Raw genomic sequence first — 129,958 nt, forward strand, 5'->3', positions numbered from 1 at the left:
AATAATGGATAAAATTGGGTTTATTTCTAATTGTAGGGACTGTTGGAAACTCTGGTTCAGACCACAGTATTTTTTTATTATTTTATTATATATTTTATTATTTTATTTTATTTTTATTGTTTTATTTTATTGTATTTTATATTATATTGTATTGCATTTTATATTATATTGTATTGTATTTTATATTATATTGTATTGTATTGTATTTTATATTATATTATATTTTATATTATATTGTATATTATATTATATTGTATTGTATTTTATATTGTATTGTATTTTATATTATATTGTATTGTATATTATATTGTATTGTATTTTATATTATATTGTATTATATTTTATATTATATTGTATATTATATTATATTATATTTTATATTATATTGTATTGTATTTTATATTATATTATATTTTATATTATATTGTATTGTATTTTATATTATATTGTATTGTATTTTACATTATATTGTATTATATTTTATATTATATTGTATATTATATTATATTGCATTGTATTTCATATTATATTGTATTACATTTTATATTATATTGTATATTATATTGTATTGTATTTTATATTATATTGTATTGTATATTATATTGTATTGTATTGTATATTGTATTGTATTGTATATTATATTGTATTGTATTGTATATTATATTGTATTGTATTTTATATTATATTGTATATTATATTATATTGCATTGTATTTCATATTATATTGTATTACATTTTATATTATATTGTATATTATATTGTATTGTATTTTATATTATATTGTATTGTATATTATATTGTATTGTATTGTATATTGTATTGTATTGTATATTATATTGTATTGTATTGTATATTATATTGTATTGTATATTATATTGTATTGTATTACATTTTATATTATATTGTATATTATATTGTATTGTATTGTATATTATATTGTATATTATATTATATTATATTGTATTGTATTGTATATTATATTGTATTGTATTTTATATTATATTGTATTATATTTTATATTGTATTGTATTGTAAACTTTATTATTTCATTTTATTATTATTTTATTATTTTGTATTGTATTGTACTGTACTTTACTTTATTATTTTATTTTATTATTATTTTATTTTAATTCAATGAATGTGCCACCCCTCTCACCATTCTGCAGCTTCTGAATACTCTTCAAGGGTAGTCCTGTGTAGACTGTATTGCAGTAGCCCAGATACGGGATGACCAAGGCATGAGTAACCAAGCTCAGGGTCAGCCACAATCCCTGATTTTCTCTCTGCCCAGAGAAAACGTCAGCTCGGAATCAGGAATGTTGCAGCGGGAATTCTGCTCGGAAAACTCATCTAAGGGACCTCCACGGCATGACGCTTTCCTCACAACAAAGTCAACGAGCTCCCCCTCCATCATTCCCAATTCCCCCATTCTGTAAATCTTTTGACTTTCTCTTTTGAGAGACGGTTCTCTTTGAGATAAATTACTTAGCGCAAGGAGGGATCAGATCTGGAAGGTTGTCACTTGCTCTGAAACAAGAGCGCGTGACTTCTGTTGAGAACCTGATGGCCAACCGTTTTTTTCTTGGTGTGGCCTTTTGAGATGGCTGTTCTGACCTCGGCTTCCCCAAAAAGCAGGAAGTCCTGGTCCTGACAAAACCCAACAGTTCGACTCTGACATACACATATTCTCTTCCCTTGGTACCATCAAACTTTGATGATCTGGAAACTAGGGTTCAGATTAAGTTTCCCGCTGTAATTAAACTAACATGCTTAGAACAAATCTGAGCATTTTCAAAAGGAAGGAGAGAGGATAACAGGAGAGCAGTTAAAGGGAATGTGAGTTTGGAAACTGAATCTATAAATAGGGCTTGACCTTGTGGTGGGGGAAATGAGTTGCTAGAGTGATTTATAACTTTTGCAACAATAAAAATAACTCATTAGAAAGTCTTGGATTATTGGGAGCTTGCCCAATTGCTCCCAGTCCTCACGTACGCAATGAAAAGGATAGCTCAGCAATTTCTGTAGAAGGATCCATCCTTCTCTTATGATATATGTCCCATATTTTAGGTGCTATGAGCAGAATCAAAGAATTTGTTGCTGAACTCCCGCGATTCAACCTCCCTGTGTTCTGAGCTAGGCTTCCCCCAAAAGCACAGAGCAGATTCCTCATCCCAACAACAAAACCCCTTTTGTTAAACGAATGTGAATTCCTCTCATTCACCTTCAGCAAAGGCCTGGCAAGCAGTCTTTCAAAGGTGAATTTATGAACACAGACCTTATCTATCTTGGAAAGCTGCCCTGTCAATATTTTCCAAATGAAGTGCTGTGCAAGGAAAGACTGGGCACAGAGTCTCTGAGATTCACGGGCAGATCTTCACACTCCTGAAACCAATCTAATGACTGAATGTACGAATTGTTTCCTGCAAAAGCCCACTCCCCTTTTGCTCCTCTTTTATTTCCTGTGGGATGGACCATTCACTGTCCACCTGTGGCTTTACTCCCAAGTCTGCCCTTATTTCTTTAGCTGTTCTTTTCTTCTGGCATCTCTGTGCATGGGCACAGTGGGAACAGGCTCCAGCTGTTTCTCTGCCTCTCTACTGTCTAACTCCGTAGGGACCTGATCACTGCCAGACAGCATCGGCCCCATCTCTGCCTCCAATGCAGAGCCCTCATCAGAGCCTTCCCCAGCCTTCAGGACTGGCCCATGCTCCTCCTCAACCTCCTCGTTGTCCATCTCTGCTTCCAGCTGCGCTGACCGCTGGTGGGCCACAACAACGGCCTTCCAAAACTGGGCACCTTGGCATCAAATGCTTGGAGTCATTTTTAGGCTTCTTAAAAATGAGAGATGGGCCCCTTAGGCTTCTGTGAGGCTTAGACTACACGTTGTGTTGCTTAGAGCCGAGGTGGTGCAGTGGTTAGGGTGTAGTACTGCAGACCACTTCAGCTGACTGTTATCTGCAGTTCAGCGGTTCTAATCTCACCGGCTCAAGGTTGACTCAGCCTTCCATCCTTCCGAGGTGGGTGAAATGAGGACCCAGACTGTGGGGGCAATTTGCTGATTCAATTTGCTAAAAATCTGTAAACCGCTTAGAGACGGCTGAAAGCTCTATGGAGCGGTATATAAGTCAAATAAACAAATAAATAAACAAATAAATAAACAAATAAATAAACAAATAAATAAATAAATAAATAAATAAATAAATAAATAAATAAATAAATAAATAAATATAAAATAAAATCCTCATCTAGGAAAATCTCAGCCCAGGAATACCACAATTGTGACTGCATTATATCTCGGTGTGTCAGTGCGTGCTACAAGGAGCAACTCAGGTCGGACAGCCATTTGTCCAGGGTGAGGTCTTTTCCCATGGGCTGGACAAGAGGACTTCTAGGGTCACTTCCAGACCAGTGATTGTGTGATTCAGTCTTGTTGTCAACTGTTTTCTAGTACCTTTATGACTTTTGTTTGATTGGAAACCATCTGAGCTCGGTTCCTTTGACCAGAAAACGATTCCAACTCTTGGAAGGTTCTCATATTTTTTGTTCATTAGAATTAATTATTTAATTTCACCTGGAACAGCAGGTCTAATTGGTGATATGTCACTTCTGGTGAATTCAAACCCAGGATCCTCTGTCCCCATTTTCAAAAAAAAAATGATTGCCTTGACCCACTTCTGGCCTATAATAATTTGTTGGCTCAAGTCATTGTTGTTTCTCCTTTCCTTGAATTAAAAAAAAATATCCCACTGATTTCCTTTCTCAATTACGTGTTTAGCAAGAGGAAAAGGATACAGTTGTAAATATAGTTGGAACATCCTCCAATGGATAATGGGAAGTCAGTAACTCTTAAGATGCTGGGACTGAGGGCCACGCCTTAAATTTATCCCAACTGGTAGCTTCAAACAAGGTCATGGAGGCACTGAACCAATTAGGCTGTTTATATCAATATTGCCCCAGACTGATCTATGTTCTTTCGATGTCTTCTTCCCTATCTCTCCATCAGCCATGATGGACACATCTGGAATTTGGACAGCATCTCATGGAAGATATCACAGATATTAAGAGGCAGAAGAACTTCTTGAAAATGGCACCCATGATTGACATGGCTTTGGATGTTGCCTCCCAAAAATAGTCCAGATATTCCACCTTTAAACCTGGGGGCGGTGTGAAATCTTACACCCCTCAGAGAGGGCCCGCAACTTGGGTGTTCTCCTGGACCCGCAGCTGACATTAGAACATCATTTGTCAGCTGTGACCAGGGGAGCTTTTGCCCAAGTTTGCCTGATGCACCAGTTGCGGCCCTACCTGGACCGGGAGGCACTCCAAATGATCACTCATGCCCTCGTCACCTCAAGGCTTGACCACTGTAACACGCTCTACATGGGGCTGCCCCTGAAGAGTGTTCGGAGACTACAATTGGTCCAGAATGCAGCCGCGCGAGCGATATGGGGTGTATCTAGGTACACCCATGTTACACCTATCCTCCATGAGCTGCACTGGCTCCCTATTGATCTCCGAACATGCTTCAAGGTGCTGGTTATTACCTTTAAAGCCCTACATGGCCTAGGACCTGGATTTCTCTGTGACCGCCTCCTGCAACATACCTCCCCGCGCCCTATAAGATCGCACACGGCGGGCCTCCTCCAAGTACCGTCGACTACGCAGTGTCGACTGGCAGCTCCTCGGGGGAGAGCCTTCTCTGTAGCTGCCCCGGCCCTTTGGAACGATCTACCCCCTGAGATCCGGACCCTCCCCACTCTCTCGGCCTTCCGAAAGTCTGTTAAGACCTGGCTGTTCCGGCAGGCCTGGGGCTGTTGAGCTTGATTGACCTACAGCCCCTTTAAGATCGAATGCATGTTGTGTCCTCCTTTCAACTCGTTTCTGTTATGTATTTTTAATTTTTTAAAATGTTTTTAAACTATTTTCTTTCCTATATAAGCCACCCAGAGTCCTTCGGGATTGGGCGGCATACAAATCTATTAAAATTGGAAATTGGAACATGAATGTCTAACCTTGGTGACTTTAAGCCCCATTTCCATGATGGCGAACCCATGGCATGTGTGCCACAGGTGGCATGTGGAGCCATCTCTGAGGGCACTCGAGCCATTGCCCAGGTCAGCTTCACCGTACATGCACACACCTCCTGCTGGCCAGCTGATTTTCGGGTCTCTGCCAGGAGACATATGTGCATGTGTGTGGGGGGGTAGAGGCGCATGTGCATGCGTGGGGGTCATGTGTGCATGCACGGGGGCGCATGAGCCTGTTTTTGCTCTCCCAGAAGCTTGAGGAAAGCCTCTGGAGCTTGGGGGTGGGTGAAAAACGCAACTTCCGGAAATTCTGGATCTCTGGAAATGGGCCTATTTCTGGCCTCTGGAGCCTGAGGGAGGCCATCTTTACCCTCCCGGAGGCTCGATGAAAGCCTCTGAAGCCTGGGGAAGGGCAAAAAACACCACCACCACCCGGCATGGTGCAAGAGGCTGAATAGGCTGCGTGGGGGGTGTTTCTCATGTGCATGTGCTTGGTGGGGGTTCGTGCGCACATGCGCATGAGGCAGGGCGCATTGCATTGTGGATATGAGCACAGTATTTCATTTCATTTCATTTATTGAATTTATAGGCCGCCCAATCCCGGAGGAAATGAAAAATATTTTATATGCTGGTTTCCTCCTTCCCTGGACTTTCCTTAAAGGAAGTAGAGAACGTTGGATATCTTGCTGGAAATCTTAAAGAGGTCATGATTCAGGCAAGTCATTGATAAGATCTGCCACCAAAATTATCCCAAAATAGATGGTGGAACCTTAGTGTATCTCAGCTGGAAATAAATTCTATGAGGATTTTTGAGGGCAAGCTTTCTTCTGAATGAGTCAAAAGCCTCATCGTAGAAATGGATGACTCTTCAGCTTCTGTAGGCCAGTATGATTCGAATGAAGGACACATTCGTTTGCCTGAATTAGCTGCTCGACATCAAATTCACCGTGTGGCTCCCAAACCAGGACACCAGGACTCAAGCGGTTGCTAATTTGCTAGCTCTATTTTAGGGATGGAGTCATCCCCAAATAAACAAACAACAGACAGACAAACAAACAAACCTTGTCAAAATTGGGGAGGCCTGGTTTTTGTGCTGTAGCCTACTCCTACCAATCGACTCATTCGTAGAGGGTGAGAGGTGAAAACTAGGTCCCGAGACCACAGAATCCTTCTCATGCCAAGAGCAGAGAATTCTCGCCCTAACCAAAGCCTTTGTTCTGAACTACTGACCTAAATACCCGTTGTCAGGCTCTGTTCTTTCCAGAATCTGCAGCCGCCAATCGTGAGTCACCCAGAATCTCCATCCTGTTTATAATTGGGTGGCTGTCAAATCTAAATTCCTCTGGCCTGCTCTAAGTCAACCTGGCCCATTCTCATCTCCAAAGGAGAGTCAACATCTGGGGTGATTTCGGTCAAGGAAGCAACTCTTGCGATATCAAGCAGCGAGTGTTTCACTCCTCCGGGGTTGATGGAGTTGCTCAACTGTAGCCAAAGACAATGTTTTAGATGCTTTAGATGGCCAACCCCATTGTTTGAAGGTGTGTCTCCCTCGGGCTATTTTGAATGCATTTATGCAGCCCTCACCTTCTCCTGCATGTCTCATTTAATGAAAAGAAGGACTAGGGGAGACACAATAGCAGTGTTCCAGTATCTCAGGGGCTGCCCCAAAGAAGAGGGAGTCAAGCTATTCTCCAAAGCACCTGAGGGTAGGACAAGAAGCAATGGGTGGAAACTCATCAAGGAGAGAATCAACTTAGAACTAGGGAGAAATTTCCTGACAGTTAGAACAATTAATCAGTGGAACAACTGGCCTCCAGAGGTTGTGAATGCTCCAACACTGGAAGTCTTTAAGAAGAGATTGGACAAGCATTTGTTTGAAGTGGTGTAGGGTTTCCTGCCTAAGCAGGGGGTTGGACTAGAAGACCTCCAAGGTCCCTTCCAACGCTGTTATTCTAAATTCTAAGGACCATACTTTCCCCAAAAGTGGACATTTTGGGAACAAATGCAGAATTCAAAAAGAAGAACCAAGACCAGGAAAAGAGCTCAGGGACAGACTGGTTCATATTCCATAAATTTAGGTGTATATAATTAACTAGGTTAAGAAGGTTGCTTTCTATTTATCTACCTTTAGTATCTAAAGGGTTAGGGTTTTTATTTAAAATATTTTAAATGTTATGTCACTTAGAATGCCTTATTTTGATTGTGATGCTTCTGACATGAATAAACAAACAAACCTATAGTAAGTTTAGCCTATTTACTACAAGAATAGCTATGGTTTAAGGTGCTAGCATCAAAGTAAACGTATAGTACCAAGGCCATTAAGGTTATAGAAAGTCGACAATAATTACAAATAAAGAAAACTATGTAAGTTATATACTATTTTATGAAACTATGTATTTACTGCTAAAATGATTAAATTACGTGGCTAAGAGTATATAATCTCACTAAAACTGGTAAAATCTATAGGTATTTCAAGCTGAATCTTAATGGTGTGATTGAAGTACTGTGGTGGAGAAAATTAGGTAGCGTATAAAACAGATTTAAAGATTAAATGGTCATTACTTTAATCTTCAAGCTGAGAGCCAGTTTCATCTAGTGGTTAAGTCATCAGGACGGAAAGCAGGAAATTGGGAGTTCACTAGGAGACTGTGAATTCTAGTCTTTTCTTAGGCAGGAAAGCTGGCTGGGTGACTTTGGGCCAATCGCCAGGAGACTGTGAATTCTAGTATTTTCTTAGGCATGAAAGCCGGCTGGGTGACTTTGGGCCAATCGCCAGGAGACTGTGAATTCTAGTCTTTTCTTAGGCAGGAAAGCCGGCTGGGTGACTTTGGGCCAATCGCCAGGAGACTGTGAATTCTAGTCTTTTCTTAGGCAGGAAAGCCGGCTGGGTGACTTTGGGCCAATCGCCAGGAGACTGTGAATTCTAGTCTTTTCTTAGGCAGGAAAGCCGGCTGGGTGACTTTGGGCCAATCGCCAGGAGACTGTGAATTCTAGTCTTTTCTTAGGCAGGAAAGCCGGCTGGGTGACTTTGGGCCAATCGCCAGGAGACTGTGAATTCTAGTCCCACCTTAGGCATGAAAGCTGGCTGGGTGACTTTACATCACTCTCTTTCAGCCCAGCCCACCTCACAGGATTGATGTGGAGAAAATTTTCAGCTTCAACCTCAATTCTTCAGCTTCAATTGCAATAATACACGGGCGAACAATTGATACAAGCTCAAGGTAAACCGCTCCAAACTCGATTGCAGAAAATAGGACTTCAGCAACAGAGTGGTCAACGCATGGAATGCACTAACCTGACTCAATGGTGGGATTCAACTAGTTCGCACCTGTTCGGGAGAACCGGTTGTTAACTTTCTAAGCAGTTCAGAGAACTGGTTGTTGGAGGAAATATCTTTTTGTGTTTTTTTTTCTCACTTTACAGGGCTAATCCTGTAAGGAAGTCAGGAGGGAAATATTCTGGTGGTGTTTCTAGCCTCATCTTTAGTGCCCTGCTTATAGAAACTGCCCCTCCAGTTAACCCTTATTACATCGTAACAGATAAGCAATAGCAATAGCTAGGCTTATATACGGCTTCATAGGGCTTTCAGCCCTCTCTAAGCGGTTTACAGAGTCAGCATATCGCCCCCAACAACAATCCGGGTCCTCATTTTACCCACCTCGGAAGGATGAAAGGCTGAGTCAACCCTGAGCCTGGTGGGATTTGAACAGCCAAACTGCTGAACTGCAGTCAGCTGAAGTAGCCTGCAGCGCTGCATTTAACCACTGCGCCACCTCGGGCGCAGATAAGGTGAAGCGCCCATCGACATGAGTGACGTTGAGTTGGCCACGCCCACCTGGACACATGATCACTTAGACACACTTACCCAGCTGGTCATTAGGGCAGAGAACCGGTTGTTAAATTATTTGAATCCCACCACTGACCTGACTCTATTGTTACATCCTCAAACCCTCACAGCTTCAACCTCAAACTGTCTACTGTGGACCTCATCCCATTCCTAAGAGGTCCATGCGCACCAGCGTGCCTTCCGTCCCTGTCCTACTGTCCCCATTTATTTGTACTCATTTCCCTTGTTCATGTCCATGTTTACACTTATACCTGTTATCTTGTACACATTTGACTAAATAAAATAAAAATAAAATAAATAAACACAACCCCTTCATTCTTCTTCTTTTGTTGCCCCTCAACTTTCAAGAAGTTGTCAACAGAACCACACATTTTGTTCCCCAGAGGCGCCATTTTCCAAAGTCTTCAAAGATACAAAACACACACTGACAAAATTTAGCTCATGGCCCTTGTGGCTTTTTTTTTTTTTTTAATAATTTTTTTTTTGTTTTGTTACATAAACAACACATGCCCACACCAGTGGGAAAAGAAAAAATCAAAACACAAAGAAGACAAAAAGAACAAAAAACAAGGCAGGGGAAAAAGAAAGGGGAAAAAAAGAAAAAAAAGAAAAAAAACACAGGTATATATATTATAAAAAAGTATATCAGCTGGTTAAAACATGTTTTGGTGCATCTCTTCCATTAATTCATATTAATTCAAATATCTTAACTCAAATGTTTACCATATTGACATCATTATACCTCCACTTTTAGTTGACTACAGTTGTTTAAACATCCTTCATCCTTAACTATGCCAAAGATTTAATCCATAACCACATGCCAGCATTTCATTTACTTGTTTGTAAAATCCTCTATTAACATCAAATCCTCATATCCTGTTTTAGCTGAACAGGCCCTTGTTGCTTTTTAAACTCTGCCCAACTGTCAAAAGCCAAGAAACATGGGTCAAAATTGTTCAGCCCAATACTAAGCACCTTTCTATCATCAACAGATAGACACACTGCATTGGCCTGGATGACTGGATTTAGAGATCCATTGGGTGGAAATTGCCAAGCCCTGGTTTAGTTAATGATGCTGAAAGCTTTGCTATGCAAAGCAGGTACTTTCCCACTGAGTATGTTTTTTTCCCAGAAGGAGGAGGTGATTTAAGTAGGTATGGACATAACTGAAGATAAAAATGGAGAAGGACGGAGCTATGGATGGAGATCTTCTTCCTCACGTATTCTCGGAGGTGCAGGGTCTGCTTTTCGGATCATTGAATGCAACTTTGCACAGTCAGCTGTGCCTCCGGGGTGCAGACCCACAGCTTGTATATCTCTGTTGATGGTGTCTCGCCATCTCTGTTTTGGATTCCTGCGAGGTCGCCGGCCATTGGCTTCTAGTTGTTACTCTTGGCTACGATGGAAGATGCTTCTCTCAGGACATGTCCCTACCAGCGTAGTCGGCCTTCTCTCATCTTCTCTTTTTTTTTTAGTTTTTATTTTAAACACATAAACACATCAACAAAAACAAACACATGACTTAAAACAACATAGGAACAAGAAGTTCCATCCACTGTTCCCTCTAAGGTGCGCAGCTGCGCGGCCGCGCACATGGCAAGAAAACACCGCGCAGGACTTTTCAACTCCCGCGCAGTGATTTCTACTGCCACAGGCTCCGGAAGCTGGGGAGGAGGTCCTTTGCAGGCGCTAGCCAACTGGCCCTGGACTTGTTTTGATGAGCACAGGGCGACTGATGGTAATTGTGAAGCCCCAAAGCCCCCGCCACTACCGGACTAACTGCTTCTGCTGCCTCCTCCTCCTCTAACAGCACCGCCGGATTTGCTGCCCGGCGCTGCGGCTTTGAGAGACAGAGACAGGGGAGAGGGAAAGAAGAATGCAGCCTCCTCACCTCCCTCCCTCCTCCGCCGTGGATTTTTTGCGATGACCTAGAGATCAAGTTCCTACGGGGGATCGGGAGAAGAGTTGTATTCCCCCAGGGGTTTTAATGAGAGAGGCATGGTGGTGGGGGGGTGGGAGGATGTTGGCTCTCTAACTGTACTTTCGCTTTATCTCCTTCTATCTCCTCTTTACACCCATCTGTTTAAACCTCCTTCAATATTGGGGGGGAGGGGTGGCATTGAAAGTATTGCCGTTTCAATGGCACTTTGTGGCAAGGACACGCGTTAGTTGCGCTCTTTCCTGGCCTCTGTGTGCAAAGAGGCCAGCCTCAAAACGACTCCTCTCCTTGACTTCCAGTTTGACGGTAGGGCCATTTTTCACACGAGACGCGTTCTGCTGTGATCCATTCCACAAAAGAAGGCTTCTTCTTCTCTGCGCAATTATCTGCGCATCCAAGAAGGAGCAGTTAAAGAAAACGGGGAAGAGGAAAGACAAATTAAAAGAAGGAAAGATGGGAAGAGAGCAAAGATGGGGTCTCCCCCCCCCCCCGTCCGTGCACCGCCAGAGAGAAGGCAAAAGGTCCACAATCCACTTCGCCTCTACTTGGACTGAAGTTAGGAGGCTGACTCGTACAACCAGCGGCGACCATTATTTGGAGGAATAACAATCGCAGCCGTGCGACCGAGATTCGCTCTTGCAGAATCTTTTTTTTTTTAACCAAATTATTTAAAAAAGCCTTTGGAACATTCTTATTCCTAAAGCCAAAAACAAAGGATGAGGCTTGCTAGAGAACCGAGTGGAGGTGATGTGCGAGGGGAGGCGAGGTGCTGTGGTGGGGGGAGATGTTGCTGAAATAATTCGATCTATCAGGAAATCAGAGCTGGGGGGGGGGTCAGGGGAAAGTCTTTGCCGGCCCGACGCCAGCCATAGCTCTGAATTTGCTTTCCTTTCTACTGAAGCAACCTCCGGCGTTTCGCAAGGCAACCGACAAAAAGCCACTTTCCCGGAGAGGGGGGAGGGGCTTTTGGAAGAGGGAAGTGGCTGCCCTTCACCACTTGCCGCTTTCGGAGTCGTTTTGAGGCTGGCCTCTTTGCACACAGGAGCCAGGGAAGAGCGCAACTAACGCCTGTCTTTGCCACAAAGTGTGGTTGAAATGGGAATAGGAATTGTTTTAGGATTTTATTTATGATTTATAGGCCGCCCTTTTCCCTGAGGGGACTCAGGGCGGCTTACAATACATGGGAAGGGGGGTGCAAAACAAAAACACAAGACAGTGCATAAATAAAAATAAAACAATAAAACGCAACTTTCATTCAACATTCGGGTGGGGCGAATTAGAATCTTATCCCCAGGCCTGGCGGGATAGCCAGATCCTAAGGGCTGTGCGGAAGGTCTGGACGGTGGTGAGGGTGCGAATCTCCACGGGGAGATCGTTCCAAAGGGTCGGAGCTGCTACTGAGAAGGCTCTCCTCCGCGTAGTCGCCAGTCGGCACTGACTGGCGGATGGAACTCGGAGGAGGCCTAATACTTTCTATGCCACCATCACCACCCCCAATACTGAAGGCGATTTAAACAGATCGGTGTAAAGAGGAGACAGAAGCCACAACACTCTTGGGTTTTTGTTTTTCAAATATTTTTTAATCATGCAGGGTTGGGTGGGTTACCGTACGCCACTCCCCATCTCTCAGGAGGAAACAAAATTCCACCACAGCTACCTTCAACCTTTCGAGTTCTTCAGAATTCTTCATCAAGGAAAGAAGATACTAAAAAAAAAACATACTGACAAATTCCAGAGAATGCGAGTGGTTGTATATTCATGTATGTCATGTTGACTGGCTCAGATAAAAACACAGGCCCATAATGGCCTTTGGATTTGGTCTACTCCCATAGCAATCGCTTTATCTGTTTAAAGGTCATCACCACTGCTTTGAAGAGTGCATAAAAAAAATCACGGTCTCCCCGTTCTTTCACTTTTATTCTCTCCTTCATACTCCTCGATGGAACATCTGTGAAAAAAATTCAGGTGCTCAGGCATGAAAATGTGCCGCTCAAACACTACACTTTTCTGCTCACACTGAAAAAAAATTAGAGGGAACATTGGTTCCATCATATATCCTACAGCAGTTCCGTATCGGTTTCTTTGCAGTTAGTGTTTTCCCTTTCTATACATTTCTGTCTTGCATTCATGGTCCCCTTATTCGTTATCCATTTTTATGTACTATTCTATATTTATTTATACTTGTATCCACCAATCGGGCTCTGTCGACCCTTGGGACTGGCGTCCCCTTGGGTATATCCAGCCGAAACAGCTTCCATGGATCGCCGTATCCATTCCTTTTTAGGGCTATCCATGGAAGTCGCCTATACCCACGATGGGTGAAGAGGCGTCAAGTACAAGTACAAGTATTTATACTTAGCTATTTATAACCAAATATTGTTTACCTATATTGTGCTTTATATTCTTCCTGTCATTTATTCTCTTACATACAATTCTAGGTATACATTCACATAGTTATTCTTTTTCTTTGCCATTCTTATACTTTTGTTATTCTATTTAAAAAGTTATAATATACAGTTTGGGTTGCTTTGTTTACCATCCCTAGCACCTGTTGTAACACCACCTTATTTTCCCTTTCTTTTCTCCCTCCCTTCCTTCTCTACTTCCTTCCTTCCTTCCTCCTCTCCTTCCCCTTCCTTTTTCCCTTACCTCTCCCCTACTCCTACCCTCTCTCTTCCCCTTCCTGCCATCTCTCCTTCTCTTTCTCTCCCTTCCACCCACCTCTCCTTACCTCTTTCTTCTTCCCTTGCCTCTCCTCCATGCTTCCTCTCCCCTTCCTACTATCTCTCCTTCTCTTTCTCTCCCTTCCACCCTCCTCTCCTTTCCCTTCCTTCTTCCCTCCCTTCTCTACTTCCTTCCTCCTCTCCTTCTCCTTCGTTCTTCCCCTACCTCTTCCTTACTCCTGCTCCCTCTCTTCCCCTTTCTCTCATCTTCTCTATAATTTGTGCCACACCAAAATGTTGTCGAATGGTGTCATTTGTGATGTGTTCAAGAAAGAAGATGCCCTATCTCAGAAGTCAGAATAGAGTATAGAGTAGAGTAGAGTAATAGAATAGAATAGAATAGAATAGAATAGAATAGAATAGAATAGAATAATGTAGAATAGAACAGAACACAACATGAGCTGGAAGGGACCTTGGAGGTCTTCTAGTCCAGCCCCCTGTTCAAGCAAGAGAACCTATACCATCTCCAACAAGTGACTGCCTAGTCTCTTCTTAAAAACCTCCAGTGGTGGAGCAGCATCTTCATGGTAAGACGGTGGAAACATAGTCAATAATTATGAGAATATGTTGGAAAGAGATAGTGGGACCTCGGCAATTAGGTAGAAAAACATGTTGCCTTTTTCACAAGCAAAGAAACTTAATTTTAAAAAAATCACAAGACGACAATATTGCAATATTGTTTTGTTGGAAGAAATGTCCTTCTGGGCTCAGTTCCAAGTTGTGGGGGGTGGAGGGGAGACACTGGAAACATGGTGGCTGTTTGGAAAGATGGTTTAATGGTGGACAGGAGCAGATGCCTTGATGATGGATAAAGGGGGAAAAATGGGGAAGAGATACTGAGAATGCCTTAGTTTTTATACCCTCTCTGGGCTTTTGAATTTGAGCTTGTATTCTGATTGGTTGCCAGGCTCCCACGGGGCCATGCAAGGGTAACTTTGTAGGGTGTCCTGAGTCCCAGCCTTGGTTGAGCCTTGCTGGGTGATGTTATCTTCCCAGGTACTGATGAAAGAAATGTCCTTCTGGGTTCGGCTCCAAGTGGGGAAGAAGACACTGGAGACATGGAGGCTGCTTGGAAAGATGGTTTATTGTTGGACAGGGCCACATGGCTTGAGTCCTGAACAGAAAAGGGGATCACATGCTTCAATGTTGGTGGAGAAGAAGAGAAGGGCTGAGGGAGGGGCTTGCTAGGCTTTTTATACCCTGTTCAGTCCCACCTCTCTCTTTCCTGTTCCTGTGTAAGAAATGTATTCTGATTGGTTGTCAGACTCCCATGGGGCCATGCAGGGGCAACTCTCTGGGCTGCGTTTCGAATCCAGGTTTGGTTGAGTTCTCAGATGTCACGTGGTGAGCTGGGTAAAGAGCCAATATTATCATGCCTTAATCCCATTCCCCTGGAGCTGAAGGGGAGAACTCTTTATTATGTAAAGTGGATTAGCTTGGCCTTCTTAATGGCCCATTGACAAAGTGGGGATGGGCAGGAAGCTACAGGCAGCTATTCTGCCTTTTAAACCATGTTTCTTCCTTTTCACATCCAGAGAAATATTCTGCCTTTTCAATATTTCCTAGGATATTTCATTTTTCTGGGAGTGGGCTGGGTGATAACTTCCTACAGGGCCTTGTGGTGAGATGGGTAGAGGGCTAATCTTATCATGTCCTAGGGGCCATTTCTTAAGCCAATCACCCCGGAGCTGAAGGTGGGGCAGGGAGCTTCAGGAAGCTGCTTTGTCTTTAAACACATTTCTCCTTTTCTCATCCAGGGAAATATAATATTCTGCCTTTTTAATATTCCCTAAAATGCTTCATTCTTCTAGGAGGGGTGAGTGGGGGCTGACTTTTTCCAGTTTTAAACCTTCATTTAACTTCTCATGAGATTAACCATCTTTTTTTTTTTTTAATTTGGCCAGGAAATGCTTACTTTAGTCATCAGGGGTCATAAAACCCCGGTCAGAGTGGGGAGACTGGGAGGGTGGAGGGAGGGTCATAAATTTCTGAGCCTTTTTTTGCTGCAAGACCAGAAAGCGCTCATCCCAACGTTGCGTATTTGGTGACGTTCTGTTTGTTTATGTTGAGAATTGTTTTTGTTTTAAACTCCGGGTGTGAAAACGCACTATTCTCTGGGTTGCTCTGTGCTGCCCCCATGTGGCTATGTCATGAATTGCAGCTAACACTTCAAACCATTTGAAGTTGTGTGAGAAGAGACAAGGAATCCTTAGGGATTCATCGCTTCACCTGTTATTTTGTTTTCTTGCTGTTCGTTGCAAAAGGAGGGATTTGGCTTCAGTTTAGAAACTGAGTATTTGCAGTTAGGAGGGTTCATGAGAGGTTTGCTTGGAAGATCCATTTTAATCTTCTTTCTGCTTTTTATTATCAGTTCATTATCTTCCCTTTTGTTCCATTGGTCTCCTGCTGTTTTCTATTAGCATCCCTTGACTTTTATTTATTATTTTATTCTGCTTTGGATTTTTCCTGTAACTGCGGTTGCAATTCTATTCTGATGAAAGAAATGTCCTTCTGGGTTCAGCTCCAAGTGGGGAAAAAGATACTGGAGACATGGAGGCTGCTTGGAAAGATGGTTTATTGTTGGACAGGGCCACATGGCTTGAATCCTGAACAGAAAAGGGGATCACATGCTTCAATGTTGCTGGAGAAGAAGAGAAGGGCTGAGGGAGGGGCTTGCTAGGCTTTTTATAACCTGTTTAGTCCCACCTCTCTGTTTCCTGTTCCTGTGTAAGAAATGTATTCTGATTGGTTGTCAGACTCCCATGGGGCCATGCAGGGGCAACTCTCTAGGCTCAGGTATGGATGAGTTCTCAGATGTCATGTGGTCAGTTGAGTAAAGTTCCAACATTCCTTCCCCCTGCAGCTGCAGTGGAGAAGTTTTTATTATGTAAAAGGGACTAGCCTGGCCTTCTCAATGGCCCATTAACAGTGGGGATGGGCAAGAAGCTACAGGCAGCTATTCTGTCTTTTAAAACATGTTTCTTCCTTTTCACATCCAGAGAAATATTCTGCCTTTTCAATATTTCCTAGGATATTTCATTTTTCTGGGAGAGGGCTGGATGATAACTTCCCACAATTCTATACTAAAACTATAAAGGCATCTTTGTGACCCTGGAGAACTCAAACTACCTGAATGTAGGATCTTTTCCCATGTGTAGTCCAAATGGATCAGCTTCCATATATTTCTTAAAATGGGAATTCCCTTTTCTCCTGTCAGCCAGAAGACTCTACTGTATGCTGACATTCAATAAAATGTACTCCTAAAAATGTACAGCCAGTATAGCAATAAAATCTATATAGCATCAGTGATTTGGAGTCCCTTGGCTCTCAAGTAAAAAGGGAATCAAAATATTTTCAGTAGGTACAGAAATGTAGAAAGTGAGGATGAAAATGAGGAAGAGAAGGAAGAGGAAGAGGAGGAAGAGGAAGTGGAGGAGGAAGAAAATGAGGAAGAGAAGAAGAACAGGAGGAGGAAGAGTAAGAGGAAGAAGAAGGAAGATGAAAAGGAGAAAAAGGAAGGGGAGGAGGAGGAAGAAGAGGAGAAAGAAGAAGAGAGGAGGAGGAGGAAGAGAAAGAGGGAGGAAGAGAAGGAAGAGGAAGAAGAGAATAGGAAGTGGAGGAGGAGGAAGAGGAAGAAGAGGAAAAGGTAGTGGAGGAGGAGGAAGAGGAGCATAAAAGGAAGAGGAAAAGGAGGAGGAAGAGAAGAAGGAAGAGGAGAGGAAGAAGAGGGGGAGGAAGAAGAAAAATTTGAAGTGGGGAAGAAGAGGGAGGAAGAGAAAGGGAGGAAGCGAAGGAGGAGGAAGAAGAGGAATAGGGAGAGGAACATAACAGGAAGAGGAAAAGGAGGAGGAAGCAGAAGAGAAGGAAGAGGAGAGGAAGAAGAGGAGAGGAAGAAGAAGAGGAAGTGGAGGAGGAAAGAGGAAGAAAAGGAGGAAGAGAAGGAGAAGGAAGTGGAGGAGGAAAAAGAGAATAGAAAAGGAAGAAGAAAAGGAGAAGGAAGAGAAATTTGAAGTGGGGGAAGAAGAGGGAGGAAGAAAAAAGGAGGAAGAGGAAGAAGGGGAAGAGGAGGAGGAAGAGGAAGAGGAGGAGGAAGAGGAGGAAGAGGAGGAGGAAAATACAATTCAAAATTTTCCTCCCTCCCTCCCTTCCGCAATCAATTCCCCCCTTGATGACATGCAGAAGTCGGCACGCAGAAAGATACCCTCATTCTTGCATTTTTCCTGCCCTTTTGGCTGATGTGATCAGGACGATCCATTCTGACAAGATCGTAAGGACCCCGAGGCCTCTGGTGGTGGAGCTGCCATCGCCGCTTCCACCTCCGTCTGTCGGAGGCGGATCCTCAGCTCATCCTTATTTGACTTCAATCAACCCCACCTCTTTGTTTGGATACAAAAGAGCCAGGTGCCCTTTTTACATTGAATTATTCACTTTTAATTTTTAACATATATATTTGTTTTTGCCTGCTTTGCCCTGGCTGGGTTGGTTCCTATAGCAACTCTGCACCGAGAGCAGCTTCCCTGCCTCTAGCATTTGCAATTTCTACACAATGTTTTTACAGCTGTGGCTTTCTCCGCTCTGGGCATGGAGAGGAGAGGCAGATTTGTTGGCATCTCTGCCAACTTGGGGAAGGGAAAGTCCTGGGCGCTTCCAGAAGGTATTTATTTATTTATTATTTTAGGTTCCACCACAAATGCACGCATAACAAAAGCGCGCCTGACTAAACCGCGGTGTCTAAAGCGCGGTGACAAAACCGCGCGACGAATGAGCGACTAATGAGCCCTAAAGTGCGCCAACAAAAGCGCGCCGACAGAAGCACGCTGTAACGTAACCCTAACCCTAACCCTAACCCTAAACCTAACCCTAAACCTAACCCTAAACCTAACCCTAAACCTAACCCTAAACCTAACCCTAACCCTAACCCTAACCCTAAACCTAACCCTAAACCTAACCCTAAACCTAACCCTAAACCTAACCCTAAACCTAACCCTAAACCTAACCCTAAACCTAACTCTAAACCTAACCCTAAACCTAACCCTAAACCTAAATGTAAATCTTACCTTAAATTAAATCGCGCTTCTGTCGGCGCGCTGTTGTCGGTGCGCTTTTGACATCGCGGTTTTAGTGCCGCGGTGTTGTCGGCGCGCTTATGACATTCGCGCTTTTGTCGGGTCACGATTATTTTATTTATAGAATGCATGTAGCCGGCCCACTTGATTATTGCAACTATTGATAGCCGTAGATTTGTTGTGGTTCTGCTGGTGGCCCGCAGAGCTGGCAGCAGAGTCGGACAGTGAGGAGGGTTGGGGAGGAACATGGAGTTTGGGAAAGGCTCGGATGAGGGCTCTGCGTCAGAGGCAGAGAGGGGGCTGGGGCCATCTGGGAATTCTGTGCTGCCTCCGGAGCCTCCAGAGTTGGACAGCAGCGAGGCAGAAGAACAGGCTCCCCCTGTTCCCAGTGCGGACAGAGCTGCCAGAATCAAGAAGAGTTAAGACAGAAGGGATGACTTGGAAGTAAGGCTTGGAGGTGATTGGCCCCTCCCATAGGACATAAAGGAGAAGCAAAGGCACCTGAGCCTTTGCAGGAAGCAACTTGGTTCATGCTGGTCGGTTTACCTTCTGAAGCTTCGTTTTGACTCTTTGCTCCATTTTGGCTGGCAAAGTGTTGCAGGAGGTGTCCATCCCATCTGCCAACCTGTCTGGCTTGTGGAGGAGAACTACAGTGCCTGTCCAGCCTTTGAAGAAATTGGAATTGGAATTGGAAAGTTTATTTATAGGCCACCCTTTTCCCTGGGGGGACTCAGGGCGGCTTACAATTCATGGGGAGGGGAATACAAACAGTGAGACATAAAACAATACATAATTAAAAATAGAACACAACATTCATCATTCGGGTGGGGACGGATTACAATCTAACCCCAGGCCTGACAGGATAGCCAGATCTTAAGGGCTGTGCGGAAGGTCTGGAGGGTGGTGAGGGTACGGATCACCACGGGGAGATCGTTCCAAAGGGTCGGAGCTACTACCGAGAAGGCTCTCCTCCGCGTAGTCGCCAGTCGACACTGACTGGCAGATGGGATTCGGAGGAGGCCTAATCTGTGTGATCTAATTGGTCGCGAGGAGGTGATTGGCAGGAGGCGGTCTCTCAAATCCAGTTTGACACTCCTGTCTTAAGAAGAGGGACTTGTAACATCCTAAGTGTCAAGGACCAACACTTTTAATGCAGCAACTCCAGATTGCATCCTTGGCAAAGACGACCAGAATTTTCTGTTTCCATTAATGCTTGATAAAGAGTGGACAAGGCTTTGGTCCAAATCTTGGGGAAAGACACTCAATGTGTAAATACTTGGTATGAGAGTTCAACTGGCTGGTGTGAGAGAGTGGGCCTACATTTCTGTGCCTTTGTGTTGAACTGAACGTAAATGCACAGTAACAGCAGGGATGGCTCCCCAGCCATGGGAATTGTGGTGCTGAACCTTGGCTCCATGCTTCCAGGAAAACCAACTTGAGCCGCATAACTCAGGAGGAAGATATCCAGCTTTCTATCTTTGTTTATTTCCTTGAGGTGTCACATTTGGAGGCTGCCCACCTCACTCCCATCTTGTGAAAGAGTGTAAAATTCGGGGCCAATCTTATCTCCACAGGGGTGATGTTCCACAGGGAGAGAGCCACCACGGAGAAAGCTGTTTCTTCTTGGTCCCACCAGATGGACCTCCTTAAGAGGGGGATTTGTAACATCCTAAGTGTCAAGGACCAACAACTTTAAGGAAGCAATTCCAGATTTCATCCTTGGCAACGACAACCAGAGTTTTCTGTTTCCATTCAATGCTTGGTATTAACATCCTCACAATAGCAATAGCATTTAGACTTATATACCACTTCGCAGTGCTTTACAGCCCTCTCTAAATGGTTTACGGATTGAGCCCATTGCCCCCAACAATCTAGGTCCTCATTTTACCCACCTCAGAAGCCTGGAAGGCTGAGTAAAGCTTGAACCTGCTGAGATTCAAACTACCAAATTGCAGGCAGCTGGTAGTCAGCAGAAGTAGCCTGCAGTACTGCACTCTAACCACTGCGCCATCCCCTGATAAGGAATGCATAAAGTTTTGGTCCAAATGTTTGGGAAAGTTACTCAATCTACATTTCAGTGCCTTTGCACTTGTGTTGAACTGAGCGTAAATGCACAATAACAGCAGGGATGGCTCCCCAGCCATGGAAATTGTGGTTCTGAAGCTGGAAACTCACTCCCTGCTTCCAGGAAAACCAGCCTGAGCCACATGACTCGGGAGGAATAGCAATAGCAATAGCAATAGCACTTAGACTTATATACCGCTTCACAGGGCTTTCAGCCCTCTCTAAGCGGTTTACAGAGTCAGCCCCCAACAACAATCCGGGTCCTCATTTTACCCACCTCGGAAGGATGGAAGGCTGAGTCAACCCTGAGCCGGTGAGATTTGAACAGCCGAACTGCAGAACTGCAGTCAGCTGAAGTAGCCTGCAGTGCTGCATTTAACCACTGCGCCATCTCGGCTCTTAGATATCCAGCTTTCCATCTTTATTTCCTTTAGGTGTCAAATGTGGAGACTGCCCATCTCACTCGCAGAGCATCTCTCCGTCCTGCGCTCAGGTTGCAGAGAGAGTCTGGCTCGCCTATCTCTGTCTCTGTTCCGCGGCAAATGGCTGGGAGTCCATTTATGTCATCTCCTGTCCAGATTCTAAGCAGATCTATAAAACTCATCAGCTGGAATTGGAGGTGTACACCAGGGAGAGTGGAAGGGAATCAAATTAAAGAAAGAAAGTCAAGCCCATTATTTCCAGATTGCCTTTCTGGCCTCTTGTTGATTACAGGTAGTCCAGATTTCATCCTTGGCAAAGACGACCAGAATTTTCTGTTTCCATTAATGCTTGATAAAGAGTGGAGAAGGCTTTGGTCCAAATCTTGGGGAAAGACACTCAATGTGTAAATACTTGGTATGAGAGTTCAACTGGCTGGTGTGAGAGAGTGGGCCTATATTTCTATCCCTTTTGTGATGAACTGAACTAAATTTATAATAACACTTGAAGTTATAATCCTACGGAAAAAAAGTGACTCACTCTTATAACCAATTTCATAAGTTAGTTTGACAAGTTAGTAACCTGGTTGTTAAGTGAATATCCATCCAGCATTGATTTTGCTTGTCAAAAACATCTGCAAGAAAACCACCAAGCTCAGAGAGCACCAACGACCCCATAGTCCTCCTCCTCCTCTTCCTCCTCCTCTTCCTTCTCTTCCTTCTCTCCCTTGTTCTCCTCCTCCTCCTCCTCCTTCTCTCCCTTGTCCTCCTCCTCCTCCTCTTCCTTCTCTCCCTTGTTCTCCTCCTCCTCCTCCTCCTCCTCCTCCTCTTCCTTGTCCTCCTCCTCCTCCTCCTCCTCCTCCTCCTTTTCCCTGCAAACCCCATACCCTTGTAACATTGATGATGCTACCTAGTTTGGTGATGAAACCAATTTCGTTGTATTTATTTCGTACAATGACAATAAAGACTATATTAAGACTAATGACCAGAATAACAGAACAGAATAACAGAGTTGAAAGGGACCTTGTAGGTCATCTAGTCCAACCCCCCACCCCACCCAAGCAGGAGACCCTAACACCATTTCTCACAGGTGGCAGTCCAGTGTTTTCTTGAAAGCTTTCAGTGATGAAGCTCCCACAGCTTCTGTTCCATGGGTTGATTGTTCTCACAGTCAGAAAATTCCTCCTTGTTTCCAGGTTGAATCTCTCCTTGATCAGTTTCCTTCCATTCTTCCTTGTCTGGCCATTTGGTGCTTTGGAGAATACCTTGACCCCCTCCTCTCTCTGGCAGCCCCTCAAGTATTGGAAGACTGCTATCCTGTCTCCCCTGGTCCTTCTCTTCCCTAGACTAGTCAGGCCCAGTTCCTGCAACCGTTCATCGTATGTTTTAGCCTCCAGTGCCCTAATCATCTTGGTTACTCTTCTCTGCCCCATTGCAGCATCCTCACAGCCATGTGATCAAAATTCAGCCTTCCCAACAAAACCACCCAAGGAGCCTCGCCCATACCCTCCAGACCATGAACCCCCAAAGCACGCAAACTAGGGAGTAAACGCAACCGCAGAACAGGCTAAAACTACAACATAGAGTTAGCGAAAGGCACAATGTAGGGCCGCGAGAAAGATGGCTCGGCTCGGCTCGCCTTGCTTTCCTCCCCAATCTTTTCTCCCTGCCAACTGCGTTACTCCCCAGAACGACCTGCTGCTGGCAGAGCAACGGTTTCCATCCACTCTTGCCGGCGCCAGGTTTCCTAGAAAGCCCCGCTCCTCCGCCCAGCTGGGGAAAGAGGCGCGCGGGAGATGAGCAACCAGGAGCGCCGGCTTTTGCGCGCGGCGCGCTTCGCCCCTTTGGCTGGCAAGGCGAGGAAGTCGCGGGTTCAGCGGAGGGGGGCGTGCCTGCTTTTTGCCGAGGACAAATCTGCGCATGCTTCTACGTGGGGGGGGGAGGGGAGGGAAGGGAGGCTTCCTTTACACCCCCTACTCCACTCCACCCGCCAGTAGGTTGCTCCCGCTTCAACCTCTCCGCGTTCGTCTTCGCGCATCTCCAGGCGTCGGAGGTCGGGCTGGGCAGCGCGCTGGGGCAGCGGCGGGCGCGGAGTCCCCCTTCCCGCCGCGAGAAGAGCCGTGCCGCCTCCCCACGGGAAGGGGATCGGGGCTTGGTGCCCATCAGGCGCGGCGCCGGAGCCCTGGAGGAGCGGCCGGTGCCCAAATCGACCCGCGCCCTCGCCCGCGGAGGGAATCTCTCTAAAGGCGGCGCTCTCCGTGGTGCTGAATCTCGCCCCGTCGCCGACGGCCGTGCTCTAAAGGCGCCCCTGTCTCCCACCGAATCCGCTCTTCCCCTGGGTCGACCCTTGCCTTGCTCTGCCCGGATCTTGAGCGCCCTCCCCCTCCCTTCCCCAGAAGACCCCCGTCCCCCAATTCCGTGGGGATCATGGCTGCGCTGACAAAGGTTGCCTTCGCCTCGACCGTGCTGGCGGCGCTTTGGGGTAGGTACCGGGGTGGAGAGTGAGGGGGGGGGGCTCTCTTGCCTGAACAATGGGAGTGGAAGGACGGGGCGCGGTGGGGAGGGGGCAAAAGGGGGGGCTGGATTTGGCAGCGCAAGGCAGAACCCTGCCAGGGAAGAGCGGCGGTTGGGAGGCAGAAATCTGGTGGCTTTCCACCGCTCCTTGGGGAACAAAGCTGGGCTGCCATGGTGAGAAGCGCGGCTTGTAATTAAAAGCCGCCTGTTGTTGTTTTGTGGCCGGTTTTTGTTTTTTTTCTCTCAGCTGGAAATCGGGCAGGGAACTCCCGCGTCTGGCAGGTGGAGACTGTAACGGGAGAGGGGAAGCAAGGCAGGGAATCTGAAGGGATCCGCTACGGAGAGTTATAGACTTTTTCCTAACGCCGCCTCGTTGGGAGTTTTAACCCGTCTCCTTCCAGTTCTGGAAGATTTAGACATCTTGGGTGTTTCCTTCCTTCTGCAACTTAGCTTTTTTGTGTCAAAATCCCCCCCCCCCCGGTCCAAAATGTTCTTTTTCTAATCCCGGAGGACTACTTCTCAAAACAGTTTACCCAAAAGTATTTTGGTTTGGTTTTCAGTTTGTTCTTGGCTTGCCAGCTCGTAGCGGCCAATGTTAGATCTGGTAGTGTTAAACTTCCATGGGGATGCTACTCTGTAAAGAAATCGAACTCAAACGCCCCACCTTCAACCCCCCCACCCCACCCTAGCTTGGATCCGAGTCCATTTCAAGTTAAACAAGGGTTCATTTCTAGGAATGGGACCCCAGGCTAATGACTCTACCCTCCACCCCAATTTTGAGTATGTGCCATCAAGTTGGTGTCAATTCTTAGCAAGCCAGCTGGATCTCATGGTGAATGCATGGGGCTACAGACCAGGAGACTGTGAGTTTTAGTCCTGCCTTAGGCATGAAAGCTGGCTGGGGGGGCTTTGGGCCAAACACCAGGAGACAGTGTGTTGTGGCCCAGCAGGAGCCGTTGGAGCTCCCACCAGACTCCGACAGTGAGGGGCCCTATGAGTTGGCTCTGGAGGATGTGGAGGACCCTGGATAGGGTTGCGACTCCAAGCAGGGGGCAGAGAGGCTGGTTGGCCACCAGGAGGCACCTGAGCCTTGGACCAGTGGGGAGGAGACAAGGGAGAGTGATCCGGATGCCAGCAGTGAGTTGTTCCTGGATGCCCGGCACCAAAGAGCTAATAGGCGTCAGGAACAGTTGCACAAGTACAGGAGGTAATTGCACTCAGCTGGTGGTCATTAGGCTCCTCTCCAGACTATAAAAAGGACTGCTTGTGCACACGCCCCTCTTGCAGAAGTCAACGCAGGAATTAATGTTGGAGAATATGATTGTGAGCTTGGCAGGCTGGATTGCTGCCACGGCTTATCTGTGCTGGATTGCTGCCCAAGCTTGTCTGTGCTGGTTTGCTGCCAAGGACCTGTCTGTCTGTTAATTAAATGCCGTAACTTATCTTTGGCTCGGAGTGTGCTTTGGTGTGGAAAGAGGGGGGGTCAGAACACAGTGAGTTCTAGTCCTGCCTTAAGCATGAAAGTCAACGGGGTGACTTTGGGCCCCTCATCAGGAGAAGGTGAGTTCTAGTTCTGCCTTAGGCATGGAAGCTGCTGGGTGACTTTGGGCCAATCACCAGGAGAAAGTGAACTCTAGTCCTGCCTTAGGCATGAAAGCCACCGGATAATTGGGCCAGTCATTCTGTCTCAGACTGACTCACAGGTTTGTGTTGTGGGGAAATAAAGGAGGGGAAAGGAGATTAGGTATCTTCGCCACCTTGAGTTACTTAATGAGCATTAAGGCAAGATTTAAAAAATTAAATAAATAATCTCCCTAGCACCTGCCCAGTTTTATGTCCCCCCCCCCCACATGCTCTTTGCTTTCCCTTCTGGCCCAATCGCTCCACCATTTAAGACAACAGGAATAGAAAATGCCATTTGTCTTCCTTTCTGTTTCAGAGTCTTGATGCTTTCACTCCAGTTCATGGAGGATAGGAAAGAGACAGATTAACAGCCCCTCCCCTTTTGTTCTCTTCTTCTTCATCCCCCCTCCTTCTTGCCTCTCTCCAGCCTGTCTTTTTTCCTCTTCCTTTTCAAGCAGCAGGCAGCTTGAACGAAATGGCATTCACCGCCTGGAGGGTCCCAATAATAACCGTGGCCACATTTCAACCCCTTGACCTCAAAAAGCTGAGCCACGATCGTCACAATCCTGCCTTGTATGGCTACAGGGTGGACACGGTGGCTCAGTGGCTAAGATGCTTGTCGATCAGAACGGTCGGCAGTTCGAATCCCTAGCGCCGCGTAACGGAGCGAGCTTTGTTGTGCTTTTTTTGATGGCATTTTTGATGTTAGGTGTTTGTAGCTCAGGGTCAAACTGTGGGGTCCTTGGTGCTCTCTGCCTGTGGCTGCTTTCTTGCAGATATTTCATGATTCGATTAGGTAACATCATCAGTGCTAGAAGGGAGTGATAGTTAAAAGCACTGATGATGTTACCTAATTGGGTAATGAAACGTCTGCAAAAAAACCAACCACCAAGCTCAGAAAACACCAACGACCCAACAGTTCGACTCTGACATACACATATTCTCTTCCATTGGTACCATCAAACTTTGATGATCTGGAAACTAGGGTTCAGATTAAGTTTCCCGCTGTAATTAAACTAACATGCTTAGAACAAATCTGAGCATTTTCAAAAGGAAGGAGAGAGGATAACAGGAGAGCAGTTAAAGGGAATGTAAGTTTGGAAACTGAATCTATAAATAGGGCTTGACCTTGTGGTGGGGGAAATGAGTTGCTAGAGTGATTTATAACTTTTGCAACAATAAAAATAACTCATTAGAAGGTCTTGGATTATTGGGAGCTTGCCCAATTGCTCCCAGTCCTCACGTACCTGATGAAAAGGATAGCTCAGCAATTTCTGTAGAAGGATCCGTCCTTCTGTTATGATATATGTCCCATATTTTAGGTGCTATGAGCAGAATCAAAGAATTTGTTGCTGAACTCCCGTGATTCAACCTCCCTGTGTTCTGAGCTAGGCTTCCCCCAAAAGCACCAAGCAGATTCCGACAAAACCCTTTTTGTTAAACGAATGTGAATTCCTCTCATTCACCTTCAGCAAAGGCCTGGCAAGCAGTCTTTCAAAGGTGAATTTATTAACACAGACCTTATCTATCTTGGAAAGCTGCCCTGTCAATATTTTCCAAATAAGGTGCTGTGCAAGGAAAGGCTGGGCACAGAGTCTCTGAGATTCACGGACAGATCTTCACACTCCTGAAACAAATGAACGAATGAACGAATTGTTTCCTCCAAAAGCCCACTCCCCTTTCCCTCCTCTTTTATTTTCCTATGGGAGGGGCCATTCATTGTCCACCTGTGGCTTTACTCTCAAGTTGACCCTGATTTCTTAGCTGTTCTTTTCTTCTGGCAGCTCTGCACATGCGCACACTGGGAACATGCTCCAGCTGTTCCTCTGCCTCACTGCTGTCTAGCTCCGAAGGCAGCTGATAACTGCCAGAGAGCCTTGATCTCGTCTCTGCCTCCCACACAGAGCCCTCGTCTGAGTCTTTCCCAGATTCCAGGACTGGCCCATGCTCCTCCCCAACCTCCTCATTGTCTGAATCTGCTGCCAGCTCCACTGGTCGCTGGTGGGTCACAACACCCTGAATGACTCCATCGGTTCTGAAAAGAGTCACCCAATTCTGTCCAAAATTGGTGCTTAATATAGATTGCGGTCTAAGGATCATCTAGAAAAAGGAAGCTTTTCCAATCTCACTTTTTTAATCCATCTCCAAGAACCCCAAACAGTAAATGAAAAGCAAGAAAAACAATTTGAGCGGTATGTAATTTCCTGGGTCTGTTTTATTTATCTTTTCTTTTTTTCTTTCTTTTCTGACTTGGCAACGGTTGGGTTTTCTCCTGGCCGGGAATCTTCTCCACCTTCAAACTGGGCTGCACCATTTCCATCGTTATCCAGTGGGCATCTGTTTTTCCGTTTGTGTCGAAGTCCCTTCAGAGACCGAAGCCGTGCAAGGATCACGCATGAAGCTCATGTGCATTTCCTGTATGAAGCGAGAAGAAGTTTTGGCCAACACCGTGGTGAAGTGGTTCTACAAGCCTGAAGGAGGACAAGATGTAGCTGTGAGTGAGATCACTTCTATACCTTGGACATGTGGACCATGGGAGATGAGGGTGGGGGGATAGGAACAGGGTCTCAGAAAGTGTAAGAAGTTAGCACCCATCTCTCTCCTAGAAAAATGAAATATTTTAAGAAATATTAAAAGGCCAGAATATTTCCCCTAAAATGGAGGCAGAAACTCAATCTCCCCCTTCCCCCACCTTTGTCAATGGGCCATTAAGGCCTGAGCCAGAGAAGCATGTTTTAGGCAGGAAACAGACTCAGTCTTAATATTCCCCCACCTTTGTCAATGGTCCATTAAGGCCTGAGCCAGAGAAACATGTTTTAGGCAGGAAACAGACTCAGTCTTAATATTCTCCCACCTTTGTCAGTGGGCCATTAAGGCCTGAGCCAGACTATTCCACATAACAAAGATCTACCTCCTTCAGGCAGAGGCATCGTAGGAATTGCCCAAAGCCCTTTCATTACATCATCACCAAGCAAAGTCTCAACCAAGCTTGGGACTCAAAAGACAATCTACAAAGTTGCTCCTGCATGGCCCTATGGGAGTCTAACAACCAATCAGAATACAAGCTCAAAGACAAAAGCCCAGAGAGGGCATAAAACCAGGTTATGTCTAATTTAATGAAAAGAAGGACTAGGGGTGCCATGATAGCAGTCGTCCAATATCTCAGGGGCTGCCACAAAGAAGAGGGAGTCAAACTATTCTCTAAAGCACCTGAAGGCAGGACAAGAAGCAATGGGTGGAAACTAATCCAGGAGAGAAGCAACTTAGAACTAAGGAGAAATTTCTTGACAGTGAGAACAATTAATCAGTGGAACAGCTTGCCTCCAGAAGTTGTGAATGCCCCAACACTGGAACTCTTTAAGTAGATGTTGGATAACCATTTGTCTGAAGTGGTGTAGGGTTTCCTGCCTAGGCAGGGGTTGGACTAGAAGACCTCCAAGGTCCCTTCCAACTCTGCTATTCTATTCTTCTTTCTGAATATAATCACACTCTGAAAGGGAATTTCTTTTCTTTTTTTTAAAAGGTGTCTTTGTTTATAGAACCTGATCCATAACAGGAGGATTTTGTTGTTATATGTTTGCAGGAGAACTTTACTCCTATTTGGCGTTTTGGCAAAGAGATGGTGGGGGCGGGGAATCCAATTTTATAAAGGATAGATGTGTGATAGTGATCGGAGCCATGAATTAAATCTGCAGAGATGTAGATTTGAATCCATCCTCATGAACTCTTACAAGCCCATGGGGTGAGTTTGGGCTAGCCAAGATAAATCACCGTCACAGAATTGTTGCTGTGGAAAAAAAATTTTAAAATGGGAAAAGGAGGGATCTGCATTCTGCCTTAGAGGAAGGACAGGATGCAAATCTAATTTGGCTTTTTGGGGGGAGTGGGGAAGGGGATGCGGGTATAAAAATAGAACTGGGTTAATTCCTAGTTTTGGGGAGAAATCTATGGCATTCCAAACAACTTTGATCATCCCCTCAATTTGGATAATGCTTGTCACAAAATATTCTCCATCTTTCCATCTTCCTGTTTGATTCTTTTCTCTCTATCACAAAAAAATATGGTAAGGGAATTCAGGAATTACAAAAAAGCATTTAAGCTCTCTAAATATTGCCCAGTATGTGGCCTCCAAGGACATGGTGGCTCAGTGGCTAAGACGCTGAGCTGGTCGATCAGAAAGGTCGGCGGTTCGAATCCCTAGCACTGCGTAATGGAGTGATCTCCCGTTCCTTGTCCCAGCTTCTGCCAACCTAGCAGTTTGAAAGCATGTAAAAAAATGCAAGTAGAAAAATAGGAACCACCTTTGGTGGGAAGGTAACAGCATTCCATGCGCCTTCGGTGTTTAGTCATGCCCACGGAGACGTCTTTGGACTGTGCTGGCTCTTTGAAGCGGAGATGACCACCGTCCCCTAGAGTCAGGAACTACTAACGCATATGTGCGAGGGGAACCTTTAACTTTTTATGTGGTCTCCATTTTGCTCAACTTGGTGGCAAAAAATGCCTGTAGAATGAACACATGAGAAAGAGCTAATCAGGACATCCATAAGCAATAATAATAATATGAAGACCTCGAAATAAAATACGGTGGCAAAAGAAAGGAAAGGTGATACCAATAATCCCCAGACATCTGGAGCAGTCCTTGAACGCTATTGTCATTGACAATTTCATTAGCAGTCAATTGCAAAAAGCAGCTTTACTAGGACCAGCTTACATCCACTGACAATGCCTTTAACCCAGTGGTGGGATTCAAATAATTTAACAACTGGTTCTCTGCTCTAATGACCAGCTGTGTAGGCGTGGCTCAGTGGTCATGTGACCGTGTGGCCAACTTAATATCACTCGGGTTGATGGGCGCTTCGCCTTAGCTGTTACAATGTAATAAGGGTTAACCAGAGAGGCAGTTTCTGTAAGCAGGGCAATAAAGATGAGGCTAGAAACAACACCAGAATGTTTCCTTCCTGCCTTCCTTACAGGATTAGCCCTGCAAACTGGGGGGGGGGGGGAACAAAATGAGATTTCTTCCAACAACCGGTTCTCTGAACTGCTTAGAAAGTTAACAACTGGTTCTCCCAAATAGGTGCAAACCGGCTGAATTCCCCCCACTGCGGTCTAACAGCATCAAAAATCAACATCTGTCTATCCCAGGTCCTTAGGAAGGACCTAGTTGTTAGATAAGAATGCCAAATCCAGTCCGAATATCTGGGTGGCTGTGCAACATACAATAATAATTATTTAAGCAACTGCTTCAGAGTAAGAGAACATGGGATGTCATCCAAAATAAATAGCTGCTTTGGGAAGCTCGCCTGTATTTCTCTCCTCTGTTTTGGCAAATGGTTGCAGATCTGCCAATCTCTTGATTCCTTTAATTAATCCTGCCACAACTAATACTTGGTTGATTCCCCCCCCAAAAAAAACCCTTGTGGATTCTGCAGTGAGGGGGAAATGCTTGGAGAAAAAATGCAGATCTTCCAACGTTCAAATGCTATTGGACAGTTATATCACGTCCAAAGCTTAGAAAAAAAATATTTTAATGAATATACAGAGGTTGGTGAGCCCTGTTTTCTGGAAGCTTTAGGATTTCCTGGGTCCAGAAACCAGGTGAGATTGGCCACTGGTGAGGGGAGCTGCCCTTAATAATTTAATTTCCCAGTTAAGATCTGAGAAAGCTGCTGGAAATGGTTTAATCTCAGTAGAGCTGATAAAAAAAAAATAGCATTTCATGATGGGGCTAATCTGAGGCTCACCGTTCACATATTTTAAGTAAATCCCTAGGGATTGTGGGTTGCATTTATCCTCCCCTTTTTTTAGAAACAGCAAAGGGTGACCTAGAAAATTATTGGCCAATAAGCAGAATCTGTAATCTTTTGGCTAAGCACTTATACAGTAAACTGTAAATTCGGGGATTGCTGGAATAGGATGCTCAGCTTTCAGGCAAGGAACAGATTTGGGAAGATCAATCAACTATTGATCACGATCTTGCATCATTTCAACATTTAACTGAGAAGTATTGCAAAAAAAAATAGCACCATTTTCTTGGGAATTTTCCTAGAAGTCAGTATTTGATTCTGTCTGCAGACAAAATGATGGGTGAAGTTAGAAGCTTCTGCAATTGATTGGCTCTCTCTCTCTCTCTCTCTCTCTCTCTATCTATCTATCTATCTATCTATCTATCTATCTATCTCTATCTCTCTATCTCTATCTCTCTATCTATCTCTCTCTCTATCTATCTATCTATCTATCTATCTATCTATCTATCTATCTATCTATCTATCTATCTATCTATCTATCTATCTATCTATCTATCTATCTATCTATCTATCTATCTATCTATCTATCTATCTATCTATCTATCTATCAATGGCTGTGTGCATGTATGTTCCAGCATAATTCTGGAATGCCTCGAGCAATTTCAACGAAACTTGGTACACAGAGGTGCAATTTAGCAGGTTCTGACAGGTTCTGAAGAACCGGTAGCGGAAAATTTGAGTAGTTCAGAGAACTGCCAAATACCACCTCTGGATGGCCCCAGAGTGGGATGGGAATGAGGATTTTGCAGTATCCTTCCCCTGCCACACCCACCAAGCCACGCCCACTAAACCAGTAGTAAAAAAATTGAATGCCACCACTGACTAAAACTCCTTGGGGTGTGTTTCTGTTAAGATACAGCCTGTTGTGCCCTAAAATGGCTTCTTCTGTACCGGCATAAAATGACTTCCCTAGCGCCGCGTAACTGAGTGAGCTCCCGTTACTTGTCCCAGCTTCTGCCAATCTAGCAGTTCGAAAGCATGTAAAAATGCAAGTAGAAAAATAGGGGCCACCTTTGGTGGAAAGGTAACCGTGTTCTGTGCACCTTCAGTGCTTAGTCACCATGGAGATGTCGTCGGACAGTGCTGGCTCTTTGGCTTTGAAATGCAGATGAGCACCGCCCCCTAGAATCGCGAACGACTAGCACTTATGGGCAAGGGGAACCTTTACCTTTACCTTAAGATATGGACAGCCATGCTAAACTCTTTATTACCCATTTTCTAATACTGTAAGACTCTTAATGCAGTAGGATTCGTCCCTCAAGCGCTTGTAGATGGATATCAGCCTTATGGGAAAGAACCCTATTGTAGCAATTATCTCTACTTGTGTGATCTCCTGTCTAGTCACTCTCAGTGGGATGTGGCCAATTTAGAACTCTCACAAAGCCTCACATCAAAATAAATCTACACCTATCCATCTCAACCCAAAGTCTTACACATCTTTGTAACAGAGAAAGCAGGAGAGACACAGTAGTATCTGCTCCTAGTTTTAAACAATGTAGATGCAGAAGGACCTTCACACCAGATGTATTTTGTTGGAGGTTTTTCAAGAGGAGATTGGACAGCCAATTTTCTGAAATGGTATAGGGTCTCCTGCTCAAGCAGAGGGTTGGACTAGAAGACCTTCCAAGTCTGTTATTCTGGAGGTTGACTCAGCCTTCCATCCTTTCCATTTGGTAAAATGATTGTTGGGGGGCAATATGCAAATAATGCTGACATTGTAAACCAGCCAGAAAGTCTTGTAAAGCACTCCAGGAATGGTAAATGAGGATTGTTGGGGCAATAGGTTGACTCTGTAAACAGCTTAGAGAAAGGAAAGCACTGTGAAGCGGTATGTATGTCTAAGCACTATTGCTATTTCCTTCCTTCCTTCCTTCCTTCCTTCCTTCCTTCCTTCCTTCCTTCCTTCCTTCCTTCCTTCCCTCCCTCCCTCCCTCCCTCCCTCCCTCCCTCCGAGTGGTTAGAATGCAGTACTGCAAGCTAATTCTGCCAATTGTTGGTAGTTCGGTCCTCAACAGCTCAAAGTTGACTCAGCTTTTCATCCTTCCGAGGTCAGTCAAATGAGGACCCAGATTGCTGGGAGGCAAGATGCTGACTCTGTAAACCACTTAGAGATGGGCTGTAAAGCATTATGAGACGGTATATAAGTCTAAGTGCTATTCCTCCCTCCCTCCCTCCCTCCCCAGTGGTTAGAATGCAATATTGCAGGCTAATTCTGCCAATTGCCCCTAGTTCGAACCTGACCGGCTCAAGATTAACTCGGCCTTTCATCCTTCCAAGGTAGGTAAAGTGAGGACCTAGATTGTTGGGGGCACAAGAGGCTGACTCTGTAAACCGCTTAGAGAGGGCTGGAAAGCACTCTGAAGTGGTATATAAGTCCAAGTGCTATTGCTATAGAAGTCTAAGGACTTTTACTAAAGTTGGTGTCTCCTTTTTTTTCTGGACTTTTACAGATCTACGAATTCAACAATGAGAAACGGGAACTTGAGAGTCCTTTTCAGGGCCGGCTTGAATGGAACGGGAGTGCAGATATGCAGGACGTCTCCATCTCGGTCCTAAACATCTCCCTGAATGATTCGGGGATCTACACCTGCAATGTAACTCGGGAATTCCTCTTTGAGACCCACCGGCCCATCTTTACCAGCTCGACGCTGATTCATCTCACCGTGATGAAGGATGGTAGGATAATCCAAGGGGTTGGTCATGGCTCAAGTTTTTAAGTTAAGAATCTCAGCTCTGCTGGGATGAAACCATTTCCAGCAGCTTTCTCACATCTTCACTGGGAAGTTAAATTATTAAGAGCGGCCAAGGTTTATTTTGCAAACACAGGGTTACAAAGGAAAAGAAGGGGGTAATGGAGCAGAGGTGGGTTTCTATCAGTTCTCACTTTGTTCGGGCGAACCGGTAATGGTAATCTGGCCTGGGTCGCAGAACCAGCAGCATCCCAGGCTGGCCACGCCCCTGAACCAGTTCCCTGGTCTCTGCTGCTGTTGCCAGCATGTTTTTCATCAGTTTTTCATGGTCTTTGCGCATGCACAGAACAATTTACAGTGAACTGCACATGCATGCACAGTGAAGCAGAACCAATGCCGGTAGGAACCCACCCCTGTAATGGAGGATACATTATGCATGTTTTTATTTATTTAATAGCTGATAACCTGGCATTGCCCGGGTATTTATTTATAGGGGGTAAATGTCAGGACCAAACCTAATTTCTAATGTTGGATTTTCTTTCCCTTACCAGAGGGAGCTCCCTTGTGGAGTACTGTGAAGCTGTTACCATGGCAATTTCACTGCACTGTACAGTAGAAGCCATTTTATGGCAGTACAGTAGAAGCCATTTTAAGGCACAACAGGCTGTATCTTAACAGAACACATACTCTGAGGGGTTTTAGGGGTATCTTACCCCCACATTATTTGTTTCCAGAGAGTAAGTCATCTGTGTACCAAGTTTGGTTGAAATTTGTTTGAGGCATTCCAGAGTTATGCTGGGACATACACACACACAGCTGTATGTATGTATGTATGTATGTATGTGTGTGTGTGTGTGTGTGTGTGTGTGTGGATAGATAGATAGATAGACAGACAGACAGACAGACAGATTATTATTATTATATATATATTTATATGCTGCTCCTCCTGCTGTCCATAGAAAGGAGGTGGGAAAGGATTTTCTAGGTTCCAACAATTTTTTCACTTAGAAAGTATTCAGAAGATCAACCCCCACCAAATTAAGTAGCCCAATTATGTAATTAATGCTTTTACTAGCACAAAGCTGTTAGACTAAACCAGGTTTCCTGGGGAGGGAGAAGTCTCCATCTACTCATGGTTTAAAAAAAGGGATGCACCATTTATTTCCAGTTTGCAGTACAAAAACCCTACCTGGGATATAAGGATTGATTTGTGTTACTGTTGTTGTATTTCAAAAGCTCCCGTTCAACTTTAACACTGGAGCTGGCCGATTTTCTTTTCTTTTTTTCTTTTCTATTCTATTATATTCTTTTCTATTCTTTTCTATTCTATTCTATTCTACATTCCAATATTCTACATTCCAATATTCTACATTCCAATATTCTACATTCCAATATTCTACATTCCAATATGTGATCTATTCTATTCTATTCTATTCTACATTGCAATATGCGATCTGTTCTATTCTATTCTGTTTCTATTCTACTCTACTCTTTTGGTTTGTAAGGAATATTTTGCCTTCACCCTTATTCCACGGAAGATTCAGCCAACTGCAGAAACTCAGTGTCATTCCAGATCTGCCTTCAAAGTTAAGCTCCACATACTTGATTACATGAAAAGAGTTTTGCTCATAGGGATCAATCCTGGAATTATCTCTCCCCCGCCCTCTTTTTTTCTTTTTTTTTAAATCTCCCCTACAGCTGGAAGAGACTTAACAGCTCTCATCTCTGCAATAATGATGTATATTCTCTTGGTCTTCCTCACATTGTGGCTCCTGATTGAGATGGTTTACTGCTACCGGAAAGTTTCCAAAGCGGAGGATGCCGCGCAGGAAAACGCGTGAGTTTGGAGAAATCTGGGCATCTTGGGAAGCGAGAAAAGAAAGTAGAATTGTATTTTAGCAGCCGGGTGGCGGAGGGGGGTGGTGGTGATGGAGAAGCAGCTCAACTTCTCCATAGTTACAACTCAGGGTTGGCCAATCAGCATTCAGATCAAATATGAAACCAGTAAATGTCTATGGAGGTTCTCTATCATCTGGGTCATGGTGGTCCCAAAGTTTTTTTTTTTTTCAAGAGGCAACTGGACTTTCTAGTTTTTTCTTTGAAGATGTTTTGCTTCTCATCCAAGAAGCTTCTTCACCTCTAGATCCTTTCAGAGAGTCTTAGAGGTGATCCTGAGGACACAGATAAAGCTCCAGGTGGCCTCAACGGCTCTCTAAAAGATTGCAAATGACCAGCTGTCTGCAAGAAGCATAAATCCTTCCATTCCCCATCATCCAGCCAGAGTTGAAGAAGCTTCTTGGATGAGAAGTGAAATGTCTTCAAAGAAAAAAAACAGAAAGTCCAGTTGCCTCTTTTAAAAAAAGTACTTTTGGAATAAAACCAGTACAAACATTTTTTTTTTAAAAAAAAAGCTGCTCCTTTATCACACTAGATTCTAGGTAATCTGATGAACACATCTGCACAGTTGCTTTGGCAAAACTACATCACTGATTCTTTCTAGAACTTTTTTCCCCCCCAACAAGCTAAATAGTCTGTACTTTTTGATGGTCTCCCCATAACCATCTCTGACCTTGCTTAGCTCTTTGAAACCACGTTCCTTAGATCAGTGTTTTCCAACCTTGGCTAATTGAGTGGACTTCAACTCCCAGAAGTCTCAGCAAAGGGCCGTTGTTCCTTGTGGAATTCTGGGAGATGAAGTCCAAATGGTTGGAAATGGCGCTGGTTACTTAGAGGATGCCACCTCGCTGGACTCAATCCGTGGGGGTTTCTTTTTTTATTATTTTATTATTATTATTGGTTTTTTAATTAAAAGTTTTTTTAAAAATTTACAGATATATACCTCTCCCCCAAAACCCATCTCCCCCCCAACCTCCCCCCCCCTCAACCTCGCAGAGCAAATATAGGGTATAAACATTAACAACCATATTCTAAAATAAACTAACAGACTTTAGCATCATCCCTCACTTTAACTCCCCTTTTATAAAGCTAACTTTAAACAAGTTGTATCATTCCTTGCTCAATTCACTCCTAAGCTATCTGGAGTTTCTTAGTCCCATATTTATTCTGAATATAATCAATCCATCTTCTCCATTCCAGCTTGTATTTCTCATCTGAATGGTCCTTAAGATATGCTGATATTTTAGCCATCGTGGGGGTTTCTTAAAAGCACATTTGAGTATTTAGGATTCTTCTGCAAAAAAGCAAGCAATTTGTATACTGCTTTATGGTGCTTTTACAGGCTTCTCTAAGCAGTTTACAGAGTCAGCATCTTGGCCCCGACAATTTGAGGTCCTCATTTTACCCACCTTGGAAGGATGGGAAGGATGTGTCAACCTTGAGCCTGGTGAGATTTGAACTGCCAAATTGCAGGCAGCCGGCAGTCAGCAGAAGTAGCCTGCAGTACTGCACTCCAACCACTACGCCGCTGTGGCTTATAACCACCTTTTTTGTTCCTTAGTGCCAACTACCTCGCCATCCCATCAGAAAATAAAGAAAACTGTGCTATACCAGTGGAGGAGTAGGAGGTGAATTGGCACCAGAGTTTTGCAACAAAGGTGAGACAAAAGATCTTTTCACAATAAAGGAGAAATTAGCTCAGATATGCCATCTAATAAAAATAAATAAGTAAATAAATAAATCCAGGTTGCAGTTAGCATTAGCACTTAGACTTCTATACCGCTTCACAGTGTTTTACAGCCCTCTCTAAGCGGTTTACAGAGTCAGCCTCTTTCCCCCAACAATCTGGATCCTCATTTTACCCACCTTGGAAGGATGGAAGGCTGAGTTAACCTTGAGCTGGTCAGGATCGAACTCCAGGCAGTGGGCAGAGTCAGTCCGCAATACTGCATACTAGCCACTATACCACCATGGATGGATGGATGGATGGATGGATGGATGGATGGATGGATGGAAGGAAGGAAGGAAGGAAGGAAGGAAGGAAGGAAGGAAGGAAGAAGATAGGAAGAGCTGTAGCACTTAGACTTATATATCACTTCACAGTGCTTTTACAGCCCTCTCTAAGCAGTTTATAGAATCAGCATATTTTCCCCCAACAATCTGGGTCCTCATTTTACCCACCTCGGAAGGATGGAAGGATGGAAGGCTGAGTCAACCTTGAGCTGGTCAGGATCGAACTCTAGGCAGTGGGCAGAGTCAGTCCGCAATACTGCATACTAGCTACTATACCACCATGGTTCTTAAGAGATATTAGGTATAAGAGATCATGTGTGATGCAGAAGACTTAAGAACACAGGAACATAATACATTTGAATTTTTTTTAAAAAAATTAAATGTTACATATTGAGCCTCCTAAAATGTTTGTTTCTTTGTTGATGTTCTTCACTGCCCATGTCACCTAAATGATCCGGGGCAGTTTACAACTCCAAACTCACACTACTATTCATTTTTTCCTATCTTATACTTATAAATTCCATTTCACCTCATCTCTCCAGTTGATGCAACTATGCATTTCCCTTGTTCTGAATGTTACTTGTCACTTTTTAAAAAGAAATCCACATTTTTAATATGCTCTTTCCTCTAACATATTAAGGGAAATATTAACATGGTATTGTTATTTAATTATATTCATATTAAGTAGTCAGTTGTCTGAAATGGTATAGCATCTCCTTTTTGAGCAGGGGGCTGGACTAGAAGACCTCCAAGGTCCTTTCCAGCTCTATTCTGATAACATAGGGGTGTTTTTTCCCCCTAATGAATAAATAACCTAATGAATAAAATAAATGGATGCCATCAACATATAAATAACAGGAGCTGCATTGCAGAATTCAGGGATCTGGAACTTGTGGAGAATTGGATGTCAGTCCATGGAGCCATTAAAGAAAATCATCTTCATCATCTTCATTTAATGATCCCATAATTCCTTGCAGGGTGGAGCCTAGCAGAATGAACGAATAGAGCTAGCAGAGTGTTTTAATGGCCAGATGCCCTTCCTGTCACCAATGCAGAGTTTTGTTCAGCAGATATATTCTCACAGTGTGTCCAGAGAGACAAATATCTGCCTCCACCTAGGATCGAACTCACAGTCTCCTGATTGTGAGGTGACAGCTCCACCTCTAGACCACTGCAATGTTGGGATTCAAATTTTTTTACTACTGGTTCTATGGGCGTGGCTTTGTGGGCGTGACATAGCTTTGTGGGTGTGGAAGGGGAAGAATACTGCAAAATCCCCATTCCCTCCCCACCCCACTAACCTGCTTTCCAGCTCCATTCTCCTGCACAGGACAACAGAAGAAGATAGGCTGGGAGGCAGCAGGGGCGTGGCCAGCCTATTTGCTGGTTCTCTGAACTACTCAAAATTTCCGCTACCAGTTCTCCAGAACCTGTCACAACTGGCTGAATACCACCTCTGCACCGCACCATTCTATCCATTCCAAAAAAAAAATGTTGAGTGGATTTCTCCCACAGCCTCTTGGTTGTGGGGCTCACAGACCGGGTTTCCCCAATCAGCTCTTTACAACGCAAAGGGTAAATTACTCCTGCCCTGTTTCTTTTCCTTTTCAGGAGCCTGACAGACCTCAAGGACTAACAAATCACTGCAGCTGGATTGGAAGGGATCCCGTTCCACAAGGTGGAGCCATGAGGCCGTCTACATTTATTCCCTCCTCCTGGGGAGGCATCCGTGGCTTCCATCTTGACCGATGACGGGCCTCCGTTTGAGGCAAGCTGAGACAGACAAAAGAGGGCAGGATGGCGCTGTTCGTCTCATCGTTGTCCCAGTTTTGTAAATACGAACTGCCTTTTTCCCTAACATAGTTTTTTTTTCCCATCGGGGTCTTTGCCATCGCAAGCTGCCCCCAGGACAACGTTCTCCACTCTGAACCTTCTTCTATCTTCATTCTGGAATTAATTTAGCATCCTGTTCCCAGCATGGGGCAGGCAGGCAGAAGTAAGAATCAGAAAGTTTCAGTTCCTTCTCAACCTAGGAGAGGGAAGGAGGAGGAGAACTCAGGAAGCTGGAAATATTGTTGGGATGACCACAGTAGCCTTGAAATTACCACCGTCCAGGGATTAGCCAGAGCACAAATCCTCCACTGTTTGCATAATTTCATTCATCTCCATCTTTGTCCATAGTCAATTCAGGGTTTGTCTGACTCCTGGGTGAATCCCAAGTGTGGAGAATAGGTTTCTGATCATGTAACAAGGTAACAAGGTTTAGAGCAGTGGTGGGATCCAAATTTATTTTTACTATCGGTTCTGTGGGCAAGGCTTTGTGGGCGTGGTGTGGTTTGATGGGCGTGGTGTGATGAGTGTGGCAGGGGAGGGATATTGCAAAATCTCCGTTCCCTTCTTACTCCAGGGGAAGGATACTGTAAAATCTCCATTCTCTCCTTACTCCAGGGGAAGGATACTGTAAAATCTCCATTCTCTCCTTACTTCAGGGGAAGGATACTGTAAAATCTCCATTCTCCCCTTACTCCAGGGGAAGGATACTGTAAAATTTCCATTCTCTCCTTACTCCAGGGGAAGGATACTGTAAAATCTCCATTCTCTCCTTACTCCAGGGGAAGGATACTGTAAAATCTCCATTCTTTCCTTACTCCAGGGGAAGGACATTGTAAAATCCTCATTCCCTCCCCACTCCAGGGGAAGGATATTGTAAAATCACCATTCCCTCCCCACTCCAGGGAAAGGATACTGCAAAATCACCATTCCCTCCAAATCCACTGGGACTCGGGAGGCAGAGAATAGATGGGGGCGGGGCCAGCCAGAGGTGGTATTTACCAGTTCTCTGAACTACTCAAAATTTCCGCTACTGGTTCTCCCGTGCTGGTCAGAACCTGCTGAATACCATCTCTGGTTTAGACCAGATATCCTCAAACTTTTTAAACAAGGGGCAATTCACGGGCCGTCAGACTGCTGGGAGGGCTGGGTGGCTGGGTGGGCATGGCTAGGTGGTCATGTGACTGGGTGGGTATAACTAGGCGTTCATATGGCTGGGTGAACATGGACAATTTAGCAGTCCGGAGCAAACTTTGGGAATGATGCTAGCAAGGGCTGGCATCGGATATACGAAGCAGAGCAAGTGGTCACCCTTTGGGGCTTGAGATGATCACCACAATGGCCAAGTAGCCAGATTAGGAGAACCCTCACAAGGTCCAGTCTTACTCAACCTTGGTTGCGTTGGAAGTAGAGCAAGGCTGGTGGTTTCATCACCTCTGTGGCCTAAAAGTGGAGCTCTCGCCTCACCATCAGGAGGTTGTGAGTTCGATTCTAGGTAGAGGCAGATGTAGAGTCTCCTGCTTGGGCAGGGGGTTGGACTAGATGACCTGCAAGGTCCCTTCCAACTCTGTTTATCTCTTAATTCAGAATTCCTGCTTCCTTGTGGCCCAGTTTGGGATGATGGAAATAGCAAGTAAAATACATATTAATATAGATTTCCATCACACACAAGTAGCCCAGGGGAGATAAACTCAAAGTCTTTCAATTTAAGATGTTTCACTTCTCATCCAGGAAGCTTCTTCAGTTCTAGAGGTTAGAACTGAAGAAGTTTCTTGGATGAGAAGGGAAACACCTTAATCAGAAAATCCAGTTGCCTTTCAAATTAAAGCTCCTTTGGGGCAACCATGATATATATATGGATGAGTGAGAACCTCCATAGACAACCCAGGGTCTTTATGTCCACTAGATGGCGCTGGTAGACTTCTGAAATTCAATTGATAGATCTCTCCGCACCTGATTTGGAAAAATTTTAATCATGTTTGCAATGCTGTGAATTTGGCAGATGGGACTTGCGCCCCCCTGAGAAGGTTTTAGGAACTTAAATTGGGTGAGAAAGTTGGCAGGAGGAAAACAGGGATTGGCTAGAATTTACTTGTGTATACATTTTTAAACCACAGATTATTTTAAATGCCTTTTTTTTGCATCCGACGTTAAAGAACAAGAGGTACCGTATTTTTCGGAGTATAAGACACACCGGAGTATAAGACGCACCAAGATTTTGAAGAGGCAATTTTTTTAAAAAAAGTTTTTGCACTCTGCAGGCCTCTCGAAATGGCCCGTTTTTCACCAAAACGGACCCATTTTTGTCAAAAAAAAGGGCAAGCATAGCCTTTAGGAGGCTTATAGAGTGCTCCTGGGGGCTTGGGGCAAAAATGGCCTGTTTTTCGCTCATTTCTGCCCTCCCCAGCCCCCAGGAGCACTCTAGAAGCCTGCTAAAGGCTATGGACGGCCATTTTGATGAAGGGGACGGGATTTCGGGAGGTCAAAAATGCTGTATTCAGCGTATAAGATGCACCCAGATTTTCACTCTTTTTTGAGGGAAAAGGGGGAGTGTTATACTCCCCAAAATACGGTACTTTCAAGTCTAGAGTGTTCTAGACTCTGGTATTCAGCTGGATCGGATTGGTTTGCCCAAACCAGTCGTGGAAATCCCGGTTCTATGCGGTCCTATTTAAGTCACGTTTTTGAGGCCGAACGCATGCGTGGAAGGCACGCGCACGAGCAAAGCACATGCGCATAAGGATGGGCACATGCCCAGAAATGGTGCATGCGCCCGTGAAGCGATGGTAACAAAATGTGAAACACACCACTGGTTTTACTGCTTTCTCTAGACCAGGGGTATCCGACTTCAGACTTGGAGACTTCAACTCCCAGAATTCCTCATGCGGGCTGGGGAATTCTGGGAGCTGAAGTCCACAAGCCTTAATAGTTGCCAAGTTTGGAGATTGCCTATCGTAAGGTTGGGGGTGAGCAGTAGTGTGTTCATCCTGGTTTCCTTCATGTGTTAAGGCAGAAACAATATCTTCCAGTAATAATTTTTGATAAAATCTTTGACTGGGGTCAACTTTACCTATGCACGTTTTTCTCTTACAGGAATGGGGCAGTGCTTGGTCTCCATTTGAAAAGTGACTTGTTAATTCAGCTTGATAGATAAGCTTCCCTTATGGCAGTTATGGTAGAGGGCTGCAGTGGCTCAGTGGCTAAGACTTGTAGATCAGAAAGGTTGACAGTTTGGTGGTTCGAATCCCTAGCACCGCGTAATGGAGTGAGCTCCTGTTACTTTTCCCAGCTTCTGCCAACCTAGCAGGTCAAAAGCACGTTAAAAATGCAAGTAGAAAAATAGGAACCACCTTTGATGGGAAGGGAACAGCGTTCCATGCACCTTCGGTGTTCAGTCATGCTGGCCACATGACCACAGAGACGTCTTCAGAGAGCACTGATTCTTTGGCTTAGAAATGGAGATGAGCACCGCCCCCTAGAGTCGGGAATGACTGGCACATATGTGTGAGGGGAACTTTACCCTTATGGTAGTTAAAATGCCAGTCATTTTAATTGACTCTTCAGTCACCACATGCCACATTCCCATACAGAATGGGAATACAAAAATCTCTTTCAAAGAGATGTAGGTGCAGTTGACGTAGCTATGAAAAACAGGGCTAAATCAATCTTATTTTCAAGGTGTGCTTCATCATTAGTGACTGTTAATGAGCTCTGGGATTCAGGTGGAGGATTAAAACTCAAGGCCTTTGGCAAATCCAGCTTTTGATCATAATGGCTTTGCATGTGTCTACATCGGGGACGCAGTGGCTCAGTGGCTAAGAGGCTGAGCTGGTCGATCAGAAAGGTCGGCAGTTTGGCAGTTCGAATCCCTAGCGCTGCGTAACGGAGTAAGCTCCCCTTACTTGTCCCAGCTTCTGCCAACCTAGCAGTTCAAAAGCACGTAAAAAATGCAAGTAGAAAAATAGGAGCCATCTTTAGGGGGAAGATAACGGCGTTCTGTACGGCTTCGGCATTTAGTCATGCCAGCCACATGATCACAGAGACGTCTTCGGACAGCGCTGGCTCTTCGGCTTTGAAACAGAGATGAGCACCGCCCCCTAGAGTTGGGAACGACTAGCACTAGAACCTTTACCTTTTAAACATCTACTGCAGGGTGGAGACGAACTCACCTTTGTGGTAATGTCAGGATGGGTAAATCTGTGATCCTACAACTCATACAGTTGCCATCTCTTAGCCATGCCACATGGAGCTGGTGAGAACCAAAACTTGGGAAAAATCATAGATTCGTCACCATTTCTCCCAAGTTCATTTCTTTCAAAAACAAACTTGCGTGTTGACATTAGGGGAAGTGCACTTCCTAATCTACTCTAGTCGTGTACTTAGAGGGGAGGGCTGTCCAACCTTGGCCTAACTTGAATATCTATGGACTTCCAATTCCCAGAATTCCCCAGCCAGCCATTACTGAGTGGGGAATTCTGGGAGTTGAAGTCCAGAAGTCTTCTAGTGGCCAAGATTAGGCAGGCCTGTTAAGAGTCCTTTTTCAGACTTATAGTGGCAACAAAGGGTATTATTCTCAAAGAGACAATAATTCTGAAACTCGGGAAGTTTTTTTTCCAGAGGTCAATGCTTCCTAATTTTACTTGCTTCCATAACTTAAGACAAGACTTTAGGAGATCGGTCTTCCAAAATAGCAGATCCCTCTTGTCTGTGTATCAGCCCACCGAAGAAGACACTTGGTTAAAATGATTTTGCCTCTAAGGGAGAACGCCTTAAAACCAGGCGTAGAGAGACTGTAGAAAGAGGCAACAGGAAAACAAGGACATAACGAGAGGACCGACAACAATAAAAATAAAAGTAATAAAACCAATGACACCTACTGTCTTCTGTTCATTATATTTTATTCATACTTTAATTCCATTTCTTTTTTTTTTCCTAGCTACTTTACATTAAGATTTTGGCTTTGTAGCCTGAATAACTCCTAGCTTCTATCAACTCAAGCTTGTGGTGGCTGATAATTTTCTGTTTCTGTTTTTTCATTTTTATTTTTGTAATCAACTTATATTAGACCTCGCGCACAGCGCAAAGTTTAGTATAGATACAGACTCGCACAGACAGATCCTATGCATACGCTCACTTGCGCACACAATCTCACACACGCGTACACACAATGGGGAGGGGGGTTGTGGAGAGAGAGAGAGAGAGAGAGAGAGAGAGAGATCTTTAGCATGTGGCCTGGCTCCAGAATGATGCTGTTAATGGTCCCAGATCCTTCCACCTGTAATGAATGCAGGGAAGGTGGGATGGGAAATATTACTTGGCCTTCTGTCCAGTCCCTTTATAGGTTTCCTGTTTTTTTTTGGGGGGGGGGAAATCTTCCTCTCTTTCATAGCTGGAGAAAAGGGGCAGCTTAAGAATATGAGTCGTGGGGAACCAAAATGTCATGCTTAAGAGGAGAAAAAAAGGGGGAAGAGGAGAAACGGATGGATGCCCATCATCATCCTTATCATGCAGGGAATCATCTTGAGATGGCTATTTGTTCCTGTTTTGGAGCTGAGTGATTGGGAATTGAGTTGAGCTCCCCCCAACTCTGTCCCCAAAGACCTCAGAATCACTAGGAGAATATCGACCCATGGAGAAACGGAGCATCCCCTGCTACTCCCACGAGGAAATCTGAAGTTGAGAGGCCTGTCCTTCAAACCTTACCACACCCCGACTGACCAAAGTAAAATGAGGTAATGTAAACATTGAGAATGACCCATCGTCACCATCGCCGCCGTCATCATCGTCACGGCAGCTGTGGTCAAAAGAGGAGCAGCAGAATTGAGGGGGATAAAGAAAGGAGAACTTGCCTCCCACGTTTACCATTTCGGAACGCTCCGTGGGCCAGAAGATGAAATTCTTGGCATTAAGTTCTGGCCACTTGAAAGGGCAAAGATCCTAGGGAAGCCAACGTCCCATGTAGGTGTTTTCAAGAAAGCGGGGTGGGGGGTAAAGGAGAAGGTGTTCTCCACAAGAAGGGTGTGTGTGTGGCTGCAGGTGGACAGTTAACCCTCTCGTTTGGCTGATGAATGGCACAAGAAGAAGAGTCTAGGGATGAATGGCACAAGAAGGAGAGTCGCATGTGTGCTTCCACCAGCATGAGCCAGAGAGCAGAGCATGAGGGACACCTTCAAGAAGAAAGCATGGGCATGAGGAAACGGGAGAACCACGCCGGAACATTGATCGTTAGGGCGTTTGAAGGTATCACCAAGACCTTCTGAAGTCTGCAGGTCCCAAACTGCCAGTTCTCTCAACAGAAGAAGTCCCTCTGGTTACCTCTCATGCGCTCTGCTACAAAATCAAGGAGCCAACAGTGGATTTTATGGATCGACTGTTGCAGGAGCTGAAGGGGACGGTCAGCTATGTTCAAAATAAAAAACCCAGGACTTCACAACCTAGAAACCAAAACTGGAAGTGGAGAAAGAAGACTGCAGAAACTATATCCAGATACCAAGTGTCCCTCAACAAAGCTTACCAGCGTGCAATGCATAGTCATATATTTAAAAAAAAACCAACAAGGGGCTCCATTTGTTGACCACAACTCTGATCACGAGAAGGGTGGATGACACATGAAGAGCATGTGAAAAGCCCGAGAAAAATTGAGAGGAAGAATCAGGTCCCTTCCACACACATATTATGTGTTTCCTGGATGATAACAAAACTCCATTTTAATCCTGCCCTATAAATTAAGCAAAATCCAACTTTCTCAAAACTCCAATTTAATCCTGCATATAAATTAAGCAAAATCCAACTTTCTCCTAGGTGTATTTAACATCGGGAAGATCTCCCACTACACCTGTAACTCTGTTTCCGAATGGAACAAACAACAGTTTAGGCTGATGGGCAAAACTCTTGAGGGATTGAAAGCAATGCAGCTGCCCCTCCTCACCCCCCAAAAAAAGAGAGTTTTGAGACTTTTCTGGAGCAAAGAAAAAAGGAGGAGGTGGAGAGAGAATGCATTTTGTTGGGGGTGAGTCTGTTAACGCTTGGTTATGAAATGACCACAAATTCCCAAGTTCTCTTCCCAAAATAATAATAATAATAATATCAAGCCAAATAAAAAGGCTACACGAAACGGTTTTCTTCAGTCTGCCCTGCAAACCATTGTGCCCCCCACACCCTTTCAAAGTAAATAATGTTTTTTGTTTTAAATAACAGTAATTCACAACACCCTCGGTTAAGTCTTCGGGAAGCCAAACCTCACGATCGCTCTTCCCTTCCCTTCGTACGGGGACTTCTATCATGTTGAATGAAAAACTCTGGTGCCCTAACCCCCCCCAAAATGATTGTGTTCATGAAGAAAAGATTCCAGGACCGAAAGACAAGCAGCAAATAGTTCCCCCAAAGATTGCCAATCAGCAGAATGAGTTTATATATATATAGATAGATATGCAAATAAATTAACCTATGAAACCCTCCCGCAGGTTAAGTGACCCAAGTTTATTGTCAAACATCTTCTCAGCTGCCCCCTTTTCTCCCACTGGGGACCACCAAGCCATTCTGACCTCTTATAAAAAGAATCTTTTTTTTTTGATGACGGAAATATTTGTCTCTGGGACAGCTATCTCTTGCCAGTTAGCCCAGCCAGCTAGCAAAAATGGAAAGCGAAACAAGGCCAAATGCAGGAGGGGAAAAAAAATCAAAAGCCTTTCCTGCTTCTTCTCCAATTGGAGCATGTGTGAAAAATAAAAATTTTTAAAAATTATACACAACTCAATTTCATTCACGTCCAACCTACTGAGTGTTTGCTCCCGGGGTAAAATCCAGCCGCTTGGATGCCAAAGGATGCCAAAGTTTGCGTTTGTGTGAACCAAGACGCTGGAAACAAGGAGAACATCTGGATGTGGGCTCTGCCTTGGGATGACTGCTTGTCTGTCTGGTCTTGAGGTTCTCTACCGGTCAATCAAGGAGAAGATTGGGGTTGGCTAAGGTTTGTTCCTTTTTCTCTTTCAATGGTTGTGTAGAGAGAAGATGCCAATTTTCATCACAAAAAGGCCCAATTTAGATAAAAGATTCATGCCAAGTATGAGTTCTCTTCCTGGCTCAATAACCTACATAGAAACAATATCCTGATCACAGTTGACGAAGAGGACGATATATGGTGCAGATCAGTTAAAACACTGTTAGGCACCATCCAGAGGGAGCCTGAAAGAGGGAAATCTCTTTTTAGTTCTTTCCTGGAAATCTCTAGTTTTACACTAGAAGGCAGAGAGAATCCACTGCTCAACTTTGGCGTTCTAGGACAGGGGTCTCCAACCTTGGGAGCTTTAAGCCTGGCGGACTTCAACTCCCAGAATTCCCCAGCCAGCTTTGAGCCACCCAGGATTCTGGGAATTGAAGTCCGCCACGGCTTAAAGTGGCCAAGGTTGGAGACCCCTGCTCTAGGAAAGTATGGCCTCTTACATGATAAAACTGACCTCCCGCCCACAAATCAAGTCTTCGGTTTGCTTCATTCCGAATTAGAGAAATGTTTGCTTTGACTAAATCCATGAAAAAGAAAAGAAAGAAGAGCATCATCGTTTGGTGGAATCTTAGCTCTTTCAAGCGATATGTATTTTTTTTTCCTCCCAAGGAAAAATCCTAAAGAAATAAACCGTCTTTGTATTTCCTTGTTTGCAGCTCAGCCAACAGATGTTTTCATGTCTGTGTTTTGCGGAGTTCCCAAGCTCTCACCGCTAGGGACCACCAAGAAGGACTTTCTTTAAAGCAGGGGAAGTCCAACCGTAGCAACTTTTAAGACTCGCAGACTGGTGGACTTTAGCTCCCAGAATTCTCCAGCCAACATGGAATGCTGGCTAAGGAATGGCTGGGAGTTGAAGTCCTTAAAAGTTGCCAAGTTTGGACAGCCTGGCTTTAAAGAATGAAAATGCATCCTTGCATTTGAAATCAGCTGCTGAAGAGGAAAGGGAGTTCTCATCACGCAGCTGCTGAATGTACGTTCAGGAGTGTCCTTCCAAGTTTTTACAAGAGGTTGGTGTGAATGCATGGTGCCTTGCCATGGCTGAAGCTGACAGGCACAGCAACGCAAAAAGCCCATCTCTCGCTACGAATAGCAAACTTATTTCTCCTTGCGCTTCTCCCCCAACTCTCTGTCTCGACACGGGTACAACAAGAAACAAGATGGCTTCAATAAATAAAGACGATTCGGGACAAAGACTTCGACGCAGACATTTTTTAAACCCCTTGCTGAGCTGAGGCATATCCCTGGATTGCAGCTCAATCTGTTGTTGCCTTTTTATTTTTGCTGTGGACATTTACACACGAGAAGCTCCCTAGATGTGGGTCTCCATGGGTATCTCTGCAAGTACAGATAGCCCTTTAAGCAGAGCAACCACTCTCTCGAGTAACTACTTGAAGCTGCAATGGTCAAAGGATGCAACGACCGCCAGAGAAGATGCCGTCAAGCTGAAACAAGGACCAAAATGTGACTCAAGGAAGGCCAGCCGTGGCAACTTCACGACCTGCGGACTTCGACTCCCAGAATTCCCGAGCCAGGATTCCGGGAGTCGAAGTCCGCAGGTCGCAAATTTTGCCATCGTTGGCCACAAAAAGATGGCAAAACTCATCCTTCAGCAAAAGGGAGTTAGCACCTGAGTGAGCTGCGCACAAGGCCCTTCCACGCACTCACACACAACCGCTTCCTGTCTTATCTCCTCAAACAAACTCATCCCGTTGCACGCCGGGGAGGGGGGGGCGTGCTCTCGGCCGAAGTAGCAGCGTGGGAAGGGGGGGGCGGGGAAGCCTGTGCCAAGTCCACTTGCCAACGAAAGAGAAATCCCGCCAAGGGAACCCTGGGTGGAAAACAAGCAACAATGCTCTGTTTTGGCAGCCGGCTCGAAGGATTCGCCAACCGCATTCTTGCCGAGAAAAATAACACAACAGTTCGTCCATGCCAGAACAAATAGGCCATTTGTGCCAAGCCTAGTTAAGGAGCAGCTCCAATGGCGGGCTTCATGGCTTCCTACGTCTTCCCCGCTCCTGCCCAAGAGAGGCAGACAAACAAATAAAGAGCCAGGAAAATGCCTAGAAAGATGCATGAATCCAGGAGGGCCAAGAAGGGATTTTCCCACAATGCCTCAGTGCCGGAAAAGCCCAATTCCTCCATCGCATTCTGGCCCTTCCTTGGCGATGTTCCCGGTTTCACGTTCCAGTGCTGCTGGAGTTCCGTTCGGCACCGTGATTCTCTCCTCACGACGCCAACGGGTTCCTTTCCTCTGTAAAAATCTGGAGATGATGAATATATATATTTATCTATATATTCATTCTCTATGTACATATATTGCACGCAATCCTCTGGCCACGTGTGTCTCCCCGCCTGCTAGTAGAACTGCTTCCGTTTCTCATCGGACTTGGACCGATGTTCGCGAGAGCCGATGCCTTTCTGAAGGTTGGTGAGGGAATCCTTCATCTGTAAAGCAAAGACGCCATCTTGGAAACGGCAGAGCAGGCGGCCTGGGAGGCTGATGCTCAAAACTCTAGCAGATTTAGGCAGGGGGGGGGGGGGGTTGAAAATTTTTTATCAACTGGTTCTCTGCTTGCTTGCTGGGTGGGCATGGCTATAGGCGTGACCCGACAAAAGCGCGGACAACGAAAGCGCGCTGACAAAACCGCGCCGACAAAACCGTGGTGCTAAAACCGCGACGTCATCAACGCACCGGCAACAGCACGCCGACAATAGCGCGCCGACAGAAGCGCGATTTAAGTTAAGGTAAGGGTTAGGGTCAGGGTTAGGTTTAGGATTAGGGTTAGGTTTAGAGCACGCTTCTGTCGGCACACTGTTGTTGGCGCGCTTCAGCGCTCATTCGTCGGCGTGGTTTAGAACTCGCGGTTTTGTCATCGTGGTTTAGTCGGGCGCGCTTTTGTCGGGCGCGCTTTTGTCAGTGAACCAGCTATAGGGGCATGGCCTTGTTGGCTTCCTGCACCATGCCAGGAGGGGGGGCGTTTTTGCCCTCTCCAAGCTCCAGAGGCTTTCCTTGAGCCTCTGCGAGGGTGGAAACAGCCTCCCCGGGTTCTAGAGGCCCCCCGGAGCAAGAAATGGGCCCATTTCCGGACTTCTAGTACTTCCAGTGGGCCCATTTTTCACCCTTCCAGAGACTCCATACAGGCCCTGCATCTGGCATCCAAAACGGGATGTGTGGGGACTCCTGGAAGGGGTGGGGTGTAGTGGGAGGAGTCAGCCAGTCCTTGTAAGTAACGGTTCGGCGAACCAGATTAAAATTAACATCCGGTTTGCCTGAACCAGTCCAAACCGGCTGAATCTCACCCCTGGATTTATGGCAGAACCCACCTGGCTCCCAGATCATCCGATGCCTCCATTATGTATGGAGGCAAAAGTAAATAAAATAGGGGCAGACCTTGAATTAGGAAATAGAGGTGGTGTTTTTTTTGTTTTTTTTTAATATCCATTCCATAAGGATACCTGAATACGTGGTGAGGAGATGAAGGGATTGACTGGAGAGGCCAGGGTTCAATCCTCTCTTAGAATTTACTAGTGATCTCGCCTTACTTAGTACTTCTCAACCCTACCGACCTAATGTAATTGCTATTGAGAGGATAAAGCAAAGGATAATCTCGTAGATGAGATACAATTTAGAAGGAAGACTGGACGTAAATGGCCAGGCATGAAAGATCAAGTCCACACATGAATGTCTAGTTAATCTGATTTATTCCTACTCATGCCTATGCGTAGGAATATTCTTAACTAACAGTTAGCACCTGCTAGGAGTTAGATGAGGGTCAATGGAATTCAAGGGGGATTGGGTTTAGTTCGCTTGTGACTACATAGGGATTCTAAGCTGACGCCTCTTTTGACTCCACCCCCAAGTTCTGCCACTCCTTCACCTACGTAAATGGAAGAAATCAAAACAACGGGCCAGCTATTTCACTTGCTTTGCCTTCAGCCTGCCCACAACCTGTGGCTTCTCCCCTAGGGTGGAGGTAGCTCTCACCTGATCTAAGAGAACCACGGATGATTTGATGATCTCTCGCCATTTTTGGAGCTCTGTGTCGTGATATTTCTGCTGGGACTCTAATAACTGGGCCCACTCCGTCTGAGATTGGGGTAACCTGTGGAGACCGAGGAGCAAAGAGAGAAATGAAAGCACTTGAAGCCAGCACTTGGGAGCCTTCCTTACAAACCAACTTTTCCCCAGCCTTATGGGGCAGAGTATCTTGCATGCCAACGTGAGCTCTGTGAGGACACCCAGGTAGGTAAATGGGTTTAATCTGTTCTGGCCTGCCAGCAGATTTGGACAGTGAGGAGGTTGGGGAGGAACACCGGCCAGTCCTGGAGTCTGGGGAAGGCTCTGATGAGGGGTCTGTATCAGAGGCAGAGAGGGGGCTAGAGCCGTCTGACAGTTATCAGCTGCCTTCAGAGTCAGACATCAGTGAGGCAGAAGAACAGCTGGAGCCTGTTCCCAGTGTGCGCATGCGCAGAGTTGCCAGACGAAGGGAACAGCTAAAGAACAGGGTCATCTTGGGAGTAAGGCCACAGGTGGACAATGAACCTTTTATTTCCTATAGGAAATTTCCTATAGGAAATAAATATTTCCTATAGGAAATAAAAGAGGAGCAAAAGGGGAGTGGAGTTTGCAGGAGACAATTAGTTTGCTTAATTAGTTTGTGACTCTCTGAGACTCGTTGCCAAGTTCTGCAGAGATCGCCCTGTCAGCTCTCCAAGCCAGATAAGAAAAAAAGAGAAAGAAAGAAAAAGAGAGAAAGAAAGAAAAAGAGAGAAAGAAAGAAAAAGAGAGAAAGAAAGAAAAAGAGAGAAAGAAAGAAAAAGAGAGAAAGAAAGAAAATAGCAAGGGAGGGAGGGAAGGAAGAGAAAAAAGGAAAGAAGGGAAAGAAGAAAGGAAGAGAAAGAGGGAGAAAGAAAGAAAGGAAAGAAAGAAAGAGGGAGGGAGGGAGAAGGAATGCAGGAAAGGAAGAGAAAGAGGGGGAGAGAAGAAATAAAAAGAAGAAGAGAGAAAGAGAGAAAGAAAAAAGCAAGGAAGGGAGGGAAGGAAGAGAAAAAAGGAAGAAAGGGAAAGAAGAAAGAAAGAGAAAGAGAGAGGATGGATGGATGGAAGGAAGGAAGGAAGGAAGGAAGGGAGGAAGGAAAGACAGACAGACAGACAGACAGACAGACAGACAGACAGACAGACAGACAGACATGGTGAGTCTCCGTGTATACCGAACGTAGTTAAGTCATTCTCAGCTCGTCAGCCACAGGGCGCAATCCTCCGCCTGCAACTCTTACCTTTCCTGTAAGCGGAGCCCCTGCCAGGCCGTCAAGGTCTGAGTGGTGTATTCCAACATCCACAGCTTGTAGAACAGCAACATATTAAGGATGACCAAAAGCACCAAACTGGGGGGAAATGAAGAGGAGGGCGGGGAAAAAGAATTATTGACATGCAGCAGCCATTCTTGTTCCCTTCTTTCATCATCATTATTATTATTTTTCCTTTCATGGCTGCAATGAAGACACTCAAGAGGGGCTTCCACAATAAAGCACCGGCCATTTTGCATCACAAAAACACAACCCCTGAAAGCATGGCTCAAACCATAAAATAAGGAATTAAAAAAGCGATCAACACGGATGGCGGCATTGATGATGGAAAGGGTCTCCGTAACAGTTCTGTTTCTCATGGTTTCCTGAAGCTTCACCAAATTTGGGGAGTGGGCAGGAGTTGTTTCATACCAATTGGCACAGTTACAACAGACCTCTCAACAGTTAGACACAAGGACTGTTTTTCCCCAAATGGCATCACTCTGCTAAACAACCAATTCCCACAACACGGTCAATAATTGACTAAGACTGGATTGCTATTCTTCTTCTCTTCCTTCCTAGTGTCTATCTCTCCCCACTTAGGACTATAACCATGTTGCTTCCATCTTTCAATTTATATTGTTTTTATTTGCTTCCTAGTATGATTTGATAGCTTATGAGTAACCTTGGCTATCACTAAGTGTTGTATCTTTTTATTCTTGATGAATGTATTTGTATTCTCCTAATGTACACTGAGAGCATCTGCACCAAAGACAAATTCCTTGTGTGTCCAATCACACTTGGCCAATAAAGAATTCTATTCTGTTCTATTCTATTCTGTATTCTATTCTATTCTATTTCATTGTTCTGCTCTGTTCTGCTTTATTCTATTCTATTCTATTCTATTCTATTCTATTCTATTCTATTCTATTGTTCTGCTCCGCTCTGCTCTATTCTATTGAGAATGCAAGCTCTAAGGATTCATGCCATGGAGTATTTGAAAAATTGTGAGAATGTAGCCATGGGTCTGGTAAGGAGAAGGAAGAGGTGCTAATCCATAGCTTCTTCCTAACTTCTCCTTAAAGGTTGCTGGAACTCCCGAAAGCTTGTCAGAATTACACTCTATTGTAGTCTCCAAAACAGGAATGGGCAACAACGACAAATTTACGAGGTGGGTAAAATGAGGACCTAGATTGTTGGGGGCAATAGATTGATTCTGTAAACCACTTAGAGAGGGCTGTAAAGCACTGTGAAGCGGTATATAAGTCTAAGCACTATTGCTATTTCCTTCCTTCCTTCCATCCCAGTGGTTAGAAAGCAGTATTGCAGGCTAATTCTGCCAATTGTCGGTAGTTCAATCCTGACTGGCTCAAGGTTGATTCATCCTTCCATCCTTCCAAGGTGGGTAAAATGAGGACCCAGATTGTTGGGGACAAATATGCTGACCTTAGGGCTAGAAAGCAGCATGAAGCAGTATATAGGTCTAAGTGATGAATGCTAAAGAAGGGAGAGAGGGTGGGAGGGTGAGAGGGAGAAAGGAAGGAAGGAAGGAAGGACTGTGGTAATGCAGTGGTTAGAATGCAGTATTGCAGGCTAACTCACTGCTTTCTACAGTTCGATCCTGACCGGCTCAAGGTTGACTCAGCCTTCCATCCTCCCAGAGTGGGTAAAATGAGGAGACCCAGATTGTTGGGGGCAAGAGGCTTAGAGAGGGTTGTAAAAACCCTGTGAAGCTGTGTATAAGTCTAAGTGCTATTGCTAGTCCTTCCTTCCTCTCTCCCTCTCCCTCCTTCTTTCCTTCCTTCCTTCCTTCCTTCCTTCCTTCCTTCCTTCCTTCCTTCCTTCCTTTTTTCTTCCTTCTGTTTTGGAGCAGTGGTTAGAATGCAGTATTGCAGGCTAATTCTGCCAACTGCCAGCAGTTCGATCCTCACTGGCTCAAGGTTGACTCAGCCTTCCATCCTCCCAGAGTGGGTAAAATGAGGAGACCCAGATTGTTGGGGGAGGCAAGAGGCTGACTTTGTAAACCGCTTAGAGAGGGCTGTAAAAACACCGCGAAGCTGTATATAAGTCTAAGCGCTAGTGCTATTCGCATTCAGTTTGAAGAACAGAAAAGAATGCAAGGGGTCATTTATTTGTTTATTTACTTAAAAAAAAGGGAAAGCCAAAATAAATAATGAAAGCTTCAGCCCAAGAATGGAGAACCAGCAAAATCCAAGTCGAGATCAGGCAGCCAGGGTGAAAGAGAGGCAGCTTTACCAACTGAGATGCAAAAAAAGAGAGAAAGAGGCAGAAAAGAAGGACAGCGATAAAAGGGAGAGAAGCCAATACCTGAAACAAATCCTAAAACGGGAGGCAGGAAAGAGAAAAAATGGGGGGAAGCAAAGATTAGGAGAGGAGAACATCACAAGGGAAGTTTTGAAGGACACGGACAGAGCTGGGGAAATCACAGGGTAGCAAGGGAAAGCACCCAATTTGGAGAAACCAGCATAGCCAGAATCGAACCCATATCAGTACGACAAATAGTAGAAGAACAGGTTGACCAGGAGGCCTCTAAGCGCTAAGGATTCACGGCACGGAGTCTTTGAAAATCTGTGGGAGGCCCCCCCCCTGACTTCAGTTAGTCCAGAATGCAGCCGCGCGAGCGATAGTGGGTGTACCTAGTGGGTGTACCCACGTTACACCTATCCTCCGCGAGCTGCACTGGCTTCCCATTGGTCTCCGGACACGTTTCAAGGTGCTAGTCGTAACTTTTAAAGCCCTACATGGTTTAGGACCTGGCTACCTGAGAGACCGCCTCCTGCCATTTACCTCCCAGAGACCTATATGATCACACAGACTAGGCCTCCTCCGGATTCCATCTGCCGGTCAATGTCGGCTGGCGACTCCCCGGGGGAGGGCCTTCTCTGTGGCTGCTCCGGCCCTATGGAACGATCTCCCCGTGGAGATCCGGACCCTTACTACTCTTCCGGCCTTCCGCAAAGCCACTAAGACCTGGCTGTTCCGGCAGGCCTGAGGCTGTTGATTTATCCAGCCCCATTCTAAGCTATATGAATGTTGTGGAATTTTAATGTCTGTTCCTTTTAATTTTTAATAGTAATAGCAGCAGTTAGACTTATATACCGCTTCATAGGGCTTTCAGCCCTCTCTAAGCGGTTTACAGAGTCAGCATATTGCCCCCAACAACAATCCGGGTCCTCATTTTACCCACCTCGGAAGGATGGAAGGCTGAGTCAACCCTGAGCCGGTGAGATTTGAACAGCCAAACTGCAGAACTGCAATTAGCTGAAGTAGCCTTTTATACGTTCCCCCTTCCTGCCTTTATCTGTAAGCCACCCTGAGTCTCTCGAGAGTGGGCGGCATACAAATCCTAATAAACCTCAAACCCTGGCACAGGGGAAGAAGAGATGCTAATCCCTAGCTTCTTCCTAACTTGCCCCCAAAAGGTTGTCAGAACGACATTCTTTTGCACTCTCCAAAACAGGATTGGGCAACAGTGACAAGTTTACAACCTATGGAGCTCAATTCCCAGAATTCCTGAGTCAGCCATGCTGAGAACTGAAATCCACGGCACATGAAATTGCCCATTCCTGCTATAGTCTAAGCCCATGATGGCGAATCTATGGCATGTGGGCCAGAAGTGGCACACAGAGCCCTTTCTGTGTGCACATGCGCCATCACTAGCTGCTCTTCTGCTTTCTGGCGCACACATGCGCGCTGGCCAGCTGGTCTTCGCAGAAAATGGCCTGGAAAGAGCCGAGGTGGCGCAGTGGGTAGGGTGCAGCACTGCAGGCCACTCCAGCTGACTGTTATCTGCAGTTCGGCGGTTCTAATCTCACCAGCTCAAGGTTGACTCAGCCTTCCATCCTTCCGAGGTGGGTGAAATGAGGACCCAGACTGTGGGGGCAATATGCTGACTCTGTAAACCGCTTAGAGAGGGCTGAAAGCCCTATGAAGCGGTATATAAGTCTAACTGCTATTGCTATTGCTAAAATGGTCCAAAAACAGCCTGAAAAAAAACAGCCTGAAAAATGGCCTGAAAATGGCGTGAAAACAGTCTCAAAACTGGCTGGAAAAACAGCCTGAAAATGCCCCAAAAATGGGCCCCCAAATGATGTGAAAAACTGCCCAAAACTAGGCCATTTTCTGGGCCATTTACAGGCCATTTTTGATTGTTTTGGGGTTAAAAACAGCCCAAATTATGGCCCGAAAAATGCCAAAAAAACAGGCATGTGCACACCAACCAGCTGGTCTTTGGGGTTACGGCGCTCTGGTGCGCACATGCACACACATTCCGATTTGGGCACTCAGTCCCGAAAAAAATTCGCCATCACTGGTCTAAGCAGGCCATTTATATTTCTACATGCTCTCCTCTAATTCTAGCCTCTGCCACCAAACTCGGAGCCACCAACTCCCGATTTGCCTATAAAAAAAAACCCAAAATAGGAAAGCAATCAAGACAACAAAAATGTGTAAGTGGCAAAACAACGAAGGTGTGGTGCGGAAATTAAGGCGGTGTGCCAACGTTCTGTCGGAGAGCTCTTAGCGCGCATGAAGACAAGAAGGTTTTCGAATGATGCTTTGCTGGGACATTTCGTACCAGCAGGTGGCGCTGTTGGAGGCTGAAGCTTGAAAAGATGCTCCAATTGTACCCACGGGGAGTTACATCGATGTTGGCTTATTCACAACTATGACTAGCCTTTTTTTTTTTTGGAGGGGTAGCCTTGACTTGTGAAATGAAACGGAGTAAAACCAGGAAAGAAAACTCATCAAAAAATCCATTGCAGAAGGACAGGGAATAAGAAAATCAAGCCAGGATAAGGAGTTACTTACACACAACTAATAACAAGGAGTAATTTGGACACACTCTGCAGGTGGAAGGTGCCAGGACTTTCCTCAGGGATGTGCCGTGTTTGGGTGGAACCTGAAAAGGACCAGATGTGGTTGAATGGAAGGGACACCTTCAGTGGACATTCTTTCCCCATCCTGTCCTCTCTAGTTCTGCAATAGTTAGGTTTAAGTCTGTAATTAGGGTTGGAAGTCAACTGGTTTCCCACACCAGCCAAGGGAGGGATCAGACTTGGTCAATGAACTGGAATCCCAAAGGTGCTTTTCCCAAAGGCAACTGGTTCAGGGTTCCAAATAGCACCCAAAAGTAAATCAGTATTGCTCCAAGTTCCAATTTATTAAGAGAGACATGTTGGCACATCTGGGGAAACCCGAATCTGAAAGCTTCCCGGTTTCCCCCCACCTGGTTGAAAGTTCAAGATCTTTCCCCCCACACCCACAAGTCCATCCCATGGTTCAATCTCCCTCTGCCATGTTGGCAGTTCCAACCATCCATTTCCGGTCAGAGGGTCAGAGGTGCAAAGACAAAAGATGATCTTGGCTTTCTAGAAAGAATGTTGTTATGGCTACATCGCATGTCACTCCGTACAATCCCGCCCTCCCATTTTCCCACCATAGAAAATGCTTAGTAGAATAATAGAAAGTGTGGCAGGCCAAAGATCCACAAGAAAAAAATAGCCGCAGGCCTGACAACTGGATTTTTTTTTTTTGACTTAGATGTTAGAACAGGAGTGTCCAACTGTAACAACTTTAAGACTTGTGAACTTCCACTCCCAGAATCCCCCAGACATCCATTGGGAGTGGAAGTCCACAAGTCTTAAAGTTGTTAAGGTTGGACACCATTGACTTAATCAAGAAGGGTGTGTGTGTGTTTGCCACTTTGAGCAATCTCTAATTGGAGGAGAAAGAAATTTCTGGAGGGGATTATTTTGCTTCTCATCCAAGAACTTTCACAAGTTCTTCAGAAAGTAAATGTTTTCAAGGAAAAAAAGACACGGAAGTCCAGTTATCTTTGTAAAAGCACCTTTGGGACAACCATGACCTGGAGGATTGAGAATGTCAAGAATAGAATAGAATAGAATAGAATAGAATAGGAATAGGAGTAGAGTACTATAGACTACAATAGAATAGAAAAAAAATAGAGTAGAGTAGAGTAGAATATAGAAAAAGAATAGAATAGAATAGAAATAGGAATAGGAATATCAGTAGAGAGGAGAAGAGTACAATAGGCTACAACAGAATATAGAAAAAGAATAGAATAGAGTAGAGTAGAGTAGAGTAGAGTAGAGTAGAGTAGAGTAGAGTAGAGTAGAGTAGAGTAGAGTAGAATAGAATAGAATAGAATAGGAATAGGAATAGGAGCAGAGCAGAGCAGAGCAGAGTAGAGTAGAATAGAATATAGAAAAAGAATGGAATAGAATGGAATAGAATAGAATAGAATAGAATAGAATAGAATAGAGTAGTTGGAAGGTACCTTGGAGGTCTTCTAGTCCAACCCCTTGAATAGGCAGGAAACCCTATTCCATTTCAGACAAATGATTATCCAATCTCTTCTTTAAAACTCCATAGACAACAAACTGGGAGTTCTCCATCTTTCTTTAGATATATTAATCCTCCAAGAAATATGTCTACCACTGAAGATGCCTGTGGCACACGCTTGATGAAACCTTAGAGTTGGATCCCTTCCTGTCCCATCAACCCCGCCACGCTTCATCTGTTGCAACCGGTCACATCATACCTGCCACACGCTTGATTCGACTTACAACCTCCTCATCTGTGGGAGTGGTAACAGGACTCAGTACTTCCTCCAGATGAGGCCCCCTCAAGTGTGCATGGGGTCGCTTCCTCCGCCGCACTATGGATTGTTTGTTCACTTTCTCTTTGGGCGACTGTCTGTGAAGTTCTGCTAGATACAAACTCTCGGTTTTGGTCAATTCACTCTCTGCCCAGGAGAAGACAAGGGAGGAAGAAGCTTGGTCAAAAGGCAGTTATCTCTTCCCAACCTCCATTCCAGGTCAAAGAGGAGGCAATTATTTTGTAGGTGAGACAACAATATTCTGTTTCTCTCTCTCTGCACACACTGAGAATTTATCTGCTGAACAAAACTCCACCCTGGAGACAGGAAGAGCATCTGGCCATTCACTTGCCCAGACTCTACCCTGCAAGGGATTATTGGGCCATTAAAAGAAGATGATGATGACAATATTCTGAAAAACATCAACAATCAGGGTCTGCTTGAAGACATCCTGCAAAAGGATGAAGCCAATTGAATGGGGGAGAATCTAATGTTTGGAAGACTTGGGAGGAAGGAATTTAAGATGCAATGAGCACCATTCTGAAGGTTTACGGTTACTTTGTTTTTCCAACTAAATTAAACAAAAACATGACTTGTGTTAGGCAGATTATTAACAGATACCAACAGTGCAATCCAGGACTATTCCACAGGAGGCAAAACCCAGGTTCAATCAGAACCTGCAGGCTCGGTGAGAGAATGCTGACCTATCTCCTAGGTCAGAACCAGCATCAGTACTTCAAGAGAGCAGAAGTGATTGACCTGTTCTGGCAAGCCGCTTGAAATGATTCCGGTAGCTCTCATGTATCTCTTTTTAAAAGTGCTGATTTATTAACATAAGGTAAAGGTTCTCATTTATATGGTTTATACATTGGAAAGTCCTGGCCCATTCACAGAACCCTAAAAGGTAAATGTAAAGGTTTCCCCCGCACATATGTGCTAGTTGTTCCAGACTCTAGGGGGCGGTGGTCATCTCCCTTTCAAAACCGAAGAGCCAGCGCTGTCCGAAGACGTCTCCGTGGTCATGTGGCCGGCATGACTCAATGCCGAAGGCGCACGGAACGCTGTTACCTTCCCACCAAAGGTGGTTCCTATTTTTCTACTTGCATTTTTAGATGCTTTTGAACTGCTAGGTTGGCAGAAGCTGGGACAAGTAATGGGAGCTCAAGTCCAATTCCGTTGCCCTACAAATGAAAAGGTAAAGAAGGTAAATCCACTGGATGAGTTCTGCAACCTCTCACCTAAGTGGCGAAAATAGTCATCAAGACCGCTCCAAAAGTTCTTCTCAATGAAGGATTTCACTAGTCCCCATGGCTGTTTTCTGTAACGTAGCTCTGTAGAAACCCTGAAATGAAAAATTGTAGAGATGAAACGAATCTCAAAGACATTCTTGTTCTGACCGAGGCTTCCCAAGAGCACGAAACAAACTCCTTCCCCCCCCACAAAAAACCCTTTTATTAATTGACTGTGAATTCTGCTCATTCACAGCCTGCAAAGTCTTTTAAAGGAGGATTTACAGTCACAGAACTTATCTGGCTTGGAGAGCTGCCAGGTCCATATCTGCAAAACTTGGCAAGGAGTCTCGGAGAGTCACGATCCAATGAAGAGAACTAATTGTCTCCTGCAAACTCCACTCCCCTTTCGCTCTTCTTTTATTTCCTCTGGGAGGAAGTTGACCCCTGTTCTTTAGCTGTTTCCTTTGTCTGCCAACTCTGCACATGCACACATTGGGAACAGGCTGTTCTTCTGCCTCAGTGATCTCTGCCTCTGAAGGCAGCTGATAACTGGCATATGGTTCTGGCCCCCTCTCTGCCTCTGACATAGAGCCCTCATCAGAGCCTTCCCTGGATTCCAGGACTGGCCCAGGTTCCTCCCAATTAGATCAATTAGATCTCATATCTACCAATTAGATCTCATAGATTGGGCCTCCTCCGAATTCCATCTGCCAGCCAGTGCCGGCTGGCAACTACAAGGAGGAGAGCCTTTTCAGTAGTAGCTCCGACCCTTTGGAATGAGCTCCCCGTGGAGATTCGTACTCTCACCACCGTCCAGGCCTTCCGCTTAGCCCTTAAGACCTGGCTTGCCCGTCAGGCCTGGGGACAAAGATAGCCGCCCCTCCCGAATGATGAATGAATGCTGCTCATTATTTTTACTCTATGTGTGTCTACGTCATTGTTTGTATTCCCCTCTCCTGATTTTATGTAAGCCGCCCTGAGTCCCCTCAGGGAAAAGGGCGGCCTATAAATGTTAATAAACTCCTAAACTCCTAAACTCCCCACCCTTCTCACTGTCTGAATCTGCCACCAGCTCTGCTACTTCTAAGCTCCCTGTAACTTCCCTATCAGTCCAGGTGCTAGTAAGAAACAAGCCACCATCTTCAAAGTAGCTACTCAAGTTTAGTTGCCTCCCCCAAATGCTGGAAATGCGAATCAATACCCGGAACATATTAACATTTATGGTGGACCTGTAAGGAGGCTAATTTTTTTTTGGGAAAGGGATCAAAAATTGGCTGGAGGCAATAACAGGGGTTAAAATAGAATGGAAACCTGAAGGTTTTTTTTTTATTAGGAATTATTTCTGTGACATACAAAAAAGAAATCCAGTATTTAGTACTACATATAATTACGGCGGCAAGGATTGCCTTTGCCCAGAAATGGAAAAACAAATTAATCCCAAACGAAGATGAAATAATAAGAAAGGTTATGGATTGTGTTGAAATGGATAAACTAACTAAAGAAATCCAGGGAAAAGAAGAATCAGAATTCTATCAGATATGGGAAAAATAGTATAGGTGGATGGAGGAAAGAAATAAAAATCAATGAAGGAATATGATAAAACTCAAAAAATAATAGTTATGAGTAAAATAAGAGGGTTAAGAATGGTTGAAATCCAAATGAAATACAACAGAAAGGGAAATAATATAAGGTGAGCGGTATCGATTGATGATTGCTATTATAAAGAACAGGAAGTTCCTGTTCATATTGTATTGTATAAATGTGGTGTGCGTCTAATTTTTGTGGGTGTGTATTTTACATGTTTGTTAATAAAAATATTTTTTTTAAAAAAAGTTTAGTTGGCTCAAATCTTTAGTTACCCTGAAAATTTTCACATTGGATTTGTTGCCCCGGATCTAAATCTTTATCCAAAGTAACTTCTTCTTCTTTGAAAAATTGATTGCTGAGTTACAGAGTTTATTTTTAAAAAATGATCCCGTTCTTTACTGAAATGGCTCAGGGGGTACCAAGAATTACTTTCAGAAATGCATTGCTCCAGGCACAGAAATGAACACCCACCCAAGGATTTCAGACTGAAAATATAAACATAAACAGCAGGTGTTAATGTCACAGCCTACTGTGAAGGGGAAACTCACCTGAGTCGACATTTGTTCCTGGCAACACGTGTCAAAGTGTAACGATTAATTGTGTAGAAATAATCATGGTAAGGAACATCATGAGTTAGCACCTCGGCATCTATAACGTAACACTCGCTTTCTTGGCTGGCTTTGTACATTGTCTGGGGAGAGGAGAGAAGCAGCACCATAAATGGTCAGAGTTTGGTCTACTGAGGAGGACACAATAGCAATAGCCCTTAGACTTATATACTGCTTTATGGTGCCTTACAGCCCTCTCTAAGCAGTTTACAGAGTCAGCTTCTTGTCCCCAACAATCTGGGTCTCCTCATTGTACCACCCTCAGAAGGATGGGAAGCTGAGTCAGGGTTGAACTACTGGCAGTTGGCAAAATTAGCCTGCAATACTGCATTCTAACCACTGGGAAGGAAGGAAGGAAGGAAGGAAGGAAGGAAGGAAGGAAGGAAGGAAGGAAGGAAGGGAGCAATAGCAATAGCAATAGCAGTTAGACTTATATACCACTTCATTGGGCTTTCAGCCCTCTCTAAGTGGTTTTACATAGTCAGCCTCTTGCCCCCCAACAATCTGGGTCCTCATTTTACCCACCTCGGAAGGATGGAAGGCTGAGTCAACCTTGAGCCGGTGAGATTTGAACCGCTGAACTGCAGATAGCAGTCAGCTGAAGTGGCCTGCAGTACTGCACCCTAACCACTGCGCCACCTCGGTTCCTGGGAGGGAGGGAGGGAGACAGGGAGGGAGGGAATAGCAATAGCCCTTAGACTTATATACTACTTTACAGTGCCTTACAGCCCTCTCTAAGCGGTTTACAGAGTCAGCCTCTTGCCCCCAACAATCTGGGTCCTCATTTGACCAACCTTGGAAGGGTGGAAGGCTGAGTCAACCTTGAGCTGGTCAGGATCAAACTCCTGGCAGTGAGCAGAGTCAGTCCGCAATACTATATACTAATCACTGTTCCACTATGGTAGGTAGCAATAGCAATAGCAATAGCAATAGCAGTAGACTTATATACCGCTTCATAGGCCTTTCAGGCCTCTCTAAGCGGTTTACAGAGAGTCAGCATATTGCCCCCAACAATCTGGGTCCTCATTTTACCCACCTCGGAAGGATGGAAGGCTGAGTCAACCCTGAGCCGGTGAGATTTGAACCACTGACCTGCTGATCTAGCAGTAGCCTGCAGTGCTGCATTTAACCACTGCGCCACCTTGGTAGGTAGGTAGGTAGGTAGGTAGGTAGGTAGGTAGGTAGGAAGGAAGGAAGGAAGGAAGGAAGGAAGGAAGGAAGGAAGGAAGGGACAGCAATAGCACTTACACTTATATACCACTTCACAGTGTTTTACAGCCCTCTCTAAGCAGTCGGCAACTTACCCCCAACAATCTAGGTCCTCATTTTACCCACCTCGGAAGGATGGGAGGCTGAGTCAACATTGAACCTGGTGAGACCCAAACTGCCAAATTGCAGGTAGCCGGCAGTCAGTAGAAGTAGCCTGCAGTACTGCACTCTAGCCACTGTGCGGCTCTTCGCAGTACAATGTCCCTATTTCAAGAAGAACTGCAACTGATAAGATTTCAAAAGCTAAAACCGAGCTTCTTACCTGAGTTTCAGTAATGGTGGCAGTTTTTGGAGCCAGGGGGTTGGTGAGAGTGATGGTGTAGAGAATAACTCTACTTTGATTGCCAGTTTCTTCCTTCTTCCATGGATGAAAAATAACATCTAAGGAGAAGGGAAAGCGAAGGATGATTTTTTGGGGGGAGGAGAAGGGAGGGGGAATGTTGCATCATAGAAGGGAGGAGATAAAGTTTCAGTTCCCAAGGGAAAGGAAAAAATATTCTCCCATGACCAACTCCAAGATCAAGTATTGCTGTTGACCCCACTTTAGCTGGTTGATCCAACACAACAGACACAGGACATTATTGTTTCGCATGAGTCCTTAACTTGGCTCTGTTCCATTTAATTCAAAGGACCACTCTTTGTCCTTCCTTTTAAAAAAATAAATAAATAAAACCCGATGCTGCACCATAGACGATTGTTCTCCAAAAGATTGAATTTCTTCTGAATTCTTTCAGATCCAGAGATTGAAGGGCAGCATTAAGAGGACACAAGAGTCAAAAATACCCCCCAAAATTTGATGTGACTGTCAGGAATCTAAAAAAAATCTTAAACGAAAAAACATCGGAAACAAAGCCTCCGCGCAATGCTTTATTTTTATTTTATTTAAATATTTTTTTTAAAAAAATAAAACAAGTTCTTTTGCCTTCTATCTTCTGCCACGATTTGCTCAAGTTCATCCAAAGCAACGCAAAGAAAGGAAACTTGGAAAGTTCTAAGGCAGGGATGGTGAACCTTTTCGACACTCGGTGCCCTTCATGGTATTGGACCTGGATACTTGAGAGACCGCCTTCTGCCAATTACCTCCACTAGACCGATTAGATCCCACAGATTAGGCCTCCTCCGAATTCCATCTGCCAGCCAATGCCGACTGGCGACTACCCGGAAGAGAGCCTTCTCTGTGGCTGCTCCGACCCTCTGGAACGAGCTCCCCGTGGAGATTCGAACCCTCACTACCCTCCAGGCCTTCCGCAAAGCCCTTAAAACCTGGCTGTTCCGACAGGCCTGGGGCTAAAGAGCTTTTGCCCCCCCTTCTCGAATGGTATGGTTGTTGTGTGTTTTTAAATTTTGTATTGTTATATTCATCATTTTATCCCCCTGTCTGTACCTCCTTCCCTGATTGAATTGTGAGCCGCCCTGAGTCCCCTTCAGGGAAAAGGGCGGCATATAAATGTAATCAATCCAATCCAATCCAAAAAGATTCACCATCACTACCTTAAAACTTTCCAAATTTTCTTTGCTTCGCGTTGCTTTGGATGAAAGGTTGCACGGAAACGTCGCGTGCACACATGCCCCCTCGTCGAGGCCGCGCTCTGGAAAATATGACCTTATGCGTTCTTGTGCCCCTGCGAGCCTGACAATCAGCTTTGCTGGCGCGCATGTGCAGGCCAGTTTTCGGCACTGCCGTACGCACAAAGGCATCACGCGCCGGAAAACCTGAACTTCCAGGTTCTGGCATGCAGGGACACCCGACAATCAGCTGGCCGGCGTGCGTGCACACAACTGTTTTCAGCACTGCAGCCCGCATGGACAGCTGATCGTCGCAGAAACCCGGAAGGCAAACAAGCAAGGCCGCACGTACCGGGCGACATGGTTTTGCGTGCCATTTTGGGCATGTGTGCAATAGGTTCACCATCACGGTTCTAAGGTCTCGTAAAAGAAAGCCAATGACAGGGTAAGATGGTCTTTCAGTCTATGGAGATTCTCAGTCTTCCAGGTCATCGTTGTCCCAAAGATGCTTTTTTTTTCAAGAGGCGACTGGACTTTCTTGGATTTTTTTCCTTGAAGACGTTTCGCTCCTCATCCAAGAAGCTTCTTCCGAGATGTGTGGAACTGAAGAAGCTTCTTGGATGAGAAGCGAAATGTTTTCAAGGAAAAATAGAAAGTCCAGTTGCCTTTTGGAGAAACCATCTTCGCGGTGGGCCTTAAGTGTGTTTTGCAGACTTTAATTTGCTTCAGTCAGAGAAGGAGAGTAGATAGGAAGGAGGGAAGGAGGAAAGAAAGGAGGGAACGTAAGAGAAGAGAAAGGAGGGAAGGAAGGAAGAAAGGAGGGAGGGAAGGTATGAGAGAAGGAGGGGGGGATGGAGAGAGGAAAGGGAAGGGGAAGGAAAGGAGGAAAGGAAAAGAAAGGAGGGAAGGAAGGAGAGAAGGAGAGAAGGAGGGAAGGAAGGAAGGGGAGTGGGAAAGAAAAAACCAGGGAAGGAAAGAGGGAGGGAGGGAAGAAGATACCTAACCTTTGATGTCTATAATGATTTTGATATCACGGGAATGTCTTGAAACTTAGTCAAATGTAAAGCAAAACAGTGGATGTTGTATTGTCTTTTACCAGCTATTGGTTGTTGTATTTTTTTCTTTTACTAATAAAAATAATTTAAAAAAAAATAATTTGCTTCAGTCAAAATTAAAGAAGCCCTCTTGGGATTTTAAAAGACCGCAGAAGATAGTTAATAGATGATGATGATGATGATGATGATGATGATGATGATGATGATGATGATGATTGTGTCCAGGGACTTAAAAGAACCTAAGAGGATTTTAAGCAACTTGCTAAACTTTCTCAGAAGATTGTATTTCTCTGGGAAAAATCCACCAGAATAAACTGAAAGCTGATCCCCATCTCTAAAACCAATCTAGTAATCCCTTTTACAATAAACTGAGCTTCTTGAAGAAATAATCCAATGCTAATTGTGTAAACATCGAAAATTCTTGCAAGCGAAAAAGGCTATTTTAGAACAGGATAGAATAGCAGAGTTGGAAGGGACCTTGGAGGTCTTCTAGTCCAACCCCCTGCATAGGCAGGAAATCCTACACCAATTCAGACAAATGGTTGTCCAACATCTTCTTAAAAACTTCCATTGTTGGAGCATTCACAACTTCTGGAGGCAAGTTGTTCAACTGATTAATTGTTCTAACTGTCAGGAAATTTCTCCTTAATTCTAAGTTGCTTCTCTCCTTGATTAGTTTCCATCTATTGCTTCTTGCCCTGCCTTCAGGTGCTTTGGAGAATAGCTTGACTTTGTCTTATTTGTAGCAGCCCCTGAAATATTGGAACACTGCTATCATGTCTCCCTTAGTCCTACTTTTCATTAAATTAGACATACCCAGTTCCTGCAATCGTTCTTCATATGTTTTAGCCTCCAGTCCCCTAATCCTCTTTCTTGCTCTTCTCTGTACTCTTTCTAGAGTCTTCGCATCTTTCTTACATCATGGTGACGAAAAATAAATTTTCTACAACTACGGCTTTCTAATATTGTCAGACAAGAGAACTAGCAATGCAGGAAGTTCAGAAAGAAGTGAGATCTCATTGATGCTTGGGCCAGGAATTTAAAATTTAAAAAATGAATTTTAGAAAGGTTTCTCCCCCCTCTCCCCCCAATATCCCAATGTAAATTTTTGGAACCCAAGTACTGTGTTTTGGAGGTTAAAATGGTTTATACATTGGAAAGTCCTGGTCCATTCACAGAACCCTAAAAGGTAAATGTAAAGGTTTCCCTCGCACATATGTGCTAGTCATTCCTGACTCTAGGGGGCGGTGCTCATCTCCGTTTCAAAGCCGAAGAGCCAGTGCTGTTTGCAGACGTCTCTATGGTCTGTGGCTGGTAGGACTAAATGCCGAAGGTGCACAGAATGTTGTTACCTTCCCACCAAAGGTGGTTCCTATTTTTCTACTTGCATTTTTTACCTGCTTTCGAACTGCTAGGTTGGCAGAAGCTGGGACAAGTCAGGGGAGCTCACTCTGTTACACGGCGCTAGGGATTTGAACTGCCGAACTGCTGACTTTTCTGATTGACAAGCTTAGCATCTTAGCCACTGAGCCACTGCAACCCGACACGGCACCTATTTGTATCTAAAATGTGTTTGAAATCCAACGTGGGTGAGACGAAGCTAGCAGAAAAACAAGGTTGCTTACAGTGTATAGGCAGTTCTCGACCTCTGACCAAATTGAGCCCAAAACATTGGTTGCTAAGTGAGACAGTTGTTAAGTCAGTTTTCCCCCCTTTTACGACCTTTGTTGCCGCATTTGTTAAGTGAATCACCGCAGTTGTTTAATTAGTAACACGGTTATTAAGTGAAACTGGCTTCCCCATTGATTTTGTTCGTCCGATGGTCACAAAAGGGGGGATCATGGGACCCTGGGACACTGCAATTGTCATAAATATGAGTCAGTTCCCGAGCATCCAAACTCTGGTCATGTGACTACGGGAATGCTGCCATGGTCGTAAGTGTGTAAAATTGCCATTAGATCACTTTTCTTCAGTGCTGTTGTACCAGTCACTAAAACAATGGTTGTAAGTCGAGGACTACCTGTATGCGCGGATGGGGGCTTACCAGAAAACCGCCGCTGCTCCATGAAATCCCTTAAGAACTGAGAGTTTGTGAAGAGCAGATCGTAGAGCTTATCCACACTAAAGTTGAAGACTTCATTCATGTATTGCCGTCCATTCAGATCGTCGTAAAAGGCCTGGACCTCCCCTGGAGAACAAAGTGGAAAGCTAACAGGTCAGATTCCTAGGAGTTGTATCTTGGCAAAGCAATAAGCAGAGGAGTTTAACTCCCTGTAAAAAAAAATAACACTGATGCTCCAATACTAGAAATTGATTTAGGTCCAAACAGCAAAACTGAACTCTATTCAAAAAGTTGAATCATAAATTCAAAAGCTTTAGAGGTCTTCAGGACAACATCATCATCTTTTCATGACCCCATAGTCCCTTATGGGGTGGAGTCTGGGCAATTGAATGGACCTGAGTGTTTACAGGCCGCATGCTCTTCCTGTCGCCAATGCGGAGTTTTGTTCGGCAAGTATATTCTCATCGTGCCCAGAGATAGAAATATCTGCCTCTACTTAGGATCGAACTCACAGCCTCCTGATTGTGAAGCGAGAGCGCTAGGAGCCACCAAAAATGCATCATTATGAACACTACCATTCAAGATGCTTCTTCACAACTCAATTTTCTTCAATAATATCAAACTTTTCTCTAGCATCTTTCTTACTATGGAATTTGCTGCAAGAATATTCATGGAGCCTGTAACCATTAACCTAAAAATACAGATTGTCTAAGTAATTCAACACATAAATAATACTCCAAAAGATTTCATGTTTCTCAGAAAAAAACAAATAAGATGAGAATGCAGAGATGCTGAATACAAAGTGACTCTTTAACTTGGAAACCCAAGTCAACCGGTTCAGCTATGGTATCGAACATGACAAGATACAAAAGGACAATAAACCCTAACCCCACCATGACACCTGTGGATGCCAGCCAAGCACCTTCATCATGAGTCTCGGAGGAATCACTGAGTTCGGTTGGAATGTCCTCATTGTCATTGAAATCCAAAGAGGGGGAATTCATAGGGGCGATGATGTCAATCTTGTCTCCAATGAGACTTGCAATTGTCATCTCCTTCTCGGCCGGTGTGTCCAGAACCTCTTCTTCTTCAGGAACTATGCCTTCATACTAGAAGGACATGAAGAAGGACATCAATCACTGTTACCATGGGAAAGTTGGATGGAGGAGGAAGAGGCAGAAGAGGACGGAAGACAAGAAGAAGGAGGAGGAGGAGGAGGAGGGGGGGAGGGGGAGGGGGAGGAGGAGGAAGAAGAAGAAGAAGAGATGGCAGCAGAGAAAGTGAAGGAGGTAAAGGAAGAGAAGGAGGAAGAGGAGGAAGAGGGAGGAGGAGAGAGAAGAAGAAGGAGAAGGAGAAGGAGAAGGAGAAGGAGAAGGAGAAGGAGAAGAAGAAGAAGAAGAAGAAGAAGAAGAAGAAGAAGAAGAAGAAGAAGAAGAAATACTACTACCACTTAGTAGTAGTTTTCTCTCCAGTACTAAAACTGTGGCCCAGCTTCCTTTCATGTGAGCATATAGAAACTAAACCCCCAATTTATAACCCATCCTTGGCAGACTCCATGAAGAGTGGGCCTTTCTCTTCCAGGTGCAAATTAGAGATTTACAAAAGGGAAGAAATACCTACCGGGATGGGAGCTTCGTTGTTCGTTGTAGGGGTCAGCGTGCTGCTGTTGGGAAGAGACTTCTTGGGAAGCTGAGGGCTCACTTCAGCTTTGACCTCCGTGCTGCTTTTGGAGGAGTTGTCGTTGACTTCGTTTTCTTCCACTGGGATCTCCTCGCAGTAACTGAAAACAAACAAGTCAGGGAAATCCAGCTGAGTTGGATCCATCCCAGAGTTAGTCTTCTTATTGAGCACTGAAGAACAAACCTTGTGGAATACAAACACCCACCTCACGGTGCAGCTGAGACCACCAAAGAGAGCAGCAATAGCAATAGCAGTTAGACTTATATACCGCTTCATAGGGCTTTCAGCCCTCTCTAAGCGGTTTACAGAGTCAGCATATCGCCCCCAACAATCCGGGTCCTCATTTCACCCACCTCGGAAGGATGGAAGGCTGAGTCAACCTTGAGCCGGTGAGATTAGAACCGCTGAACTGCAGATAACAGTCAGCTGAAGTGGCCTGCAGTACTGCACCCTAACCACTGCGCCATCTCGGCTCTAGTCCAGAGAAGCAACCCCTGAGATATTGGAACATAGCTATCATGTCACCCCTGGCCCTTATTTTCATCAAACTAGACATACCCAGTTTCTGCAACCATTGTTTTTATGTCCCCAAATCATCTTTGTGGCTCTTCTCTGCACTCTTTCTAGAGTCTCCACATCTTTTCTACATCGTGGCGACCAAAACTGGATGCAGTATTCCAAGTGTGGCCTTACCAAGGCCTTGTAAAGTGGTATTAACACTTCACGTGATCTTGATTCTATCCCTCTGTATCTTAGAGATGGGGTGAACAATGATAAGGTCTACCACAATTCTGGCTGGAGAATTCTGGGAGCTGAAGTCTGCTCAGCTTAAAGTTACAAAGGTTGTGTAAACCTGCACTAGACTACCGAGGATCTCCTTGGTTTGCGAGTATTAATAACCGGCTCTTTCCAATCTTGCTTTCATGGCTCACTTTAGGCAAAGGAGCTTACCCCATGGTGTTGAAGTCTTCGTCAGGAGGAACGTAGTCTTCATCATCACTCGTCAACCCCAGCTCATTGCCGTAACACTGATGTACAAAATGCCAAAGCTCCTTTGGACACAAGGGCTGAAGAGGAGCAAAGCAATGAATCAGTATGTCAGGCCTGCAGCCATTTTCCTTTTACGACCTTTGACCTGCCACACTCTCTATTATTTTACTATGCTGTTTCATTAGTGGGGCAATTGGGAGGGGGAATAGTAAAGAGCAGAATTGTAGAATGTGTTGTTGTCAAGTTAAAACATTCCTTTCTAGAAGCCCAAGGTCATTCTTTGTCTTTGCACCTCTGCACCTGACCGGAACTAGATGGGTGGAAATGCCAGCGTGGCAGTGGAAGATTGGACCGTATGATGGACTTGTGGGTGTGGGGACAAAATCATGAACGTTCAACTGGGTGGAAAACTCAGGAAGCTTTCAGAACAGAACAGAATAGAATTCCCCAGCCAGCCATGGGAGTTAAAGTCCACAAGATTGGACCCCCCTGCCCTAGCCAAAAAGGGTACATGTTTTTTTGCCACTTTGAGCAATCTCTAATTGGAGGAGAAAGAAATTTCTGGAGGGGGCTATTTTGTTTCTCATCCAAGAACTTTCACAAGTTCTTCAAAAGGGAAATGTTTTCATGGGGGAAAAAACCAAGGAAGTCCAGTTGCTTTTTGGAAAAGCACCTTTGGGACAACCATGACCTAGATGATTGAGAATCTCAAGAATAGAATGGAATGGAATGGAATAGAATAGGATATGATTAGGAGTAGGAGTAGGAGTAGGAGTAGAGTAGAGTAGAATAGAGTAGAATAGAGTAGAGAATATAGAATAGAATAGAATAGAATGGGAATGGGAATAGGAATAGGAATAGAGTAGAGTAGAGTAGAGAATATAGAAAAGAATATAGAAAAAGAATATAATATAATAGAATGGAATAAGAATAGGAATAGGAGTAGAGTAGAGTAGAGTAGAGTAGAATAGAATAGAGAATAGAATAGAATAGAGAAAAATAATAGAATGGAATGGAATGGGAATGGGAATAGCAATAGGAGTAGAGTAGAGTAGAATAGAGTAGAGAATATAGAAAAGAATATAGAAAAAGAATATAATATAATAGAATGGAATAAGAATAGGAATAGGAGTAGAGTAGAGTAGAGTAGAGTAGAGTAGAGTAGAATAGAATAGAGAATATAGAATAGAATAGAATAGAGAAAAATAATAGAATGGAATGGAATGGGAATGGGAATAGCAATAGGAGTAGAATAGAGTAGAATAGAGTAGAGAATATAGAAAAGAATATAGAAAAAGAATAGAATAGAATAGAATGGAATGGAAAAGGAATAGGAATAGGAATAGGAATAGAGAAGAGAAGAGAAGAGAAGAGAAGAGAAGAGAAGAGAAGAGAAGAGAAGAGAAGAGTAGAACAGAACAGAATAGAATTCCCCAGCCAGTCATGGGAGTTAAAGTCCACAAGTCTTAAAGTTGCTATGATTGGACACCCTTGCCTTAGCCAAAAAGGGTGCATGTTTTTTGCCACTTCGAACACTCTCTAATTGGAGGAGAAAGAAATTTCGGGAGGGGTTTACTGGGCTTCTAGGATATTCATATTAGACATCCCCATCTCTGAAAATGGTGGCCATGGATCAACAGGTCAATCATAAACCTCTGTCAGAAGGCCAACATGCCCTCTGCAACCATTCTTGGCCTACCAAGAGACCTTCTACTATTCTATGGAGCCCCAAACGTGTTTTCAAAAAGGCAACTACAGATGCACACATTGGGGGAAACAAAACAGCCACTACACAAATGCATGGTGCAACACAGGAGAACCAACACAGGAAGACATTATTCAGCCCTCCATTTGAACCCGAAAGAAAAGGGCTTCTTCGCGAGGAAGGTCCAGCTGCTTTTTCGAAAGCCCGAATCCACGAGATGGGCAGCAAAATACATTTTGATAAGAAAGAGAAATCAACACTTCCTACCTTTTCAAGGAGGGCATTCTGCCAGAGACGGAACATCATCATGTACGTCCTATCCCGGGCACCAAAGGAAGTGAAAAAGTGCTGGGAAAAGCAAAAAATAAATAAAATTTGGGGATGGGTGAGATAACTCAGGGATAAAGATTGCATTAAAATACATTAACAAAGAGAAAGAGATTCATGCGCATGATATGGAGGTTGAAAACTCTACCGTAGCAAAGAAATTAGTGCTTTATACTGGGAGGGGTGCGGTGGCCTAGAGGTGGAGCTCTCGCCTCACAATCAGGGGGCTGTGAGTTTGATCCTAGGTAGAGGCAGATATTTCTCTCTCTGGGCACAATGAGACTATATCTGCTGAACAAAAACTCTGTATTGGCGACAGGGAAGGGCATCCGGCCATTAAAAGATCTGCTAGCTCCATTAAATTGCCCAGACCGTACCCAGCAATGGTGGCACTAAATTAATAAAAGAAGTTTATTATGGTTATGGATTAAATCTTTGGCATAGTTAAGGATGAAGGATGTTTAAATAACTGTAGTCAACTAAAAGTGGAGGTATAATGACTGTAGTCAACTAAAAGTGGAGGTATAATGATGTCAATATGGTAAACATTTGAGTTAAGATATTTGAATTAATATGAATTAATGGAAGAGATGCACCAAAACATGTTGTAACCAGCTGATATACTTTTTTATAATATATATACCTGTGTTTTTTTTCTTTTTTCTTCTTTTGTTTTTCCTTTTTTTTTCCCTGCCTTGTTTTTTGTTCTTTTTGTCTTCTCTGTGTTTTGACTTTTTGGTTTTTTCTTTTCCCACTGGTGTGGGCATGTGTTGTTTAAGTAACAAAATAAAAAAAAAATTAATAAAAAAAAATAAAAGAAGGTTTTGTTGGGACAAGGAGTTTGCTTCATGCTCTTGGGAAGCCTCAGTCAGAACAAGAACATGGTCAGTCTTATATCAGCAAGGCCAGCCTGGCGCTAGCCATGTCTGGCCCATCACAGGTGCCCCTCGACATGAGTGACGTTGAGCGAGCCAGGTTGAGTGTGCCCACCTGGCCCTTTGAGGGCGACCATAATGCTGATCCGGCCCTCAATGAAATTGAGTTTGACACCCCTGATCTAGATGATGTAAAGGCTCTGGGAATAAAAGATAAGCAGAAAGTCTTCAGGGTGGAGACATGCTTAGCTGGCCATCCCCAGAAAGTACCCTGATTTTGCCACCAGTAAACAAGCTTTGCAAGGTTTTCCCTTGTCCCTAACCTTTTTGTGGGGGGGGAACTTGTTTAACTAGTGGAAGCAATGAGACCAAAGAAGGTCAGAAGGTCCTACTAGAGAAGCTCTAAGCCATTTTCAGCTGTTCAAAAAAAGAAAAACCATGCATGCTTCTAGACAAACTGATCTTTGAGCCACGATTGATCTACTGGATTGTGAGAATTTAATGCCGCTTCGATCCTGTCCAAGATTTCCTGTTTTCCCTCAACCCCCTAGATTTGTCCTTCAGGGACGTTTCCTGGTCTTGCCGTTCTCCAATGGGGAAAGTTGTAAGAACGTACCTTTTCAGTGTCTGTGCAAACTTGGATAGCATTAGGAATGAGCCGTGCAGTTTTCTCCTTGGTCATGGTGCAGATGTCCTTCAAACGAACGGTCAACTATGTCAAGAGATCAACGGTTAGAAGCATCATGGAGGGTGAAATGAGAAGAGGAGAGAAGAGGAGAGGAGAGAAAGTAGGGTAGGATAGAGGAGAGGAGGAGAGAAGAGAAGAAAGGGGAGAAGAGAGGAGAGGAGAAGAGAGGGTGGGGTAGAGTAGGGGAGTGGAGAGGAGAGGAGAAGGGGAGAGGAGGAGAGGAGAAGAGAAAAGAAAGTAGGGTAGGATAGAGGAGAAGATAGAAGAGAGGATAGGGTATGGTAGGATAGGGGAGAGGAGAGGAGAAGAGAAAGTAGGGTAGGATAGAGGAGAGGAGAAGAGAGAAGAGAGAAGAGAGGATAGGGTAGGGTAGGATAGGGGAGAGGAGAGGAGAGGAGAAGAGAAAGTAGGGTAGGATAGAGGAGAGGACAAGAGAGAAGAGAGGATAGGGTAGGGTAGGGTAGGGTAGAGGAGAAGGGGGGAGGAGAGGAGGAGAGAAGAGAAGGTAGGGTAGGGTAGGGTACGGTAGGATAGGGGAGAGGAGAAGAGAAAGTAGGGTAGGATAGAGGAGAGGAGAAGAGAGAAGAGAGGATAGGATAGGGTAGGGTAGGGTAGAGGAGAAGAGAAGGTAGGGTAGGGTAGGGTAGGATAGGGGAGAGGAGAGGAGAAGAGAAGAAAAAGTAGGGTAGGATAGAGGAGAGGAGAAGAGAGAAGAGAGGATAGGGTAGAGTAGGGTAGGGTAGGGTAGAGGAGAGGAGAAGAGAGGATAGGGTAGGATAGGGGAGAGGAGAAGAGAAAGTAGGGTAGGATAGAGGAGAGGAGAAGAGAGAAGAGAGGATAGGGTAGGGTACGGTAGGGTAGAGGAGAGGAGAAGAGCGGATAGGGTAGGATAGGGGAGAGGAGAAGAGAAAGTAGGGTAGGGTAGAGGAGAGGAGAAGAGAGAAGAGAAGGTAGGGTAGGGTACGGTAGGATAGGGGAGAGGAGAGGAGAAGATAAAGTAGGGTAGGATAGAGGAGAGGAGAAGAGAGAAGAGAGAAGAGAGGATAGGGTAGGGTAGGGTAGGGTAGGGTAGAGGAGAGGAGAGGAGAGGAGAGGAGAAGAGAAGAGAAGAGAAGAGAAGAGAAGAGAAGAGAAGAGAAGAGAAGAGAAGAGAAGAGAAGAGAAGAGAAGAGAAGAGAAGAGAAGAGAAGAGAAGAGAAGGGACTTCTTTATTGGCCAAGTGTGATAGGACACACCGGGAATTTGTCTTTGGTACATAAGCTTTCATTGTACTTAAAAGCTATACATAATAAATCATGATCATAGTCATCTTAAAAACGCATTCATCATAAATTGTAAAATACAAGACTTTGTGATAGAATCAACATAAAACATACTAGGAAACTAAAAAAAATACCTAATATAAATTGTAAAGATACAAGCCACCAAGTTATAAAGGGGAGCAAATGCAAACTTTCAGGGTTGACCCATGACAGGGGAAGTCAATGAACTGGGGTGGGGTGGGCTGAAGAAGACAACTCACCAAGGTTTCCCAGCGGAAGATGTTGCTGTAGAAGCAGATCCAGTTTTCAGAGAGGTAGAGTCGGCCTTGCAAAAGAATATCTCTTTGAAGGGCGCAGGAGTAATCTGGGGGGAAAGGCCGAGGGAGAGACATATTGCAGCGAAAAGGATATAAATATTTATAAAGAACCGAAATAGAATTGGGTGCTGCTGTCCACGGTAGAAAGTAAACAGAGACATGTTGGGTTGCTTGCAGTCTAAACAACCACAGCAGAAAAACAAATTTGGGAAGGTGGACGAGGAAGATAAATAAAAAGGAAGGAAAAAGAAGGGTGGGTTTTTTTGGCAGAGGGAATTATTTAAGCGTCTTTCAAACAGGTGCCTGTTACAAAGATCATGGACAGACTAGAGGTTAAAAGGTAAAGGTTCCCCTCGCACATATGTGTTAGTCATTCCCTACTCTAGGGGGCAGTGCTCATCTCTGTTTCAAAGCCGAAGAGCCAGCGCTGTCTGAAGACGTCTCAGTGGTCATGTGGCCGGCATGACTCAACGCCGAAGGCAGACGGAATGCTGTTACCTTCCAACCAAAGGTGGTTCCTATTTTTCTACTTGCATTTTATACGTGCTTTCGAACTGCTAGGTTAGCAGAAGCCGGGACAAGTAACAGGAGCTCACTCCGTTACGCGGCACTAGGGATTCGAACTGCTTGGGTGGGGGGGGTTGACCCACAAGGTCCTTTCCAACTCTGTTAAGTTGTCAAGCTATCCTCCGAAAGCTCGATGAAGGAAGCAATGGCAAACCACTTCAGAAACGAAATCTTGCCCTAAGGCTTTCCTCTCAAATAATAACGTATTGCTGTTAAGTAGGAAGATCGTAAAGTGGGAAATCTCTTGATAATCCATAGATAAAGGCTTCTTCCTCTTCCTGGTCAAAGGTCGTTCCAAACCAGTTCTCGAAACAGATGGGTGACATGGTTGGATGGAACCAAAGGGCTCCTGGCACCAGTCTTACTTGCTCTTTTTAATCAACCTTAATTAAAGCTACACGATTCAGTCAAGCTAAAAGCCAAACTGCATATTTTTCACGCTATATATATATATATATATGTATGTATGTATGTATGTATGTATGTATGTATGTATGTGTATATATATATAGCCATATATATATGGCTCTGAAAGAGAGAGAGAGTGTGTGTGTTTGTGTGTGTGTGTGTGTGTGTGTGTGTGTGTGTGTGTTTCTCCAGCATAACTCTAGAATGCCTCAAGCAATTTCAACCAAACTTGGTACACAGATGACTTATTCTCTGGAAACAAATAATATGGGGGTAAGACACCCCTAACACCGCTTGGGATGTGTGTTCTGTTAAGATACCGCCTGTTCTGCCTTAAAATGACTTCTACCGTACTGCCGTAAAATGGCTTCTACTGTGCAGCGCAGCAGAGTTGCCATGGTAACGGCTTTGCAGTATTCCAGAATGGGGCTCCCTCTGGTAAGAGGGAAAATCCAACGTTAGAAATTATGTTTGTTCCGGACATTTTCCCCGTATAAATAAATACCCAGGTAACACCGGGTTTTGGGGTAGTAACTTCTAAAAACAAGAAGTGTTTTTGTCTGAGGCTTAATCTAGATGGCCCACTGCCATTGGAGGGAGGGAAAAGAGATCAGATCTGGCTGCAGAAATCCTGATAGCATTAACGGTCATCACAGAGATACAGAAAACCCATTCTTTGCTGACATCCAATCCTGGTGTAGATTGTGACAGCCAAGATATTACACCACTAAAGAATAAAATATTTGCTGTTAATTGGTAACTGATTTAAACAGAGTTTTGCCAAGTTTGGCCCTTCACGTTGTCATAGATTAAAAAGAAACACTACTTCTGTTCACTTGGAAAGGAAATATAGCCTTTTTTACTACTAAAATATGCTAGTTAGTTGTCCTTAACTGTTTTATGTAAGTTGGCTTATATAAAACTTCCTTTTCCCTGCCACTGGAAGTAAAGTTCCTCCTTCAATTAAGAATCTAGTAAACGTGCCTTTAAAAAGTCATAGAAATGTAGTATTGATTCAAACTTTCAGCTAATTAGGCGATAAGAATTGTCGGGAAGCTCAAATCTCTGACTTTAACACTTTGGAGGCCAAATTTTCCTTAAATGGCAAAATGGATTTTTTTTCCCGGAATCTTTTTTTCTATATTGTATTAATTATAAGTTCATTTTGTCTGTTTCAGGCAAAAGTCTACAAGGGGCTTCTTGTCAGCAATAAATGTATCGTCTTTTTTCCAATTGAAGACATTAGAAGTTTAGTTTTCAAAAGTTTTCAAAAGTTTTCAAAAGTTTTCAAAAGTTTTCAAAAGTTTTCAAAAGTTTTCAAAAGTTTTCAAAAGTTTTCAAAAGTTTTCAAAAGTTTTCAAAAGTTTTCAAAAGCTTTCAAAAGTTTTCAAAAAGGTGTAGTTCAAACAAGATTTAGTTTTCAAAATCCCCAGTCTTGGATTAAGGAGATTCTCAATCATCCAGGTCAGTGGACACCAACTGCAAGAACATTTTGGTGGTCCGCAGGAAAAAAAATGCATTTTTTATATTGCACTAAATACTGTTTATCTTTAAAAAAAAACATATTTGTTTTCTGCGGGATTTAAAATTATGAATTTAGTGGGCCCCGAGATCCAAAAGGTTGGTGATCCCTGATCCAGGTCATGGTTATTTCAAAGGTCTTTTTCAAAAGGCAGCTGGAGTTTCTGGTGCTCCCCCCCCCTCTTGAAAATGTTTCACTTCTCTTTTCAAGAAGCTTCTTCAGAACTGGTTTCTTGGATGAGAAGTGAAACGTTTTCAAGGAAAAACCCCAAGAAAATCCAGCTGCCATTTGGAAAAAAAGTGTCGCTAAGGCCCTTTGATGCACTGAATCGAAAAGGACGACCAAATTGCTTGATACCTTGAATACCCCTACATGAGAGAGGGTGAGATGGAGGGATTTTCTTCCTGGGCAAAGAACAAGTTTTCCTCCAGCCTCAACCGATGGGGCTGGCTTTTGTGATCCTGGAGAACCTTTGCCTTCTCACAGGCCTGGAAATGAAGGGAGGATTGTCTTACCAACAATGAGGCGCTCCGTTTCGGGAAGCTGCTTGAAAAGTTTCCTGAAGTCTTCATTCCGTTGTTTATAGGTTGGACTCAACACCTGGGAAGAGTGGAAGGCTTGTTAGAAGGAAAGGATCTAAGGAAGATCAGAGTGACAAACTGGGGAAAATTCTCTAGCCTCTTGTGTACAAAGTTTCCCCTAAGATGCGCTTAACTCTATGGAGGGAGGGAGAGAGGGAGAGGGAGAGAGGAAAGAGAAGGAGAGAGAAAGAAGAATAGAGGAGAGGGAGGGAGAGAGGGAGAAGGAAAGAGAGGGGGAGAGAGAGAGAGGAGGAGAGGGAGGGAGGGAGAGAGAAGGAAAGAGTGGGAGGGAGGGAGGAAAGAGAAGGAGAGAGAAAGAAGGACAGAGGAGAGGGAGGGAGAGAGGGAGAAGGAAAAAGAGGGAGAGAGAGAGGAGAGGGAGGGAGGAAGAGAGAAGGAAAGAATAGGAGAGAGTGGGAGGGAGGGAGGAAACAGGAGAGAGAAAGAAGGATAGAGGAGATGGAGGGAGAGAGGGCAGGAGAAGGAAAGAGAGTGGGAGGAAGAGGGAGAGAGAAAGAAGGAGAGATTTGAAGTAAGCAAGAAAAAGAAGTTGATATGTAGACAAACAGATGATAGATAGAAAGAAAGAAAGAAAGAAAGAAAGGAAGGAAGGAAGGAAGGAAGGAAGGAAGGAAGGAAGGAAGAAAGAAAGAAAGAAAGAAAGAAAATGTCAAGCCAAAAGATCACCCATTCCATCCCAATTATCGATGCTTTAACACTGAATAGTGAAGAAGGTACTATCTGCACCAAACAATTATTGAACGTTTTTATTAAAAGAAAATCTTTGTTTCGAGAGTCACATCATCATCATCATCATCATCATTTCTCCCTTCACCTTAACCGAGAGTAAAGCACTAAGCGATAGCACAGGATTGAAACTGGCAAAAACTTCGGCCTATCAACAACAAGCTGCTTCTAAGCAAGAAGCAGGAGAGCATCTTTAGGAGATCTATTCGGACAGGACACCACTCACAGATGGGATTTCTTCCCAGGCTGAATCACGACAATCTTCGGGAAAATCGCAGAGCCATTTCAAGTGACACAGCAGACACGGATCCTCCAGTTCTAAGAGAAGGCTCCAAAGAACTCCACATTCTGAGAGAACCTCCATAGCGGCAAGAGCTTCTTCCGTTCTTCACTCTTCACCGGGACACAGGACCAACGTCCTTCACTTTGCACAACAACTGTCACCAAAATAAGAAACCACAGTGGGTGCTTGCTTGAGGGCACTAGCCTAATTTCCCCCACCCACTCATATGTGGGTTTTTTGGCGGGGGAGACTCCAATGGGGTAGGAAAAGCAATTCACCTCTCCAGGACAATCTAAGATGACCAAGTTCGTTCCACCTCGAGTCCGGCCGCAGCTCCCGTGTTTCACCGCGCTTCACAAAAAGTGCCTCCAGCTGGGAAACATTGTGCCTTTTTGCACAGAGAGTTGTGCTCTCTGGAGGGAAAAAAAAGTTGTGCCTGGGATCAAGCTGTACACTCTGAAGAGGATCCTGCATCTATTTCCAGAGACTGAACGGGCGTCAGATCTTTGCAATCCTAAACCGTGGCAAGAAAGCACCAACGAAGAAGTCCCGTCACGAGCCAACTGCACTTCAAGATGTTGATCCAAAAAAATATCAATCTTGCAGAATCTTCCCAAGTCTGGGACTTAACTTTGGAGGAGCAGCAAGTATTCCTTCTGGTTTGAGATCTTCCGTCTGAATCCAGGATGAGCACAAGGGTAATTTCTGAACTCGCACAAGGGGACTTTCCTATATTTTCTTGTCTTCTCCGAAGAGGCAGTTTTTGCTCTTGGCTTCCTCTCCTCTCTGCTCTTGGCTTATTTGTGTTTTTTTTCTCCCCTACTCCTTGTAGAAGAAGGGGTGGGGAAAAGACAACGGCAATGTTTCGCACATGCTTTACATTTCAGCCTCTGGGTGATTCAGTGGGCCAATGCCCTGGAGTAACCCAGCACCGTCCCTCCCATCCAGCAGATGTTTCCTGTAAGGCAGAATTGCTTGGGCTGAGTTTGTTTTGGAGGGTGGAGAGAAGAGACACTGGAGGGAGCCAATCTCCGAGCGTGGAATCCCAAATCCTCCCTCGCTGGGGACTGTTTTGACTGAACGGGGGCTCGCTTCGCACAGAGGACCCCGGCCGAGAAGAGCGCGGGTGGGTTCAAGAAGAAATGGAAGCTCCCTTTCGCTCAACTCCACTGTTGTCCCCCCCAAAACTGGGCTCTTGCTTGGTGTCGAAGCCGATAAGTCACCGGACGCAAGGTGTGATACAGAATTATACTTTTTATTTGGGTACCAAGATCTAAGGACCCCGGTTTTGAAAAGCTAACCAAGGGGGCCAAGATTAGGATCTTACGGCAGTTTTTATAAAGGGGTGGTTGCATTGAACCCTTTGTCCTTCCCCTAGTAATGCATGCATAACAGATAATATTGACCGGTTATATGGATTTCAGCCCTCCCTAAACCCTTAGACTTGTTATGTTAAATAGCTAAATGTCACGTCACCTGTTTTTCACCCCAGGTCACAGGTATCTTGCAAAGCGTGCCAGCTATGTGGGTTTTGAGGTTTTTTTAATAAGTGAACTATTCTTGTTCCTAATATTCTGGCTAGTGCTTTTAAGCCCCCCCCCCTTCCTATTGCAGAGCAGAATAAAAGAACAAACAGTTTTATCTGAGCCAGCTCCACGACCCCCCTCTCCTTCCTCAGGGAGAGAGAGGGAGGGGAGGAGCAAAGCTTGTAATTTCCAAGGCAAAGAAATGAAGACAAGAGAAAATGCTTTATCAGAATTCATATTCCTCACTCTCATGTCCATTCCATCCACATCTGGGTCCTATCGCCACATCTGGCCCTTCCTCTGATCCCCCAGGGCCTCACCTGGACATACATGCCATCATCTGAACCTTCACCACCATTCCCACCTTCTAGGAGTTCAATCAAGAACTTTGGAGAACTTCCTTCGCTGTTGGCTCACGTCTTCCGATGAACAACTTCTCGGTCTTTTCAAACTTATCCTCTTCAGCCAAGTTTGAACTTTAATGACTCTTTAAAGAGGGGTAAGTTACGGTTTGAGAGCGTGATGTGAGTTCATAGTAAAATGTAGTCCGAAACCAACTGAAGTGAGAAACATCCATGGCAGAAATGAATAAATCTTGTCTGAAGCCATTCTGAGGTTTTTTTTTCCAGGAATTCCAATGACAGCTCCCATCTTTGATAACTCTTAGCCTCTCTTTGTCTTAAAACAGCTTACTAAGTCCAGAAAACGTTCTCCATGGAATGGAAAAGAATAATTACTGGAAGACAACTTATTATATATTTATCATATGGCGCATCCACATCACATTCCCACAAGAAAAAAACACAAGAGATAAAAATACGAAATATAAAATACTATAAACGTACACCTGGATTACAGATATAATATTTTTTTGCTTCATTTGTCACAGCCAGGAAATCGGCAAAGTCTCTATTACAGCTTCTATTACTCTGGCACTATATGTTGGATATGTGACTTATGAATAAATAACATGGATGGCGTACATTAGAGATAAATAAAGGGGAATATTTGTAACTCGGGGTTGAGATGCTCTGGGTGCTCTCTGGGCGTGCTGCTTTTCTTGCAGACGTTTCGTTATCCAAACCTGGTAACGTCATCAGTGCAGTGGTAAGGAGTGCAGTTTTGGCTGTCGGTTTATATTTTTGTGACTGGCCCCGTCAGTGTTGGTTGGGGGTGGTTTTAGAGAATCTTAGAGAATCAACTGAAGAATCTCTAAGATCACCCTGAGCAACACAGACAGGGCAAGCCACCAGAGCATAAACTGACAGCAAACTGTGCTCCTTACTACTGCACTGATGTTGTAATCTAGTTGGGTAATGAAACGTCTGCATTACCTAAGGATGAAGATCATTTGAAACCCCAACTGGGGAGGCTAGATGGTACCAGGTTTAAACTTCCGGAACTCAGATCAGCAATGGGCGTTGCCCATTTTTTCAGGGCGTTGCCTGAAAAAAGCTACTAGGTGGAAAGGAAGAAATGCAGGTAGTCCTTGACTTACGACCAAAAACGAATGCCCCAAATTTAGGTTACTAAGTGAGGAATTTGTTAAAGTCAAGCTTTCTCGCCCCCTTTGTTAAGTGCACCGCTGCAGTCGTTAAATTAGTCACGTGGTTGTTAAGTGAATCTAGCTCTCCCGCTGACTCTGCTTGTCAGAAGGTTGCAAAAGGGGATCAGGTGACGCCGGGACACTGCAATCGTCATAAATATGAATCGGTTGCCAAGCAAATGAATGTGAATCACCTGAACGCGGGAATGTGGCAAATGGACATCAGTGTGAAAAGTGGCCATAAGTCACTTTTGTTCAGGGCCCCTTTAATGTCGAGCGGCCACGAAGTGAATTTTTGTAAGTCGAGGACTGTCTGTGGAGGCCAAGTAAGAAGGCAAAATAATCCAAATTCATCGGATTGTTTATCGCAACGGCGCTCTCTCAAGCCAGTTTGGGAATCGTGCAACTCAGAGGGTATATGCGCTTCTTCACCAAGTTTTTACTGGTAGGCCTTGACTCACAATTGAGCCCCAAATTCCCGTTGCTGAGCAAGGCAGATGTTAAACAAGTCACGCCCCAGGTTATAACCTATTATGCTGCGGTCACTAAGCGAATCATTGCAGTTAAATCAATAGCATGGCCGGGAAGCGAATCAGGCTTTTCCCCCATTGATTTTGTTTGTCCGAAATTCTCTAGGAATGTGTTCGGTCTGAGGAGCATGAAGCAAACCCCTGGTCCCGACAAAAAAAAAACCTTTTATTAATTGACTGTGAATTCTGCTCATTCATATCTAGCAAAGTCTTTCAAGGGAGGATTTACAGTCACAGACCTAATCTGGCTTGGGAGAATTTACAGTCACAGACCTTATCTGGCTTGGGGGGATTTACAGTCACAGACCTTATCTGGCTTGTGGGGGATTTACAGTCACAGACCTTAGCTGGCTTGGGAGGATTTACAGTCACAGGCCTTAGCTGGCTTGGGAGGATTTACAGTCACGGACCTTATCTGGCTTGGGAGGATTTACAGTCACGGACCTTATCTGGCTTGGGAGGATTTACAATCACACACTTTAGCTGGCTTGGGAGGATTTACAGTCACAGACCTTATCTGGCTTGGGGGAGGGGGGGATTTACAGTCACAGACCTTAGCTGGCTTGGGAGGATTTACAGTCACAGACCTTATCTGGCTTGGGAGGATTTACAGTCACAGACCTTATCTGTCTTGGGAGGATTTACAATCACACATCTTAGCTGGCTTGGGAGGATTTATAGTCACAGACCTTAGCTGGCTTGGAAGGATTTACAGTCACAGACCTTATTTGGCTTGGGAGGATTTACAGTCAAAGACCTTATCTGGCTTGGGAGAATTTACAGTCACAGACCTTATCTGGCTTGGAAGGATTTACAGTCACAGACCTTATTTGGCTTGGGAGGATTTACAGTCAAAGACCTTATCTGGCTTGGGAGAATTTACAGTCACAGACCTTATCTGGCTTGGGGGGATTTACAGTCACAGACCTTATCTGGCTTGTGGGGGATTTACAGTCACAGACCTTAGCTGGCTTGGGAGGATTTACAGTCACGGACCTTATCTGGCTTGGGAGGATTTACAGTCATGGACCTTATCTGGCTTGGGAGGATTTACAATCACACACCTTAGCTGGCTTGGGAGGATTTACAGTCACAGACCTTAGCTGGCTTGGGGGAGGGGGGGATTTACAGTCACAGACCTTAGCTGGCTTGGGAGGATTTACAGTCACAGACCTTATCTGGCTTGGGAGGATTTACAGTCACAGACCTTATCTGTCTTGGGAGGATTTACAATCACACACCTTAGCTGGCTTGGGAGGATTTATAGTCACAGACCTTATCTGGCTTGGGGGAGGGGGGATTTACAGTCACAGACCTTAGCTGGCTTGGGAGGATTTACAGTCACAGACCTTATCTGGCTTGGGAGGATTTACAGTCACAGACCTTATCTGGCTTGGGAGGATTTACAGTCACAGACCTTATCTGTCTTGGGAGGATTTACAATCACACACCTTAGCTGGCTTGGGAGGATTTACAGTCACAGACTTTATCTGGCTTGGGGGGGATTTACAGTCACAGACCTTAGCTGGCTTGGGAGGATTTACAGTCACGGACCTTAGCTGGCCTGGGAGGATTTACAGTCACAGACCTTATCTGTCTTGGGAGGATTTACAGTCACAGACCTTATCTGGCTTGGGAGGATTTACAGTCACAGACCTCATCTGCCTTGGGAGGATTTACAGTCACAGACTTCATCTGCCTTGGGAGGATTTACAGTCACAGACCTTATCTGGCTTGGGAGAATTTACAGTCACAGACTTCATCTGGCTTGGAGAGCTGCCTGGCCGACATCTGCAAAATTTGGCAAGGAGTGGTAGAACTCCCTTAACGAATGTCTGACTTAACCAAAGAAATGGGGGGGGGAGGCTCAATTGCGGTCATAAATCGAGGACTACCTGTATTTACCCATGCAGTTTGGGGTGGGGGTGGGGGGGAGTGAAGTCAACTTTATGATTTGCATAGGACACCAGCTGCTAAAAGCAATCTTGGCCAACTCTCCCGGGCGAAACTCAGAGCAACTGGTTAGATGGTAGATGGAATATTTGTGAAAACAATGGAGTCTTTTCAGTGCTGGATCGATTGATGTTGCCTCCTCCCTTGAGGGATGGGTGGATGGAGGGACCGATGGAGGGATGGGAGAAACCTTAGAAAGATCAGAAAGATGCTTATCTCTCTCTATCTCTCTATCTCTCTCCCTGCCCAAAGTGGAAGGAAACGGCCCTCGGAGGAGCCAAGAAGAGTGTAAACATTAACTCTACCGCAAACAGCAGGAGCTGGGACAGTTTGGTACAGGAAGAGAAGGATGTTAATGACTGGGTGGTGGTTGAGGTGAAGGATGTCACAGGAGACACAATGGCTCTGTCTCTTGGGTTGGTTGACTTCTTTCAACGCAAGGCATTTTGGGCCACGAAAAACCCAGCCGAACGTGGCAGGAGGAAGCCAGAAGAGGGCACGGGACAGAAGCAGTGGCAGGTGGGGGGGGGGATCTGCCCAAGTTCATAAGGACCACGAGAAAGGATGAGGTTCGTCAAATCCAAGAGCAGAAAGCCATGAGAGCGTAGAGTGATCAGAACACGAGATGGTAGGAAGGGGATGCTACCTTGAGGATCTTAAGGAAAATGTAGAAAGCAAGAGATGCCGTTCAGGATTGCGATCGTTGTACTCCTGCTCAGCTTCTTTTTTAAAAAAAAATAATTACACACCTGTTTACGAGTGCAAAACACACACAATCATGATCGTCGGATGCGTTTGTTTTATTTGCACGGAGCCAAAGGCTTCGGTTACAGGTATCGACGGATGATGAGCGGGCCGATAACACTGGAGGACATTCGGTCAGAAATAGATTTAACAGAATAGCAATGAGTCGGAAGGGACCTGGGAGGTCTTCTGGTTCAACCGCCTGCTATGTGGTTTAGGAGAGAGCTGGCCATGCCCACCCTGGCCACAGCCCCCCTCCCCCACCCAAGGTCAAACGCAACCCTGATGCAGCCCTCAATGAAATCGAGTTCGATACGCCCGCTCTGCATCACGACTCACAAAGGAAATTCTGAGTTCTGTTACAGTATTAGCTCGAGGACTGCCCGTGTAGTAGATTGTCCCCCACCTGACGCAGCAAATCCTCATGGGGAGTGGGCTATGGAGACAGCTACGAAGCTGAGATGCCTGCTAAAGTCATGCCTAACACGCTCAAATCAAGTTAAATGGTCAAAACGTACAAAAGAACACGATTCTAGGAAGCTAGGCAGATAGCGCTTGGGGGGGACACAAGATTCTACCAATGAAAGCCTACAGGGGAGATTTGCAAGGTGGTTAAGGTGAGACGAACTTCTGCGGCTCAGAAAGTTCATGGGAACCACAGGACAGGAAGGGCCAGCAAGAGGGACATCGCAACAGTAAGGAAAGGCTGGTAGGAGATGAAACCACCAGCAAAAACTTGCAAGAATAGAGCTGGGTGTCATCACATCTTTACCATCCATGGTCTTCTGAGAAGGTACGAGGTCCGAGTCCTTTCTAAGGCAGAGGTTCTCCATAAGAGTTTTATTACTAATAAGTGGACCACACAATCAACAGGAATGTTAAGTTGAATTTCTTTGGGGGTTTTTTCCCTTCAGAATTTAAGATGACAGGCGTCTCTCAAATCTGGGTCGTATCCAGAATTCTTCCTTTTTTAATGTTTCATCTCAGACCATTAGAATTATAAAACCAGAACCAGGCAGCCTTACAGGACTCCAGAGCACAATAAAAAGTGGGATTTAGGAAAGGGGAGGGGAGGAAGGAAACCAGCCCTATTCTACCAGCACTGTTTTCATCTGGGAACAAGAAGCGGGAGAAGAATAGAATAGAACAGAATTTTATTATTTGTATGCCGCCCTTCTCCGGGAGGACTCAGGGCGGCGAACAATTCAAAAGGGGAAAAAGGGGAACATAAAACGAACTACAGATAATTAAAATAAGCAAGAGTCACACAACCATACAAGTTGAGAGGGGAGGGAACTCATCACCCCCAGGCCTGCCGGCAAAGCCAGGTTTTGACGGCTTTTCGGAAGGCCTGGAGAGAGGTGAGGGTCCGAATCCCTGCGGGGAGTTCATTCCAGGAGGAGGAGGAGGAGGAGGAGGAGGAGGAGGAGGAAAAAATTAAATCCAGCGATAGAGAAGTCTTTTGCTTACTCTTCGGATGTGTTGTCTCTCATGCTGAAGGTACATGGAGGAGAAACAAGGTGACATCAATAAAACAGCAAGGACAGGACAGGTGACACTTGCTTCACATGCATGTGTTGAAACACAAAACCCATCACAGAACGTTATCCAAACCATCACCTAATCCCACGCTGGCAAATGTGCCCGAAGTGGGATGCCGAACCATGTCACCTGGCACGCAACGGTGTTGCCCACTCTTCTGCGTTTCTGGCATGCATGCGCGTGCGACGATCAGCTGGACTTCTTGCATGGAAACTAGAAGAGCTGGCCTTCTGTCTTCCACATCCGCCAGCTGATTGCCGGGCGCACATGTGTGCCAGTAACCGGAAGATTAGCTGGCCAGTGCGTATCCGTGCGCTGGAAACCGGAAGTTCATTTTCCGGGGTGTGTATGCCACCTGGGCAGATCCTCTTCTGGACTGCGTGCCAGGCGAGATGCTTTCAGCACTGGGTGTCAAAAAGGTTCACCATCATTGACCTAGTCTTTGAAAGCAGTTACAATTTTTTGGGGGGGGCTTTAGCCATCAACAATACCACAAACTTCACACTAATGATTTGTCCTTTTTGGAAGCTGTCTTGGGAGGACTATCTATGAAAAGACACCTGGGAGGCCTTACTGTCCCAGTACCCTTGTGTTCTGAAAAGGAAATGTCTGTTGGAGTCTACTTGACTGCTGTCAATCATGGATAATCTCCCACGATACAATTACTCATGTTGTGCAAACACTATTGCTTAGTAATGCGGCAAGCGGCTATCACTACGAGCCCATTTCAACTCTATCATTATCGTTCATGCTAGAGGTTAAGGTGCAGGACTAGGTGTGGGGAAATCTAGGCCTTGGGCACAGAAGCCAACTGGTTGATCTAGGACAGTGTTTCTCAACCTTGTCAACTTGAAGATGTCTGGACTTCAACTCCCAGAATTCCCCAGCCAGCATTCGCTGGCTGGGGAATTCTGGGAGTTGAAGTCCAGACATCTTCAAGTTGACAAGGTTGAGAAACACTGATCTAGGATTATCTCTCTCTCAGCAGGGCAAAGATGGTCTGAAAATAGCAGGCAACAAACAAACTTGGGCTTGTTCATGTGGTTGTCAAGAGACCCATTACGACTTGAAGACAAAATAAGTTTACTTAGAAAATCTGCGTGTACATGCTGCACACATACACAATCTAGCGAGATGAAGAAAATTAGAAGAATTCAAGTTGAATCCTTCCGTGCTTTCAGGGGACTTTCCTCTAAATCTTTTAACTTTGCCCAAGGGACATTATGTAAGATACTTAAAGACATAGTCCCAGTAAATTTACTTTACAGTAAACATGGATTGGCGCCAGGTTTTTGTTTAAGTTTTAATCAGTTGTGTTTTCATACTTTTTAAAACGATTTTATACAAGGATTTTAATTCTTGATTGGCAGCCGACCAGTCGGCTGAAAGATGGGAGGATGCATAAAGGTTTTCATTAAATAAAATAAATGTATCTGGTTTTTTTAAAAAAAAAATCAAATAAATCTGATGATCACTGGTCTGTTTTAAAATATATTCATGAAATTACAAGTCAAATAGTCAGGCTGAATGAAGGATTAAAGATAGAGAGTGGACTGCTCCCCCAAGAAATTATATTAGAGTGTCACCTTTGGGTATCCAAACTCACAAGAATAGAATAGAATAGCAGAGTTGGAAGGGACCTTGGAGGTCTTCTAGTTCAACCCACTCCCTAGGCAGGAAACCCTACACCTCTTCAGACAGATGACTATCGAACATCTTCTTAAAAACCTCCAGTGTTGGGGCATTCACAACTTCTGGAGGCAAGTTGTTCCATTGATTAATTGTTCTACCTGTCAGGAAATTTCTCCTTAGTTCTAAGTTGCTTCTCTCCTTGATTAGTTTTCAATCATTGCTTCTTCTCCTGCCCTCAGATGCTTTGGAGAATAGTTTGACTCCCTCTTCTTTGTGGCAACCCCTGAGATATTGGAACGCTGCTATCATGTCACCCCTAGTCCTTCTTTTCATCAAAATACACACATCCAATTCCTGCAACCATTCTTTATATGTTTTAGCCTCCAGTCCCCTAATCCTCTTTGTTGCTCTTCTCTGCACTCTTTCTAGAGTCTCCACATCTTTTTCCCATCGTGGTGACGAAAACTAAATTTTCTACAACTGCGGCTTTCTAATATTGCCAGACAAGAGAACTAGCAACGCAGGAAGTTCAGAAAGAAGTGGTGACCAAAACTGGATGCTGTATTCCAAGTGTGGCCTTACCAAGGCCTTATAAAGTGGTATTAACACTTCACGTGATCTTGATTCTCTCCCTCTGTTTATGCAGCCTAGAACTATGTTGGCTTTTTTGGCAGCTGCTGCACACAGCTGGCTCAAAAAAAAAGAAGAAGAGTGTAACAAATTTAATTCACTTGGCACACATACAAGGGGATGGATATCAGCGGTCTATTTCTATGCTTTTCATGGCATAATAATAGAAGCCAAAGAATGTTGCCAAATGGAAAGCAAAAAAAGAAACTTCCTAAGGAGAATTAGTCCACCGTGGGATCAATTCATCACCCAGGAAAACAGATCTTAAAACCCGCAAAATGCAGAGAGCACATTTCAACTTAACAAACAGAAACACAAACAGTTCCTTGGTGTTTGTGCCATGACCCTTTTGCAGTGGAAACTGTCTGATAATCTGAACAGTATCCCCTGATTTGTACAAACCATGATTTCAAGTTCAGGAGGTCAAATTATTCAACCAAAAGTTAAAATAAAGAAACCTATTGCTTCGATATTTAAGGAAGAAGACCACACAGGGTGGGCAAAAGATTTGCTGGTGTTTTGGCTAAAATGGTAAGACACTGCATGGAGTGAAAATAACTTAAAAAAAATGTTTCTTCTATTTAGATCCAAAATACTCCATGCGTTTCCTCCCCCCCCCCCAGGAAAAAAAAAATCCAACCAGGCCCCCAAATTATGTTTGATTTATGTTTATGGAAAAGAAAGTCAAACCATCAGCATTCCCAACGTAACGCCCTTAAATGTGGAAAACAGAAAATTCAGTGACAAAAGGAAACAGCGCATTAAAAATTGTATAAAATATAACATTCGTTCCCTTGGCTTGATAAAATTGGCCCCTTTTCTAAGGCCCTAGCAAAAAAATATTCAGGTAGCCCCTTATCTGCTGAGGAAATTTGATTAAAAGTGTTATTAAAGTTTTCTTATGCTGCAGCTCCCTTCGTCAGAGGCGCAATGAATCAGAGAAACCTGAATAAAATGGGCTTGTTAGAAAAGAGAGCATGTGATTCCTTTTGATGTTTTGCAACCACAGATGCTAAGAATCTAGCAGTCACAAGAGGCTTTCCTAAAGCAGAAGACTATCTATGATTTAATATACGCTTCTGGTTAATAAAAAGCTAACTCCAAAATCTACACTCATTTTTTTTCTTATGTTGAAGAGTGAAATTGCAAAAGCTCATATCTTCCCAACCCTTCTTCATGCAGGTAACAACAATTTAATTAGGGGGGGGAAAAGCTGAAATACTTACATTGTACCAACTCTGGCTTTTCTGTAGAGAGAAAATGAAAATAACAAACAAGAGAAAAAAACCACAGTTAGTATGGAAGTTTCAGGAATAGGCAAAAGAAGAAGAATGAGGGGGGGAGGGGAGGGACGTCAACCACCCAAAACTTTGGAAAAGTTGTGCTAAGGGTTGGTTAGCATTCCTGAAACTAGACGTGATGGAGAAGGAAAATAAAACTTGGTGGCTTCGAGAACAGAACTGTAGGTTTTTATCACAACTTGTTGGCCAAATTGGAACATTGATTGTAAGTCACAAACGATCCCAACTATCACCCAGGAACATCCTTTACACCCTTGATTTCTTTCAAAATCAGGAAAATCCAAGTGCCGATCAACCGCCTTTCGCTTTTAAAGTTTTTACATCAAACGTCAAATGCACAATTACTCATTTCAGATGTTAGTTGAATTGACAGAAACGATACGGCCAACTTATCTTAGATTTATTTATCTATGGGGCTTGCAGTAAAGTACAAAAGGAAGTGGGCATTGTGGCCCACCAGTGGCCAGCAGAGCTGGCAGCGGAGTCGGACAGTGAGGAGGTTAGGGAGGAACATGGGTCAGTCCTGGAGTCTGGGGAAGGCTCGGATGAGGACTCTATGTTGGAGACAGAGAGAGGACCAAGGCCATCTGGTAGTTATTTGCTGCCTCCGGAGCCTCCGGAGCCTGACATCAGCAAGGCAGAAGAACAAGGGAGCCTGTTCCCAGTGTGCGCATGCACAGAACTGCCAGAAGGCAAGAACAATTAAGAGTCGTCTTGGGAGTAAGGCTTGAAGATGATTGCCCCCTCCAGTAAAACATAAAAGAGGAGTGAACGGGATGTGAGCTTTTGGAGGGAACAATTAGTACATCTGGTCAGTTTCAAGCTCTGAGAAGTCCTGTTTGATTCTGTGCTACGTTTGGCGTTGCAAAACTAATTGGCAATTAGGTCTCTGGCAGCATTCCAAGGGAGATAAGGTGGGTGTTTATCAACATTCGCCTGAAAGACTGCGGCAACTCAAGCAGACATCTGTCGGAATCTTCACAGACTGTTTGTGAAGCCTTGTAGGCTGTTGATGGCCATACTCAACAGCCGTATAAATAAAAGATGGTTTGGGGGAATTAAGATTGTGATTTATGCTTTATCCAGAAGCCTAGGTCAGAACAGTGGGTGTCCTTGAAGAGAACTTTCGAGATTTAATCTGATTGTCAGAACACCTCCGACGTTGCGTTAAATTCTCGCTTTTGTTTTCAGGAGTTCTGCCTACAGGAGAATAAAGGCTCAAATGAAGACCTGGGCAGAGTTGAAGGGAGTGTATTTAAAGTGACACAGCAGGCATGTTTAAACCACCCAATTCATTCTCTCTCTGTTTATGCCTAAATGGCATCTATTCATCAACTTCTTCAACACTGGGCTATAAATCATTTTTTATGTGTTTATGTTTCTTAGGCATCATTGTTGCTACAGAGAGAAAGTCAACACGGAGAACCAATTTTTTTTTTTTTGTAAAGTTATAGAATACGTCTGTGGTTTGGGCGAGTATGGAGGGGAAAAACGCCTTCCACTGTTAAGCCTACATTCACTGCTGTTTACTTAAGCAAAACAATGGACACAAAGGCAGCTTCTTGGGCTGTTCAGGTGTCAACAGCTTCATATACAGTAGATCTTAGCTTAGTTTCTTTCAGCCTAAAAGAAAGGATGATTCAGAATCGCTGAATGTGGCAAACCTTGAATAACCAAAAAACAAAAGGAGGCAAATTCAGGCTGAAAAAGAGAATCAAAATGTCATAGGTGAGAAGAAGGGAAACAGAGGCAGCCAACTTGCAAGCCAAAACCCTGGTTTTTTTCAACTCAACTCTCGGACTCCGAGAGCTGAGATGATGCTTGCGTTCGCTTCAGCGTGGATTTCAGAGGGATTTGGGATGAAACACGCCCTGATGTTTGTGGATCAGTTCCAGTCCTCGGATCCACCTTGGGGAAATATTCAGAGATGAAAGTTATCCAAAGGATAGGCTTTTTACGGAATGTGAAAACATTCTTGTTTATTCCGACGCTTTTGGCTCCTGGTTATTTTCCCTTGGGAGTCCTCCTGGATCCACAGCTATCGTTTGACCACCACCTGACGGCTGTGACCAGGGGGGCATTCGCCCAGGTTCGCCTGGTGCGCCAGTTGCGACCCTACCTGAATCGGGAGGCTCTCACAACAGTCACTCGGGCCCTTGTGACGTCTAGGCTGGAATACTGCGATGTGCTCTACATGGGGCTGCCCTTGAAGAGCATCCGGCGACTTCAGCTAGTGCAGAACACGGCCGCGCGAGCGATTGTGGGTGCACCTCGGTTCACCCACATAACACCTATCCTCCGCGAGCTGCGCTGGATACCTGTCGATCTCCGGATGCGCTTCAAGGTGCTATTAGTCACCCATAAAGCCCTGCATGGTAGTGGATCTGGATACTTGAGAGACCGCCTACTGCCAATTACCTCCCTGCGACCAATTAGATCTCATAGATTAGGCCTCCTCCGTATTCCATCGGCCAGCCAGTGCCGGCTGGCAACTACAAGGAGGAGGGCCTTCTCAGTAGTAGCCCCGACCCTTTGGAACGAACTCCCCGTGGAGATTCGTACCCTCACCACCGTCCAGGCCTTCCGCACAGCCCTTAAGAACTGGCTAGCCCGTCAGGCCTGGGGACAAGGATAGCCGCCCCTCCCGAATGATGAATGTATGTTGCTTATTACTTTTATTATATGTGTCTACGTTATTGTTTGTATTCCCCCTCCCTGATTTTATGTGAGCCGCCCTGAGTCCCCTCAGGGAAAAGGGCGGCCTACAAATGTTAATAAACATCTAAACATCTAAACAAACATCTGCGTTTTTAGTGTGTCGATTTTTGAGATTCCCGAAAGATCTCTTTCGAGAGTCGATTCTTGAGATCGTTTTTTTTTTTTAAAGAGTCAAGCACAGATTCTCCTCAGTTCAAACAAGGTCCCTTCTGACATGAGAAACTGCAGGTGGTAGAAACAAAATAAGGGCCATTTTTCACGACTGCAAGTCTTTATGTACAGTATAATAGCTTCCCCTCCCTTGGGTGGATTGCAAATGTTCTCGCTCTGATGACACATAGGTTTCTTATTTGGTTTGGCCTTATCAGTTGCAACTGGCGCTTTAGTGCCAATTTTGGATCTGATTAGCAGGGAGCAGTTTTTATGGGTTATTTCTTGTATGCGGACTCCCTACCAAGGACATCCCTTTCAAAGAATTCCGTTTTATGTGGTTCTTTTTCGATCTGATTTAAATCCAGCCCTTCTAAAAAAAAAATTAAGCCACCAAGAGTCACCCCTAGACGAGATGGGTGGCACGTATATAATATAACAAAAAACAAAATAAAAATAAAATAAAATACTGTAAAATAAAATAATAACAAATAGAATAGAATAATAAAATAGAAAACATAAAATAATAAAACAAAATAATAAAACAATAAAAAATAAAACAAAAAATATAAAAATAAAATAATAAAATGGAATGAAATCAAATAATAAAATAAAACAACAAAAAATAGAATAGAATGGAATAGAAAAAATGAAATAAAGTAATAAAACAATAAAACAAAATATAAAAATGAAAAATAAAATAAAATAATAAAATAATAAATAAAATAAAATAAAATAATACTAAAATAAAATAATACTAAAATAAAATAAAACAATACTAAAATAAAATAATACTAAAATAAAATAATACTAAAATAAAATAAAATAATAAAATAAAATAATAAAATAAAATAAATAAAATAAAGGATAAAAAATAAAATAAAATAAAATATAAAATAAAATATAAAATAAAATAAAATAAAATAAAATAAAATAAAATAAAATAAAATAAAATAAAATAAAATAAAATAAAATAAAATAAAATAAAATAAAATAAAATAGAATAGAATAGAATAGAATAGAATAGAATAGAATAGAATAATAAAATAAAATAAAAACGGTGAAATGTATGTCCTGGGCCAACACTTATTTTATTTTTTTTTAAAAATTGCCAGCAATCTAAGAGTACCACCCGAGTTTTTTAAAGTCCAAGTTTGCTGTTTAAATTTTGCAACTTGCGGCAATGAATTTCAGTCTCTGCTGTTGTTTTTGTGATGCTGTCTTTCCACATCCTTGGTTTTGGGTCCAAATAAGTGAATGACTGAATAAACAAATAATTTTTTTTTATTTTTACTACTTTCTTTATTACATTTATTCATTGCCTATTTCATTGTTGAGCAATTCTGGGCAGCTTACGACTTCATTAAAAACAGCAATGAAACCATTGAAACCATTAAAAGTTAACATGGGAGGACGGGGAAAACCTCAAGGTATATTTTAAAGGTTGAAGTTGTTTTATTTGCTTATTTTGAGATTTTTAAGGCCACCCAATTTAGTGTGCCTCTAAGCAACATACAACACATAGTAACAATAATCTAACTAGGAAGCAAACGACAAATATATATATATATATACACATGAAAAGCTAAAACCTACAAGGGAAACCAAGCACACAACTAAACAAACCACGGTGTGGCTACTACTCCGACCGAGCATTAAATAAAATAGGAACATAAACAAGGAAAAAAGAATGTACAAAAAGGTAAGAGATGGTAAAACACAGGCAGGTCAATGAACCCTCTACGGTATCATAAAGATGATTATCTTCCAACATTATCACTAGAAACTTTATGACACTGTAAAAGATGTCATATCTGTTTTCTCAACAGAATCCAAGGGTCTGTTTTGAATTGGAAAGATAATTCCTTGGTTAACTGAGCACATTGGATTAAAGGAAACATCTGGTTAGTTGTCAAATTGGAATTTATATAAGCAGTGTACCAAAGAGTTGTTTGAAAGTCTTAGGCAAGATTACGCTGAAAAGATGGCACAGCTAAACAACTTCCAACACGTATGACAATGATTTTTCTTTAGCCCATTGATGTGTAAGGTAAAGGTTCCCCTCGCACATATGTGCTAGTCGTTCCTGACTCTAGGGGGCGGTGCTCATCTCCGTTTCAAAGCCGAAGAACCAGTGCTATCTGAAGACGTCTCCATGGTCATGTGGCTGGCATGACTAAACGCCGAAGGCGCATGGAACGCTGTTACCTTCCCACCAAAGGTGGTTCCTATTTTCCTACTTACATTTTTAAAGTGCTTTCAAACGGCTAGGTTGGCAGAAGCTGGGAAAAGCAACAGGAGCTCACTCCATTACGTGGCGTTAGGGATTCGAACCGCTGAACTGCTGACCTTTCTGATCAACAAGCTCAGTGTCTTAGCCACTGAGCTACTGTGTCCCTTTTATTGATGTGTAGAAGACAAAGAAATAGGGGGCTAAAATTGTCAGGGACTTGGGTAACTTTTTTACAAAGAATGCCAAGGGTTTTGAGTTGAGTAATTGGATCAGTGCAAGACATACAAGGCAGGAAGAGCTGGGGAAAAAAGCAAATTTGTCGAATCAGCTACCATATTTTTAGACTATAAGACGCAATTTTTCTCCCCCTAAAAGAGCATGGAAACGTTGGTGCGTCTTATACACCAAAAACAGCCATTTATGGCCTCCTGGAGTCCCGCCCCTGCATCCCATTTTTGCAAAAAATGGGCCATTCTTTGCAAAAACAGAGGCATTTTTGCTTTCCCCCAGCCCCCAGAACATTTTGCAGGCTTCAGCAGGGTTAGGGGAAGGCAAAAATGTCCTCATTTTTACAAGAAATGGCCCATTTTTCAATCATTTTTTTAGAAAAACAGGGGCATTTTTGCCTTCCCCCAGCCCTGCTGAAGCCTGCAGAGTGCTCCTGGGGCTGGGGAGGACAAAAACCTTTTTTTCCCCCCTACTTACCTCTTTCAAATCCTGGTGCATCTTATACACCGGTGCGTCTTATAGTCTGAAAAATATGGTAACTTCCAAGGATCCCTGAAGAAAGCAGGGGGTGGATCAGCGGAGTTGGAAGAGACCTTGGAGGTCTTCGAACCCAACTCCCTGCTCCATCAGGAGATCCTATACCAGGGTTAGTCCAACCTTGGCAGGGTGAAAACTTGTAGATTTCAACTCCCAGAATTCTGGGAGTTGGGGAATTCTGGAGTTGAAGTCTACAAGCTTTCCAAGAGGCTTTGCCAGATAAATAGCTGCCTAGTCTCTTCTTGAAAACCTCCAGTGAAGGACAACTTCTGGAGGCAAGTCGTTCCACCGGTGAATTGTTCTAACCGAAACTTCTCCTTAGCCCTAGGTTGAATCTCTCTCTGGTAAGCTTCCATCCATTGCTTCCTGTCCTGCCCTCAGTCTGAGCAAAGATTTACTCAGCCCCAGCAAAGATACTCAGGGCAGCCTGACCCTCCCATCACCCGAGGAACTTTCTGAATCGATTCGAGCACGGGAAGGACAAAGGAGGAAGAAGAAGGTGGGGAGGGGGGGAGGAAAACTGGGAAGGGCGTATGGAGGAAAACAAGAGAGAGTCAAGTTCTTACTTTGATCAGGTTTAATCTGTCATACTGGAAAAAGAAAAAAGAAAACCATGGAAACGTTAGAAAGGAAAGGAATCTATATAGCCTTGAAAGTGGAGAGGATATAAAGCAGGGATATCAGTGCATGAGGGTGAAAGGCCAGACATAGTAGAGAAAAGCTGCAGGGACAGAGGGATAAAAAAGTCAAAAAGAGGGCTGTCAAAATATCTAGAGACCCCTCACATCCTGGACATCAATTGTTTCAACTCCTACCCTCAAAATGATGCTCTAGAGCACTACACACCAAGACAACTAGACACAAGGACAGTTTTTCCCCGAATGCCATCACTCTGGTAAACAAATAATCCCCTCACCACTGTCAAACTATTCACTAAGTCTGCATTACTATTATTCTTCTCATCCTTCCTATTACCCATCTCTTCCCACTTATGACTATAAGCATGTTGTCTGTGTCTTTAAATTTTATTTATGTTTTATTTGTTTCCTAGTATAATTTGATTGCTTATTAGTAACCTATGACTATCACGAAGTATTGCAATTTATGATTCTTCATGAATGTATTCTATTCTATTTTCCTTTATGTACACTGAGAACATCTGCACCAAAGACAAATTCCTTGTCTGTCCAATAACAGTTGGCCAATAAAGAAATTCTATTCTATTCTATTCCATTCCATTCCATTAATTTTCTATATTCTATTCTTCTATTCTATTCTATTCTCTATTCCAATATCTATTCTATTCTATATTCCAATATCTATTCTATTCCATTCAATTACTTTTCTATATTCTATTCTATTCTATTCTCTATTCTTCATTCTAATGTCTATTCTATTCTATTCTCTATTCTTCATTCCAATACCTATTCTATTCTATATTCCAATATCTATTCTATTCCATTCAATTACTTTTCTATATTCTATTCTATTCTATTCTATTCTATTCTATTCTATTCTCTATTCTTCATTCTAATGTCTATTCTATTCTATTCTCTATTCTTCATTCCAATACCTATTCTATTCTATATTCCAATATCTATTCTATTCTATTCCATTCAATTAATTTTCTATATTCTATTCTATTTTCTATTCTATATTCCAATATCCTATTCTATTCTATTCTATTCTATTCTATTCTATAAAAAGGAAATATATTCTAACAATGCCACAGGATTTTACAGCCTCTGCTGATTATGAGTTTTCGTGGCTCTGAACTGCACAAGGTTCAGGTTATGGGTAATTGAATATATCTGTAAAGGTGAAATGGTTTCTGTTGTTAAGCGAGACACTCAAGTGAGTTTTGCCCGACCCTGGCAATGGCTTTAACTTTTCATTATAGCTCACCCAGGTGAACCATCATTCCCACCAGGATGACAAGCCCAGGTGGGCTTTGCTCCACCCACCTTTTAAAATTAAGGAGCACGGCCTTCGTTTACAATCTCAGGGGACTGGAGGGGCTGCAGGAGGAAGACTCCCTTCCATGTCCAGCATGGCCCACCAAATTATTTTGCACACTTAAATATTTAAAAGATGCTTAAGAACTCAAACTCAGTTACATTGAGGGCTACATCAGGGTTGTGTTTGACTTCGGAGGCCCAGGGGGCATGGATGGGGGGGGGTGTCATGGGGGGTGGGTGTCAGGGGCACCTGTGGTGGCCAAGTGCTAAGCCAAGACTTCCCTGAAATCTTCCCTCACTCTCATTATAATCTCCTTCGAACTGCTGGCAGTTGGCAGAGTTAGCCTGCAATACTGCATTCTAACCACTGTGCCACCATGGCCCTTCCTATCTTCCTTCCTTCCTTCCTTCCTTCTTTCCTTCCTACCTACCTTCCTTCTTTCCTTCCTTCCTTCCTACCTTCCTTCCCTCCTTGCTTCCTTCCTTCCTTCCTCCCTCCCTCCTTGTTTCCTTCCTTCCTTCCCTCCTTGCTTCCTTCCTTCCTACCTACCTACCTACCTACCTTCCTTCCTTCTTTCCTTCCTTCCTTTCTTGAGCCCCATCAGGATAAAACTCCAGGCTGTGAGCAGAGGTTAGCCTGCAATACTGTATTATAACCACTATGTCATCACAGCCCTTCCTTCCTTCCTTCCTTCCTTCCTCCCTCCCTCCCTCCCTTCCTTTCTTCTTTTCTCCCTCCCTCCTCTTCCCTTCCCTTCCTTCCCTTTTTCCTCTCCTCTTCCTTCTCTTTCTTCTTCCTTGACCTTGCTCCTTATTTTTCCTTCCTTGCTCTCTTCCCTTCTTTTTGCCTTTCCTCTTTCCCTTCCTCCTTTCCTGTCCCCTTCTTGCCTGCTCAAATGCAAAAGGGGAAACATTTCTCTTTTCGTTTTGATTTTAGTTAGTCTTGATAGTCCTCTGCCAGAGAAAACGGAGCTGGCGCGCTGGCGGAGGCACCTGCGGGCCAGATCTAAGCACCCCAATGGCTGGATCTGGCCCACGGACCTTGGGTTTGACACCTCTGCTTTTTAGATACTTAAACCAGCCAGCATGTTAGTCTTCACCATGAATTTAACTGGAGAAGCAGGAGATTCTCCAGGGCACAAAAGCAGCCACAAGCAACCCCCATTTGGGATACGCAATGGCCCTTCCAGGAATAGGCCCTTACAACCCCCTGCATGCCCCAATGTTTCATTCCAAAGGATGGGATTACTCTCCCAAAGGATAATCTTTTCAGTGGACTCCAAAATATTTTCCTTGCATGCATATCAGGCGCCGAGCGGTGGGGGCCGGGTGAAATGAGGATATGATATGAGTTGGTGGAAAAGTTGCAGCAAGCTTCGTCTTGCTAGGAAGGGGCTCCCTCTGTTGGCAAAATAGCACCATCACAGTCTGTGAATCTCATGCAGGAGAGGTCAATCACCAATGCATACATGTTTAATGTTGCAGGATCTAATCGGAGTCAGTCATCGGGACCAAAGGTCTATTCTTCCAAGACTTTTGAACTCCGGAGCCCATCTTCAGGGAACATCTCCCTCTCTCTCTCTCCAGAATGCATGCACTGGGCTGTTTTACGCGTCGTATATTTATATATGTTTTTATAAGGGCCGTGGTTAGAATGCTAGCTAATATTTCAGGGTAACTCTGCCCACAGGCAGGAGTTCGAGCCTGACTGGCTCAAGGTTGACTCAGCCTTCCATCCTTCAGAGGTCGGTAAAATGAGGACCCAGATGGTTGGGGGCAAGAGGCTGACTCTGTAAACCGCTTAGAGAGGGCTGTAAAGCAGAGTGAAGCGATATATAAATCTAAGTGCTATTGCTGACCCTTCCTTCCTTCTTTCCTTCCTTCCTTCTTTCCTTCCTTCCTTCTTTCCCTCTCTTCCTCTCTTATGGTGGTGCAGTGGTTAGTATCCAGTATTGCAAGGCAAACTCTGCCCACTGCCAGGAGTTCGATCCTGACCAGCTCAAGGTTGACTCAGCCTTCCATCCTTCTGAGGTGGGTAAAATGAGGAGCCAGATTGTGGGGGAAAGAGGCTGACTCTGTAAACTGCTTAGAGAGGGCTGTAAAGCACTATGAAGCAGCATATAAGTCTAAGTGCTATTGTTAAATGACATCTGGTTGTGTGCGGCTTTTAGTTGCTCCTAAGGGTGTTGATGGAAGGCTCTTAAGATCAATCATTTGATGTGTCAAAACGTGGCATTCCAAAACTGCTTCATCTGCCTAGCCCTAAAGGTTTATATTGGATGAAGCAGAATGCCTCTGGAATGTGAAGGGGGGAAAAGGGAAAGAGGCAGAAACAATCAAGGTTTTGGAGGAAGATGTCTTCGTTCCGTCCCACTTAAGATTAAAGATTCTGGATTCAGTGAAGGTCAAGATCCATGCCGAGGAGTTGGTGTAGACCAGGGGAGGAGAACCATGTTTTTTTTTAATGACTTGTGGACTTTAACTCCCAGATTTCCTGAGCCAGCAACCTGGATCCTCATTTTACTGACCTCGGAAGGATGGAAGCAGGTGTGAAATGCTAACGGTTCGGTAGTAAAAAAAAAAATGCTACCGGTTCGGGCGAATTGGTTCATCCAATGATCAGCTGTGACACACGATTTATATTAGCTAGAAAGCAGGATTTCCTGCTTTCTAGCTAATCTAAATCGGGTGGCACATCAGATTCCCCCCCCCCCTCGCTGTTCGCTTACCTTCCTAGGCATTCGGTACCAGGCTCCGCCCACCCATTACATCCGTTTTTTATGTTCTGCGCATGCACAACATACGTTCTCACATTACTACCAAACCAGTAGCAAAGGTAAGTGGATTTCACCCATGGATGGAAGGCTCAATCAACCACATAACAGTGGTTTACAACATCTGCATATTGCACATTGAGTCGGTCAGGATCGAACTGCTGGCCGTTGGCAGAGTTCGCCTGCAATTCTGCATTCTAACCCCTGTGCCACCCAGGCTCTTGGGCAGGAAACATCTCTGTTCCATTGGAGGTCGATGAGATCATCAGTAGTCGTACCAAAGATGGTTTCCTCCTTTGAAACAAGCCAGGTTTCCTGGCCTCTTCCTGCCTTTGCTTTTAAGAGCCTAAATAATACAGGAAAGCAAGTGAATAGCCAGATGAACTACCTAGAATGTTGAGATATAACTTCATCCATCTGGATTCTGGTAAAGAGTTGTTTTGATTGACTGGCCATTTCAATCACAACAGCTGTCTTATTATGAACTCAATCTTATTTCAATATTGCGTTCACTGACCCTAAAGCCTTGCCTATTCCTGGACTTGCATATTTGGGGAGAAAATAGACTAGAGCAGTGATGGTGAAACTTTTGTGTGCCACAAAGGTTGCGCGGAAAGGTTGCACGAACATGCGCACTCATCGGGGCTGGGCTCTGAAAAAGCTGAACTTCCAAGTTCTAGCGTGCACGATCAGCTGGCCAGCACGTATGCGCAGGCCGGTTTTCGGCACTGCCACATGTGCGAAGGTATCGTGCTCTGCAAAAACCTGAACTTCCAGGCACTGGCATTCATGCCCACCCGACAATCAGCTGGCCAGTGCACATACACACACTGGTTTTCGGCACTGCCATGCATGCAAAGAACAGCTGATTGTCGTGAGCGCATGAGCCCCAGAAACCCGGGAAACAAACAAGCAAGGGCATGTGTGCCAGGCGACATAGTTTTGTGTGCCACTTTTGAGCACGCGTGCCAGAGGTTCACCATCACGGAACTAGAAGGTCATTTTCAAATGTCCTGGTCCATGAGATGCCTGCAGCTGGTAAGAACCTTCCATTTTTCTAGGGTTAAATTTATTGGCTGGGAACAGGAAAGAACCAAACGGAGTAAAAAAGAAAGCTGATTTTAGATAGGTGCTGGTGGCAAGGTTAAAAAAAAAGGAAATAGGAGGGGGAAAAAACCATGGAAGAAAGAAGAGGACAATTAAATGAAAACATACAACTGAGAAGTTAAACAAAACGGAGAGAGTCAACAGGCAGGGGGTTGGACTAGAAGACCTCCAAGGTCCCTTCCAACTCTGCTATTGTATTAACGTCTTTTGACTAGAAATGTAGAAAGACCTTGGGTCAAAAGGTTATCCCTTTATCGGATCAGATGGTTCCCAGATTCTGTCCCTCTGAAGGACATCGCAAAGTCTTAGAACACAGAGGCGTCAACTTTGGCAAACTTTAAAGACCTGTGGACTTCAATTCCCAGAATTCCCCCAGCCGGTTCGGCCGGCTGGGGGAATTCTGAGAGTTGAAGTCCACCCTCAACCTTTCAGGCACCAGAGATCGGTTCAGGGGAGAGCAGTGGTGGGATGCAATCAGTTTAACAAACAGTTTGGGGAGCACACGCGAACCTAACGGACTTGCGTGCAGCGTTCAAAATACAGCAATTTGAAGCTCAGCTGCTTACTTTCTGAAGCAGCCCCAGTAGGAGGCGCAGAAATCAGCTGTGCTGCACGAATCAGCTGAGCCAGAGAGAAGGAAATATAGGACAGGATAGCAATAGCAATAGCAGTTAGACTTATATACCGCTTCATAGGGCTTTCAGCCCTCTCTAAGCGGATTACAGAGTCAGCATATCGCCCCCACAATCTGGGTCCTCATTTCACCCACCTCAGAAAGATGGAAGGCTGAGTCAACCGTGAACCAGTCAGGATCGAACTGCCGGCAGTTGGCAAAGTTTGCCTGCAATATGCATTCTCACAGGTAGGTAGGTAGGTAGGTAGGTAGGTAGGTAGGTAGGTAGGTAGGTAGGTAGGTAGGTAGGTAGGTAGGAAGGAAGGAAGGAAGGAAGGAAGGAAGGAAGGAAGGAAGGAAGGAAGGAAGGAAGCAATAGCAATAGCAATAGCAGTTAGACTTATATACCGCTTCATAGGGCTTTCAGCCCTCTCTAAGCGGTTTACAGAGTCAGCATATTGCCCCCAACAACAATCCGGGTCCTCATTTTACCCACCTCGGAAGGATGGAAGGCTGAGTCAACCTTGAGCCGGTGAGATTTGAACAGCCGAACTGCAGAACTGCAGTCAGCTGAAGTAGCCTACCGGTTCGCCTAAACCGGGCCGAACCGGCTGAATACCACCTCTGGTGGAGAGAGATTTTCCCGTGGACCGGAGGGGGGCATAGTTTTGCATGCTGTCTACGTGGCCTGGTTGCTGGCATGTCGTGTATGGGACCCCTGGTTTCGTGGGCTTCTCTTCTCCTTGAGCCTACAAGAGCCAAGATAATGAGGAGGGAGAGAGAGTCATTTTGTTTTGCTTCCTGAGTTGACGGTAGAGTCTTAGCCGCTGTCTGATACTCAGAGAGATAGTCTGCTTTTGCAAAGGAAATCCTTACAGTTAATTCTGTCTCCCCTTATTGGTAAATGCCGCAATATCCCATTACGCTTAATTCAGGAGGGGTGTTCTGACCCAGCTCCCCAAGCACAACAAACCCTCTGAAGTCAACTCAAAGATTCCTTTAATTAGGAGCGCCGACAGCCCAGTAAAAATGGTTTCTCTCTCACCGCAGGCTAACAAGTCTGACCGGCAGGGGAGATGAATAGTTGTCTGCCATATCTATTCATCTCCGCCCCCTGCCTTTTATCTCCAGAACTAGGGTGGGGCTTCTCTAGCAGTAGAGGCTCTTCCGTCCTAAGGATCAGCCCATAGATTTCCACTGCTCTCCTCTCCTCTGCTTTCTGTGCATCCGCACATCAGGCACTGGGCCCAGCTGTTCCTCTTCTTAGATTTAGATTTAGATTTATTTTATTTGTATGCCGCCCTTTTCCAGGAGGGACTCAGGGCGGTGAACAACTCAAGGGGGGAGAGGGAACATAGAACACAATACAAGTGATTAAAATAACCAAGAATCACACAGCCACACAGGTCAAGAGGGGAGGGGAACTCATCAACCCCAGGCCTGCCGGCACAGCCAGGTTTTGACGGCTTTCCGGAAGGCCTGGAGAGAGGTGAGGGTCCGAATCTCCGCGGGGAGTTCGTCCCAAAGGGCCGGAGCTGCCACAGAGAAGGCCCTCCCCCGGGTAGTAGCCAGATGGCATTGGCTGGTGGACGGAACCCGGAGGAGGCTGACCCTGTGTGATCTAATGGGTCTTCCTCATCAACCACCTCCAGACCTGGGGGCTGTTGACTCTCCATCTGAGGGCTGGAACCCTCTTCCTGACTCCCATTCCTCCTCCTCCTCCTCCTCCTCCTCCTCCTCATCCTTTTCTGAGTCGGTTGCTTGAGGGGCCGGCAACCGACAGGCCACAACAATAAGTATGTCTTTATTTTATAAAGCCTGATCGGCTAAAGCCGAAAGTTCCAGGGGAAACGAATGAAAAGAAGGAACGAGGAAATTTCAACAGCTCAGTTTGTGAAAGGTGAGACGCAGCTTTTCACCTGCACTTAATTTATGGGCAGGAATACCTGTACGTGCTTGCCTATTCATTCCTCTTCCTAGAAACAATAACTGAACCCAATAGAGCCTCGTTATTCCCTTCACTTCACCAGATTCTCTTCTGGAAAAAAAAAAAGGAGCTTTTGATTTAAAACGGGGAACACGCTATTTTGAAACACCGCAGCATATTTGGAGCAGTCCTCGACATACAACGGTAATGGAGCCTGCCCGTTACGGTAGTGTTACATGACGGTTGGAAAATGGGTCGGCCACAGAATTGTTATTTTTTTTTTGCAGCAGTGGTCATTAAGCGAATGCTGCAGTCGCTAAGTGAACGCATAGTTCGTGATGGGCACGGTTTTGCAAAACGCTGGAGAAACGCTGGTTTTTCAGTGAAAGCGTCATAAAACGCTGTCACATAACCACAACATGTTGAAAAAGGCTGTGGCAGCCCCTCAAATATTGGAAGGCTGCTCTCCTGTCTCCCCTGGTTCTTCTCTTCCCTAGACTAGCCATGCCCAGTTCCTGCAACCGTTCATCACATGTTTTAGCCTCCAGTCCTCTAATCCTCTCCATTGCTCTTCTCTGTACTCTTTCCAAAGATTCAATATCTTTTTTTGGTGCAGTGGTTAGGGTGCAGTACTGCAGGCCACTTCAGCTGACTGCTATCTGCAGTTCGGCGGTTCAAATCTCACCGGCTCAAGGTTGACTCAGCCTTCCATCCTTCTGAGGTGGGTGAAATGAGGACCCAGACTGTGGGGGCGATATGCTGACTCTGTAAACCGCTTAGAGAGGGCTGAAAGCCCTATGAAGCGGTATATAAGTCGAACTGCTATTGCTATTTTTATAGTGTGGTGACCAAAACTGGATGCAGTACTCTAGGTGTGGTTTTACTAGGGCTTTATAGAGTGGTATTAGTACCTCCCTTGATCTTGATTGTATCCTTCTGTTAATGCAACTTAGGATTGCATTGGCTTTTTTGGCAGCTGCTGCACATGGCTGGCTCATATTTAGCTGGTTGTCCATATCAGCCGAGGTGGCGCAGTGGTTAAATGCAGCACTGCAGGCTACTTCAGCTGACTGCAGTTCTGGAGTTCGGCTGTTCAAATCTCACCGGCTCAGGGTTGACTCAGCCTTCCATCCTTCCGAGGTGGGTAAAATGAGGACCCGGATTGTTGTTGGGAGCAATATGCTGACTCTGTAAACCGCTTAGAGAGGGCTGAAAGCCCTATGAAGCGGTATATAAGTCTAACTGCTACTGCTATATCATGTTGCAAATGCAGAGAATTACTGTTGCCAACCAGCTTTGGGAATCCTTACGGGCACTTGTTTGGCCAAAGTAAAAGCAAATCAGGGGTCGCCAACCCCCAGTCCGTGGACTGGCACCGGGCCACAGCATACCAGAAACCAGGCCGTGCCAACAAGCAAAGCCCCATCAACGGGATGAAGTCAAAAGCAAAACCACACCACATCTGGTTCGCGGAAAAAATCTTCCTCCCTGGAGCCAGTTCCTGGTGCCCAAAAGATTAAGAGCCACTGGTTAGATTGGTTCTTAGTTTAATCTGGCAGGTTTCTTCTGATATCCTCATAGGTATTTAAGGAACGATTCAAAAAAAAAAATGCCCCCCCCCCCCAAGAAAATCTTGTTCTGTTGCAAACATTCTTAGGATTAGCACAGGGGTCTACTCAAAGTTGAGCACTTTCTTTTACAATTTTTTATTGGATAATTCAAAACTTCTTGGCCATCTTGTTGACAAGGCTTAATATTCCTCCTGTATACACTGGGGTATAAGTAGGGAGGAACGTTTTTCAACGTGTTGCTTCTAAAAGAGAAAACGTGGGAGGAAAAATTCAACGTCCCATTCACCATCAAGATTCATCTCAGAACTTTGATCATCCTAGAATCTCTATGCAGATGTGGGAGTTGAGGACACATGTTTGGCGCTTGGTACCACAACTGGAAAATTACATATAGGAAAGCAGGTAGTCAGCCAAGACCTGATCATCATCCTCATCCTCATCATCTTCATTTAATGACGCTATAATCCCTTGCAAGGTGGAGTCTGGGCAACTGAATGGGGCCAGCAGAGTGTTTTAATGGCCAGATGCTCTTCCTGTTGCCAATGCGGAGTTTTGTTCGGCAAGTATATTCTCAATGTGACCAGAGAGAGAAATATCTGACGCTACCTAGGATCGAACTCACACCTTCTCCTGACTGTGAGGCGAGAGCACCACCTCTAGGCCACCACACCACTCTAGCAGAGGTGGGTTGCTGCTGGTTCAGCCCAGATTGGGAGAACTGGTAGTAGCGGTGGCGGGAGGGTCCGCCCACCCACCCCAAATGCTTCTGTGCATGCGCAGAAGTGTCACACGGGAGCGCACCCGAACTGGTAGTAGCGGCGGCGGGAGGGTCCGCCCACCCACCCCAAATGCTTCTGCGCATGTGCAGAAGTGTCACACGGGAGCACACCCGAACCATCAGTAAAAAAATTGGCAACCCACCCCTGCACTCCAGCCAAGAGCTGATCAAAATCGAGATAAAATGACAGAGTGAAAAAGAGACAAACCCAGAATGAGAAAGTCCAGCGAGGGTGGCGGAACGAGAAGATAAAAGAGCGCGCAACCAGGAACGAGTAAACTCACCTTAGAATTCTTGGTCCCGCCACGGCCGGATTGGGAGGAACAGCTTCGTTGCACGCCTTGCTCTGGCGTGGAAGGAGATTTGTCTGAAGAGTGATCCGACCCCTTCTCCACCATGGCGTCTCCTTGGGGGTCCTGTGGCGTGGGAGACCGGGAGCGTTTGCGCAGGACTGGGGAGCAAGCGGGCGTACTGCGGTTCGAGTTACTGGCAGTGCTGGAGAGAAGGAAGAGAGAGAACCGCGAGTGAAAAAAAACCCCATCACAGACTACCGATTCCTAATCTCCCGAATCTTTCTTTGGGGCAGAAGTTGGAAGTTCACTGCCTTTTATCCAGGACAGGGGTGTGAAATTTCATTGCCCATGGGGTGCTTAAATCTGGTCCACGGGGCCGGCCTGGAAATAGGAAACAACTGGCAAATAGATGGGGAAGAAATGGAGGTATTTTCCTGGCCTCCAAGATCACCGCAGATTGGGACTGCAGCCAAGGAATCAAAAGACACTTCCTCCTATGGAGGAAAGCTATGGCAAATAGCAATAGCAATAGCAATAGCAGTTAGACTTATATACCGCTTCATAGGGCTTTCAGCCCTCTCTAAGCGGTTTACAGAGTCAGCATATTGCCCCCAACAACAATCCGGGTCCTCATTTCACCCACCTCGGAAGGATGGAAGGCTGAGTCAACCCTGAGCCGGTGAGATTAGAACCTCTGAACTGCAGATAACAGTCAGCTGAAGTGGCCTGCAGTACTGCACCCTAACCACTGCGCCATCTCGGCTCCTAATCTAGACAGCAGACTAAAAAGCAGAGCCATCCCCCTGCCAACCAAAGTGCGCATAGTCAAGGTTATGGTATTCCCAGTTGCAATGTATGGCTGTGAAGGTTGGACCATAAGGAAGGCTGAGCGCCAAAGAATGGAGGCCTTTGAACTCTGGTGCTGGAGAAGACTCCTGCATTGAGTCCCTTGGACTGCAAGGACATCCAACCGGTCAGTCCTAGAGGAGATCAACCCTGACTGCTCTTCAAAAGGCCAGATCCTGAATTGGAAACTCAAATACTTTGGCCACCTAATGAGAAGGAAGGACTCCCTGGAGAAGAGCCTCATGCTGGGAAAGATGGAGGGCAAAAGAAGAAGGGGACGACAGAAAATGAGGTGGCTGGATGGAAGTCACCAAAGCGGGAAGCGTGAGCTTAAATGGACTCCTAGAGGATGGTAGAGGACAGGAAGGCCTGGAGGAACGTTGTCCATGGGGTCGCGATGGGTCGGACATGGCTTCGCAACTAACAATAACTATACATGAACCTTCGGCCTCATCCTACACCCAAGCTACAGATATCTCTGCGTGTATATGTGTATGTATATATACACACATGTATTAATATATTGTCTAGATCCAGCATATGAATATATAAGAGACCAGACCATTTGAAAGAGCAATGAACCAGAGAACCAATCAGCAGCTCAGAGTTTAAATATAGTTCCAAATGAACAACCAATCACACGACCAACTGACATTGGCACGCAAAACATCTATAAGCTATAATAGGACAAGAAAATCTTGATGATGTTACCTAGTCTGGTAATAAAATATTCAGAAATTAAATTGAAACAAGCTTGGAGAGGAAACCACTGTCGATATATATAGGAAGGAAGGAAGAGAGGGAAGGAAGGGAACCCACCTCTGGATTGGCCCCTCCCATAAGAAATAAAAGAGGAGCGAAGGGGGAGTGGGCTTTTGCAGGAAACAATTCGTTCATTCGCTTGTTTCTGGAGTGTGAAGATCTGTCCGTGAATCTCAGAGACTCTGTGCCCAGCCTTTCCTTGCACAGCACTTCATTTGGAAAATATTTACATGGCAGTTTTCCAAGATAGATAAGGTCTGTGGCCATAACTTCACTTTTGAAAGACTGTTTGCCAGGCCTTTGCTGAATGTGAATGAGAGGAATTCACATTTGTTTAATAAAAGGGGGTTTGTTGAGACCAGGAATCTGCTTCGTGCTTTTTGGGGAAGCCTGGGTCAGAACAGAGTTAGCCTACATTACTGCATTCTAACCACTGTGCACCATGGATGGGAGGGAGGGAGGGAGGGAGGGAGGGAGGGAGGGAGGGAGGGAGGAAGGAAGGAAGGAAGGAAGGAAGGGCCGTGATGACACAGTGGTTAGAATGCAGTATTGCAGGCAAACTCTGCCCACAGCCTGGAGTTCGATCCTGATGGGGCTCAAGGAAGGAAGGAAGGAGGGCCGTGGTGACGCAGTGGTTAGAATACAATATTGCAGGCTAACTCCGCCAACTGCCAGCAGTTTGATCCTGACTGGCTCCAGGATGACTCATCCTTCTATCCTTCCGAGGTTGGCAAAATGAGGATCCAGATTTTGGGGGGCAAATATGCTGACTCTGTAAACTGCTTAGAGAGAGTTGTAAAGCACTGTGAAGCGGTATATAAGTCTAAGTGCTATTGCTATTTTCCTTCCTTCCTTCCTTCCTTCCTTCCTTCCTTCCTTCCTTCCTTCCTTCCCTTCCCTTCCCTTTCCTTTCCTTTCCTTTCCTTCCCAGTGGTTAGAATGCAGTATTGCAGGCTAACTCTGCCCATAGCCAAGAGTTTGATCCCGACCAGTTCAAAGTTGACTCAGCCTTCCGTCCTTCCGAGGTGGGTAAAATGAGGACCCAGATTGTTGGGGGCAAATATGCTGACTCCGTAAACTGCTTAGAGAGGGCTGTAAAGCCCTGTGAAGCGGTATACAAGTCTAAGTGCTATTTAGAAACATACAACAATTTGTTGTCCTTCTCGACAACTCTCCGCCCCAGACTTCCCAAACTTTGGCTGTTCCTGCCTCAGTCCCAGCGTTGTTGTTGTTGTTTTTGGACCCAAACCAGGAACAGGCATGGCAAATGTCTTCTGTGGTCGCCATAGTAACCAGGGCTTGTAAAAGGACCAGGAATCCATGCCGGCAATGACAAAACAACTTGACCCACTTTGCAAATAATCATAATAATAATGCTTGATGGAACTCACGGGCCAGCGGCCATTCAGAGCCCCACAGGACCCTCTCTCTAAACTTTTTGGAGAAGTCGCTGCAGAGATACACCACCGCAGCAGACAGGCAAAAGGTAGCCAGAGAGGATTTTCAACAAAAGGCCAAGTGGAAAAAGCAATCTCTTAAAACTGCGTTTGTGTCTGTGTGTTTGTGGCTCAATGGCTAAGACGCTGAGCTTGTCGATCAGAACGGTCGGCAGTTTAGCGGTTCAAATCCCTAGCGCTGCGTAACGGAGTGAGCTCCCATTCCTTGTCCCAGCTTCTGCCAATCTAGCAGTTCGAAAGCATATAAAAAATGCAAGTAGAAAAGTAAGAACCACCTTTGGTGGGAAGGTTCTGTGCATTGAGTCATGCCAGCCACATGACCACGGAGACGTCTTCGGACAGCACTGGCTCTTTGGCTTTGAAATGGAGATGAACACTGCCCCCTAGAGTCGGGAACGACTATAGCACATATGTGCGAGGGGAACCTTTACCTTTATGTGTGTTTGTGAGTGCACACAGGCACATTTGCAGGAGATACAAATATTTCCATCAATTCTGATCACAAGGGAAAAGCTTATAATTTGGGTTTTGCTATTAAGCTACTTTTGGGGCATCAACATTCTCTACTAAGAAATTCTTCTAGCAAAGACTCCACATTCGGGTTTGAAGTGATTGTTCCTTGGTAATTTTCCTGGGTTTTAATTCCAAGGTTCAGACAACTAATCTGAACGCACCTAAGCCAACCTGAAATAAGGAGGAATTTTTTGACAGTGAGAACAATCAACCAGTGGAACGGAAGTTGCCTTCACAAGTTGTGGGAGCTTCATCCCTGGAGGCTTTCAAGAAGAGACTGGACTGCCATTTGTCGTAAATAGTGTAGACTCTCCTGCTTGGGTGGGGGTTGGACTAGATGACCTACAAGGTCCCTTCCAAGTCTGTGAATCTAATCAAACCAATTCAGCTATTATCAAACGCGCCAAGGCAAAGAAAACTTTACTTTCATCTATTACATTGTGACATCTGTGGTTAGCCAGGCCATGAGACCAACCTCCTGTCAGGTTTCCAAGTTACACCTCAAACAATAGAAACAATCAAAAGAAAACTCCGAAGTTTGAGCTTTCTCAAAGTTCCATTTTATTAGAGATGTCCTATTGGCACATCTGGGAAGACCCAAATACAAAAGCTTCCAGGTTTTCCCCACTGAAACAAAAGTCCAAAGCCCTGCCCAGCACCCACCTGTCCATCACATGGCCCAATCAGGCACCGTCCAAAACTGGAGATGCCTCCCAGTCACACCACTCCAGCTGCAGGGCAAGATGTCCTTGACTCTCTGAGAAAGGAATGTTATTTTGACTATGTGTCTCCCATACTCCATACAATCCCCCCCCCTCCTGTTTTCCCACAGCAGAAAATGTGTCAGGCCGGATGGCCCAATGCAAAAGATGGCTCCCAGGCCTGACAGCTACGTCCCAGGGGTGGGTTTTACTGTGGTTCGTGCGGACGTGTGTTGATGCGCACTGCACGTGCATGCACAATTCAATTAAACTTGTTCTGCGCATGCACAGAAGTTAAAAGATAGCGGCACCGATGATGCTGACCGGAGAAACAATTTGGGGACGTGGCAGGCCTGGGTTGCTGCCGGTTCCAGTGACCCAGGCCACCTAACTACTACTGGTTCGGCTGAACCGGTTTGAACCGGTAGGAACCCACCACTGCTACATCCGAAGAGTTTTTAGTCTTTTAGGAGCGGACTTCTTTCCTTTCATGTCCTACACTGTGGATTGAGAAAGGACAAACTTTGATCTTCTGCGCGACAAACTTTAGGACACTTTTTTCCTGAAAAGTGTTTTTATTTTTTATTCTCTTGCATACAATTATAGCTATACATTCACATAGTTGTTATTCTTCTTTACATTTGTCATTCTTCTCCATTTGTTATTCCATTTAAAAGGTTATGATATACAATTTCGGTTGCTTTCTTTACCATCCCTTCCGCCTGTTGTAACGCCACCTTATTTTCCCTTTTTTTTTCTCCCTCCCTCCCTTCTCTACTTTCTTCCTTCCTCCTCTCCTTCCCCTTCCTTCTTCCCTTACCTCTCCCCTACTCTTCCTCTTCCTCGTCCCCTCCCTACTCTCTCTCTCTCTTTCTCTCCCTTCCACCCTCCTCTCCTTACTTCTTTCTTCCCTCCTTCCTCTTCATCTTGTTCTCTGCTCCTCTCTCTCTTTCTTTTTCTGTCTCTTTTAAATCTCAGTTTATGTTTTCTTGGGATGGTATTTCTGCAAACCCAAATATAGCTTAGTGTTCTGACCCCCTCCTCCGTCCAGTAACGAAAGCCGAGACCCGCTTAATTAGAATGTCCTTTAATAACAAGACCAGAATCTCGGTGGCTGAAAGCCAAGTAAACAAACAGATAAGGACCTTGGCAGCAACGCTGACAAACCTTGGCAGCAATTCAGACAAACTCTGGCAGCAATCCAGTCTGCCAAGTTAGTTTCTCTTTAGTCAAAGCGTTGACTTCTGCTAGAAGGGCGTGGCACAAGCAGTCTTTTTTATAGTCTGGAGAGGAGCCTAATGACCATCAACTGAGTGTAATTACCTCCTGTAATTACTTAGTTGTCCTTGACGCCGAGTAGCTCTTCGACGGCGTGCATCCCGGAACAACTCACTGTTGGTTTCTGGATCACTCTCCCTTGTCTCCTCCCCACTGATCCAAGGCTCAGGTGCCACTTGGTGGCCAACCAGTCTCTCTGCGCCCTGCTCAGAGTCGGAACCCTGTCCAGGATCCTCCACATCCTCTAGGGCCGACTCATAGGGCCCCTCGCTGTTGGGAGTCTGGTAGTAGCTCCAACGGTTCCTGCTGGGCCACAACAGCTTAGTATTATTTCTTATTCCCTTTCCTTCGCTAATCTATCCTAACTATGTTCCCCCTCACTTTATATCTCGCTCTTGAACATAAACTTGTATATTTTGTACTTTCTTTTCTGTTTTCCCCTTCTTCCCCCCCCCCCCCCTTTTCATTTAATAGTCTGGGTTCTGTATCTTCTCCCTACTTTCTTTTCTAGATTCCTTTCTCTAGCCAGTCGTTGAATCTTCTCCATGTCTTGAAGTACACCGATTCCTCTTAGGAACTGTGGAGACCACTGTTTTATTCTAAACAATCTTCACTTTAATTTTTTTTTTTTTGAGGAAGACACTGAACTTTTAGTCTTCTCGTGGTTATCCTTGCCGCCTTTCTCCAAATCCTTTCCCGTTAAGTGGAATGTCCCAGAACAGGGCAAGTGACTCAAAGTTGGAGCTGCCCTACACAATCTAAAACAGTGTTTCTCAACCTTGGCAACTTGAAGATGTCCGGACTTCGACTCCCAGAATTCCCCAGCCAGCATTCGCTGGCTGGGGAATTCTGGGAGTCGAAGTCCGGACATCTTCAAGTTGCCAAGGTTGAGAAACACTGATCTAAAAGTTGGCTTCTTTCTTCTCGTGGTCTGCAAACTCCTTCAGTTATAACAGTTATCTTTTTGTTTTAAAAAAAATAGGGGCTTCACTGTTGCATTCAGCAAGGAATGTGGAGCGAATGTGGTCTTTACAAGTGCAATTATCGGCTTTTAGGGAAGGTGTTAAGAGGGGAACACAATGACTGAAGAGAAGAGAGCTTTAGCTTGTGTGAATTCCCTCAGAAGTCGCAAGGATGCAGAGAGGAAACTTCCCTAGACAGGATTGAGTAGAATAAATAATCTTGAGATCTTCTGCCTCGGGGCTTAGTAGTTAGTACCGATTTTTAAAATATACACCTTTTCAAGTAGACCAAAAAGCGTCTTCTTCCCCTCCTCCCTCCCTCCTCCTTCCTTCCCGTTCTTTTGTCCTTCCTTCTTTCCCTACTTCATCTTTCCTTCCTCCCTTTTCACCTTCCTCCATTCTCTTTTTATTCCTTTTCTCCTTCCTTCCTTCCCTCCTTCATCTTTCCCTCCACCCTTTTCACCTTCCTTCCCTATTTTTAGTCCTTCTTTTTCTCTCTTTCCTTTTGTCTTTCCTTCCTTCCCCTTCTTTTCTTCTTCCTTCCCTCCTCCTTCTTTTCTTCATCTTTCCTTCCTTCCCTTTCCTTCTGTCTTTCTTTCCTTCCCCTTCTTTTCTCCTTTCTTCCTTCCCTCCCCCTTCCTTCATTTTTCCTTTCTTTCCTCCTTCCTTCCGTCTTTCTTTCCTTCCCTTTCTTTTCTCCTTCCATCCCTCCCCCTTCCTTCCTTCGTCTTTCCTTTTCCTTCTACCTTTCTTTCCTTCCCCCTCTTTTCTCCTTCCTTCCTTCCCTCCCCCTTCCTTCTTTCCTTCGTCTTTCCTTCTTTCCTTCTTCCTACCTTCCTTCCACCTTTCTTTCCTTCCCCTTCTTTTCTCCGCCCTCCCTCCCTGATTTACTCTATCAACAGCTACAGAACATAATAGGGGGAACAAGTGCATATTCCCATGAATACTTTTTTCTCTCAATGTGTTTTCACACCATGCAGGACCAAACATTGGACCAGCATCCATCGCTGAGGCCATCTGAAAGACATATCTCCTCCTCTCTTGGTAGGGACCATGCACAGGAAGAAGGAGAGGAGAGAAGGGAGCTGTGCTTCTCAGAGACAAAGATCTGGGGAGCTTCTGACAGACTTGCCAGCTTGTGAGATGACCCAACAGAAGGCACGCAGCCCCAGCACTGAGCAAGATGGATTCAATCTGCTCCAGGTCTCCTATCAAGACATCCTTTCCTTCACTAGGTGCTTCCTTCCCACTCCTCTTCAAGGCTTCCTCCCACTCTCCTGGCCTTCTGTAAGTCTGTTAAGACCTGGCTGTTCCGGCAGGCCTGGGGCTGTTGATCTTGACAGAACTTCAGCCCCATTAAAACTGAGTGCATGTTGTGTTTTTGTTCTTAAGTCGTTCTGTCTTGTGCTTTAATATTTTTTAATATTTTTAAAATTGCTTTTATGTAAGCCGCCCGGAGTCCTTCGGGATTGGGCAGCATACAAATCTATTAAAATTGCAAAAAAAAAAAAAATATTTGCAAATGTTCCCCTCATATCCATGGAGCTCAATGCCCTTTCGGCGGGTCGTCACGAGTTAATTTGCGTGGACTTGTGACTGTGGGCAGAGCGGCAGCCTCAGCCAATCGGGAAAGCTGGCTGGCTTTGTGTTTTCATGCTGAGCATCTTTTGGGTGGGGGGGTTGTTTTATAAATGAACGGCAATCAAGTCATCCTGAGTTAACCTGGATGCTATCCCTGACATCTGTCTTCCTTCCATGGAGCTAAAATGCATTCTCCCCCTTCCTCCACCACGCTCCTCCACCCCCCAAAACCCCTCTGCTTGCATTGAGCAAAGGTTTAACCTTCCCCCACCTTGGTTTCAACAAAAAAGGGGTGTGTGGAGCACCTTTTCTACAACACACCCCCATATTGGGGAGACGAAATCAGGACAATCACCGAATCAAGGCACAGTTGAGGAACAGCAAAAGGGAAGCGAGCAGGCCACTGGTTCTGGCCACCCGGGTTTCTGCCTTGAGCCATATCCTGGGTCATTTCTTCATCGCAGCCCACCCTCGACCTACATAAATCATGCAAGCTTCTGTTGAAAGAAATGTCCTTCTGGGTTCAACTCCAAGTGGGGAAAAAGACACTGGAGACATGGAGGCTGCTTGGAAAGATGGTTTATTGTTGGACAGGGCCACATGGCTTGAGCCCTGAACAGAAAAGGGGATCACATGCTTCAATGTTGGTGGAGAAGAAGAGAAGGGCTGAGGGAGGGGCTTGCTAGGCTTTTTATACCCTGTTTAGTCCCACCTCTCTGTTTCCTGTTCCTGTGTAACAAATGTATTCTGATTGGTTGTCAGACTCCCATGGAGCCATGCAGGGGGCTACTCTCTAGGCTGTGATGAGTTCTCAGCTGCCTTGTGGTCAGTTGAGTAATATCCCTTCCCCCTACAGCTGCAGTGAGGAGAAGTCTTTATTATGTAAAGTGGGCTAGCCTGGCCATCTTAATGGCCCATTAGCTGGGGATGGGCAGAAAGCTATAGGCAACTATTCTGTCTTTTGAAACATGTTTCTTTTCACATCCAGAGAAATATTCTGCCTTTTCAATATTTCCTAGGATATTTCATTTTTCTGGGAGAGGGCTGGATGATAACTTCCCACACTTCAAGGGAACCAAAAATCCTCCACCCCCCAAAAAAGCAGAAGAGAAGCAAAGCAGTGGATTGCACAGCCCAGCGGCGCATGGGTACACACAAACGCACCCAACTCTCCCACACCGTCGCGACACGTGACACACTGAGAATTCAACCGAGACGGCGCCCAGCTGCCCTTTCCCTCCATTTGCCCCCCACCCACTGCAAACTACAAGTGCAAATGATAACAACAAGAACAACAACCTAGGATGCTGGCATATCAACTCGTATCAACCATCAGCACCAGTCAGTGGTATTGGTGACACATTTTTAAATGTTGGGTTGACTTGAGTTCCATGTTTAATGAATAAAAGTGATGATGATGACAATGCTAAGGATACATTTTTAAATGTTCTATTGACTAAATTTCATTCCATGAATCAAAGTTTATCATCATCATGAAATATTGCGACCTGGGCATCGAAACTACGCGATTATGGATGAAACATGTGACAGTGATACCCACTGTCATCGGGGCACTTGGCACCATGTCCAAGAATTTTAGAAGACACATCCACAAATTGCAGCTTCCTGCAATAACCCCAGCGGAACTGCAAAAAACTGCGCTACTCGGAACATCTTATATTTTAAGAAGGTCCTTGGTTGATACCTAGGATGCTGGCAGCAAACCGTATGAACCATTAGGACCAGTCGCTGGTATCTGTGATGCATTTTTGAATGCTCAGTTGACCGAGTTTCATGTTTAATGAATAAAGTCTATATAATGAAATAATAATAGAAAGCATCTGAGGATGCTGAGTTGGGGTTTCTCCTCCTCCTCCCCGCCCACCCACCGTCCCCTCCCCAGCCAAGGGAAAGGAAACGAGAACCAATCAAAGTGCTTGTTTCACATATCCTTCCGTCTGTCCATTCACCTTGGAGGGGGGGGGGTCTGCTTTCTTTTTTTTATTTTGCGGTGGGGGGGTGGCGTCCAAAGTGAGAGGCAGAAGGAAGAGGAAAATTACTGGAGCAGACAGAGAAAGGGGGAAGGGATCCCTGCCCTCCTGATTGAAGGGGTTGGGGGGGGAAGGGGGGGAAGGAGAAGGAGAGACTATGCCTCTCTGCAACATGATGTCATATCACACTGGCTGCTTCCCTTCCCTTCCCCACCCCCCACCCCCTCCACGCTACAAACACACAAACACAACGCCACACCGCTTTGCGGCTGGAAAGGAGAAGCAGCTGCCGCCAACATGGATTCCGGATTTATGCCGCTCACGGCCTCCTTCTTTCAGGCTGCCCCCGGAAAGCACCCGAGGGCAGAGGCAGACAGCGCTCCATGCCCATGCAGAGAGAGAAAGAGGGAGAGACAGAGAAAGAGAGAGAGAGAGAGAGAGAGAGAGAGAGAGAGAAAGGGCAGGAGAGAAGGAGAGAGAGGGGGGAGAGAGAGAGAGACAGAGAGAAACACAGAGAGACAGAGAGAGAAAGAGAAAGGGAGAGGGGGAGAGGGAGGGAGGGAGAGAGAGAGAAAGAGGGAAAGACAGAAAGAGAAAGAGAGAAAGAGAGGACAGGAGAGAGGGAGAGGGGGAGAGAGACAGAGAGAAACACACAGAGAGAGAGGGGGGGAGAGGGAGGGAGAGAGAGAGAGAGAAAGAGGGAGAGACAGAAAGAGAAAGAGAGAAAGAGAGGACAGGAGAGAGGGAGAGGGGGAGAGAGACAGAGAGAAACACAGAGGAGGGAGGGAGGGAGAGAGAGAGAAAGAGGGAGAGACAGAAAGAGAAAGAGAGGGCAGGAGAGAGAGAGAGAGAGAAGACAGTTGCACTAACCTTGTAGCCATTGGAGAGAAGACTTTGCAACCAACCCTTGGCACTTCATTCATTCATGCGGCGGGGAGGTGAGGATGGAGGCCGGGGAGGGTGGACCGGTGGGGGGGCCGAACGGGCCATGCCCATCCTGCACCACGGTCAAGCCCTTCTTCCCCAGGAAGAGGGAGGGGGCTCTTACACCAGGAGGGACCCCCTGCTCCCCGCGGAATGGACGCATCGCCTAACCTCAGCAGCCATAGCAAAAAACCCACGCCCGCCCGGCCGGTCGCCCCTCCTTCCCACCCCAATCGAGGGGGGGGGGGTGCAGGCTCCGCAGTAAGTTCTTCCTTCCTTCCTTCCCTCTTTCTCTCCTGGCTGCCTGCCTTACACGGATGCTCTCGCACACATACATGCGCATACCCAGGCAGGCAGGCAGGCACGCTCACACATACACCGCAGGCAGGCAGAGGCCAGGCGCTGCCTCTTTACATAATGCACCCACTTTGAGCGGGAGGTCCCGAGGGCACCTGCGGGGAAGGGTTTTGGGGGACACCCCCATCCCCTCCCCTTTCCTCTCTATAAACCCCCACCCCCTTGGCTACTTTTCAGCTGCAACACAGGCTTGGCGAGGGGAAGGCCAAGTTAACAAGGCAACCACAGGCTGTCCAATAAATTCAAAAGAAATTTTAAAAAAAAGGAAATGCAAAATAAAAAGAGGAGTCCGTTTTCAGAAGCCACCAGCCGTTCTGGCCACGGCCTCGGATGACTCTCCCCAACTCAGGAAATGCCATTTTCTGCTTTTTTTAAAAACAAGCCCCTTCTTGTATTTGTATTTGTGTTTGTGTTTATTTGTATGCCGCCCTTTTCCCTGGGAGGACTCAGGGCGGCTCATAATCCAAAGGAGGGGGGAAAACAGACTTTTACATATAAGACAGTACATAATTAAAACGCAACATTCATACCATTCGGGCGGGTCACAATCTTTAGCCCCAGGCCTGACGGGATAGCCAGATTCTAAGGGCTGTGCGGAAGGTCTGGAGGGTGGTGAGGGTGCGAATCTCCACGGGGAGATCGTTCCATTGGGTCGGGGCTACCACCGAGAAGGCTCTCCTCCGCGTGGTGGCCAGTCGGCATTGGCCAGCGGATGGAACTCGGAGGAGGCCTAGACGATGAGATCTAATGGGTCGTGTGGAGGTGATCGGCAGTAGGCGGTCTCTCAAGTACCCAGATCCACTACCATGAAGGGCTTTATAGGTGGCAAGTAGCACCTTGAAGCGCACCCGGAGATCGACAGGCAGCCAGTGCAGCTCGCAGAGGATAGGTGTTACGTGGGTGAAGCGAGGTGCACCCACAATCGCTCGCGCGGCTGCATTCTGGACTAGCTGAAGTCGCCGAATACTCTTCAAGGGCTGCCCCATGTAGAGCAGGTATTCCTCACCACGATTCACTCCGTGACCTTTCAAACAAGAGACCGTTGTTCTCAAGATAACGGACCTTTCAAGCGTTCCCCGTGGTCACGTGATCAAAATCTAGCCACCTGGCCACTGCCTCGTACTTATGACCGTCGCAACGCCCCAGGGTCACCCGATCCCTCCCGTTTGGTGCCCTTCTGGCAAGCCAAGTCAACCGGGGGGGGGGAGCCACATGCTCTTAACAAGGGCATTCCTGACTTCTCCAGTGCAGTGACCCCCTTTGCGACAGAGTCGAAGAAGGTCGTAAAATGGGGCAAAACTCAACAGACGTCTCATTTGATGACAGAAAGGCTGGGCTCCATTGTGGCCGTAAGTCGAGGACCCACCTGCGCTTTCATTCATACGGTTCCCATCCCAGAGAGAGCCAACCGGCACCAATTCTCAACACTGCATTGAAAAACCGTCAACCTTGCGATGAGAAAAGTCTTGAAATATTAGGCCATCTAAAAAAGCTGCCCAAACTCTCAGGGACTTAATGCTTCCCTTCTGAGGGGAGGCTGGCATTCTTTAGCTTAGGAGAAAGTGGACTGAAGTCATCCATGGCATGGTAAAGGTAAAGCTTCCCCTCATACATATGTGCTAGTCGTTCCTGACTCTAGGGGGCGGTGCTCATCTCCATTCCAAAGCCGAAGAGCCAGCGCTGTCTGAAGATGTCTCCATGGTCATGTGGCCGGCATGACTAAACCCCGAAGGCACACGGAACGCTGTTTCCTTCCCACCAAAGGTGGTTCCTATTTTTCTACTTGCATTTTTACATGCTTTCAAACTGCTAGGTTGGCAGAAGCTGGGACAAGGAACGGGAGCTCACTCCATTACGCAGCGCTAGGGATTCGAACCACTGAATTGCCGACCTTCTGATCAACAAGCTCAACATCTTAGCCACTGAGCTACTGCGTCCCTTCGTCTTGACTAGTAGTCCATCACAAACTAATCTGAAGTTTTTCTTGGGGAGTAATTTTCAGCTTGTTCATCCTCCAGACCATGGGTGGTGGAATTCTCTTTGACCATAACATAGGAATAAGAAAGTTCAGGATTGTATTGAGGAAGTGATGTCATTAGTTGAATACAGCTGCATCTCATAGAAGTAATGTTATGATGCTCCACCTGACTCTATGGGAGCAGGGAGAAATCAGGGAAATGTCCTTGCATTAAATGCGACTTCAAAAAGTCTAGATGCTGGCACGATTGGCTACGATGTATAAGGTCTGCCAAATGCTGGAAGGATAATCAAACACCAGGTTCATACTATCATATCTGGTGGACCTGCCCAAAAGCTAAAAAAATATTGGATGAAAATACATACTTGGTTGGAAAAAATGGTATAGCAACATATTGATTTGAAACCTGAGATATTTTGTATGTATGCATGTGTGCGTGCATGCATGCATACATACATGTATGTATGTATGTATGTATGTATGTATGTATGTATGTATGTATGTATTTAGTGTCACAACCCCTGATATGCCCAAATATGGGAGGAGGCATACTGCGTCCTTTCTCTGTCTATCGGCTCAGCACAAGAGACCATCCAGACAGAAAGCCAATATTTTTACTGTTGCCTTTGTTACATTTGTGTTGTAACATACACGCACGCGCGCGCACACACACACACACACACACACACACACATATATATATATATATATATATATATATATATATGTGTGTGTGTGTGTGTGTGGTTTTTTATTTGTGCTGATAAATAAATAAAGGGAGACTAGTATAGATCTATTTCAAGCTATTTAGCTCTCATCAGCTAGCCATACCCTTACTGGGATTTGAACCTGGGCTATATTACATACTAGGCAGACATCTTAGCCATTAGGCCACAGGCTCTTATCCGTTATCATCTCTTATCCTCTTATCCGTTATCCGAATATATATATATATATATATATATATATATATATATATATATATATATATATATATATATATATATATATATATATATATATATTCGTAGATTTTCACAGGTACAGGTATGCAGTTTTTGGCGTATTTGGTAGAAAAGTAGAAAAATAGGGACCACCTTTGGTGGGAAGGTAACAGTGTTCCGTGCGCCTTTGGTGTTTAGTCATGCTGGCCACATGACCACGGATACATCTTCAGATAGCGCTGGCTCTTCGGCTTTGAAACTGAGATGAACACCGCCCCCTAGAGTCGGGAACAACTAGCACATAGGTGCGAGGGGAATCTTTACCTTTACCTATTAATATTATTTTGAAGAAATATGTGGATTATGACTGCTTAAATAAATGTAGCCAGATATCACACTCTGTTTGGTGGAAATGGAAAGTAACATAAATAAAATAAAATAAAATAAAACATTACAAAAAAAAATTTCATAGATGCCATACCATCTAAATTCAACACCAGGGATTCCAGAAGACACCCCTTTCCCTCAAAAAAGTAGGTTACTTGCCACCACAAATTGCCCCTCTAATTATCTGGAAATGATGAAAACTCAAAAGTTCTCAAATTCATCAATTTCAAACAGAAAACAGCATACTCAAAGGATACAAGGAAGGGAGCCTAAGAAAATAGCAACGACACTCGGCACTGAGTCTTATATACTGCTTCACAGTACTTTTTACAGCCCTCTCTGAGCAGTTTACAGAGTTCAGCATCTTTGCGTCCCAATGATCTGGGTCCTCATTTTACCGATCTCGGAAAGAGGGAAGGCTGAATCAACACTGAGCTGGTGAGAATCGAACTGTTGGTACTTGGCAGAGAGTGTTGTGGCCTGCCAGCGGCCAGCAGAGCTGGCAGCAGAGTCAGACAATGAGGAGGTTGGGGAGGAACATGGACCAGTCCTGGAGGCTGGGGAAGCTCGGATGGGGGCTCTGCATCGGAGGCAGAGAGGGAGCCAAGGCTGTCTGACACTTCTCAGCTGCCTTCGGAGCTAGACAGCAGTGAGGCAGAGGAACAGCTGGAGCCTGTTCCCCATGTGCGCATGCGCAGAGCTGCCAGAAGAAAAGAACAACTCAGAAATCAGGGTCGACTTGGGAGTAAAGTCACAGGTGGACAGTGAATGGTCCCTCCCACAGAAAATAAAAGAGAAGTGAAAGGGGAGTAGGGTTTTGCACAGGGGTGGGTTTCGACCGGTTCGCACCGGTCCCTGCGATCCGGTTGGTCGCCGAACCCGGAAGTAAGTAACTTCCGGGAACGGCGAAGCCCCCCCCCCCCCCCCCCGCGCCTGCGTGCGCCCGCACACCCACGCCCGCTCCTTACCCGGTTTTTACGAATTCTGCGCTTTCCACGCATGCGCAGAACGCATACAGCGCCTGTGCGATCCTCCAGGAGCAGCTGGAGCATCGCGCAGACGCTAGTACGCATGCGCGCGCCGCGTGCGTGCGTGAGGATGCCGCGTGCGTGCGCGAGGACGCCGCGTGCGTGCGCGAGGACGCCGCGTGCGTGCGCGAGGACGCCGCGTGCGTGCGCGAGGACGCCGCGTGCGTGCGCGAGGACGCCGCGTGCGTGCGCGAGGACGCCGCCTGCCTCGTTCCAACCGATCCGGTTGGAACGGGGCGAGAAACCCACCCCTGGTTTTGCAGGAAACAATTTGTTTGTTCGTTGGGTCATTAGATTCATTTCAGGAGTGTGAAGATCTGTCCGTGAATCTCAGAGACTCTGTGCCCAGCCTTTCCTTGCACTGCACTGAGTTTGGAAAATATTTACATGGCAGCTTTTCAAGCTAGATAATGTCTGTGGTCCTAAAATCTCCTTTGAAAGACTGCTTGCCAGGCCTTTGCTGAATGTAAATGAGAGGAATTCACATTTGTTTAATAAAATGGGGTTTTGTCGGGACCAGGAATCTGCTTCGTGCTTTTTGGAGAAGCCTCGGTCAGAACAGTTTTTGCCCCCCTTCTCGAATGGTATGGTTGTTGTGTGTTTTTAAATTTTGTATTGTTATGTCTTGTCTTTTTATCCCCCTGTTTGTATCCCCTTCCCTGATTGAATTGTGAGCCGCCCTGAGTCCCCTTCGGGGAAAAGGGCGGCATATAAATGTAATCAATCAATCAATCAATCAAGAACAGAGTTAGCCTACATTACTGCATTCTAACCACTGTGCACCATGGAGGGAGGGAGAAAGGGAGAGAGAGAGAGAGAGAGGAAAGGAGGGAGGAAGATGGGAAGGGTGGGAGGAAGGGAGGGAAGGAAGGAAGGAAGGAAGGAAGGAAGGAAGGAAGGAAGGAAGGAAGGAAAGAGGAAGATGGGAAGGAGGAAGATGGGAAGGGTGGAAGGAGGAAGGGAGGGAAGGAGGAAGGAAGTGAGTGAGGGAGGGAGGAAGGTGGGAAGGAGGAAGATGGGAAGGGTGGAAGGAGGAAGGGAGGGAAGAAAGGAAGGAAGGAAGGAAGGAAGGAGGAAGATGGGAAGGGTGGAAGGAGGAAGGATGGAAGGAGGAAGGGAGGGAAGGAGGAAGGAAGGAAGGAAAGAAGGAAGGAAAGCAAGGACCTTTGTGCCACCTGGCAGCTCAATTCAATGGGTCCTATTTCCATGGAATACATTTTATCAAATCAAACTCCTTCTAAATGGGTTGAAATCTCAACCAAAAATACTCAGCCAGCCCAGATTATTCCGAACGGAGATGCATTGGAGATGCAACATATTGGACCCAGAGGACTTATTGGGGAAGCATCGACACGTTAATTAATTTGAAAGAAAAAGGGAAAAAAGAGTAAAAGTGTGACATGTGTTGAGTATCAACATGTTATGCCCAGCAAGGGTTGGGACCTACTACGAAGTAGAGAAATAATAACTACTCTGGTGGATATTTCTTTCAGAGCTACGGTGAAAACACTCCTCCCACTTATTTCTCTTTAGACCTGCCAAAGGTAATTGCTTTTCACAGCAGGAAGAAAATTCACCAGGTGGATATTCTGCCCCAGAGACAGGAGGGGCCTTCCCCCCACCTCCCAAGGAGGAAAATAATAATAATAATAATAATAATAAACAACTAGAAAAATGAGAGGATGATGCATCTCGCTACATCTCCTGCAGCCTGTTACAGGCATTCCTCGACTTGTGACCACTGATGTGGCTAAGCGAGACAGTTCTCCAGTAAGTTGTTTTTCTCATTTTGGATCTTTCTTGCCAAAGTTGTTAAGTGAAACTCTGCAGTTGTTAAGTTAGTCATGCGGTTGTTAAGTGAACCTGGCTTCCCCGTTGACTTTGCTTTAAGCTAAGCGGTCGTTCAGTGAGCCTCCGCATGGGCCTTACGCTTACCTCGCATCCAAAACGGGCCGGGTGGAGACTCCTGGGAGGGGGAGGGGTGGCAGTGGCGGGACATAGTGGGGCGGGGCCAGCCAGGTGTGGGATTTGGGAGGTTTTGCAAAACGGCCATCATGTTAGCTACGGGTTCTCCTGAACTCGGGCGAATGCGTAGCAGCCCACCCTCTCTGAAAAACGGGGCAAAAAACCCACTGAAGAAATGTCTCGCTTTGCAACACAAACCAGGGGGGAGGGGGGTTCCATTGCGGTCGTAAGTCGAGGAGCACCTGCATTGGAGGCGACGGAGTTCCAGAAGTGGCGGCAAGGAGGCCACCTGCCAGGTGGAGTGTTTTGTGGACACCTGGCAACACAATCTGTCATTCTCACCCGCAGCTCAGGCTTCGGTGCTTTCGTGGTAATTCAAATACCTCTTATTAATATTTCACCTTTCGGTGATGGGGGAATGAATCACCTGTCTGGGTAATTAAACCCGGAGTCTGACAAGGGAAGCTGATACTCACAAGTGTAAAAATCCTCCCGCAGAAGCGCGAGGACTTACAAACCTCTCCTTTAATGGACTTTTGAAATTACAATGGAGTGGGTGGGGGGGAAGTGACTCGCGACCGTTTTTCAAACTTATGACCGTCGAGGCCTCCCCACAATCGCGTGAATCTAATTTTAGACACTTGGCAACGGATTCCCATTCCCGTTCTTGATGGCAGAGATTAAGTGAAGGATGCCATATTTGGGTGTCGCCTCCCATGTCTGAAATATTCTTTTTTTGATGGTTTTGGTGATTTCCCTGGTCTTTCCCAGGTGGCTTAATCCCCTCCCCGTTTCTGATGTTGTCAACCCAGCTTATACGTAACCGCCGCCTGCAGACCCACATTTCAGAGGCTTCTCAAGTCTCTTCAAGGGGAGACTCCGGTGGATTTCCAGATACCAAGACTGGCCCAAATACTCTACCTGAAAGGAATTCCTGGAACTGGGAGAGATGCTCCATCAGAGTTAAGGTTAAGGCACACAGTAGCTCGCTTGGCAGGAATCTCCATGATAGATCGTTGTTGATCATGGATGCTGACGGTGACGCCTTCCTCGTCATTGAACAAGGCTTCTTCAAAACAGACAAACAAACTGCCCTTGACTCTTATGGATCTAAGGGCAGTACAGTACACAAACCCTGATTCCTGGCTTCACGTGGTGGGTCACAGAAAGAGAGATTTCTGGGGTGCTAAGAAAAGCAAGAAAGGAACGGGATACTTAGCTGCAACAAGCTAAGCATCGACATCTTAAGTGGGAGGCACAACAGGGGCCCCTTCCTGGTTAAGAACATAATCTAGGATTAAGCAAAGGTCAGATACCTCTTGCAAAGGAAGGGGGTTGAAAAGAAACTGATTAGTTCTCGTTAAAGAGGCAGGCCTCCTATACACAGTCCTCGACCTGCGACCACGACGGAGCCCAACATTCCTGTCGTGGAGCGAGACAGGTGTTCAGTGAATTTTGCCTCGGGGTAGGAACTTTTCTCGATACCATTCTTAAGTGAATCACTGCAGTTGATAAGTTGGTAACCTGGCTGTTAAGTGAATCTGGGCTTCCCCGCTGGTTTTGCTTATCCGACGGTCGCAAAAGGGGATCACGTGACCCCGGGACACTGCAACCGTCATAAATATGGACGGTCACTAAAGCTGGCTTTCACGGCTAAGACGGGACTAGAACTCAAGAGTCTCCCACGTCCAAATTAGTACTTTAACCACTAGAATGGTTAGTGCGCGGAATGCTGAAAGTTAAGTATACAAATTGCAGTTGCCACCCTGCAGTTTAGTTAGAAAGCTTGTTTTTTTTTGGGGGGGGGGGGCGGATGTTGGATGGTGAGGGATCTTAGAGCCATAGTGGACAATCACTTAAACATGAGCCAGCTGTGTGCAGCAGCTGCCAAAAAAAGCCAACACAGTTCTAGGCTGCATAAACAGAGGGATAGAATCAAGATCACGTGAAGTGTTAATACCACTTTATAAGGCCTTGGTAAGGCCACACTTGGAATCCTGCATTCAGTTTTGGTCACCACGATGTAGAAAAAATGTTGAGACTCTAGAAAGAGTGCAGAGAAGAGCAACGAAGATGATTAGGGGACTGGAGGCTAAAACATATGTTGAACGGTTGCAGGAACTGGATATGTCTAGTTTAATGAAAAGAAGGACTAGGGGAGACATGATAGCAGTGTTCCAACATCTCAGGGGCTGCCACAAAGAAGAGGGAGTCAAGCTATTCCCCAAAACACCTGAGGACAGGACGAGAAGCAATGGATGGAAACTAATCAAGGAGAGAAGAATCCTAGAACTAAAGGGAAATTTCCTGACATTGGGAACAATTAACCAGTGGAACAGAAATTGTGAATGTTCCAACACTGGAAATTCTTAAGAAGGGATTGGATAACCATTTATCTGAAATGGTATTGTTGCAGAAAATGACAGGCTTTAGACTTCTCAGGATACAGGAAAAGTTTATTTGGCAGCCAGGTTCAGAAAGCTAGCCCATGGCTAGCATTGCAAGTTCTGAACAACCTTTATTATCGAAGCACGCATTCTTATACATTCCCAAAAGCATTGCAACACGGAAATAATTAACACATTTCTTAGTGGTTACCTTGAGGAGGAGAAAGCCTTATAAGGAGATGGGGTCTTACTTCTCCTTTTGTTTATGGAGTACGTGTCATTAACGGACTTTAATTGAACCTAGGACTTTTGACATAGATTTTGACCTAGAGACATCTTGTGGTTAGGCACTGGCTTCCTGTTCTTTTGCAAGCTCCAACTCTGCCTATGAGGCTTTAATATAGAAGTAAAGGGGCTCTAAGAGGCTGTCCAGCCTGACCCGGTAGGTTTCACACTTAATGTCCAAATCTCACTTTACATCCTGCTTTAGTATAGGGTTTCCTGCCTAAGCAGGGGGTTGGACTAGAAGACCTCCAAGGTCCCTTCCAACTCTGTTATTCTGTAGTGCTTTTTTCCCCAAAAGTTTTATTTCTTTTAAAACAAACATTTCATCATTCCTCAATCAGTAAGACATCGAAGTACAATTTTTTGTGTGTCAAAATAGTTCTAGTTTCTAGCCTAATGTTCCCTCCCTCCACCCTCCCCCCCAACCCCCCTCCTCCTTCCCCCCCCCCGACTTCCCAGAACCCGTACACGGTATGGATTTTTAACAAACACAGTCTAAAATCTATTGAGAAAAAAGAAATAAAGAAATTAATGACATTCTACATTGACCTTAGCTTCTTCTTGCTAAGCTAACTTTAAACAATTTAAGTCATTTCCGATCTTAAGCATAGGCTAACTGGATTGTAGTGCTTTTATAGTGCCACAATTCCTGCCACCGACACAG

General features: G+C 45.0%; 2 protein-coding genes and 1 long non-coding RNA gene across 9 annotated transcripts; 2 read left to right on the forward strand and 1 right to left on the reverse strand.

Annotated features, from left to right (window-relative positions):
- Window positions 1-23,465: 23,465 nt before the first annotated feature.
- On the forward strand, window positions 23,466-37,240 carry SCN3B (sodium voltage-gated channel beta subunit 3). Its single transcript, XM_032230120.1, has 5 exons — window positions 23,466-23,567; window positions 27,553-27,716; window positions 33,480-33,705; window positions 35,418-35,556; window positions 37,177-37,240. Exons 1-5 carry the CDS (start codon window positions 23,513-23,515, stop codon window positions 37,238-37,240), a joined length of 648 nt encoding a protein of 215 aa, XP_032086011.1. The 5' UTR covers window positions 23,466-23,512.
- A 10,567-nt stretch (window positions 37,241-47,807) lies between these two features.
- On the reverse strand, window positions 47,808-109,155 carry GRAMD1B (GRAM domain containing 1B). 4 transcript variants are annotated; one of them, XM_032229111.1, is made up of 18 exons: window positions 108,940-109,155; window positions 91,987-92,007; window positions 79,562-79,646; window positions 76,493-76,596; window positions 74,899-74,994; window positions 73,348-73,428; window positions 71,337-71,452; window positions 70,326-70,485; window positions 69,628-69,814; window positions 68,688-68,831; window positions 64,345-64,463; window positions 62,754-62,896; window positions 60,625-60,728; window positions 59,330-59,533; window positions 57,577-57,667; window positions 52,738-52,845; window positions 51,446-51,563; window positions 47,808-49,905 (listed from the first exon to the last, which is right to left on the reverse strand). In XM_032229111.1, the coding sequence occupies exons 1-18, from the start codon at window positions 109,051-109,053 to the stop codon at window positions 49,816-49,818; spliced, it is 2,085 nt and encodes a 694-aa protein (XP_032085002.1). In that variant the 5' UTR covers window positions 109,054-109,155; the 3' UTR covers window positions 47,808-49,815. The 4 variants fall into 4 exon arrangements, with proteins under 4 accessions (XP_032085002.1, XP_032085000.1, XP_032084999.1 ...); XM_032229109.1 differs by having other exon boundaries at window positions 69,607-69,814; window positions 108,940-109,152; XM_032229108.1 differs by lacking the exons at window positions 91,987-92,007; window positions 108,940-109,155 and adding exons at window positions 80,601-80,811; window positions 80,936-81,477 and having other exon boundaries at window positions 69,607-69,814.
- On the forward strand, window positions 81,664-116,926 carry LOC116516547. 4 transcript variants are annotated; one of them, XR_004256371.1, is made up of 3 exons: window positions 81,665-81,890; window positions 82,272-82,682; window positions 116,448-116,926. It is a non-coding gene; the product is annotated as an uncharacterized LOC116516547 (long non-coding RNA). The 4 variants fall into 4 exon arrangements; XR_004256370.1 differs by lacking the exon at window positions 116,448-116,926 and adding an exon at window positions 82,813-83,375; XR_004256369.1 differs by lacking the exon at window positions 116,448-116,926 and adding an exon at window positions 90,560-90,743 and having other exon boundaries at window positions 81,667-81,890.
- Window positions 116,927-129,958: the final 13,032 nt, after the last annotated feature.

This window comes from Thamnophis elegans, chromosome 13 (genome assembly GCF_009769535.1).
Source record: "Thamnophis elegans isolate rThaEle1 chromosome 13, rThaEle1.pri, whole genome shotgun sequence".
NCBI lineage: Eukaryota > Metazoa > Chordata > Lepidosauria > Squamata > Colubridae > Thamnophis > Thamnophis elegans.

Coding starts and splice junctions, on each gene's coding strand:
- SCN3B (XM_032230120.1), top strand. CDS start 23,513: ATGGCTGCGCTGACAAAGGTTGCCTTCGCCTCGACCGTGCTGGCGGCG. Junction 27,717..33,479: donor AAGGAGGACAAGATGTAGCT/GTGAGTGAGATC, acceptor GGACTTTTACAG/ATCTACGAATTCAACAATGA. Junction 35,557..37,176: donor GATGCCGCGCAGGAAAACGC/GTGAGTTTGGAG, acceptor TTTGTTCCTTAG/TGCCAACTACCTCGCCATCC.
- GRAMD1B (XM_032229108.1), bottom strand. CDS start 80,738: ATGGAGGTTCTCTCAGAATGTGGAGTTCTTTGGAGCCTTCTCTTAGAA. Junction 64,464..68,687: donor GGAGCAGCGGCGGTTTTCTG/GTAAGCCCCCAT, acceptor CCTTCTCCTTAG/ATGTTATTTTTCATCCATGG. Junction 60,729..62,753: donor AGGAACAAATGTCGACTCAG/GTGAGTTTCCCC, acceptor TTTTCATTTCAG/GGTTTCTACAGAGCTACGTT.